Raw genomic sequence first — 144,179 nt, forward strand, 5'->3', positions numbered from 1 at the left:
GCATCAGTCAGTGAGTGTGCACTGACAGGAAAGTCTATAAAATTGTGTACTGGAAGCCACCTAAAGTAATATTTCTTAAAAGTATTTTTAACATTTAACATTTATATTATTTAAACACTAACTGTATGCTCACAATCGGAGAGCCTGTGCACAAATGCATAAAAAAACTAAAATACTATTCATGGCATGTTTGCATTCTGCTTTACATGTCTGTGCATATAGTTTTTCTACAGTATAATGCATAATATGTATTCATAATTGTTTTCTAGTCCTTATGTGCTGTTTCTGCATTTTGCCCCAAAACCTGGTCAGTGACCAGGTGCCTCAGGGTTCACTCCCTACATGGTTAAAGTGTGTGCAGCAACTGGCAGCGTGAGTGCTGTTCTGGGGCTAAAAATGATTAGCCACTCGAATTGTAATGGCTTCCTGACATGAAGACTGTGCCTGTTGCTGTGTGCAGGAAAGGGTTAAGTGTAATATTGTGCCCCCTACTTCTATGCATGCACACACCCCTTACAGATCTCTTGCTTCCCTCTTCCTATCCCTGGTACTCACTCTTTCTCTTCATATGTCTCACACGCATTCTCTCTCTCTCTCCCTCTCTCTCCCTCTCTCTCACACACACACACACACATACAGACAGATGCGTGCACATTCACTCTCCTCTTCTGTCTCTATGCTGATTGCCTTACTCTCCCCATCAACAGGAATAACCAGGGAGGGAGCAAGAGACAGAAAGAGACAGGCACATCAGTACAGAGACAAACAAACCTTCAATGAGCTATAAAGATTGCCAGAGAGGTTAGCACATTCCTCACACTCAGTATCCCTGCACACATACACGCCTAATGCCATAAACATCCAGCCACATACATATGCACTCTATATTTCATGTGAATAGCTGCCCCTCAGTACAAAGATGTACAGACATATTCCTATGGATATCTGCCATAGACATATATATTTATAAAGCCACTCGCATTCTGCTCACACAGAAGCTGCAGTTGATGTTATGACAGAGCAAGAAATGCAGCAGCCATGAACCAGATGTGTGCGGAGCCCTGCAGAGCGCTGCAAGGTGAGTGAGCTCCTGTGTTTATATACTGCTAAAGCATATGTATTGGGTGTGTTTGGCCATTTATATTTCCTGTTCAATTCTGTGTGGATTTCACGGCTTCTGGGGGTGATGGTCGTTATAGTCATTTTTTTACAGAGGGTATTTATATTCTGTATATATTTACTGAAGTGTGGCTTATGAAAATAGGAGCAGCATTTTTATAAATATGAATGCTGATGTATAAGTTTGATATTGTGCAGGTTAGTAACTTTGACTAGGACTAGTTACTCCTGACTAAGATTTGTAGCATTTCATCCAGGTATTGCATGCATGTAGATAAATCAGTGCCAACAATACTAGTTTTCTGCTTATTAAATACATGGTATATAAGAAAAATTCTTCATAAGGGTCCTGTACTTTTTTCTAGCACTATGGCATAAAAATTGCATATGCCATTTTACAAAGTGATTTGCCTTTAGTTAATATACAGTATGAGGAGCCTGGCTTGTGACAGTCCTATATTGTCTCTTAGACAGTATCAGGCAGTTGCTGAGCCGGACTGGAGGAGAGTTCCGCCTGCAAAGAGTCCAGCTGGAGACAAGACCCCGGAAACTGGAAGAGAGGATCCTAGTGAGTAGCAAATGTTCCCAGATCCTCCCCTTTCCCTAAGCAGAGCTTGGTGTAAAGGTAGGGCATACAAGAATAGTGCAGGGTCACAAGATGGATACCCCTGATGCCCTGATGAAAGTATTTTGTTTTCTCATTTGGAGGGTCCTGGTATGCCTGTATTTCCTATGTCCACCCTTCTTTGACCCTGGATATAATACAACAACAATGGCATCATAAAGGTGCCCTCCATGTATCCTTATGTCCTTTTGCTCCAGGGCTTTCAGTCATGCGACTTGGCACCCAATCCGATGTTGCCAGTGGGCCTTGATTTACTCTTATATATCATGTTTCATTTTTCCAGGGGGAGGGGAGACTTTAGAGAGGCAGAAAGAGTGATGCCCCAGGTTACAATGTCACAGAAAGCAATTTTATACTGTCAGTAATACATGCTTACCCTAATGTAGCTTTCTTGCTTTCCTTTGGGAAATCTCACGGATACACTTCATTTCTAATATGATGTGGAAAGAACGTAAGCTCCAAGAAAGCGGGGCCTGCTGATTTCATAAATTAATCTTCTCCTGTGCTGTCTAGCTGTTTCCTGTATGGTTAAGCGTTGTGGAACATATTGTGCTATTGGGCAATATTAAAGATACTCCATCCCCAGAGATCAGTCAGTTAATCCTATTATGAGTAATATTTAAAAGTAACTGACTTAATAATATACAGTTCCTATTACAGAACTCAGTCTTGAAAAGTTTGCAGTTCAGAGCTTCCATTTACTTCCTAAGACATTCTGTGCACACCCAGTAATTATCACAAGTGGTAATTAATCCATTACATTTGTGTTTCTATGTAAAGTGTTGGATAATCAGAGAGATAGTTGATAACACTTTCTTTTGGGTGTTATACTTGCCGTGTGATCACAGCATGGTATCTGCTTAAACTACTGTATATAATGAATAAAATAACATAGAGCACTATCCCTGTCCAGCTCACAAGAAAATCTAGATGCAGAACATTTTTTAAAAACTCAAGCAAATGAAATTAAGTGGAGTTAATTTTTTTTTGTATTCTTGCCCATAAACTGTTTTCCCAAGATTGGCATGGCCAGCAAACATACTTCTACAAGGGGGTGTTTATATTGGGCATCCATCTCTAGGCTGCCTGCATTTCTGGCCCCCACCGTGCAGCCACTGTCTGTATGGTTACACACCTGCCACTGGCTGCTGTTTCTGAGCACTGTAACTGCATGAACTACTGTAGGCTATGGGGTTGCCAGAAAGAACATCTAAGAAGCCACCTAAATATCTGACCAGCTGCCACAGTCCACATCCTTCCGAGGCAGGAAGTCTTAACTAAATAAGACACCACAGACATAAAATGCACATAAATATGGCACTGATCTGTACATGTCTTAACACTTCTACTTCTCTTAAAAATAGTACAGCAAAAATACTGCATCTCTGAATGTATGTATATGTGTATGTTTTTACAGGTTACAACATGCTGGAGATTTTATATCTTCTACATAAAATTACCTGCAAAGGTAAGATGGAGTGGAACTGTTCATCTCCATCACTTGTGTGCCACTCTCTCTGCTCCCTGTCATGTACTTTAATTCTAATCCTTGCAGCTTACATTTATTTTAATTCAATTGTCCATTAACACTTTTAGTGCCAGGATTTTGGTATACAGACCTTACTTCCATGCAACTCCTTTTGCTCAAGGAAAGCAAGGGTACAAGACTTCAACCTAGGGACCTATTTACCTAAATTTGAAGAATGGTTTATTAAAATAAGCTATCATGTCATACCTTTCAGTGGTCTAGTTTAGACTTTGCAGTTAGTTTAAGGCTGCCTTAGCTGAATGGCAAAGGGGGTGTTTTGCATGGAGGTACGGGTGATGGAGAGGGTGCTTTTCATTCATTATCACTGTAATCGGTGGCAGCCATACAGGGGCTTTTTGATTAATCTTAGTTAGCCACTGGAATATTTAAAGAGTGGCTAGAACTGACCCCTGTAGGTGTAGTGACAGAGGTATTCCATATGTATATGACAGCTCTTAGTACCACTGATTGCATTAAAGTTAAACTGCAATCAGTGTAGCCCTTCTAGCTGGATGTTCTAAATGTATCCCTGAATTTTCAAGTGACCTGGTAACCCTATGGACAGGGGAGCTTAAAGACCCGATGTTCAGAATTCCTCTGTGTGTTATCTGATGGTTAGGAAAGGAAAATGGTTTTGCATTTACCAAAAGCATAGCGGTTTTAGATCCAGGGGTGCTTCTGCCATTAGGAAAGTTGGCAACCTTTTGACCAGAATGTCTGTAATTAAAACTAGAAATTCTGTTGTTTTTGTCCCATCCCCTACCCCAATCTAAAGGTGGCCATACACATTAAAAATAATGATCTTTCCCACAAACATTGGTCACAGGTAAGATCGTTCCTCCACTCCATTAATGTAAAGAGCTGAATCATCAGATATGCAAATAGAAACAAAAGTATTCTACCCCTATCTGACATCAGCATTAACGTTTGCAAATGTTCAGGTGCCTCATCAAAATTTTCCATCCTGTCCAATCAACAAGCGTTTGCAAATATTGGTTGCCTCGTCTCCCACCATATGTGCATAAAGTGTGACTCAAGTTTATCAGAGCACATGTCACATGGTTGTGGCACCTTTGGAAATGAAGAATATGGCTAGACCCATGTAAAATTTCAAAATTCAATATAAAAAAATCTTTTGAAAACCACACTTCAATTCAGGATTCTATAAACTGATCCATTTTGAAAAAACATGGTTTCCCATGACAGCATTCCTTTAAAAACTTTTATAAACATACAAAAGCTTGTATAAAAGTACAGTGTGCAAAGTGCAATTTGGGTTGCAATTTGCCATGTTTTTTTTAATCTAGAATGCAGCATGTTATACCATAAATTCTATTAGTGGAATTGCAAAGTTTTTGACACTCTGTGCCTATTAATGCTGGGCTCTGTGGGAACCAAGATGGCCACAGCACTAGGGTTCCTCAGCCTCAATAGACGCACTTGCTCATTGATGCAGTGGTGCTGTGCACAACTATATGGAAGTGCATGGAGTGGCTTTGGGAGCAAGTATCTTTAATGAATAGTTTCCATTTTGTAATTAAGCCCTCTAGTCCCATGGAACTCCAGAGTAAAATTCTAGTGCATATATCTTTGAGCAGAAAATATTGCATAGTAGCCCCACCCCACCTGTGTAAAGGGCCTATGGTAGGCAAGCATTTTCTATTGCTCATGTTGAACAAGGTGGTATACTGCCTCTGTAAGATACCCAAAATACATTTTCAGCTTCTGACAATGAGATATATTGGAGGGAATATTACTTTTTCTGTTTAGGCTAGTGCCAGACAGAACTGTTTCTTGATCTTTGCTTATATATAGTGGATATCGATGTGAAAATGCATACTAATGCGTTTCAGCACTGAAATCCAGTCCGTGTACCTGCACCTTGCCCAGCACAGTGCCTCTGGGATCAGGCACAGGACAGAACTAATGAATCAGCTCTATGTGGCATTAACCATTTATTTCACCCTGTTCTCCATTCCCCAGTTATATTTTATGCCCCCTTTCCCCCCCTTTTTTTTTCTTCTGCTACTTTTGTTGTGTTACTTACCCTTTGTCCTTTGTTACAGTCAACTTCCATCTTGATCTTTTATAAATGTACATCTTTATTGGCCACTTACTCATTTTCTGTTCTTCACAATCTGTCATTAGATTGAAAGCTCCTTCAGTGTACTGGAAATCCGATCTCTTACTGCCATTAGTCTCAATCAGGTAAGGTGTATATGGAATTCACAGAATTAGTTTGATTTTATTTCATCCATTGTTAACATGGTTTCCTTTCTAACCCCCATGGCAGATTCTTATTGAGACTGAAAAGGGAAGTTTCCAGCTCACCCTCACTGTACAAAACACAGATCAGCTGATTAACTACATCCAGGCTACATTATCCAAAATATTTCCTTCTCCAGATACAGTGTAAGTCTCAGTTTTCCTTGGTTTGGTCATTGCTGTAGAGGTCTCGGTTTGGGTTAAAAGTATGATCAGTTCAATCCAAGCAGATAACTTTTTGACAAGGGTGTAGCCATTGATCTGTACTTAGGTTTACCTTAAGCAGAAAATAATGCAATTTTGTTGGCAATACCAGCCAGATTACCTTATTTTATAAGTATAAAAGTAGAAAATGCATTTTAGGAAGGAGAAAGTAAACAGTAACACATGAACATACTGACACAATGAAAAGATTTAAATGACAGATCTCAGGTTTGATTCTGGGTGAGAGAATATTAATGACTTTTAAAACATTTATTTTTGGTTTTAATTTTTTTGCTTCTTTTATTTTTAGATGTTTGGTCAGAAGGCAGTATCCCGAGTCCGCCGACAGCTCACAAAATTCATCCCCATGTTCAGACACAGCTGGGGTGGTGCCATCATCAGGCATCTGTGGTGAGAGAGGATGAAGTTCTTTATAGAGGTTAGGGTCACGTGTCTGTGTAGAGCAGTTTTTGCCATTACATAAAGAAAATGGGCTGATTTGGAAGCATTTTTGCTAAATTGCACAAGTGCAGTTGCCAGTAGCAATCAGTAATTAGGGTTGTCTATTTTAAGTTAGAAAATGAAAGAAAATAATTATTGGTTGCTACTGGCAACTGCATTTTTGCAAGTTAGCATCTATGTTCATAAATTAGCTCTAAGGCATAGCAAGGGTTGAAGGGGAAAGTGATTTGGTGCATGATTCTAACTGATTGAAAATATTCAATAAATATTGAAAATTTGTACTTGGATAGAGAAGTGGATAAAAACATAATTTTGCCTTTATAGGTCCTTGGTCGGGTCTCAGTTTGAGATATAGTGAAGTTTTGGGCTCCAGTCCTTCAGAAAGATAATAATGAGCTGGACAGAGTGCAGAGACGTGCAATTAAGCTTGTAAAAAGAACGGCGCAAGCAAACTGTGAGGAAAGACTCCTGCAGGGGGGCATGATTACTCTTTACAAGTACATTAGAGGACATTATCGAAGGGGGAATCTTTTTTAACATGCAATACAACCAATGTCTACCCCTTTAGACTTGGGGAACTAAACTTTCACTTAATGCTGTGTAGGTAATTCTTCACCTTGGGGACAGTGCAGTCGTAAAAAGCTTTGCCGGGTGAGGTTGTGATGACAGATCCTGTTAATGTCTTTAAGAGTGGTTTCGATGACTTCTTGAACATGCATAGTTTAGTATGGGTATTGGTATATATAGTTTATATATGTGAATGTATAAATAGGTTGGTGTATATATATGTATGTATGTATATGTAATTCCATGCTAGGCTTAATGAGAAACATCCATCTATTTCTTTTTCTCCAACCTATGATTTTGAGAAAATTCACTTTCTCAATGTGTTGGTGTACAAAAATCGAACAGGGAGTATTGATACTTCTGTTTATGTAAAACTTACAAATTGCAATCAGATTTTGCATTACAGAAATAATCACCCAGCACATATAAAGAAATCGATTCCAGTCAGCCAACTAATGCGAGTGAAAAGAATTGTGAGCGATACACAGGAGAATAATAGACAGAAAGAAATAATCTATAATAAGTTCAGTGAGAGGGGCTATCCAGAAAAAGTAATTCAGGAAGCACAATGCAAAGTTGGCTGTATAAGGAGGATTCCTTTTGTCACTCAGTATAATAAATTTAGTAATCCGATTGGATCAATATTATGTCAGCACTGGTATATTTTACAGCAAGCTTATCCTCAGATATCATATTTCATATTCCCCCTTATTATGTCATTTCATAAAGGGCAAACGATTGGAAGTAGTGTCATGTCCTCTGTATATTGTCCGCAGAATAAACCTGTGAGTACATTTTTGGGACTGAAGTCTACAGGCATGTTTCCTTGCCTGAATTGCACACAATGCTTTAGTGTAATTTATACATCCAGGTATAGGATATAAGGTATTTCTACGAGGCTATTATTCATGTATTTCTAAATTTATGATTTACATGCTGACATGCACGTGTGGTCTCATCTATATAGGTGAGACCAAACAGATGGTCAAGTCATGTATTTCACAACATAAATCTGCTATAAGTCTGGGGAATATGAAACAGCCAGTGTCTAAACATTTTGTGGAAAAACAACATTCAGTAGATCAGTTGAAGTTTATGGTTCTGGAGGTGGTCCCTCCATTACAAGAAAATTACGATTTAAATAAAGAGAAGTATGGTGGATACATAGTCTGCAGTCTCTTTCAAGCAGGATTAAATAGGGATTATGATTTATACTTGTTTTTGTAAATAAGGATTATAAGTGATTAGTCATAAGAAGTGTGATCATTGATAAAAACTAAGGAGCAAAGGATATTAATAAAAAGAGATGTGTATTAATAATAGCATGTTTAATATCAGGATTGATGATGTCATTTCCTGTTTGTCACTTTAAATGCTGCATAGTCAGTGTACACTTTAAATGGTGATTAGGCTTGAGAAAAGGTAGCATGGATACCCAAAATGTTGCACAAATGCCAATTGTATTTATGGATGTTTATATATATATATATATATATATATATATGCACTGGGGACCATTTGGAGGGGTTGAACCTAAAATAACTATGCAATAAATGGTATAACTATGGTATAAATGGAGCATCTCCAGTAAAGTTAAGTAAATGATCTTTAGTGTCTCTGTTTATACTTGCATTTGTGATATAGGGATTACCAGTTTCACAAAATCTAGGGCATGTTTACTGTACACCACTACATAGGAACCAGTTTTTACCTTCCTATTAGCAACTTCACTGTCAGTTTTATAGTCTCCAGTGTTCATATGTCATTTTCCACACATAAGAAAGCTTTATAAACATTAAAGGGAATATGCCCCTGGGTCATGAATAGCTATTTACTGATTATATGAAAACATTATTTAACATTAATATTTAATGTTGCAGTGCTATTGAGTTCTTTTTAAACGTATTTTGTATGTGAATGCAGATTTTGTGATCAAAAAGACAATAATGTTTTTTTTTCTTTCCTTTTTGTTCCATTTTCCATTTTGTTAATAGTATGTTGCACTATTACACAAAATATTTTTTTTTTTCCTATGTAATTTTCATTTTTCAAACATACTCTTACATATATTTAATGTTACATTATAATCTCTGACAGTATTAAAATCATATTATCTGTTGACTGGGGGAAATTGGAGGCTTGGCTTGGGTGGATTGGGGACTGAACAGTATTGCAACTGCTTTAATAATACATTTTGGAAAGTGTTGATATTACCAATTTCGATGTTGTGATGCTTTCTCCAGCCCTTCCAGTGCCCTAAATATTAAACTGGCCCCTCTAGTGAGACCTGGATTTGAGGGCCAGGGAAGTGAGACTGTCAGAAAACCATTGCCATGGATATGCAGATCCCTACTGAGTTTTCTGGTCTTTCTGCTGGAAAAGTCATGTAGCACCTGCTTCACAGATTTAAGGAAAAGTGCAGTTCCATCATTCATAGCAAGGGACAATTGGTGGTTGGGAAAAGAAAATTTCATAGATTCACAATTTTTGCGTTTGAGTTAAACACAATTAGGTAATTAACCACCCCAAAAATAAGTTTTTGCCTAATAAAAGAAAAGATAATTCTAAGCAACTTTCCAATATGAATTTATTATAAATTTGAAGTGCTTTAAAAGTTATTTGTAAATGTAATTGCTATTAAAAGCAGCATTTGCTGAACTCTTGGTTGTTTCTTTTTAAACAATGTTGCAAAGGTCAGTCTCCTCCAGCAAGACAGGTCTGTCAGTCTGCAGCCCTGTGATACATTGTTTCCAGAAGCAGAGCCACCAGACTTGTAATGAATGTATATTGCAAAGTAGCTTAGTGTTTTGTTTTCTTTTATTAGGCAAAACATTACATTATGGATTGACTTATCCTTTAAACAAACAATACTATATGGCTTTGAAAAAACAAGATAATGTACATACCTCAAGTAAAATATATGCAGCAATATGTTTTATCATTTTGTGCCAAAATTAAATTATCATTTGTGAAAAGATTTTAGATTTAGGGCAAGGGATCAATGTACAGTTTGAGAAGTGCTGGTATTTTCAAGTAGAACTTGCCCACTTCAGTTCAGGCCCAGACTGGCAGTCTGTGGCTTTAAGATGCCATAGACAGTCACTACTTAGTGGGCCAGCGGAGGGCTATTTTGGCCTCTATGTACTTGAAATGCCAGGACCTATTTTGTCCAGGTCTGCTTCAGGTACACAGGCTATGGGTCCACTCTTCCTAGAGGTGTAACAAATTTCAACAGATTATAGAGCAATGTATTCTAGTATATATCACTGGCAGAATACACCAATCATTTTGTTGGCTGCCATTGCTACACAGGATAACTAGATTCCAAGTGATATGTTAAAAGATATCATGAACCACAGATCGCAAAATATGAAAAACTATTGTTGACTGTCAGTTTTATTGATCAACAGTGAGAAATATTTATCTTCTTGGTGTACATAAGGTAAACTTTGTAGTTGAAGCTGATGTAAATCCACCAAGACTTTCCATAGCTGGATAAACCTCTCCCTTTTAGTTTAAAACTCTGCCATATATTTTTCAGTAAGAATTATTTTTAAGGTGCTGTTACAAGATATTTATATATGGGGCATGAATTAGCATTGTTGGCAAAGCTGATATGATATTAATGCTGAGATGTTGCCCTTTGCTTCCCTAGGTGGGTTCTCAGAAACATATGCTGCTCTCTGTGATTACAACGGTGTCTGCTGTAGAGAAGAGGTTCAGTGGGTAAGTGAGGCTTTGAGATTATTTAGACCACATGTGTCAAACACAAGGCCCGGGGGCCGAATACAATACAATCGCCTAACTGCACTGTGACTGTGTCTGACCGTACAAAAATTTGGGGAGCGACTTAGCCTGTGTTTTAGATTTCAGCCCCTCTTATGTGATCGAGTTTGACAATAGCCGCCACTGGCTATGTATTTATCCTTTTTGTGTATTTAAGGAGGGCTAGTAGTTTCTTAGATTTCAACATGCTAGCAGTGTATTGTTATTTGTGGTATTGTTTATGGAATATGAAGATGGCGTTTTGCCCCTGAAACACTAACATTACAAAAAGTCCATAATGGAACCAAGATTATAGGTGCCAGAATAAAGTTACTGGCCAATGTAATTTCCTTGAAGGCCATGTACAATCTGATCTAACATTCTTTTTCCCCATTTTTGGCTTAATTTTGCACCCATTTTTTCTAATTGCACATTTTGACTATGCTTTCTGTTGTGGAAGTTACCTGGTCTGAGGTGCCAAGGTACAATTATTAGGCCAGTTTTTTCTATGAATGGATCAGTCTTAGGCAAACAGCTAAAAGCCAAATAAACACCACTTGTTTCATGCATACAGATCAAGAGAGTTTGTAGGTGAACCACAAAGTGGTACTATGCCTGATCATACACAAATGTCCCTGTCTTGTTAAAGGATGTGGATATGATTTATCACTCTCAAGATAACCGGGAGTTCAACCTACAAGACTTCAGTCACTTAGAGAGCAGGTATGGATACATACTGTAGTGATGGTAGTGTCTATTTTCAATGGCCACCCACTCAATTAGTCTGTTTTTCCTTTTTTTTTTTACGCACAGGGACCTGGCTCTGGTTGTTGCTGCTCTTGCCTATAACCAGTACTTTCTCAAGCTTCAAGCTGCAAATCTCAAATTGGTAAATATGCACAAGGGTGGTAATACATAAGCAGGCAAAACATGGTAGACAGTATTACAGAAAAAGAAAGTACAGAATTAGGGAGAATGAGAAGAGTTTGGAGAATGGCAAAGAGACAAAGGACTGGCAACAGCTAGCTACTTGACAAAGTGACAAGAGAGAAAATGGAATACCACCAATTCTAGCATAGAATAATGACAGAGTGAGTCACTACTAGAACAAAAGTATGTCTGTATAATGTCAATCATAATTAATTAGATTTAATATATAGACCATGAGTGGCATCAGAGTATATACATAATTCTAAATACTTACTCAATACTAACTCAATACTAACACTCAGTAGGTCCTATCATGTGTCATTCTGTGGCTCTGCATCTGTTACAGGGGTCTGAGGTTACAGAGCAGATCCTACACTGCGTGGGACGATCACAGCACCTAGAGGAACTAACCCTGGAAGACTGTGGATTGAGAGCGTGAGTGGAACCCAAAAAGGAAAGAATGAAAATTAATTTGAAAAAAACATTGTTTAATAGAAAAATACACTGTACTGTACAATAAAAAAGCAAAAGCATAAATAAATATGGAAAAAGTTTTGTAGAGGTGGAGGTTATAGGCTAGCAAGAGGTTCCTTGCTAGATACTGTGAGGCTAGGATGTAAAAAGACACAACACAAGAAGAGCTGTGTTCGTAGATTTATAATTAGGGCTTCACATTCAAGATCTGGAACCATCCACAATACCTTTTATATTCTCCTTTTTATATGCTCACCTTTTTTGTCCTCTCCACACTTCATACTCATTCTATCGATTCTGCAGGGACTTTGCTATACGACTAGCCTCGGTGTTGTCAGATAATGCAGTGTCCTCCCTGCACTCATTGAACTTGTCCCATAACCCACTGGAAGACCGAGGTAGGCCAAGCTCATTATTACACATGTACAATCCAAAACATATACAGCAACATACATGTACCATATTCCAGTAATATTCAGCATGTGTATCCTTCCCCCTCATTTTTTTCTAGGAATCTCCGCGCTCTCTCAGCAGTTTCTGTATTTCCATGCTGGACTACGCAATCTTAATCTCAGCAAAACCAACATTTCTGGAAGAGGTACATAAATGTGAGCATGTCGGAAAATTGTACAGGGTATATAAATGCCTGTGAGAATGTAATAATAATGTAGTTAAACCTCTATTATTATTATTATTATTATTATTATTATTATGGCACTGGAAACAACTGTACCCTATGGTTATCTGATACTGTGTGGCCTCTTTTCTGTAGGGTAGAGATATTGAGGTTAATGTTGCTTGATACTGCATTGTATGTGTGTTGCAGTAGAGGTTGGCTTCACTTTGTTGTTGGTCTTGCTACAGACAAATGTGCCATTCCGAGTGCCAGAGTAATGTAGGGCAGCCAGCGACTTACTTGTGCTCAATGTGTAAAAGTGTCTAACCGAGCCTTACAAACTGTGATACCACCTTTAACCTTGTTAACCTTACCATTTTGTGTCTGTAAATGTTCATTAAAACAAATAGGTATAGTTTACTTCAGGGATGGATAGAATTTACAGCATGGCATTAATAAGAATGTGATCCCTCCTGCATTCTTTCAGATGAACAGCATGAAATGCCAGTACAAATGATTTTCATATAATTATTCTCTGAACCTATGAGTGGAGATTTCAGATTATTTGACCAGTTTTGCTGCTGCTGTTTTTAACAATGAAAATATCAAGACACAAGAATATGCTGTAGACCTATAGATTTAGCTGAATCCTTGAATCCTATCCTGGTGAATCCATTGTTTATTCTAAAGAGAAAGCCTTATATATCTGTATATTGGCATTATTAATATGAGTGCAAACTGCTACAAGGTGAAATGAAATCTGATTCAAAGACTTCAAAGAAGCATTTTCCCCAGTGGCCAAATGATCATGCATTCTGGTATTATTTTAGACTAATGTGGATCCTTTAGTGTTACAGCATATGGTTGGGTGTGTGAGGAATGAGCATACGCATTAAAGGACCATTAGTGATTCTTTGTTACAACAGGGGTATATTATTTCCTATACAAATTACCCTGATTTTTTCTCTCTAGGGGCACTTGCACTGTTTCAGTCTCTCTGCCAGAATGCTCTTTTCTCCTCCTCGCTGCATTCTCTCACCCTCAGTAAGAATCCTGGACTTCTTGGGAGCGAGGAGACCAATGTGAGACTAACCCCCTTATATCTTATTATCTGTGCCTATCTCCTGTAATTTCATGTAGTTTATCCCTTAGCTCCTGTCTTTCCTGCTCCATTCACCATTTTATCTGAAATAACTTTTGAATGAAATATTCCCTAATTTTAATTGAATGGAGAAACTATACCACATTACCTTTTAATGTATATTTGCTTTCTTTAGTTTATTACTTTTTTAGAAAAAAAAAAAAACTAAGCTCCCTGATGATTGCCCTTAAGCATACAGTGCATGCCAGCCAGGTAGTGTTTATAGAGAGCAAGAAACTGCACACACAAGGCACAGAATGGATCGATACAGTGAAACACGATTTTGTTTAACTTTAGTAAGATTTGTTCTTCTCTGCAGCTCAAACATACTAGCAGGTAGGTCTATTATTAATCATAATAATAATTGCAATTATAATAACACAGGTACTTAAAAGAGTGTTAAATCTGAAATAATCATGGAATATTAGGGACTTGGTCAGCTAAAAACAGCTTCTGTTATTATGTTAATGTTATTCCAAAACAGAGTCATCAAGAAGGACTCATTGAGTTTTCTCAAAGCTTATACAGAGTCTCCCTAAAACTACACTAGTATAGCTATTACTCTTAATAAGTGCAAAAGAGCAGAAAACCTTTAGGGTATAGTAGCCCTTTATCTCTTTTATTACTAACCTTCATGCTAATTCCATGTATTGCTCATTGTACATATTCTTCCCTTTATACATTCATTTACCCACCCTGCTTTCTGTCATATACAATTCTGTTTATAGCTTCATATAACTTATACTATTAATTAATTTAACCTATTCCTTGATCTACCTGCTCCAAATAATCTTATTGTTTATATTATCTAAATACCCCAACACTTTGCCATGCAAATACTTATATTTTGAATTGTTCACTTGAATTTTTGTTTTGACTTTTAATGTGTGGTGAATGCCAGCAGCTGTTTTACCTCTTTTGAGTCTTTGGAATCTTTAAAGGAGCCCTGACCCTTGGGCATTTGTGCTTAGCCTCAAAACTAGCTTGAAGCAAATGTTTATTTCCTGTATATGCATGAAACTATAAACCTAACCTTGGTATGCACACACAACGTGGGGCCTGAATAAAATTGGATCAGGAAATCAGGATATGGCACACACAGTCAGCATAGGGTAGGCATAGTATGGCACATAGGCAGTATAGGGCAGGGAGAGTATGGAACACACAGGCAGCATAGGGCAGGCAGAGTATGGCACACACAGACAGCTAAGGGCAGGCAGAGTATGGCACACACAGGCAGCTACGGGCAGGCAGAGAATGGCACACACAGGCAGCTAAGGGCAGGCAGAGTATGGCGCACACAGGCAGCATAGGGCAGGCAGAGTATGGCACACACAGACAGCTAAGAGCAGGCAGAGTATGGCACACACAGGCAGCATAGGGCAGGCAAAGTATGGCACACACAGGCAGCTAAGGGCAGGCAGAGTATGGCACACACAGGCAGCATAGGGCAGGCAGAGTATGGCACACAAAGGCAGCATAGGGCAGGCAGAGTATGGCACACACAGGCAGCATAGGGCAGGCCGAGTATGGCACACAAAGGCAGCATAGGGCAGGCAGAGTATGGCACACACAGGCAGCATAAGGGAGGCAGAGTGTTGCCTGTGTGTGCCATACTCTGCCTGCCCTATGCTGCCTGTGAGAGGTGAACCTGGCAGGGGTTTGTTCTGGGAGTTTGTTAGTAGTTGGAAACAGCCATTAAATGGTCCCTAAGGTGTGTAATTATGTTGCTGGGGGTTGCTGTGGTATCCACAGGGGAGGAGATGGCATATGGATTTACGGGTGTGTCTTAATATGACATAATATAATTCTTTCATATATGAATAACTGTTGATATCCCCGCAGTGAGGACCAAGCATTTGGGTTTTTGCTGCACTACCACCATTGTGATAAAATGGGTGGGATAAAACTGGCTTCCATTAGCGGCCCTCCACCATGTATGCTAGAGAAATTACGGCCCTCGGCACCGCAGAAGTTGGACAGCACTGACCTAGATAAAAGAGGAGGTGGCAGAATACAGGGAAATGTATTTTCCTGCACTTCCAGCTGTTACTCTCTTTTTAATTTTGCACGCAGAAACCTCTAGAATTGTTTTGAATTCTAATAAAACAGTAGGACAGCAACTAGACACAGATGAAACCCTAATCATAGAACAAAGTAGATTCACAAATCATTGGCTTTTTTTAAATATAGATGAAATAAAGATCAATAATAATGATGTATAAAATATAACCTGAGTTCATGGTTAAGGGCTATTTGTCACTTAACACTTCTTGTAAGTTTTCATTATGTTATGTCAGTGCATTCTTGTTAAAGTGTCCGTTGCCCTTAAGGGACATTGTTTTTAGAGAATATTTCAGGCTTTGGCTTTTTCCAATTTTTGCCATGCCCTGATATTTTCTTTAAACATTGCTATGGGTAAAGGCATACAGTTTGGTAACCATTTTTCTTAAAGAAAAGATAGGAGGGAGTTAAAAAAAATGTTTATGTATTTATAGAAGTCAAGGGATTAATACAGATCATGATGAAAACATTTTTCACTCGAGGAGAATATCTAAAAGTAGAAGACACAAAAAGTTTGAAGGAACTAGGCAATGTACTAACCAGTCATCTCTTACCTGCCCTATATACTGTATACCCCATATACAAGGCTCCATTAGGAACATAATTATTAAAAATAAATATAATAGCTATAGTATTGGCCATAGTGTTTGTCTTCTACTTGCTGTTTTAAAAACATGCCTTGTAGTTCTTGTTCTTCCAACACCAATACTTTTTGTGAAATTCATTTTTATCACCCCTGAAGGAATCTCCAGAAATAGGATGCTGTTTCTGCTTTTCTCATGAGTGATGATAGTTAGGTATCTTGTCAGATACTGGATATTGTGAAGACTGATAAACACAGTGAGCTGCTGACTAATAAATCTCGTAGGGATTTACTGGGCAAAGCCACCAAATATGTCTAAACTGTTCTTGTGGGTATTTAGTCATTCGTTTTCTGACTTAAAGTCTTTGCAAGTATATTTTCATGCGAGCTGCGACCATTTGTAATATTAGATGTATGATGAACTTGGTGTCATCTTGGAGCCACAGAGATGTGTGCTAGCTTCATGCTGAGTAATTAAAAACAAGCTACTGTGTCTCTAAACATCACCTAAAATATTTCAGCCCATGTTTTCTTACTTTATGAAAAATATTAAATGGGTGTTTATTCATCATCGTTCTATTTTGTGATAGGGCGGCTGTATATATTGTGTTGATATATAGTATAGGATCTGTTATCCAGAAACCTGTTATCCAGGAAGCCCTAAATTATGTTAAGGCCATCTTCCACAGACTCCTTTTTAATCAAATAATTCTGATTTTTAAAACATGCTTCTTTTTTTCTCTGTAATTATTAAACAGTCCCTTGTAATATCCTTATTGGAGGTAAACAATCCTAGTGGGTTTATTTAACATTTAAATTATTTTTTAGCAGATTTTAAGGTATGGAGATTCAAATTATAGAAAGACCCCTTATCCAGGTCCCAAGCATTCTGCATAGCAGGTTCCAAATTTGTATTAGTATTCTGGATAGTGTGATCGTTGAATACTTATATCAGTTTCTTTTTTGTGTTTCTCCACTGCTTGATCAAATAAGAGGTTATTAAAGGACAGTTCACCTTTAAATTAAAATGTAGTATTACGTAAGCAGTGATATTGTATACTTTGCAATTAGTCTTCATGCTTTATTTTTGTGGTTGTCAAATTATTTAGCTTTTGTTCGGTAGCTCTTCAAGTTTTGAATTTTAGCAGCTATCTGGTTGATCTGGTTGGGTCTAATTAAGCAACCAGTTAGTGGTGTAAATGACAGAATAGAAGATGAATAGGATTACGCCTGAATAAAAAATAATAGCCATAAATTCACAGGATCACAGAGCAATCATTTTTTGATTCCTTACCCCCAGCAATATTGTCTACTGTCCCATTTTCTGTTGCCCCAACCTGCCTAAAGAGAAAGATATAAAAAAACTCACATGATGTGTGACATTGAATCAAAAAAGGCTATAGCATTTTAGAATATATAAAAAAGTGGTACATAACTAACCTACATAGACCACCTTACTAATATTACCCACCTTTGGTAAATGGCCCATGGAAATGGCAAATTTCTGGCCTGGACACTGGCCCACCATTTTATAACAAACCAAAAGGCCAATTGCCAGTAGCTACAACACTGACTCAGTGAGTGCAACCCACCAAGCTTGCACTAACTCCTGTGCCACACATGTGACCAGGAGTAGCAAAATATATATCTCCTCTAGAAACTAACCAACTGCAACCACCTGGTTCTATAAGCCACCATCTCTTCACACCGCTTACCCCCTATTGTATACTTTATGCTATAACCCTTTACTTGGCCCTCAAGGGTGGGCACAAGATCGTTTACACTACTGCCCATTTCTTAAAAATAGCACCATCTGCCTCCTACACCTGATACACTCCTTCACATTGCCAAAGCCTGTCCCATGCAGCCCTTATCAACTCCCTTTGCATTCCCCTGCAACCCATGGGATTGCTCTACATTGTTGCCATGGCTACATGTTACTCATTTATTACAGTAGTCCAGAAAATAAAGGCAAATAATTAGAAAGCTATTCAAAACAATCATAAATGAAAATCTGTGGAAAAGTGGCATTCTTTAACATACTAAATACACATTTAAGCTCAAACTAAACCAGACAATAGTTTTGTTTTAATGCTGAAACTTGTGTGCAGTGATGCATCATTGATAGTGGAACAGCTGCAGACTGACCTACTAAAATAGTAAATGCAAAAATTATGATATGGCGTCAAAGAAGAAGGATCGAATATTGTATGTATGTCAAGAGACAGTATGAATAAAGAACAGGCATTTGACTCACACTCCAGAACTAACACAATAAAGACTTTGTAGAAAAACATTCAAGAGACATCAGTAGTCCAATTTAGCTGCAACATTATTCACTGATGGGAGCATATAAATATGTATGTATGTATGTATAACTTTATTTATAAAGCGCCACAAGGGTACGCAGTGCTGTACAGTCTTACAGAATACAAAATTACACACAGGGAGGACAAGTGATATAATAAATAAATACAATAAATACATATATGTAAACATATATATATATAAGTGCCATGTGGTATGAGACACAGTAGGAAGGAGGTCCCTGCCCCGTAGAGCTTACAATCTGAGGAAAATATATAAATATATGTGATCCTGGAAGATGCCCTGTGCATTGTTTAGAATAGAGATCTCTTCCCAGCTGTTGCATAAGAATGCCTCAGAGTCCACCCATGCTTCATATAATCCTCAGTCTAAAATTACTTAACTTTCATATCAGTACTCGTCCAATAATGTTTTTTTATTCATTTAATTGTTATAAATTAACATATATCTTCAGAGATATATGGGAGATTGTAATAAAAGTCATAAGTGGAGAACCATGTACTATAACCTCTGCTGTATTTTTTAACCTAACAGTCCTACTGCAGAATATACATCTTCTCTAGCTTCACCAGTTTACCACTGTGTACTGCCTCTCTCTAAAGCTAAACATGTTTCTCCATCTGGCCATTTCATGTAACACTCTTTGTTAACCCACCCCAAAATTCTGTTGTTTCAGGCACTTTACACTTTTCTGTCTCATCCAAACTCTCTGGTTTATTTGGATCTTTCGGGAACAGACTGCGCTGTGGACACTGTAAGCAATCATAAAGTATTAGTACGGTTGCTTTTTGTAAACAGTGTAAGGTAGCTGGGTGCAAAAGGAATAATATGAAAAAAGTGAATTTTAGGAGTCATTAGTAGTGAGTGTTACTGGGAAACAGTACCAAAGGCTCACACATAAAGCAACTCTACTATTTATTTGTTCAGATTTTTGGAGCCCTTGCACTTGGATGCTGTTCCTGTCTCTCACACCTTGACCTCTCTAAGAACTCATTGTCTCACAGGTAAGTAAGCTATGGTAATGGTAGGGCAGTGTTTTGGGGTATGCAGTGGTTTTGTTAAAACAGCTGGTTTAGGATATTTTGAACTAATTATTCTATGGAAAAGTAAAAACTCATTTGTATGTGCCTACTTCTGCTGTGTCTTACCATGCAGCTATGCCATGCCCTACCAAGAAGTGAGTTGTTAATCACAGCCCAGCCTGAAGACCAGCTTATTTTACAATCTTATTTTAAAATGATATATACTTGGCAGTTATTAGTTTGTTTGGCTGATGACTTATGTAGGAGTTTCACTTATCTGTATGTGTAATCTTAAGGCTCCTGCTGGGCTGTATGGTTATGTGCTCCATAGTAATTACCATCTTTCTACCTCCATTTTACAATATTAGTTGTGCAAGGCACCAATATTTATGTGCATGTAGTGTATTGCCATATGTGATGGACTTTGGGTCATGGTCTGTCTAATAGACAGTTGCATTACTGTATCTCATTAAGGCCAACTGAGCCCCCAGCCATTGGCCTTTATGGTTAGACCTTTGTAATAGGATGTAATAGGAATGGAACAAACTTGTTTATTAACATTATTTATCATTCATTCAGGAGAACCCCAGAGACATTACCATCTGTGGAAAAGTTTTTCGGCAGCTCCCTGTCGCTATCACATGTGTCTTTGAGTGGAACTAAATTGCCGCCTGAACTGCTGAGGTAAGAGAAAAGTATTCATCTTTGAAAGAGTGTTATTGTATGTCTCTCTGTATTTTGAATTTATTTATTCCTCTCTTCCCACAGATCATTGTGTAATCTTCTAAAGAATTTTCTGTTACATTTCCTCAATTTTAGTCTTGCTTTTGTTTGATTGGCTTTTTCTAATCATGATGGCATATAGATAGATAGATAGATAGATAGATAGATAGATAGATAGATACTATTTTCTCTGTTCAGTTAAATTTTTATAAACTTTCATTATGAGCTAATTTGACACCAAACATTAATAAAATATACTTACATTTAAAGTCCAAAAAGTGACGTACTCTGTGTATAAATGTCTTCTATATCTATAAACACTATGTACAAATACATATAAGCATTAGTATATACATATAAACATACGTATATACTGTATCTTTCATGTCATATTGCCAAAAGGATCACAGTGCTGTGGCCTTCTGGATTTCTAGATTAATGGGATTTATTAGTCGTAATATCTGGGAGCTGGAAACTATTAAAATTATGAGGTCATACAAACAGGATCTGTATAGTCTTGTTTGGTGGTTGAGGAAAAAATGCATCCTTTTTTCAATTCCAGTACAAATTACTTGAGTTACCAGAGTCAGAGTCATTGCATGGGTTGAGGCCTTATCATGGTTCTAGGACATCTTAGATGTAAAAATGCCAAGTAAGGACTGTGATTGGCTATTTGGAACCCCCAAGTGGACTGTTAGCCTACACAAGGCTTTGTTTGGAGTAAAATGTTGCTTCAAAGCCAGAAATTTTAAAATGGGCACCTACTTTGAGGCCACTGGGAGCAACATTAAAGGGGGTGGTGGGCAACATGTTAAGTCAATAGTTGGAGATCACCAGATCACTAGATTTTAAGAGGACCCAATGATAACAAGAAACTGATCTTTAGTCACAGAAGTTGATTCCCAATAGCATGTGTAGCAGGAGAGTGATATGGGAGGATAGAGGAGGTGAGATTTAGAAACTAGTGTTCACTAGAAACACAGGTATTTTGGAGCAATAAAAAAGGTCTGCACCAAATTTTGTACTAGGATGCAACAATGTCTCTGATACAAGCAGCCATCCCATTGGGAAATATACAGTAATTGTACATAACATAACATAAATGGACTTCTTGGGGCCCCGGTGGCTCTGATCAGGTTTGAAAAGAAATACCGGAAGCTTAAAAAGAGTTGCAGAATGGAAGAATACCTTTTTTTGTAATTACTCATGTTATCTTGTTACTGCATGTTAAAGGAGATTTCCTCATACAGTGAATTCAAAGCAAAGCTAAGTGGTAGCTAAGGCTAAGGTTTTATTTGCTTTTCAGTTTCCTGTCTGGCTGCCATACAATTAGAAATATATTGGGGTAGTTGTTTTTTTTTTAGTTTGATATAAATGGTTATTGTGCCCTTGTAAGTCGAACCTTGATGAAATTGGGTCTTTTTTCAACCTTTGCTACTAAACCTGGTATTGTATTAGACTCACTTATGAATCTACCAGCCAATATTTTTCCAGTAGCAAACATCTATTTCTGAGAAGATGCTGGCAGCACAGTCCAGCTGGCTTGCTGGGCTTGGGCCAACAAGCAGCTAATAGCAGTTAACTTGGATCTTATAAGCACCAATCATCCCCCCAGCCTAAGGCTAAGGCTAATGCCACACGGAGCGTATTCTTGGCAAGCTGAAAAACACTTGCTGAGAATACACTCCTACACTTGAAAATCCTCTTGCCTGTGCCTGCTCCCAAAAGCATTGAATACGCTCTGGTGCAGGCACATGTAGCTGATGTCCGACGAAAATGCAAAGTCTTGAGTTTTTTTGGCGGATATCAGCTACATGTGATGTGTGTGTTATATCAGATCCTTACCACATCACGTTCTTGTGCCTTTTAAAGAGTAATTATAGAAAGCCTTATTCTTGTGCATTATATTTCTTATCACTTTTAATGTTAGGATTGTAAGCTCTATAGAGAATTTCTTGCCTACTATTTCCTTACTATTTTCATATTGTTATCAGTGATCGATATACTGATTTTTTTTTTATCAAACAGAACTGCATAATATTTATATTATTTTGTATTTACATATTGGAAGGGAAAACCAATATTATATGAATAGGGAGGGACCAGAATATAGATCATCCACTAGGTGGTGATATTGCTCTTTATATAGATGCAACGGAAGCAACCATTTCAGATTGCAAAATGAAACATTCAAATAACTGGATATTCGTAAGGCTAATGTCTCACATGGAGATTAGTTGCTGCAATTTTTAAAAAATCTAGTTCCAGCAACAAATCGCTCATTTTGTCTCTACATAGAGAAGAATATAATTTGCAAGTACCTAAACCGACGATACTACTTCAAATTGCTTATCGCTCCGAATCGCTATGGGTGATTTTACAAAAAAAGCATAGTCATTCAAAACTATTGAAAAGTAAAATCCACTGAGCGGGAAGTCGCTGTGATATCCCCTGTTGTGGAAATCTCTAGTAATCGCTTGTTAGGAAAAAACGAGCGACTTGTCGTTGGAACTCGCTTTTTTAAAAATTGCAGCGACTAAATCTCCCTGTGGGACATTAGCCTAACACAGCTCAGATACCAGGCTTTTTTTCTACACAAGCACGCAGAAACAGAATGGAAATAGGTTCAGTAAGACTCAGTTGATCAGGTCTGTGATATTTTAGTAACCAGGTAATAACGAGGACATCAGTGTTGCCAAGACAGATTTGTTTATCTGAACGGATTGCTGTCTGTTAAAACTGCTTGCCAATAGGTTCCCCACACTCAGATTCACTGTCAGCAGGGACTTACACATGGTACAAAACAGATGTACTAAAGCAAAAGTGCATTTAGTACAAGGGCATATCAGATGCAAAAAGTCTTGTGCATCTTGTGCCACACAGCATTTCATGTTGTTGTTGTATATATGTGTGTGTGTGTGTTTTTATTACTTTAGTCAATAGCATAACTAGCATACAGCAGACCTTGGACCCAGGGAAGAGGGAGGCCCAAATTGGTTGCTTGAGCAACAGGTAGTGTGTTAGTCGTTGGTGCCCCCAAATGTTTTTTTTTTGTGGAGAGCCATAGGAACTCATTTCTTGCAAGACTAGGCACGCTAGACTTGCTCAGTGAATTGACGTAACCAAGAAGTGATGTAACCCCAATTTTGAAAATTCTAGTATCATATGCGCAGTTGTGTCTGTTTTGACACATCTGGTGCAACTGTAGCTCACATGCGACTCTATATAATCGGAAAAAACACTGCATGATGAGTAAAAAACATGGCAATTTGTATGAAATTATACATGGCATTTGTAAGCACGTTAAAGTTAATTGATGAAATAAAATGGTCATATCTATAAATAAAACTGGAAATGTAACATAGAGAATTGTTAGGAGCTAAACTGGATGCATATGTTAGAGGTATGGAGTCTGTTATGTGTAATACTTGGGACCAGGGAGTTTTTGGATAAGGTGTCTTTCCTTATTGTCCTTATACTTATCTATGCTATTGACAGATTTATCCAGCTTAGTTACCATCAGGTAGAAGTTACTGTTTTATTATTACAGAGAAAAAGCAAAAATTAAGAAAATAGCTTGTTAGGTAACTATGGCAAATGACATTGCAATATTTTAATACTCTCTGGATAACAGACTTTGCCATACATGTAAAATCTGGCCATTTGCACAACAATGTTACATTTGGCAATGGTCATCTTAGCTACAGTAATTGTTGGTAAATAAAGACCCAATCCAATCATCAAAAGATTGCGTTAACAACATTAACTGTTTTATCTACAGCAAATAATACAGCAGTGTATATTCACTTGAAATACCAAATAAAACATTAATGTTTTTGTGATCTCTTTAAATTTCCTCAAATCTTGGTTATGCAATACTAAAACTACAATGTTGTTTACCTTTTTTCTATGCCTTTGTGCCTTTTTCCCCATTTTCTTCTGTCTCTCAGGGCTCTGCTGCAAGGACTCTGCTCAAACACTCACATCCAGGACCTTCATCTAGACCTGAGCAGCTGTGAGGTGAGGAGGGAAATGTGAGTAGAGGTTGTGACAAGGTGTGTGTGGTTGGGGGCTGAATTTCAGGCCAGAGAATTACATTTAGTTCAAAGACATTTTTTCAAAGACTCTTACCCCCCATATGTACTGGTTACCTGTTTAGAAACAAACATCTTATTGTTGTCATGGGTTACTGCTCCTGGGCAAACTTAGTGCCTTTTATTACATGTGGGGGTTTAAGTATACAATATTTTAGTACCTTTTCCTCACATTCTGTGCTCACCCCACCAGGTGCTCCTTTCCTGCTCACCATGGTGCAAACATGCTCCATTCCACCTTCTGTCATGTCTTCTCCCTTATGGCTCTCCTTTCTCTAAATTTATTATGTTTACAATCTCTTGGATTACTGGCCCCTTATCTACATGCCAGAAACATAAAATATTTGGAGAATCAAAATATACTGTAAACTCTAAAGCTATTAGTTTCATACCCTACCTCCTGTACTATCCAACCAAAAGTGAGATAGCACAGGGCTCGTTTGCTAATTTCACCAGTATAAAATCTAATCAGTCGCAGTTCTTATCAAATTGAATTTACAATACTGTAAGTTCAGTAAACTTGTCACACTCTGTTTTCTTTGGTCTTTATTCAGATCCTAATAGTTCCCCCTTCCCCATTCCCCATTTTCCTTATTTTTTACTTCATGTCTCCCAAGAGTTTCTCTTTCCTTGCTCTTTTGCATTCTTATTTCATATTATTAAATTTCCCATTCACACCCAATGATTTCTTTATGTCTTTGTCCATTTTCAGGCCATCACTTGCTTTCAGATAATCATATTCACCCTAGGTGAGCTGTAAGATGTGGGGATAGTAGGGCATAATTACAACTGGGTACTGTGAAAGTTAGTATTTTTATATTACAGAGAAGTCAGCTTGCAGCTGATGCCACAGATGTTTTTGTCCAACTCATATCCACTCTTTTTCTTTTTGTCACACAGGCCACAGCCTGTCTCAAATGATCATTTCAGGCAAAGCTGGCAGATAACCCAACTAAAAAAGGAGTTATTGTTATATCTTCTTTATTTTCTTCTTTGTCGTGTAGCTGCACCAGGCCGACGTGGTGCCTGTCAGTACACTGAGCTGAGGAAAAGAGCACATCCACTTCACTTTGGTTGTCTGCAAAACGCAGGCAGAGAAAAGTGGAGCTAACACTCTGTGTGACTTTGGCCTTAAGGTGATGGCACACTAGAAGATTAGTTGCACACAGTAAACCTGAAAATGTTTTCGTACCAGCAAAAATGTAAATAGCTGGTGTGGAAACATATGTGTTGCTTTTGGTTTCTCAAGTAGGCTGAAGTTTCATTGTGAGTCAATTTCAGGCCACTTTGCAAAGCCAAAAGGACTTGTATATTTACATTAATTCAAGTGGGAAGGAAGCTATCATTTTGTTGCACACTGTATCACAGATTTACACACTGTTGCACACTGTATCACAGAGGTTACAATTTAGCAACATCTGTAATGTCCTACCTTTCTGTAGTTTTGTACATTTGTAGCTCTATTAGTGGTCTCAGTGGTCTAAACACCTCTTTCTTGGTAGAAGCTTCTGAAGGAAACATTGTTTCAGGTTAGCTTGTTGTCATCAGCTGCTGGCCTTTCCAGTCCAAAATTATAGTACTCAGTAGTCAAATAACCTCTTTCTTGGTGGAGGGTAATGAATGAAAGATTGATTCATGGTAGCATGTTGTCATCAGCTGCTGACCTTTCCAGTCCCCATGCATTCAGTAAAATTGTAGTACCCCTGAAGTAGGAGAGGTCTGTACACTGCCTAGTACAACAATTCTAGTGTTTTCAGATGTAAATTAACCTGCACCACAGCCCTGCATACCATATAAAGCCTTGTTTGTCCTGTTATTTCCAGGAATTTACTAAAATGGCTTATTTCTATCCTTGTGAAGTAGTTTCAGTTCTTTGCTATTTTATATATAAGTTATATAGAAAAAACAATTAAGCAACATCTTTAATACTGCAGTTCAATTCCCTAAAACATAGCAAAGAGTCTGGGAGGAATTACAGAATATAGGAAATGGTGTGGATTAGAGATGGTTGTACAAAACTAAAGAGGCAGATGGTCTTAACCAAAACATCTAAAGGAGACGGATTATTAAAGCAAATAATAAGGCATCTGACATTGATTTAGTCACAGTTTCACCCTTCAGAGAACTGTTTATCAAATAAATATAGATACTAAAAGATAAAAAGAGTAGAATGTTTCTGGAAGCGCCACCATTGAGGCTCTTGGTAGCTTTGTATTCCTGCTGGGAACCTTGTTTTCAGTTTTAACTCTGGCTGCCTCCAGCTAACTCTTTTATTGTATATTTCCTGTACAAATAATAAAAAGACACCTTCCTTCCTTTTCACATTCTTTTAGCTACTCTGTCCTAGGAAGGGATTCTGAAAGCTCTATTTTTCAGTTCTTTGTCAAATAGTAACAGTCTTAGTTGTTTCTGGGAAACTGTGTGGTCTCATTGTTTGTAATCTAACCTGCAGCTCTGCAGCTGTTGTTGAACTATAACTCACAAGTGCCTGATGTGGATGCCTGTAGCTGATACTACCTTGTGCTTCTGTACAGCAGTCTCTTGTCCTAAGGAGGTAATTCAGCAGTCACAATGGAGTATCTTTACTTTCCCACTGCATTTAAACTAAGTTTCACTGTGGATCCTGAAGGCATTTGCTTCTGTTTGTACCTAAGCACCAAAGCACTGCAAGCCTCATTTTAAGAAGGAGATTTACATGTGGCACCTTTGCAAATGTATGAGTTAAGCACTGTATCTGTGTCTTGGCATTATGTCAATTTTATCCCTGGCATATCAAGTTGTGGCATTGATGCACACTGACACTTGTACCAGTGCTAATGAGCTGAGCAGTGTTCTGCAAATTTAGATTTGTGCCACCAGCTTGGTATATATGTGTGCCAGCAGTTTACTGCTCCACCTAAATATAATAGTCCCATTATTTTATCTCTGTGTCTCACACTGTACATATAATCTTTGAAGCATCTCTTCTGTAGTGTACAACATGGTAACTAGGGATATTTCTATTTAAGATCTTATTACATTGTTAGGGCTGTTTTTTGATGAGGCATTCTACATGCCAGGAATAACATCTTCCATTCTCTGTTTACATTTTATACTGCTTCTCACAAACTTCACCAGCTCTTCTTTATACTCCCAATGTCCATATCTCTTTCACTTTATTCATAAAACCCCCTGGGTCTACTGATATGGATTCCCTAACCTTATTGTTTCAGTTATCTTTCCTTACATCTGTTCCACACATTTGCCTTCCCTCACTTCTCTCTAAACTCCTCACATCTACTTTACCCATCTGTATGCTCTGACTTTGGGAATTATTTTTATTATCTCTGCCTCCCGTTTCCCTTTTCAGAATGTAGTCATGTGTGCCATATGTTCAGAATATCTGTATATCCTGTGTGTGGGAAATACCTAGCTACTCATTATAGACTCAGTGCTTCCATATCCCATCAGCAGATTGACTTTATGGGGGTAGTATAAATGTGTGAAATTGCTATTCCATCACTATCAACAAATCAGCAGGTAGCATTTCCTTTTGTTTGAAAGCAAACATCTGATTAGTTCATATTTATTACTAGCCCTACAATAAACGTTGTGCTTATTAGTAGGGATGCACCGATTCAGCCAAGATTTTGCCTTCTTCAGCAGGATTCAGATTTGCCCGAATCCATGTTTCTGGTTAAACCAAATCCGAATCCTAAAAATCATGTGACTTTTTGTCATATAAACACAAAAATTAAATTTTTTTTTTTTGCTTAGCAAAGGCATGTCTTTGGCCTTCGTTATCCTAATTTGGATATGCAAATTAGGGCTCAGGATTGGTTCAGTATTCGTCTGTATCTTTCACAAAGGATTCAGGGTTCAGCCGGATACTAAAATAGCAGATTCGGTGCATCCCTAATTGTTAGTATACCAACCCAATATATTTTTACGACAGATTTCATACACACTTACAATCACACGCAAACACACATAAACCTTTAGTTATTTCTGATTTCTGATCTCCACTAGTTTTGTACATAGCACTAAAACAAATGTATCCCTTTTTTTTTTTTACTAAGCAGCATATTCCTATCAGTATTGTTACTGTTAGCAAAGTATCTGATGTGACCCTCTGTGTGGGTTTTATGGCTTCCAGACCCATAGACTTTTTTCTGTCGGTATGCCATTATAATTCCAAAAGAATCTAGCTTGTAAATGCATTGTTATAACAGATCATCTTTCCACTTAATGTTGTATAGCATCATTTTAATGCTTTGGTAATAATGTTGTGAAAATATATATCTGTGAAAACTGTAAAGGAGAGCTAAGAGTAGTTGTTCAACAACATTTGAGGGCTGAAACTTGTTTATCTCTGTCACGTATCCACAAAGCATTTTGTTTAGTTATATTTGCCTGCAACATGTACCTAAAGATGTTCCTATCCTCCTGTTCTTGCCATTTTTGTTGCTTCATTCTTAATTTGTCCCTTTTCCTTTCCTTTCGAGCACCCTTGGTTCTGTTCTGTCTCTTTCCCTCCCCCAGTGCAATTCTTTTTGCAGTTCCAATACAATATTAAGATATTATCCACCTGCCTGTTCTGCAGTGGTATCACGACTGCTCTGCGCACCAGTGGGCGCCAAATGTCTGTATTTAGTAATGACTGACAGCCAGAGAGGGATGTTATGCAATGCATGACAGGGAAGCTCATTACAGCCCACATAGCTCCCATCATTATATTGTGTGTGCACAAATGATACATTGTTCTGTGTAACTTCTAGCCTTACTTTACATGGAAAAGATGCTTATTCCCGCTTGGGCACTGGCTGCATGCCTGTTAGATAGCCTAATGCTGACCCAAGAATTACAGTATAACGAATGCATATTTTATTGTCTGACTATATTTTTTCCAGTAGGGATCCAATAAAAGCAAATTTTCTGGGTCATAATTCTGAGTGAACCAGCTGTGTGCTTCAGCTCTTGCCTAGAATTGAGGCCAACACAGAGCCCCTAGCATAATATCAAAACAAGTGCAGTGGTCACACACAGGGACATCAAACAGCCTCTGGCATGCACTGCAGCCTTCTTAATGCCAGGTGGAAAAGCATTTTGGCCCACAAAATGGATTTTAGAGGCTAAATGAGGGCAGCAGCTGTTTAAACTATTTTCTAGCTCACTTGTTAAAGGGTTAAAGGTTCCCTTTAAGATGGTATCATATGGTTACTTACTAGAGCAAACCATCCTTAAAGGAATACTGTCAAGGGAAAACATGTTTTTTTCAAAACACATCAAATAATAGAGCTTCTCCAGCAGAATCCTGCATTGAAATCTGTTTTTCAAAAGTACAAACAGATTTGTTTATATTTAATTTTGAAATTTCACATGGGGCTAGCCATATAGTTTATTTCCCAGGGTGCCACAGCCATGCGACTTCAATCAATAGTAAGAAATTCAGTCTGGCTTGGGACTCCTCCAGTTACATGGGAGTAGGAGAAAAAGTAGGTTACTTAAAAAAAGCAGTTTAACGTGCAGTGCTGGCTCCTTCTGAAAGCTCAGACTCAGGCACAATGCACTGAGATGGCTACCCACACACCAATATTACATCTAAAAAAAATTACATTTGTTGGTTCAAGAATAAAATTTGAAATGGTAGAGTGAATTATTTGCTATGTAAACACAGTAATTTAGAAATAAAAAATACACCATAAAAATCATGACAGTATCCCTTTAAATTGCCACTTTAATGGAAAGGAACAGTTATACTAAACAATGTTGTTTATCTATTACAACTATGTTGCAATATTCCAGACCGGTTTCCAGACTGTCATGTGATTGTTGTGTGTGTGTGGGGGGGGGGTTACAGTACAATAAACTATTAGAATCTTGCAGACCTTAGCTACATCAGTAAAGTTGAAGTTTTGCATTTTTTTATACTTAGCAAACAGTGAGGTGAAAGCCCAAATGAAGAGGAAAAAGCAGAGAATTGAATGAAGCGCACCAAACACAGAAACATTCACTGTGGTCACCAAATTAGCAGATCTTTGCCTGATTTGACCACCCAGGATAATTTGATATTTTGGTGCCTGGGTTAACTATCTAATTACAATAGGTGGTATTCAGACCTATGGCTGATGGTCCTGTGTCATCCTTGAATAATGTTCAAACATGTCCACTCCCTGACCAAATATTGCTCAACCAGAATATACTTTTAACCCAATATACTGGCCACTAAGCTGCCATCTCAGTCTACAGTGGCAATGTCGCCAGCCAGTGTCTGGTGTGGTTAGCAATGACAGCAGCCTGCATTAAATTGTGGGCCACAAAACAGCCCAAAATACTGTGTTATTGCATTGTAAAATGCTGCATGTGAGAATATCTCTAAGGCAATTTTGCAAAATTGTGTAATTGAGCAGTTTACCTGCAGCAATTTACAATGTGGACAATTTTAGACAAGGGACGGTGAGAAAAAACTGTCTCAAAGGACAGGAAAAAACCCAGTGGTCCCCACTGGCCCAGACCTGATCCCCATCTACAAGTATGGTCGCTGTCCTGTTGCTGTTGCCTCCCCAAAGCCCGCCCCGGATTATGTGGAAGATAGTATAAGCTATGCATGCGGGGGGTGGGGGCTGGTTGTGAGCAAGCAGGCAGGCAGCAGCGGCCCCTGGGGGGGTGTGGGGGCCTCTGGGGTAGCAGTCCTGCTGGGCCTCACATACCCCAGGCTAATGCAGTTTCAGACAAAATTATGGCCAGTAAAACACCCTGTCTGTCATTGCCCACTTGCACCACTCCCACCAGATTTGGTCCTGATAAGTGTTGGTCCAATGCAAAAACGGCTTCATCAGCACTCGGAACAGCCTATGATTAAGTGCCTAGTGCACGAAACGCGTTAGGCCTCTGTGTGTTTTTAAATGGAATAAATAAAGGTTTCTTTTAAATACCATGGCTGTTCCGAGTGCTGATGAAGCCATTTTTGCATTGGACTGAAATTTGCTCCCCAGGCTACGGGTTCGGGGCTGGCAGCACCCGGACCATACATCGAATTTGGTGAGATTTATTCTACTTACCTTTATCGAGAGTGCATGTAACAGTGGCGGGCCTGGGGTTTATACACCCAGGCCTAAGAACTTTTTAGGTATAACTTTCTTGGCCTTGACCCTTTGTGACTTTTCATTTGCTTTACCGCCACTAATTATTAAGAAGTCTTTTTACTCGTTTGTTTTGGGTTCATTAATAACCCCTATTTTGCTGTATATTTTCCTGATAAGTGTTGGAACTTGGAAGCAATAATTCACCAATAGTTAAGGAATATGACCTAAACAATACATGTGAGATTGTCTGCAATCTGGTCTAACATAGATGCCTGCATTACCCTCTTCCTTCCATTTCCATTAATTTGACTTTTTCATGTTAATTAATTTGACCTCGTTCATTTGTAAAGCAGTGCCTGAAGCCAACTGACAAGAATCAACCATTCTTTGTGTAGAAAGCTGTAGATTTTGTGACTCAACAGGAAGAGGAGAATGTAGAAAGCATGGGTTTTACATTCAGTTTTATTTTGTGTTTCAAATCAACATTGGTACAATGCAAGTCTTTTCCCAGTCTTAAGATGAGGGAAAATTGTATCTTTTATGTTCACTTAATTTCCTTATTTTTTTCCTCTCCTTCTCCTCTCTTTGTGTGCATCCCTTTCATCATTCATATGTTGTTTTTCTTTCATTATTGGGCACCCACTCTATACCCTGTTTTTTTGCTTCCAATATTTTATCAACCACAAACCTTTATGTAGTTGCGCTCTATAGGTGCTCAGATATTACAAGAACAGTTTCCTCCAATCACAAGCATTGGAAGCCTAAACATATCCGATAATGGTGAGAATATATTTTTATCTCTTTGGCAACAGTATGTCACTTTCTTTTTTTCTTTCGTTCTACATTCTGTCTTCCAGAACATAATTTTCTTCTGATCTCCAACTGTTTTGCTTTTTGCTTACATCATTCTGTCTCCTATCTTGAGTTTAGAGCTCGTCATTCTTGGTCCCAATGCCTGCTGGGCAACACTGTCACACCCTATCTGTCTGCATCTTTTTTTCTTCTCTCCCTTTATAAATATACACTACATGGCCAAAAGTATTAGAATGATTGAAATATTTCTACTTTGCTGCAGAAGTTTAGAGAAGGCCCCTCCATGTACACAAAATTAGTCTCATTCAGAATTGTTTTGCAGAGATAGGAGTGGAGGAGGTTGATTGGTCTGCACAGAGCCCTGGCCTCAGCCCATCTGAAGACTTGTGGGATTAATTGGAGCCCCAATGCAAACCAGGCCTGATCTTCTGGCATCCGTGCCCAATATTTTTAATATCAATGGATGCAAATCCCACCAACATCTAATAGAAAGCTTTTAGAAAGAGTAGCTGGGTAAAGAGTGTTTTAGCAGCAAAGAGAAGAGCAACTTGATATTAGTAGCCTTGGTTTTGTAATGAGATGTTGGAGAGGCAGAGGTCTATATACTTTTGGCTATATTGTGTATCTACATGTATCTGCAGTAAATATGCACTGTCTCCCTATGCGTTTATCCATATTGTGTCATCTCCTGCAGCCTCTTTCAAGCATTTTTATTCTTTCTTTTAGGACTGGATTCTCACTTACTGTCTCTTGTTCCTGCTCTTGGCCGAAACAGACATCTCAAGCATCTCTCTTTAGGCAGAAATTTCTCAGTTAAATCACGGTAAGAATTGCTCATTTTAAGACAGAAATCAGTAACCTAACAGACCACCCTCAGGGAACACAAAATGGCTTATTAGGAATAGATAAAATAAAATAAAAATTAAAAATAAGCATTACAACAAAAGGTTCAACTTTCAGTAAAGGCAATAGCTAATGATGAGCAACAATCAATAGGTTTTTCAAGTAAAGGAATGATACAAGAGGTGTCTGTTATCTAAACTCCCTTTTATTTCAGAGTCTTGGAAGATATACTGCAGAGAATAGTGAATCTTCTGCAGGATGAGGATTGTGTAAGTGACAAACGAGCAATGCTGATCATTGTAAAACTGTAGAGCGATATATAATCACAAGCAAGGAGCTATGATAACTGAGAGCATTGTATAAATATGCCATGTGTGAATCAACATAATGTCTGTGAACATCTTCCCCCCACCTCCCCCCTGGCAGATTATAAGGAGAACATATGGGGCAAAGGCTATAGGGGAAGGTTAGGCTACAGTTTCCTCATCCATTTACTAGTCCAGCTGACCAGGACTGACTGTATGGCAAAAAATGACCTAAAATTATCTAATCATAGATTTTCTTCTATTACTGTCTCCTGCACCACTAATAACTGAGAAATTGGTTATGCTGCCATTTCTTTCCATATCAACGGTATGGCAATAACTTCTGCCACTTTTGTCACATGGTATGCTTGTAACATGTAACATATCTCATCCGGCCATAACCTGTCTACCAGTCATATCTTATTCTCTTATGCCCCCCACCCCCACTAACCATATCTTCTGTTGCTCTGTTTTATACTCTGATTCCTTGTTCCACCGGTCATACTGCCATATCTTAAGTTTATCTTTTCCTACTCTGCCTACTATGTTTCCATATCTTTTGCTGACATTCCACCAGCTGTATAACAATCTGTCATTTCCTGAACCACTAGCCATACTGTAATATTTTCTGATTTCAGTCTCTGCCTATATTAATGTTTTGCTATATCTTATGCTAACATACTCTACTGCTGCCCCTACATGTCTCACCAATCATAATGCCATATCCTTTTTTGCCATTATTTGCCCCATCAGTCACACTGGCACATCTTCTGCTTCTATACCCGCTCTTGCCATATTTCAGTCTTGCCTGTGTTTCCATGTATTAATTGTGGAATCTGACATTCAATCCCCCACTAGATATGTTTCCATCATTTATGAGGTGCAGAGCTGCAATGTTATTAAACCTGGAAGCAGTTAGTTACTGCCCATACATGGTGTGGTACTCTCTTATTACATTAGGAGCACACCACACTGTGATGCTGGTACTGTACTGGAGAGGGGTTTCAGAGAAAATGTACTGCATACACATCTTGCCTTTAGTACTGCTACAGTCCAACACCTCAAACTTCTCCTGCTGTTGCTTACAATCATACCCATGTGTCTTAAGATTGCTATACATGGCCAGATTTGGTTGGGCATGTATGGACAGCTGGAGGACATTTTAGACCAATAATTCTGCAATGCTTGGTGGATCAAGAATGATCAGTACTGATGGAAAATTTCAGACAGTCAGCAAATTAAATGAAGGGCTGATCAGTTGGATCCCAGGCCTGTTTGCCAATGTATAGCCACTTAAGTTTTTTTTGTGTTTTCCAACTCTATTTCTCCAAGCCTTCAACTGTTAAACATTAAGCAAAAAAAAAATGACTAGCCTTTTTACATTAGCACTGCTATACAACCTGTTTGCTACTTGCCGCGAATCAGCTGAAAGTTGCTGTAAAATAAATAATTTACCATATTATTCTGGAGACTGGCATTAATTACGTCTCAGTCCATTATTTCATTAGAAAAGTCGATCATCTCTCCAACCTCTAGTCAAGGGACTCCTAAAGCTTGCCATCCTCAAGCCAAGGGCCTCCTAAGGTTAATGGCAGATTTGGCATTTTCTAAACTGGTGAAATTATCCTGGCAGAAAAAACACCAATTCATCTTGTCAGTGACTCAATGGCCTCTGCCCATCACTGCACATACAATGCATATTTCCTTCCTATGTGTTTGTTTACAGGAGGATGCCACTGAAGTCACTGCCAAGAACCATGTCTGTTATTAACCTCTGGACCTTAGTATTACTGTCGTCCTGTGGTATAGTTGCTCTCAAACCAATTTACATTTCTATCAGTTACTTTCAGTTCATTGGATTGTTACAGTGGCATTTAATTAAAATCAGATACAAATTCCAAGAGTGTGATATTAAAGTCTAGTCAGACCAAAGCTGCTGCATGAATTTTGCGGCATGCAAAAAAGTGATCAAAGCTATGTGGTAACTGGTTACAAATTTAATATCATTAAAAGACAACAGAGACTTGCCACTGAACCAATCTATGCAGTTAATTTATTTAGTAATGACAAGTGGGAGGATTGTAATCCTCAACAAGAAGTTTTACCTCCTCTATCTACCCTGTCTTTCAGTGCCTGCAGTCTCTTTCCCTAGCAGACTCACGCTTGAAGTCTCGCACCTGCATTGTTCTGAATGCTCTTGGAAGCAATACATCTCTACAGGAGCTTGATATCAGTGGAAACGGAATGTCTGATATTGGAGCCAAGATGTTAGGCAAAACCTTGCAGATTAACACCACATTGCGGTAAGTAGTCTAGGTTTATAATAGTCTGCAGTGTAGAATTCAGAAAAAGACAGCACTAGCATAAATCATATTACAGGGACCTGAGGTTTTCTGGATAAGGTATCTTTCCATAATTCAAATCTCCATACCTTATGTCTGCTAAAAAATAATTTAAACATTAATTAGACCTAATTAATAAAATGCTTGGGACCTGGGGTTTTCCGGAAAAGGTATCTTTCTATAATTTGGATCTCCGCACCTTATGTCTGCTAAAAAAAATAATTTAATCATTAATTAGACCTAATAGGATTGTTTTGGCACCAGCATGGATTATAATATTTAAGTTGGGATTAATTACAAGGTACTATTTTGTTAATTCTAAGAAAAAAGGTGTTACTCATATATGGAAAATTAATATTTATCACAGTTAGATGTTGGCAACTTAAATACAAGATCGGAACAATGTTTCAAACACAAATTGAATTAGACCTAAGAGCCCATGCAAAAAAGAAGCAGGACAAAAGAATAATATGCAAAAGATAAAAAACAACACATATGGGGCCTAATTCACTAAAGGGCGATAAAACGTGCGCTATTTTTATTGTGCGCTAAAATTTTTACCGCGTCTTAATTTTGGCGATTTTTCGCATGATTCACTATAAGCATACTCGCGCTTTTTTATGCGCGATATTGCATGCGTTATTTAACTCGCGAAAAGACTATTTCAATGCGGTATTTGCCGGTACATGCGCTCAATTACGCGAATAATCGCCGCATATGAATGGTAGCATAGAAATAGTGTATAAAAATTGTTGCCGCATATAAATGATGTATATAAATATTAGCCACATATAAATGGTATCATATAAATAGTAGATGCTTATAAATAGTAGCCACTAGTGATGAGCAAATGTGTTCTGGTTATCTGTAGTGAAAAATTAGCAAATCTTTCGAAAGATCCACGAAACGGCAAAAATGTTGTGCGGGCAAAAAAATTGTTGCTGTGACTATTATTTTTTGATGCTTGTATAAATTTTTGGATGTGCGGTGAATTTTTGCGTGGCAAATTTTTTCATGCGTTTTGCCATTGGCGGAATGCTTTGAGAAACGCATGAAAAAATCCGCCGCGAAAAAAATTCAACGCACGTCCAAAAATTCGCTGTGAATCCATGCCTGGCGAAACATTTCATCACTTGTAGCCAAATAGAAATAGTCGCGCAAATGAACGCACGCCATGTTAGCCATACACGCCAATACTTGCAGAAAATTACTGTATTAAAAATGAACATTTCGCTGCAAACTGGCGGCTGCGTCACTCTAGGGGGAACACATACTTGAATAAATAACACTGTAAGTCCATATTTTATTGCAAAAAATCATTTACTGTACTTTTGTATAATTTTTCGCCTGCCTGTAGTAGGTGTTAATTTTCGCATAGCCGAATGCGATATTTAGCGCGCAAAAGTTATAGTGAATCATGCAATCGTATTCTTTTCAGCGCGGAAGTTAACGCAAAACGGTAAAACTAGTGCGAGAAATAACCCATGCGAAAATGGCGATTTTTCGCACGAGATAATACTATGGTGAATCGCGCGCAAATTATTTTGCGTTTTTTAACGCGAAAAAGCGTGCGATAATTTTTATCGCCCTTTAGTGAATCAGGCCCATGGACCGTTAAAGAACATAAGGTCACACCTGTGGCTGTACATTTCCTTGAACATAAACATTCACTAGCAAGCCTCAAAAGTATGATCACTGATCACATCCCTCAACCTCCCTGAGGTGTTGGCTGTGATAGACCTCTTTTACAATTGGAACTAAAATGGATCCACCAATTGGGCACACTCAGCCCACAGGGTCTGAATGAACTTGTTTCTTGTCCTTCTTTCTTCTAAAAATATCTTCAAGGTTTTTTGGTGTTGATTAGTATGTTCCTATATGAAGACACTTATGTTGTATTTTCCTCCTTTCACCATTACAAGATGGGTTAATATCTTATATCTCTGGCCAACATTTTACATTTTATTTACTTAACCTAGTATGCAGCACCATATAGTGATTCTTCAGAAGTGCCATTGAATAATAAATTTCCTTTTTTGATATATATTTTTTTTTGTGAGGTGTGTGTTCCTTGGGATGGGTGATTGTCATATATCTCTGACACTATATTGTTCAGGTGATTGACTTCACCTTGAAACATCAGTCTCCAAATCAAAAGAATGTTTTTGTTTTCCACTATAAGACCTGTGACGTGCGGATTCCTGCTTCAGTACTTATTACATTTATAATATATTTTTAGACTCTAAAGCTGGCTATACACACATGCACATTTTGCCTGAGCAAAATCTACGTTCAGGACTGAATCTGCAGAAGGAGGTAGAAATCCTATTGTTCCTACCTCCAAATCTGGCGATTCAGCCCTGAACATCTGTGGAAGGTGAGAACCGATGGTCACACGAAAGATCGTAAATCACTACGTGTGTCGCCACCTTTAGGCCATTGTATTCCTATGCATATCAAACTTCCTGGCACGGAGTTCTGAAGGACAATGCAAGGTGCCTTTCTGAGAATGAAGCGGGTGGGCAACATAGATATAAGGCTTATGGCCCACAGAGCAAGTTAATCACCCTGAAAGCCGAAGCGGTGGAAAGGCATTTCGGAGCGAGTTAGTCGCCTGCGATAGATCTCTGCTGCTGCAGGTGACTAACCGCTCTACAAGTTATTGTTCTCTGTGGGCCATCAACCTAATAGAGAATAATAACTTGTAGAGGGGTTAGATAAAAAGGTTATCTCTTATCACAATTTGCTTATATTTGCAAATATTACAAAATATATTTCCTTGCTGGATCAACTTGTATTTTAGGTTTAATGGACCTCTAATTTCATTGTCTTATTGTGAAGAAGAGTTCTAGGGCACAGTTTATCTTGTTGCATATGTATGTCCTGTACCTTTTATTCCTATTTGTCTGCCCATTATGATCCACTTTGTCTTCTCAACCTCCATGTGCAGGTCGGTGCTTTGGGACAGGAATGCAGTTACAGCCTCTGGGTTTATGGATGTAGCTCGAGCTTTGGAGAAGTAAGTAATAAAAATGTTTATTCCAAAAATTTACTCACAAACACCCACATGCACACACCACTTTCCAGCATTTAATTTATCAAGTGCTCATATTATTCTATTGCTTTGTTTGCTAAATTCTAAATGTATTAAATATAATACATAGAAAATTGTTTTGATTTTAAACCCCACAGATATGATTCAATCCTATTGAAACCCATTCATACATATATGTATACCTGCATTTTCTAGTTTTGCAACTTGTGTGCTTGTCCACACTGTAACAGCTTTGTAATTTCTCATGCAACATCACAGGAATCGAACGTTGCGCTTTATGTCCTTTCCTGTGGGAGATATCTGCCAAGCCTATCAGAGACATCCAGACAGAGCTGAGAGTGCCTGGAAAAAGGTAACATATTCCAAAAAGTTCCTTGGGACAAAATCCTTCTCCCTTATGTGTTCTGTCTTCATTTTACATGAACACTAATAAGACAGAGCCTCTATCTTGTTTCTGGCTACAGAGTCCTCTGTGTGTTCTTTAGAGGCCAATATATCATATTCTGTATTCTTTGAGTGTGACTGATCTTTGTTAACTTCTTGTTACAAAAAAAAACTTCTAAAAACCTGCATATTAATTCTGTGCTCTTTCCAAATGTATCTTTCTTTCATTTTATTATATTTCTGACAGATACACAGCTGTCTCCTGCGGAACTCTCAGACGTTGGCTGTTTCAGACCAGAGGGCACTACGCTTGCAGCAGGGTGTGACAAGCAGTGCAGAGCAGGTACTGAACATCCTTATTCATAAGAAATGCAGTAATATTTTAGATCACCTACAATATTAGTTGATTAAAATATTAGGTGTTAAAGTAAGTGCAAGGTAGACTGGATAAGTCCACATGGGTTATACAGAAATGTTTAATGTACAAGAGAAAATGGCACCCTTTCACCCAGCTGCAGAGGGCTGGATTGGGGACATAGGTAAAGCTGTATGGGTCTCTTTTATCCTCCAGACACCAAGTCCCACTACTGCCACATAGGGGCAGATTTATCAACATACGAGTTCAAATCCGAATGGGAAAAATTCGCATTAGAAACGAAAATTTCTGAAGATCGCAAATATCACGAAAATGCTTCCAAAAAAATCGTATTAGTCACAATAATATCGTATTGGCGATCCAAAAAGTCACAAAAATTTCATACTGAACCATTGTAAACAGCGGTAAAACCTTTCCGATTTTTTCACACAAGCGTACAAAAAAGTCACGAGGCATATGAAAAAGTTGTGCGGTGTACGAAAAAGTCGTGCGGACGCCTGAAAAACTCGGCGAAAATACGCTCGGAGCGTTCATGCTTTTGTAAATGTGTATCTAAGTTTATTTTAGAATGATTATTATATTAATAATTACATATTAAATACATAGACAGTACATACATAAGCATATATAACATTGATCTTTTCAATCCATGTTAGATGTTACAGACACTCTCAGTGATGATACATGATCACATCAATGCATTGCGCTCCTGTGACCTGGAGACTGTTCAAGAGGACATTTTGTGTGCAAGACAGTTGCTTCGAGATGCAAAGAACTGTCGAGCTGTGAGTAACCTTTTACATGTGTTATATTTTATAATTATATTAATTAGGGTAATCAGTGTAAAACTGGCATGTGGTACATGTAAAAAAATAAAAACTTTTTAAGGGCTATGTGGATGATGAAGAGCAGGGAAGAGAAGGCAGATACTACTAGTGTAAACACACTTTAATCAAGAAATATGGTTTTCAATACTACCTCTATGCTGACGAAATTCAGATATATCTCTTCTCTCCTGATCTGAACCAAGGGCTCTTAACTCAAGTCTCTTCTTGCTTATCTGCTATCTCTTCTTAGATGTCCTAACAATATTTTAAATTAAGTATCTCAAAGACAGAAATGGTACTCTCACCCAATCCAACACCCAAAACACCCCAGAAGTGTCTACCACAATTAACAACTCCATTATCACCCCATCTCCTCAAGACCAGAGGCCTTAGAGTCATCTTTATTTTCCTTTGTTCCTCATATCCAGTCGATCATTAAGGGCTTTTCCACATGGGCATTTTGCCCTGCATTCTCCTGTGGTGGATTTCTCCTGCGTTTCACTGCTGGGCAGCACAGGATAAAACTCAGCCCATTCTTCCTTATTGGTCCAAACTAACACAGGTGCATCCAAGCACCAAAAGCAGGTGGAAAAAGAGCCCCTAATCATATCACTTTCCAAAGTACAATAATTTATGATCCAAGATGCAAATTCTGAATCACTCTCTCACCATATCATACATTGATTATTGTAATAATAAAAGAAAACAGACTGTGCTAACCCTGAATCCTAATTAAAGTTGTAAAAATATTAAGCATGCCATAGAAATCACACATTGCAATAGGAATTCTTCACTCAGTTCACTGTAGTCTAGTTCTGCTCCCTTAGTCCCCCATTTCCATGGTTTACTTTACACAATTAATGTGGCTTCTCTAGTAAACCATTGAACTTAATTTGAAAATATCCCTGGGCAAAGGATATGAGGATTAATGTAGATATTATACTGTGTCTTTGGTTTAAGCTGGAAGATTGTCTTTCCTTATTATGCAGTCATGTAGGATCACACATGAAAAAAATATAGCCCCTAGTTTTAAAGTGGGTTACTGGGAAAGAAAATATTCTTAAAGTTGGATTTCTTCTTTGTGCTAAAATTGTTCTATATATTTAGTGTTTATGGCAAGGATGGCCATCTTGCTGCTCTACAGTTTAAACTATAACTACTTGCCACCAACAGAATTCAGGAGATCCTAGTTGTAATTCAGCAATTTATGGGAGGCACCTAGTTACGTCTGATTGGGAGCTTGACTTTCCTGTATAATCTGGGCCTAATTAACCCTCCCCATAGTCTTTTGGCTTGGTGTATTTGTCCTTCTAAATTCAAAACCTCTCTCCTCAGCTGTTGCCGCGCCTTCTGGAAGCAGGAAGTTGGTTGTCTCCATCAGGCCCTGCGCAGCGTCTGTTAGAGACTGTCTCATTTGAGCTCTCTCGTGCAGTGGACAGAGAAATGCAGGTATTAGGAAAACATAAGGTCTGTGTTGTATCCTTAAAGGATGTTTCTTCACACTGTATATATTCCCCATTGTGACTCTTCATTTCCTCACAGAATATCGCAGATTCCATGTGGGAAGCAACTCAGGACTTGTTCCCAGGAGCTGCTCGTGATGCCCAAAGAGGGAGCGCAATGCTCTGTAGGCTAAAAGAACAACATGGGCTCAGTCCACCACATATCCGAGACATGCTTCGCCAAGTTGGCTGTGAGATACACAGTAAACTGAGGTAAACAACATATGTAGAATAACTTACGCCACAGGACAAGGGATTTTGAGGATATCTACCATAATGTAAATGCTAAATATTAGATGGTATTTAACAACCGAAAAAGTCATAGTCACTTTTTGTGTTACATGAGGTAATGTGTTTCGATCGTTACTTCGTACTGAAAAAAAAGGCCTAGTTTTGGTTTATGTGTGATTGTGATTAGCTAGCCAGTGAGACTATTGGGGTCATTTATGTTTCCCCCAGGCAGCAGTGCAAGAGCACTAGTAGGGGCATACTCGCAGTGTACCTTGCACTGAATAAGAAAACCAACACAAGGTGGAAAGCACAACATCAGGGGGTGCCGGACAACCCTGCACTTAAGGCCTTCCATAGGACAGGGGTTAAGGACAGGGTCCTGTTATGGCCCTGCAGCCTTGCCTGTATAGTATTTTTGTTCTGGTTTATGACTGGTCAACAATAATAGTAAATGTCAAGACAAATTGCAGATTATTTTAGAATACCACTGTCTACATCATACAGTTCATTTAAAGGTGTACCTCCCCTTTAAGTAACAAAACACATTAAAACACTAAATATTATATTGCAGTAGTTTATATGAATAAAATAAGGCTGATGTCACACCTATTGGTTTCTCAACTGGCAAAACCAGTTAACTTCTGTTATCTGTTAGTAAGTTATATGACAACCTCCTGTCACTGCTGGTAGTGGTGGGCCCAGATTTTCAGACCACGAATCAGTTTCAATTAAACCTGGTGAAAGATGGCAAAGGCCACCCAAACACTTTGCATGTTGTTAGCAGGGATTGGGGGGGGCGCCGTGAAAAGATATTTTACACTGGTATGTTCTTTTTGTAGGGCTGCACAACTTTCCCTCATGACTCGCCTCAGTAATTCTGTTCTGGAGCAGGTTCTACAGGAAATGCAGAGAACACACAGAAAACTGGTAACTAGTGTGAGATACTACTCATATATTTGTGATTGTGCACAATTATAATACCAAGGCACTTCACGTTCACAAAAACAAACATGGAGTAGCTCACTTTCCCTGCTTGCCCTATTTAGTTCAAGAAATAACGGAAACCATATTTTTTTCATGATTAAAAGACTAGGCAAAAAGCATGTTCAGCACATGCCCTGTTCATTGAATTAATGCTGAACAAGGCAGAATACTGTGCCTTTAAACTTTTAATTAAAAATTAAACATTAAACATTAAACAAAATATAAAAGCAATTAAAATTATTTGTAATGTGCCTTTACTATTTTATTGTTAAGCATCTGTTAGTTATCCTGTTTATTTCGCTTGCTAAAATGAGCTAATTGAAGGTCCAGTAAATCAGTAAATATACTGAATGCATCAAATACACATGTTACTGCCTGTAAAGTCTGAGTGAACAATCATTTTTTAATAAGTTTTTCCTTAAAAGGAGCCATTGTAGGTGGAATGTGTCATGCTTACATAGACGGTGTTTCCTTAATTTATCCTAAAATTAAAGCTGGGTGAGCAATACTGAAGTAGTAATTGTGGGGTGTTGGTGGTGGGAGGTTGGGGGGTGGGAAAAGCCCCGGCAGGAAAGTCTGATTCAGATGGGGTTAGGGTTATCAAGAACAATATTTGTAATTTGATAAGATGTTTTTTCTCTTTTCGTTCCTAATTTGTTAGTCCCGTCACAGATCCCAGTTGCAAATCCTGATGGAGGAGGAGCAGAGAATTCTGGGATATCTGCCCCAAACTCCACCAAGAAATAAGCAAGAAAACCATGAAGGAGAGATATACTCCAGCATTGTAAGGAACAAGACTGTTCCCCTAACCTAATATATGCAAATATATTCCCAATGAAGATGAAATTTAGCTTTTTTTTATCTCTCCACAGGATACCATGGTGATAAAGAAGCGTCTTCAAGGAAGGAAAATCCGACCAGTCTCTGCATTCATCAGTGAGATTCCAAAAATGCCCCTTTGCTTTAACTGCTCTTAAATGTACTTTAAATACTGCTATTTCCATAGCTTTTCTGCTACTGCTACATATGCATTCCTCTGTTTCATTCAGTCATCATCTTTCCTTGTATCCCCTCTCTAGGCATCTCCCTCATTACTCCTAAAGGTACCATTCCATACTTTTCAAATAACCAATTCCTTTTTCCTCTCATTTCTTACTTTTACTAAAGCAGTACTATGCACATTGCTCTAATTTTCAGGCCTATTGCGAATGGATCACTTTGCACTTTCAGTCAATAGTCCTTGCAACATACTACTTAAGGCACTTCCCAGTGTAGTCACTTGAAAATGACTCATAGCCAGTTCCCAGCCTTTTATCACTATTACTTTTTTGGGAAAAGTTGTAGCCATAAACTGCACTGCTCTGAGTGTCATTGCCTTTAATTGTCCCTTCCTCTTTGTCACTCTATCTTATAATTTGGCACAATACAGTAGGTTGTATAAAGGGAAAATATTAAGCACTATGCAAGCTGTAGTATTTAGAAATATTTGTCGTATTAGGAGTAAATCACACTAGTGTTTAAAGGAGAAGGAAAGGCTAATAAGGCATACCTACAGTTCTCTCAATAGTGCCCTTAAGTCTCCCCATATTACTCCTGTTCAGATGATCAGAAGCGTCATAGGGAAAAAAAAAACGCTGAGCTCTGTAAAGAAAATTCCCATAATGGCATGCTCCTGCACCAAGACCAAAACCCCTGTACATGCCCAGTTTGTAAGACTATGAGGAAGCTTCCTCCTGTATGGCTCAGATCCACATTCCTAAGGGAGGGAGGGAGTTCTTAGCATTCTTGAGGGAGTGGGGAGCAGGAGAGAGGAGAGAGCTGCGAAGACTCTGGCACAGGAAAAAATGGAGACAAGAAATCCTGTTTCTTTTCATAGAGTGCAGCATTTCTGTGAGTGCTTATGGCTATCAGACCTTTCTGATAAAGCTTACTTAAGGTGGCCATACACGCACCGATATTATCGTACGAAACCTCGTTTCGTACGATAATCGGTGCGTGTATGGCATGTCGGCGAGTCGACCGATATCGCAGGAAGCTGCTGATATCGGACGACTCGCTGATCGGACCAGTTTGAAAATTTTGATCGGGCGCCATAGAAGGCGCCTGACCAAAATTCTCCCTTCAGAGCTGAATCGGCAGAAGGAGGTAGAAATCCTATTGTTTCTACCTCCTTACCTGCCAATTCAGCCCTGAATGGTGTGTGGCGGATCTTACGATGTTTCGTGCGACCGATGGTCGTACGAAACATCGTCAGATCGCCACGTGTATGGCCACCTTTAGTTTTTACTACTTTCCTTCTCCTTTAAATTGCTCCAATGTTGTAGAAAGAAATTCCCTCCAGTACATCCTAATTGAATTAATGGATTTACATGGAATATTAACACTAATGGTTGATATATAGAAACCCAGAAAGTAATGTTTTACAACAGTGTCTGTGTAGTGGGCAAAATACATAATACACTCCATGTTCCAGGATAGAATTAGAATATAAAGCCAACATCTTATGTATGGAGTTCTTGGTCTTATAGAGAGCCACATCTGGTTGTGAGGTCTTCCAACTGGGTAGACCTCGTTAACAATATAATGAAATCCTTATTGGACAAGGGTTGTTAACACACGTAAGCTCTGTGGTTACATATCTGATCAGCATTTATTTGCACTACAGTTAGCACTACAAAGTCAGAAGCAGTAGACATTCTATGTTATTTTCATTGTTCTTTACTGATTAAATACAGACAAATATTGGTCAAATGCACGGGCATCTGAGGCCAGTGCAGTTAATGCAAACCACCATGTAGATTTGCTTATTTTAACTACTTATCTAATTGTTGTGGATCCAGCTAATTTGAGCTAATCAAAGGGAGTGAATGATCACTGGAAGTTACACATTATACAGTTATGAAATGTGGGCAAAATAAATACAATACAATTTGTTCACAATTTTCCAGTGAAATGTCAATACCATTGGCAGTGTATTGCTGTTCTTATTGAATATTTCCATGTTTGTATTCTGTGTCATTATTCTAAATATTAATATTAACATTTCTGCAGAATGTTATATTCATGCTCTCACAACTATCCTCTAGGTGCCAGTGACCAGGAGTTAAGCCCCAGGACCCTAGATTTAGGTTCTCCAGGATCACGTGACCTTAGTTCACCACCTGCACTATCCTCATCTGCCAGCAGTCAATTGTCACGCTCCCTTAGTGTGTCTCTGGAAGGTCTATCTGAGCTCCCCACAGAAGGAAGTAAACTTCAGCATCAGACCCGGGATCGACCCAAACAGCAGTCCAGGCGAGCCCCAGGAGGGAGCAAGGTTAGTTTTACACATGAGACAGAAGGAGGTGTTTCTGTTAAGATGATGTGATCAATTTTTTTTCAACACTTAGGGTCGAGGTCCAGCATCTGATTTAGAGAGGCCAGATGCAGCACTTGATGAAGGACTAGAGGATTTCTTCCATCGCACAGTGCTGACACAATCTCACAGGTTTCTTCTTCACCTTTTGATTTGCAACTAATCAGCCTTCATTATTGATGTTTCATGCACTTTAATATGACACTTGTGTTCTCTCCCTTCTTTTCTTGTTTGCCACAAAGTGTCTCCTCAGCCCCACCAGGTGATTCAGAAGGCCCACCAAAAAGACGTCGCAGGAGTCTCTTTCATTTCCGCAGAAGTAGGACCCCAAAACGTGAGCGAGGAAGAGCAGCTCCCCCATCTTCCCCAGGGCCTGAGGGAAATGTAGACCACCTAAAGCTGGAAGGAATCCAAATGACTAATGGAACTCCAACCAGCAATGGAATAGAAGGACCTTATATGGGAGCAGTTAGAGGACTGCCTGGTCGAGGAACTCCGGTTAGTGTGGGTGTGAGCAATGCAGTATAAGTAAACCTGAGAAAGATATACTAAATACAGAAATACAAAGATAATTGTTAAATCAAACAGATGTTACAGAAAACAGAGCAAAAAGAAAGTACACATGGAAAAGTAGGGAAAAAGGTATAGAAATATATAGACCTATGTATTTTTTTTTCAGTCTTGCGAGCAGACTGTAAATGAAGTGCAGCCTGCAAGGGTGCGAGGAGTCCCTCTGCCTGGTGGCGTCCCACTCCCTGGGATGGACAGTGTCCGTATGTGGCGGGAGGTATGTGAAGTATGTGGGAAGAAATTGTAATGCTGAATGTGTTTATATAAAAAGATAAAATGCTATGCTAAAAATTATATATACATATTCAAATACTTTACAGATGGATACATTGGGGGGAACCAACTGCGTTCCTGAGGATAGGCGGCGTTCATCTGGAGATGGGGGTAAGTATTTATTCAGCCTGCTCTCATGCATTGCATCCATAACAGTTCATCTTCAGGCTTCCTTTGCCATCAGTCAGCAATTCATCCTATATCACTGCTCTGGTTGCCAGGCTTTCCTTCTCCCTGTTATTCTCTTGAGTATCTTTTTAGTCATCCTTCTGTGTATTTGTCAGAGTCTGTCTCTGTTCTTTCCCTTTACTCTTTCTGTCTCTGTTCTGTCCCTCCCTTTTCCTTTCTTTGTCTCTCGCTCTCTCTGTGTCTCTCAGAGGAGGGTGCTACGTTTGAGGACAGACAGCCTTCTAAATCCAATGGAGACAGAAGCAATCAGAAGAAATTATCAAGAGAAGAGGTAACAACAGAGCTACAAAGGTTTAAATTACTGACACCTGTTTTGCTTCTTACAATAGGTTTATAACAATTAGAACTCTTACATAAAGAGCATTTGGCATGCACATATTGCTTCTTTTTGGTTCTGTAAATGCTAATGGGCCTTAGGAAGTATATCATTGCAGGAAGAAGTTATAAAGAAGTGGAAAACCAATAGCTGAACTATACGCAGTAAAATAGTAACTATATTTACTGCAGATGACTGTGCCTCCGTTCCGTCTCCAAGAATGTGTATTCTCCATACCCTAAACTTAAAATTTGCATAGCAGGCTTTGAAACCAGGTGGATGCAAATATGCCTATATACACAGTTATTATTGGCTGGTGGAAAAATAAGGGAATATTCAATGAAGCAGTAAAAAGGTGTGAGATAGATATGAAAACCACATAGGTGCAGAGAAAGAAACTCTATGAAACATGCTTTGAGACTGGGTTTTCCAAATGGAAATACACAATTAGGTGTGGCCCTTCAAAGGGTTTTCATGGCCTATGAGCTGCCAACTGTTCTAGGAGGTGGGCTGAAGTCCCATGCAGAGTCACCCACAATCGATCCCCTGTTGCCGGTAGAAAAGCATTTAGGAGAGATTAATCACCCACGGTAGTAGAGATCTATCATAGGCAACTAATCAAATAAAATCCATGGTCCCAGAGCTGGGGCAACTCCTTATCATACATACTAGAGAACAATGTTCTTAGCTATAAATAGATATAAAATGTTACATGCCATTCATAGCACATCTCCCCATTCTCTTTTCAGAGAGATCTTGTTTCCTGCCCCCCTCCTGCAGAGCCGAGGCCAGTCGCTGCCCCACGAGGTAGGAAAGTGTCCTGTGGAGGGGGGCATGGTGACACTGAATGTCCTGAAGAGACCAGGAAGGAAATCCCAGTGCCCAGACCACGAAACAGGGAATCTGTGAAAGAGGCGGCCCCCCCAGGGGGAGGTGGGAACAGCCCAGTGATCATTGAAAAGACCACCATAAACTGTACCTTCTTTATTTCACACCAATATACCTCCTTACCCCATCCCCAAGTGTATCTTGTTTGCCCCTTCAAGTTCTCTGTCCCTTTGTGCATTTATTCATTCTTATGTTTTTGCACTTTGTTCCTCTATCTCTCGCTCTCTTTGTACCTCAATCTCACTCCCAATTAGCCCTCTCACATTGCAGTATTTATCATAAATTATCTTTTATGCATTATGCTCTGCATCCACCAACATTTTATCATAATTGCAATTTATATATTGCAGTGTCAATACATTGCTAATTTTCCTCCTGATCTCATGCCAGTTTCTTAATTTATACATTCCTCTATGCACAGATGGTGCTCCGCCAGTCAGAAAACCCCCTCTTAAGCCACAGCGATCTCGCAGGATGCAGTCATGTGACTCAGCAGAGCCACTACCACCTGGTGAGCCCCTCAGTGCTTCTATGGCTTTGGTGGACAGGCAGGCAGTAGATTTAGGGAGCTGGAAGTTATGTTGTTGCATGAATCAGCTTTCACAAAAGTAAATAAAAGGACTACTGTTTTTGACACAGCTTTTCATTAGTATATTTACCCTAAGGCCAACACTGGGTCTGCACATTCATCCAAATAAATAAAAGAAGACTTAGTAGTCAACAGTCAATAATAGTCTAAGCAGTCCTTGAATTTAGAACTTTAATGCACTAACAAGCAGGTTGCAGGAGCTAAAACTAAATTTTATGTCAGACATTGTATATTGAGAGGTAAAGGTGATATTAGTTGGCCTTGCTCAACCAGACATTTACTATGGTTCCAGGGATAAGAATTTTTTTGCTAGGCCATGCAAGTTCAGAAGGGAACAAAGAAAGAAAAAGGTTACAAGCTGCTATAAAGTGAGATATCAATAGCTCACACCTTCTACTTCAGAATCACTGTTCCTAACAAAGAGATTTTACTATGACGAAACACTTTATAAAGCAATCGGTGCACAGATATCATTGCTTAGGTTAGAATCTAACCTTTATAATTTATAATATATATGTGTGTGTGTAGACACATAGGGGCTCATTTCTAAACCCTGGATAAATTTCCAGGGCAGAAACCCTTGGCAACCAATGAAATGTGTACCTTTTTGGTTTACTGCCTATGTACAAATTTGCCCAGTGTAAATAAGACCCGTAATATTGTTTGCAGAGACATGGGGATAATTCTTTATGGTGGCTCTTAATATCTTGGGGTAAATTAAATAGGGATGATTCTGAGATGAATATTTCTTCAGCTGCACATTTTTTTGTGTATGTTGTGTTAGGGCTCTGGCACACGGGGAGATTAGTCGCCTGCGACAAATTTCCCTTGTCACGGGTGACTAATTTCCCACCGGGGAAAATGTAAGTCACCGGTGGGATGGCATACGCTGTGCAGGCAATTTCAGCAAATCGCCGAAGTTGCCTCACAAGGCATTTTCGCCGATTTGCCGAAATCGCCTGCGCAGCGTGTGCCATCCCACCGGCGACTTACATTTTTTTTTTTTTTTAAAGGTTTATTTTTCTTTTAATTGATAGTGAAATAAAATGTTAACATAAACAAACAGGTTACATATGTGAATATGAGTGGTTGGTACATGGTTACTTTACACAGTACAAGTTAGTTATACAGATTTGTTATCATGAATACAGTTTTGTTGCATAGTGTTGATACGGACGCAGTTCTTTTAGGGGGTGAGGGACCCATTTGATTCATACCACGTGGCCCAGATTTTTTCAAATTTCCCGTGTGCCCCCCTGGTCTCATAGGTAAGTTTTATAAGGGGTAGGGCGGCGTTAATGAGTTGTTGCCAGAGTTCGAGCGTAGGTACACTGTTGCCCATCCATCTCATTATAATTGCTTTTTTGGCGTAGAATGTAAGGGATCTAAATCTTATTCTGGCTGCATTGGTGGGGAGCATATCCTCCACCGTGCCTAGGAGACAGGTTGTGGGATTGATGACATTGGGTAGCGCTAGCACTGTTGAGATGGGCGCTATGGGGGGGCAGCTCCAAATTAGGTGAATAAAGTCCGCTCGGGGGGATTTGCACCTGGGGCAGCAATCGTCAGGCGCTTTGCCGAACCGGTGGAGTTTTGTGGGTGTAATGTATAGTTGGTGCAGGACCTTGTATTGGATCAACCTGTCCCGTATGGAGATAAGGAATTCATAACAGGTTTCTGTTGTTTCCTCCCAGTGCTCTAGTGTTAAGCTGGGAATAGCGGCAGTCCACAGGTTGTATGCACGTTCGAAGGGTTTGACATTAGTTGCCAGAAGGTGGGTATATATTCTGGATAGAAGCTTTTTGGTTTGGGGTTGGTATAGTGTTGCTTCCAGGTCCAGTGAGACCAGGGTTGGGGTTAGGGTTTGGAACTGCGCCTGAAAGGCGTGCCTGAGCTGTAAGTATCTAAATAGATGTAGGTGCACTTGGGGTGCTTTCCTTCGCAGTTCTTGGTGTGAAGGGAATTGTGCACCTTGGACTAAGTCGCATAGTTTTTTGATCCCTAGTTTGGGCCAGATTATAAAGTCAGGTAGGTTCTTGAGGTGGGGGAGTAGGGAGTTACCCCATAGGGCCATGTGGGGAGATAAATGTGGGAGTGGGTGGCCTAGGAGTTTGAGTGCCACTGCCCAAGCTTTGTGAGGGGTTTTGAGTGAGTCGGGTAGAGCACCTCCGTCAGTAAAATGTCTGTAGGGGAAGTTGCCCAGACCCTCCATGGAGTTAAGGAGGGAGGCGTGTAGGGCCATGTTGGGGTTGTACGGGTTGGGGCAGAACTGCCATTGTAAATATGATATCTGGGAAGCCAGGTAGTAAAGGAAAAAGTGTGGGAGGGCCAGGCCTCCTTGTTGCAGTGGTGCTGCTAGGCGTTGCCAGGAGATACGCGGTGTTTTGTTTGCCCATACATATGGTATTATTAGGGTGTTAAGTTTGCGGAATAGTGAGCGTGGGAGGGGGTATGGTGTGGCGTGGAATATATATAGGAGTTTGGGGAGAAAGACCATTTTCAGTAGATTGATACGCACCCAGAGTGTAAGTGGTAATTTTACCCATGCTTTCAGCGTCTGGGCCATGTGGTCCATCAGTGGGTCAAGATTGAGCTTGATGAATTGTGTGGGATCGGAGTGTACATGGATTCCCAGATATTTGAAGGACTGGACCCATTGTAATTCCATACCGGTTGGGAGCGGGATTGCCGGTGTTTGGTCTAAGGCATATACTTGGGATTTGTCCCAGTTTATTTTGAGACCTGAGAATTTGCCAAATTTCTGGATTTCTAGGAGAAGTGCTGGGAGCGATTGGGCGGGGTTGGCTAAGTATACCAGGATATCATCCGCAAACAATGATACCTTCTCAGATATATTGCCATATGTGAGGCCTTGTATGCTGGGAGAGTTCCGTATAAGTATGGCCAATGGTTCAATGGCGAGAGCGAATAGGGTAGGGGAGAGGGGGCAGCCTTGGCGAGTGCCTCTAGAGAGGGTAATGGGTTCTGAGGTAATGCCGTTGACTCTGATTTTGGCTGTGGGGTTTTGGTATAGCAGTTGGACCCATTTGATGAACTGCTGTCCCAGGCCAAATCTTTTAAGGACCTCCCATAGGTAGGGCCATTCAACAGAATCAAATGCTTTCTCCGAGTCTAGGGAGGCTATGACCCTCGACCCGGTTTCCCTGTGGGGGGTCTGTAAGTTTGTAAATAGACGACGTAGATTGATATCTGTCGCTCTGCCCGGCATGAAACCGGATTGGTCGGGGTGGACCAGATCCTCCACTACTTTTGTTAATCTGTTCGCCAGGACTTTTGCCAGTATTTTGGCGTCGGTGTTTATTAGGGATATTGGGCGGTAAGAGCCGCATAATGTAGGATCCCTGCCAGATTTGGGGATGACCACAATTAGGGCTTCTGTAAAGGATGGCGGTAGGGTTCCTGTGTCCCATGCATCTTGGAGCGTGACTAAAAGGTGCGGGGGTATTATGTCTGCCAGCCCTTTATACCAGTCTGGGGGCAACCCATCCAGACCAGGTGTTTTGTTGGAGGGTAGGGCCTGTATAGCAAGTTGTATCTCAGCTGGTGTTATGGGGAGGTTAAGCCAGGCTCGCTCTGCTGGGGGGAGGGAGGGGATAGGGATATTATCTAGAAACTGCAGGAGTTGTTGTGGGGTTGTGTGTGAGGCTGTGGACTCATATAGTTTCTGGTAAAATTTGGCAAAGGTGGTGGCGATTTCCCTGGGGTCACTTAACAGTTTCCCTTCGGAATTTTGGATTCTAGGGATAGCTGTGGTAGGGTTTTGAGTCCTGGCAAAGAACGCCAATAATTTGCTGTTCTTGTCTCCCTGGTCGTATATTCGCTGGGAGCTGTACAGGAGGGCTTTTGTAGTTATTGCTGTGGATTCCCTGTCTAAGGTTGCCCTGGCTGCCAAGAGAGAGGAGTAGGTGAGTGGGGAGGGGTTGGCAAACGACTTACATTTTTGCCCGTGGGATGGCAATCCGGGGAGATTAGTTGCCCGCGAACAGGGAGATTTGTCGCGGGCGACTAATCTCCCCATGTGCCAGAGCCCTTAAGGTGAACAACCCCTTTAAGAAGGTTCTTTATTTAAGGTTGTTTATATACCAGATATCTGTTGGGGGGATTTTGGAACATATTTACACTAGGCTAAGGAAATTGGTAGGTGAGATAGTTTGACAAAAGACTAAGGGGTGTATTTATTAACATGAGAGACAAACATCATTGGTGATGTTGCCCATAGCAATCAGGTCTTTTGTAGGTGACTGTTTAAATCTAATTGCTGATTGGTTGCTATGGCCAACATCACTGGTGATGTTTGTCTCCAATGTTAATAAATAATTCCCATGCTATAGTGAAAATGACTGTTGTGGTTGCTGTTGTATAATCATTTCTTTCAGTGAGTTATCAAGGCAACAATTTGGGTAAGGAGAACCTGAACCTTTTCCACAAATATGTTAAATTATTTATGAGCACTGCATCTGAAACCTGATTTGCGGGACTTAACGATTCCAGACACTTACCACTTAATGTTTTTGTCTCCATGACCAACACAGGTGGAATGCCTATTGAACAGAAGATGCCTCAGAGTGATAGTACCATTCTTCATGGACTCCGTCACACTGCTGGTGAGTCCGAGTGATACAAAAACAATGATTAGTTCATATACGCTTACTAAAATTAAGAAAAAGCATAAAAACACATTAAACAAAAAACACACAGAAACACAAAACAGACACAGCTTTACTTATCCTATAGGTCAGGAGTGGGCAAACTACGGCCCGCGGGCCACATCCGGCCCGTCAGCCCTTTCAATCCGGCCCGCCGTCTCCGGCCCCCTTAAAAGAATGACGGGCCCTGATTGGTTGCGCCCCGTGCGTGCGCACAGTGTCAGCACACACGGGGCGCAACCATATAAAAGAATGCACTGGGGAGCCGGGAAACAGAAGGACGGGACGGAGGAAGCAGCAGGTCGCTATAGGTGGACAGCACTATAAAATCACAGAGTGATACTACAGTAAACTAAAGATAAAACATAAAGCACAGATTGTGAATAAAAGCAAAAACCATTATTGATTTGCAGTATATATACTGGAACAAGGACTCCTAGTAATTAAAGAATTACAATGTTAAAGGTTTATATAAACCTTTCTATTTTTGCATTTTTTTTATTTTGTTCACAATTCTTTAAATCCTAGGAGTTCTGTCCTTGTTCTAGTGTATTATTTTTGTACTAGCACTCAGGTTTTGTTGCTGCTAATGGTGTGCACCCTATGGACTATTTTATATAAATAAATATATATATATATCTTTTTAAATTATACTGCAGACTTAGGGTTTATTCTGTGCCGGTCTCTGCTTTCTGGAACCCCACCCCACAGTTACTGCTTTACCCAGGCTGGCTATCTTCTGATTCCATTTTTTATTTATTATTATTATGTTGGGTTGAAAATCTTCACCTTATTCTTACGTTTTTCTTGTTATTATTCTTAGCGCCCCCATTTTCTAAACGCTACTCCTCCTACAGTTTTAGAGGTACACCAAAACTTTCCACACTTCTTCTCCCTATAACGGAGCAGGTTGCTTGTACTTTTCTAAGCGATCCCATCCAGGATTTAAAATGTTGCCTTTCTCACACTATTTATGTCAGGGTTCCCAAGCTTTGCACAGTCAGTCACTGGCTGACTACATATCCTGGGTTAGAAAAAGTCCCCAACAGCCAATCCAATTCCACCCATTACATTTTATTGGTTTATATTTAAACTGATGCCATTATTTAAGTATTAATTCAAGGGTTGTTAAAGTTAGTCACTGGGTATTTGCCATTCAAAATTAGAAAAAGTGGGTGGGGCCACCAACAACCAATCAGATTTCATCCATTGAACCTTATTGGTTTAAGTTTAAACTGCTGCCATTCTTTAATTATTAATCCTAGGGTCCCTAAACTTTGCAGAGTTAGTCACTGGGTAACTCCAGTTCCAGGTTAGAAAAAGTGGGCGGGGCCACCAACCGCCAATCAGATGTCACTTGTTGACTTTCAGTGGGGAAATTTAAATTGCTGCCATCCAGGCACTATTAAAACCAGGGTCCCCAAACTTTGCACAGTGGTTTTTACTATATAACTGTGGTCCAAGGTTAGAAAAAGTGGGCAGAGCCAACAACAGATCAGCTTTCATTCAGTGACTTCATGTTTTTCAACTGACCGATATCGCAAAGGCTGCGGATATCGGTCATCTCGGTGATCAGGCGGGTTAAAAGATTTTGATAAGCCGTCATTGTAGGCGCCCAAACAGAATCTCCGTTCAGGGCTGAATCGGCAGGTGGAGGTAGAATTCATATTGTTTCTATCTCCACATCTGATGATTCAGCCCTGAACGTTAGTGGGGGAAATGAACAATCTTTAAAGATCAGAATTGCTACATGTATGGCCACCTTTAGGCTTTAAGTTTATAAGTCCTATACCACCAAATACTGTCTGCTGCATACATAAGAGATAATAACCAAGAAGTGAACTAAACAAAGCCTGTCCAGATTAAATAACCGCTTCTTATCTGTATTTTTTATGACCATTTTTGTATGACCATAGTCATACAGGCAATGGTACAATTAATATACAAAGGCTTATGTATATTTTACTATATATATATTTTAATATTTTTCTAGAACCCAAAGAAAGAGATGCAAAGAACCTGCCCTCTTCAGCCTGACTCTTCAACCCAAGGAAGGACTGGAGTTCTCACTTCTGCCAGCTCACACTTGGAAATCTTTACCTGTGACTAGATTGGGTCATGTAGGAGGTTTTTACCTAAGACTGTGTCACAGTGTGAAGAGTATTTCCTCTAGCCAGATTTCAGTATGTGACCACAGTCTGTGACCAGTCCCCTGTTCCATCTGTGCATTTTCTGCACCTAATAAAAAAGCCAGTCGTTGAAATGAACTCTTTATTTAACTACATCTTACTCTGTATACTATAGCGTAGTGGTATGCATTGTTTTTAGGGGTGCCAAATAACTGCCAGCAGGCACTGAATTATTTTTGTGAGACAAAAAACATCTGATCATATGCAGGCTAATACTAATAGTGTTATATACTCTTATGGGCTGATTTAATAATATACCAAATTCAAACTTTTCCCGCAATTCCATTTTTTTAGCTAAAACTCATGAATTCAAATTAGGTCTTCCAAAACTCAAATGTTCAATACCTATTAAGTAAAAATATGTAAAAAACGTAAATGTAAAACTTTGGCATGTAAAAGCTTGCGAGTTCATGTAGACAGGGGTGGGCCAAGCCTAGGCAACCTGGTCAACCACTTCGCCCCTGCAACTTCCCCCCCCTTCACGTGTGTGCACTCTCGTGCACTCTCGTGCACACGTGCGCATTGCCTTCGCAGGGTGAGGAGTCATTGTCCCTGCAGTGGCGGGGACATTGACAAGGAAGCGAGTAATAGGGGTAGGCAAGAGAGGTTCCTGCCTGACACCCCCCATCTTTGTGCCCTAGGCAGGTGCCCCTTCTGCCTAATCCTAGTTCCAGCCCTGCATGTAGAAGTCAATGGGATTTTTTGAGAGTTTGACCAATTAAAAATCATGAAAGAATGCAAATGTGATGCATTCGAATTGTTTTCAAGGTTTAATTCAATCAAATTTTTTAATTCTAATTTTTAAATAAATAAACCAACATTCAAGTTTGGTAAAATGTCGATTTTATTCAAACTGAAAAAAAAACTGATAAAATTCACAAATTGAAATTTTGATAAATAAGCCTCTAAGGCTAATGGGATATACCTGTTGGAAAAAAAGCAGACAAAGTTAAGATACTGGGAGACCTTTTTTACAATCTGATAGAGCAGGGAAAGGTTTATCAAAAATCAAGGTAACATTTTTTTCAGTTCGAGAGTATTTTTTAAAACCTTGACTAGTTGGGATATATTAAATGATGCCAGAAATAATTTGGCAAGTAAAAACTGGCAAGGTTCTATAGAAGTCAATGGGAATATCTTAAAACAACTTCCCAGTTCATTAAAGTATTTACATTTTTCAGCCTCATTCAAAATGAATGGAACAATTAGGTTCTCATTGGTGTGAAAAAAATATATATATAGTACACAATTCTTTGTAGGCCACTTACAGCATATGGCATTTCTGCCTTAAATGTACAAATATAAATATGAGGATAAAAAATATTATGTCCGTCCAATACATTATCTTATACTGTATTTTGCTGCCAATTTAAATTAAACTATATGAAATAGAAACCCAATTTTAAAAAGTAATGTCTTATTAAAATGCTGGAGTGAAGGGATTTTTCATGTGCCCCGTGAATTTGGGAAATGGGTAAAGTTGTATACACGTTTAGATTTTAGTCATTGTATGCCGACATTCGGATATCGTTCATATCCTTTAATGCAATGGTCTAAACCTAACATTCAGATTAAAGTGGGAAAAACAAATTGGACAATGTTCTGGCCATTAATTGACAGACAACAATTATACAAAAGTTACGTCCCATAAACGGTAGTGACGTATGGAAACTTTCATCCCAGGAATGACGTTCTTGCTTAAAGGAATAGTACGAATAGTACGAACATGCTACAATCAAGTCAGTTTCTATTTTAAAGGAGACATATTAGATAAATGGGGGAAACCCTAATTTTGTAGGCAATTATGAATAATATACGGTGCTGGTTTCACTTTGTGCTAAACATTAATCATATCTGTAACAATGGCCCCTTTATTGGAGCTCCCTATAGATCCTCTCGCTTCTCTGTCGGTGTGTGAAATGAAGAGTGGGCGTGTCCTAATGGTCCCAGCCAGAAGCACAGTAGAAAGGGGAAAGCCAATCACAGCCCTGCAGTCACACAAGCAAAGACAGACTTCAGTTCCCTATCAGGTCAGCCTAGCTGCTGATTGGTTCCTATCCTACATTGCCTGTACTGAGGGGCGGCCGGCTTCCCTGCACATCCAGAAAATTCAGCCAGCAGGAAGTGGAACAGATGGGCGGGGCTAGTGGGGTTTTGGGTGAATTCTCAAAAAATCAGTTCGAAACACAACATTTTTAAGCACAATCCTTCAATATCTAAAGGGGTATAATTCACTGGCACATTCATAATTTTTATAGGATATGTCTCCTTTAAAAAACAGATTTTGTTTTCTGTCTTAAAATGTGTCCAGTATATATGAATGGCAAATACAGAGCAGCACATGCAATAGTAACCGCACAAAAAGTAAAAGGCAAAAGCAACTGCACATCAGGAAAAGAAGAAGAAGAGAAAGCAATTTTGTTGGGAGTAAGCAATGGCTTTTAAAGTGGGAAACGCTGACAAACGTACATAAAGTTCCTCTGTGAGTGTGTGCATTTTGTTTATACGTCATAGGTCACCCAAGGATATTATCAGATAGGCAATACATTCAAAGATATCGCTGTCCAACAGAAATTTTCTAACCTGTCTGATCTACTAAACATCCAATCACCATGGTACAAAAATTGGGACAGAGCCCATGCAAACGTTTTGTGTAATTATATCAGTGTGTGTATGGGCAGCTTAATTCACTTGTGTACTGGTGAACCTGTGTCAGAGTCTGAGCTCCAGTACAGTGTTTTCTTACACGTGTATGGCATTATAACCTAATGCACATAGATAATAATTAGTGGCATTTAAAATTTGTAACATACATTTCTACAATATACCAGTGGTAGATACAGGTCACTTTAGTAGGAGGACAGTATACTTTACGCACGGTGGTGCAACAATATTAAACAAAGGAGAAGTAATTAGACTAGTATTATAAGGTCCCTGGACATCTCACAGTCTATATAAAAGAGAAGTTAAGGTAATTCAAAATTGTGGGTGTGCACAGCTCATTGTTACTGAAATGTTTCCTTTAGGAAGAAGTTTCTATGTAGAAAAACTGTGAATAGAATGATTGTGAGAGCTTTTTTAATGTTAGGGGGTTGGGAATTCCTGAGGCAGTGGACAAGAAGGAAAAAAAAGAATTAGTGCATGAGTCAGTCCTTAAAGTCTGAAAGATGAATAATAGATTGCCCTGCAGAGCACAGGGCCATGTGGGGGGTGTAATTAAAAATCCAGCAACCTGTTTAACGTTTTTGTTTTTAAAGAAGAGCTAATATCTAAACCACAGTCACTTGCAAGAAGTTTTTATACTTTATTGCAAGGATCTGTGAAAGGAAGAGGAAACTATAATATTTACATTCACTTAAAACACACACTGTGCAGTTAAATGCGTCAGTCTGCAGCATCAAATACATTCCATCCCCAATTCTTCTTCGTCTTCTTATCACAGCTCTAAACCACCACAAAACTCTTCAAATTCACTTTGCCTTAGTCATGCTTCATGCCCTTTGAGGATGCCATTAGTTTATCTGTTTCCAAAGAAATAGGAATCTTTGAAGCAAAATGAAATGACGCCTGCATCTACAGTGGCTTGCAAAAGTATTCGGCCCCCTTGAACTTTTCCACATTTTGTCACATTACAGCCACAAACATGAATCAATTTTATTGGAATTCCACGTGAAAGACCAATACAAAGTGGTGTACACGTGAGAAGTGGAAGGAAAATCAAACATGATTCCAAACATTTTTTACAAATAAATAACTGCAAAGTGGGGTGTGCGTAATTATTCAGCCCCCTGAGTCAATACTTTGTAGAACCCCCTTTTGCTGCAATTACAGCTGCCAGTCTTTTAGGGTCTGTCTCTACCAGCTTTGCACATCTAAAAACTGAAATCCTTGCCCATTCTTCTTAGCAAAACAGCTCCAGCTCAGTCAGATTAGATGGACAGCGTTTGTGAACAGCAGTTTTCAGATCTTGCCACAGATTCTCCATTGGATTTAGATCTGGACTTTGACTGGGCCATTCTAACACATGGATATGTTTTGTTTTAAACCATTCCATTGTTGCCCTGGCTTTATGTTTAGGGTCGTTGTCCTGCTGGAAGGTGAACCTTCGCCCCAGTCTCAAGTCTTTTGCAGACTCCAAGAGGTTTTCTTCCAAGATTGCCCTGTATTTGGCTCCATCCATCTTCCCATCAACTCTGACCAGCTTCCCTGTCCCTGCTGAAGAGAAGCACCCCCAGAGCATGATGCTGCCACCACCATATGTGACAGTGGGGATGGTGTGTTCAGAGTGATGTGCAGTGTTAGTTTTCCGCCACACATAGTGTTTTGCATTTTGGCCAAAAAGTTCCATTTTGGTCTCATCTGACCAGAGCACCTTCTTCCACATGTTTACTGTGTCCCCCACATGGCTTGTGGCAAACTGCAAACGGGACTTCTTATGGTTTTCTGTTAACAATGGCTTTCTTCTTGCCACTCTTCCATAAAGGCCAACTTTGTGCAGTGCATGACTAATAGTTGTCCTATAGACAGATTCCCCCACCTGAGCTGTAGATCTCTGTAGCTCGTCCAGAGTCACCATGGGCCTCTTGGCTGCATTTCTGATCAGCGCTCTCCTTGTTCGGCCTGTGAGTTTAGGTGGACGGCCTTGTCTTGGTAGGTTTACAGTTGTGCCATACTCCTTCCATTTCTGAATGATCGCTTGAACAGTGCTCCGTGGGATGTTCAAGGCTTTGGGAATCTTTTTGTAGCCTAAACCTGCTTTAAATTTCTCAATAACTTTATCCCTGACCTGTCTGGTGTGTTCTTTGGACTTCATGGTGTTGTTGCTCCCAATATTCTCTTAGACAACCTTTGAGGCCGTCACAGAGCAGCTGTATTTGTACTGACATTAGATTACACACAGGTGCACTCTATTTAGTCATTAGCACTCATCAGGCAATGTCTATGGGCAACTGACTGCACTCAGACCAAAGGGGGCTGAATAATTACACACACCCCACTTTGCAGTTATTTATTTGTAAAAAATGTTTGAAATCATGTATGATTTTCCTTCCACTTCTCACGTGTACACCACTTTGTATTGGTCTTTCACGTGGAATTCCAATAAAATTGATTCATGTTTGTGGCTGTAATGTGACAAAATGTGGAAAAGTTCAAGGGGGCCGAATACTTTTGCAAGCCACTGTATCTGTATTTTTTGGGGGTTTATTTGTTGCGTCTTTAAGTTTTACAGATTGGTTGACACAATTGCAATTGTTTTTTAACAAGGCTTGGGGTTAGGGGAATAAAGGGCAAAGCATGGCAAGACTTCATCCATGGAACAATAGTAGTAATAGCAAGTAATAATAAAACATTTCATTTAGGGCTCTGGCACACCGGTCGCCTGCCACATATCTCCCTGTTCGCGGGCGACTAATCTCCTCGAAATGCCATCCCACCAGCGAAAACGTAAATCGCCGGTGGGATGGCATACGCAGCGGCGCGATTTCACTGAAATCGCGAAAGTTGCCTTGAAAAGACTAATCTCCCCGTGTGCTAGAGCCCTTAAGGTTGAGGCAAGAAGAACAGACATATAAATTTTTTTTTGAGCCATTAAAGGGTAGCTAATGCTTTGGAAAACATTGCAAGTAAAATCAGTTTCATAAAGCAATATGGCTCCTGTTATGTCTATGAATCCCTATGAAATGAAGATACAAGTGCTGCAAAGCACTTCTACGTCCTAGCTTGTTTGCACTGCCCTCACCAACAGAGTTGGACTGGGCCGCCGGGACACCAGAAAAATACCCGGTGGGCCCCAGCAGCACAGACCCAACCCTATTGCTGCTTCCTCTGGCCTCCAATGTCCTCCCCTAACGCTTTTCACGTATGCGTTCAGGGGAGGACGTCGGACAGAGGCCCCTACAGGGGGGGTAAGGGTGCACTGCAGGGGGTGCGGCTGGAGGAGGCACCTTGGGGTGGTGCAGGGCCCCTGGGGACCCCCCAGTCTGACCCTGCCCACCAACCTCCTGCACGGAACATATGCTAAATGCAGTGCCTGTGAAAGTAACTATTGCTATTTATTGCACATTCTGGAAACAATGCTGGGCTAAGGGCAGCCCAAGGCACTATGATGGCAATTTCTTCATGTCCTGAATTGCACTTTGCTGTAATTCTGACTTCCTGGTTTGTTAACCTGTGAAACTTTAGCTGCCCTGCTCTTTGGGTTGTCCCTATCCAAAGTGAACTCTGTGCTCTCGACCATGGTTATGTCACTCAGTCTCCCCTCATTTCTTACTACCTTTAGGGAAGGCATGCAATCTCACACATTAAGTTTAGGATACACCAACATATCAGGGTGTTTATCTTGAGAGGAATATTGTCTATTATTGGCAAAAAAATACATCTACAAAAGAAGTGAGGCAGTAAAGGTTCCTATCATCTATTTATTTGTAATAACAAAACAGTACCTTGTACTGCTCCTAAGATATAATTAATATTTATTGGAGGCAAAACATCTAGTTGTGTTACTTTAATGTTTAAATGATTTTTAGTAGACAAAGTATGGTGATCCAAATTATGGAAAGATCTCTTATCCAGAAAACCCCAGGTCCTAAGCATTGTGGAAAACAGGTCCCATACCTGTATATCAGGAATCGCCAACATTTTTTTACCTGTGAGCTACACTCAAATGTAAAAATTGAGAGAGTTAAAGAGCAACACAAACATAAAAAAGTTCCTTGGGTACCAAATAAGGGCCATTATTGGTTATTTGATATTCCCTATATAGACTGGCAGCCTACGGGAGACTCTGTTTGGCAGTACACCTGTTTTTTATGCAACCAAAACTTGCCTCCAAGACAGGAATTCAAAAATAAGCACCTTATTTGATGTCACTGGGAACAACATCCAAGTCACTGGTTGGGAATTTTTAATATTTAAGTAGCATATGTAGTGAATGTGACTGATAAGAGATATTAGCCATACACCAGATACTGTATGGAAAAAAGTGATTGAATGTGGAGAAAGGGTGCTCTAGGGTAAATGAACTAACATCATAAAAAGGAGAATCAAGAAAACCTTTATTGTTAGGCTTATCTTTATTTAAAAACATTCAATATATTGGTCATTTATTGGTTAAAAAGAATAACACCTGATCATAACTCATTTCTTTTGGATCCAATCCATTGTTCACAGTGTAGTAACTTAAATATATATACACTACTATTTAGTAGGAAGGAAAAGTATTGGTACTTGATACCAAGCAACTTCTAACTATTGGGCCCATGAGGTGGGGGAGGGGGTACAACTATTACTTAATTTACAAAGAGAATATATATGTACATAACATAAGGTCATATTGAAAAGAAAGCAACCACCATATCTGGTTAAAATGGGATGGTGATGCTGCAGAACTGAAAACTTTACCAGTAACCAGCCTTAGGTTGCTTGCACAGATCTGGTCCCCACTTGGTACAAAGGTAACAAAATGGCACTTCTGGGGGGTTTGGATCTTGATGAGGTCAGTGTATTAAGTCATTAACAGGTAGCTGAAAATTGAAGAACCTTCGCCAGATCCTACTTTTTGTATAGACAGCAGCATTTCTGTGATCAGCTTTACTGGGTATCAGTTAAAACAGGTTTGTGTCTAACCAAGGTCCCTGCTTATCTGCTTCTGTAAACATGAGATGGCGCAGTGAAACTAAATCAGTCTATTTTCCCATGGGTTAAGCCACATATTTTGTCATGAAAATAGTGATTAAAGGTCTGTGTGTGCCACAAATCAATTTTGAGGATAGTTTGACAGAAGCAGCAAATTAATATATAACAGGACCTGATCAACAGGGAACACAAATGAGTTTAGAAAAAAAAAAGATTTGAAAAAAAAATCAGACTTGAAACTGATGCAACTGCATTAGCGGGTAGGAAGGCATTTCAGGGAGATTTTTCATCCGCAGTAGTAGAGATTTAACTGCAGATAAGCAGTGTCGGACTGGCCCACCAGGATACCAGGAAAACTCCCGGTGGGCCCATGTGTGAGTGGGCCCTCCTGCTCCTGATCATTTGGCCTGTTTCATGGTCATTCCCTATTTCTGATTGGGAAGAAAGAGGAGAAATAGTTGAAAGAATAGATGCTAGCATGTAAATAAAAGAGATTAGTAGAATAAAGAGGTTGGGTGAGGAAAGGAGGAAAAATAGTTTGGAAAGCGGTTCTAGGGACTAAGTTTTTCTGGTGGGCCCCGGGGTTCCCAGTCTGACACTGCAGATGAGTAATTTCCTACAGTATGTGCCATTGCCCTAAAGGCTACTATCACTCTAAGAATCCTTTCTTCACCAAGGCTTCTGGCTTGTACAAACCTCTCTTGGGGGTGGGACGGGATTCACAAAAGTGGAATAAACTGAAACAGTTTTATGAATAGTGGTTTGGTAGACTTTGGAGTTAAATTGTCATTACAAAATATGAAATTTCACTCTCCACCTTAGAAATCCATATCTTGTTGTGTGCATTCAATGCTTACAAACTATGCAATTTTATACTACTTTGCTACCCTAGGCTGGGGTCTTTCTCTCCTAATGAGGGGGGGTGCCTTACATTTGGCTTCCCCAGTGATTTTTACCTTTTCTTTTACTTTAATAAGATGACAATCGGATTAGCGTTTGCTTAATTTATTAGCAATGGATGGCTGTCAGTCAGTGTTCCTTTATTAATTTATAAATTATGTTGATTCTGTTACACAAGTCTCTACTCCCTAGCTTGAAATTGACGCTGTCTAAAAGTTTCAGATCACGAACTGTTCGCTTTATTCTTTAGTAATGTATTTGCACATGGATATACAATTGTCTACTGGCAAGGACGACAGATAGAAATTGCACAGATCAAGTGCAATTCCAAAACTGCAGTGATGTACGACACGGTCAAGTATTAAACTTCCCAAAGAACAACATTTCATAATATAGCGATGTAAAGTTCCGTAACAGTGTCGCACACTGCCACACGTAACATGGCGCCGATCTCTTGCTAACAGCCTGAGCTTCTGGTGTCTTTGATTGGTAGTTTTGGCTAAACGTCATATGTGGGGGCAGTCCTAGCCTTGGGGGAAAGATGGCGGCGCCCTTAATGAGTTTAAGAACCACAGAGCAAGGTTGGTGTACGCAGACATAAAGTTAACGATGTTTCGCTTACGTTATGTCTCTGTTATATTGTCGTACTGCTTTATATTTGTCTTCTTCAGTTACAAGGCTGCTATGTGTCGGGCTGAGAAACAGTGTTGATATAAGCAGAGCAGGGAATAGGAATGTTCATAGTTCTACAATAAGGTGTGCAGGGCAGGACTGGAGAATGAGGTGGGTGTTCGGTAGGATTTTGCTCTTATTAAAGTCAATATAATGATGTGTTGCTTATATCTTAGCTGTCCATTTGGATGCAATCTCTTTGCAGGCGTGGCTTTGCCCGCAGTGGTTCTGAATATGGCCCCCTGACAGACCTACCAGACTGGAGCTTTGCAGGTAAAGTGGTTTAAAATGTGTAGAAAAGAACTTTGGGATTTGACAGGACCCCGTACCATAGGAGAGTCCAGAGTCCACCAGCCATTCTTACAGTTTAGCTATAAGCATGAATGCATTGGGGGTCTTGGAAGTTGTAGCTCAGCATAATACAGGGACTGTAGACTAAACATCCTTGAGGTAGAGAGCGAAGGAGATTTTGTTTTGAGTTGTTTGTAACAAAGCGACTCCCTGATTTACAGATGGTCGTCCAGCACTACCATGGAAAGGGCAGATCAGGAGAAAGGAAGAGCGAGAGGCATTAGCTGTAAGTTTTTTTTTCTTGAAGAGTGGCATTTCCACCATTTATTTGTAAGATTATCGAATTTGCAGTAAATAACTTTTGCTTTGTTTCAGCGTCGGGTAGTTTTGCTAAGCACAGAAATGGATCAAGGCATGATTAAGTGGCAAAACAGTCAGCAAGAGATGAAAGCAGAACAGCTACAGAAAGAGAGAAGCAAACTGAAATCCAAGGCATCCCCTAATAAAGCAGCAAAACCCCAATAAATATAATTATTCATCAAAAATATTGAGTTTGGATTTCTTATTGCAGCACAGAGAGGTATATTCTTGTATTTGCTTTTCCCAGTTTGTGATTCTGCTCTGACTTCCTGTTTGTGTCTGTCTTTTGAGGTTGGCTCTGGCTTAGTGTCAGTTACTCAGATCTACCCTTCCTACTATCCCAAAGCCACATCATTGTATATACAGTGTGTAATGTAGAGGGATATGAGATACTTAGACCACAGCAGAAGTAATATTTACAGAAACAGACCAGATGAATGAAGGCAAAATTAGGGATATTTCACTGAATCACACTTCCTTGCTGTGAATCACACGTGCCATTTCCCATTTCTATTTACTTGGTTGCGACTCATTGCAGGATGTCAGTACTACTGAATACAAATCACCCAAAGACCAATGGTCACAGAAATTGGTCAGAAACTTGTTTATATAAATAAGCTATTCGGTGTTTGAAGATTTTTAATGGAACTCCATTGCCAGCAAGAATAACAGGAAAGCTAAAAGGGGTTGTTTGTTTGCGCCTGCTGGGCTAGGTGGACCCCCGTTTGAAAGCAGGAAAAGTAGATGTTATGGTTATGGCTTATACATCAGAAATTTAAAAAAGTGTTTCAATTAGAAATGCAGTCTAGAAGCATTTGCAGTAGCAGGAAATGGTCGAAAGACAGGAAGTTTACAAATTAACCTGTGCTCTATATGCACAAAAAACTTATACTACTGGTGGCTATTTGCTGCCCCTGTATGAGTGCTGTCTGAGGTAAGGTTCTCACTTTGTCTCATGGCAGAAGTACTGCTTGCAACTTCTCATCCACATGCCTTTTAAGTCTGTAAAACATAAAGTCACATCTGTCCTTTACTTGGATCAGTGAAGCTGTCATCATTATTACAATCCCCTTTCTAAAGCCCGAGGCATTAAGAATGTACAACAGAGGGAGGTGCAAGTATTGTCATATACTATAGTTAAAAAACAAGAATTTAGCAGTTTAGTAGGCACAGGTAGAGCAATAAAGATTTAGTTAAGGAATAGAAGATATCATGGGTTTATTTGGGGAGAAGTAGCATGTGTCTCAGCAAATTAGCTTTTAAATACTGCAACATAGAGGCTCAGTTGGCTAGAAGATGCCAGTGCTAGGATGGAACTAGTTTTTGTTAACAAAATATGTCCTCAAAGCATCTATGAGAGTACAGTAGATCTTTAACAAGGGGTTTTATATGTAGTGCACTTATTATTCCAAAAGTATTGTACCAGACTGTAATAAAGCAATGATGACATGCAAAGGAGTGGGTGGATCCCCTGAGAAGACTTGGTCCTTTAAATACTCATGAAGGACCATATACATTCTATTCACCTATAGTTGGGCAGACCTGTTTTTCCCTCCTTTCATTATAGAGGAAAGCATGAAAAGCATTTTAAAGTATATGTTTGCCAAAAGAGAAATAAATCTGAAAATCAGCCTGCAACACAATAAATTAAGAATCAGCAATGCATGTCATAAATTACTAGGGTTCTATATAGACTGAAAAGCAGTATACAAAGTGCAAAAGGCATAATCCACCTTTTTTGCAATCTACTTTCCAACCTTTCACTTTCCCCCCTCCCTCTGTGGCCCTGCACTTGCAGCAGGGGTAGTCATAAATTAGCCCTTCTGAAAAGATCTGACTGTATGGAAGCCTGCCTTAAAGAGGTTGTTCACCTTTGAGTTACCTCTTAGTATGTTGTAGAGATTAACGTTCTGAGAGAATTCATAATTGGTCTTCATTTTTTACTATTTGTAGTTTTTTAATTGTTTGAATTTCTGTTCAGCAGTTTTCCAGTTTGGAGTTTCAGCAGTTATCCCGTTGCTAGGATGTAACTTACTTTAGCAACCAGGGAGTTGTTTGAATGAGAGACTGGTAAATAAATAGGAAAGGGCCTAAATAGTAAATTATGTTATAAAAAGTAACACTGACTGACCCCCGTTTGAAAGATTTAGAAGAAGAAAGCAAATAAGTAAAAAACTAAAAAAAAATGGATAATGAAGTCCAATTTAAAAGTTGCTTATAATTGACCAATCTATAACATACTAAAAGCTAACTTAAATGTGAGTCACCCCTTTAAGGGTAGGGGCACACAAAGTGGATCATCCACTTTCAAAAGAGGAAAGTGATCTGCTTCGATGCACTCTTTCCTGTAGCTCAGCTAACAGACATGGCGTTGGCCTGTGTGGAGCTACATGGAGGGGATTTTGATGCAAAAATGACTACTTTAACGTTTCCATGCAGATATCCACTTCATGTAGCTCCACACAGGCTGACGTCATGTCTGTTTCTCTGTCTTTTTCTCTGTCAGGGGAAAAAACAAAAGCAGGTGATCCGCTCCATGTGTCCCTGTCCTAAGAAATATGCAGACCCATTTTCGAGTCTTGTCGTACAGTTTAAAAGTCACTTTCCTAGACAATGCAGAAGAAACCTTGGGCTTGAATATGTGAATATCATTGACTGGGTGGGGTTGTTACAGATGAGCAACAGCACTGACAACAAGCTATAGTACAATATCCATATCCAATGAAGAACAGCTGTACTTTTCTAGTAAATACTGTGCAGCTGTGGAAAAAATATATGACTGGAAAACATTTTCTGAAAAAGTAAAAAACCATATTGATTATATTAAATCCATAGCAAAAGGACTACACACATCAAAGGCAAGGGATGAAGGCTAAGTTGCTGCTATGAAGGCTTCCTAGTTTGAATGTAGATCCCAATAACTGATGATCTCACAGTGACCTTGCGACCACACAGTTTTTAAGTTTACCAGTCCCAAAAAGGCAAATCTCATTGATAAGTTATAGTTCTAGTTTGATCAAATGAACATTATTCTGAATAAATTTGTTTTTATACATGTTAGCATGTTTGGGAGTGCTGGTCACTTACTGGAATAGGTTGTTAGTTTGGAAGACCAAAAGAGGGTTGTGTGGTCCCTAACACCCCACTCATACTGAGTTATTCTGGGCACTTGGGCTTAAAAGTTACATGAGAAGAATCATTTCAGGATGCTGACAAAAGTCGAGAGCTTTATGACTTAAATGAGATTTCCCTTGGCCATGAAGGTCTAACTATAAATAACATGCAGGGATGAATATGTAACAGGATGTGAGTTGTATTTTGAGAACTTGTGATCATTTTTGTTATAATCATTTAGTACAGAGAAAAAGGAAATCATCTTTAAAAAACTGAATTATTTGATTAAAATGAAGTCTATGGGAGATTGCCTTTCCATAGTTTGGAGCTTTCTGGATAACAGATCCCATACATGTAATATATTCTTACTTCTTATCAGCACTGACTTTTTAACAAAATGTTATTTTTGTCACTGAAACCACACTGGTGAGAGGAATAAGATGGCAAGATGTGATTTGAACATCATACCGGAAAAACCTTATGTGTATACTATTCCAGGTCTTAAAATTGCCATATTTGCCCGCAATCGATCTCTGCTATGACAGGCAACTTACCACACCAAAATAAGCCCTGGTTGTTAACTGAATCATAAGAACCATGCATGTGGGGGAGTGAAAGCCCACATAGACTTAGGGGCTGATTTACTAACCCACTAATCCGACCCGAATTGGAAAAGTTCCGACTTGAAAACGAACATTTTGCGACTTTTTCGTATGTTTTGCGATTTTTTCGGATTCTGTACGAATTTTTCGTTACCAATACGATTTTTGCGTAAAAACGCAAGTTTTTCGTATCCATTACGAAAGTTGCGTAAAAAGTTGCGCATTTTGCGTAGCGTTAAAACTTACGCGAAAAGTTGCGCATTTTTCGTAGCGTTAAAACTTAACGCTACGAAAAATGCGCAACTTTTTGCGTAAGTTTTAACGCTACACAAAATGCGCAACTTTTTACGCAACTTTCGTAATGGATAGGAAAACTTGCGTTTTTACGCAAAAATCGTATTGGATCCGAAAAATTCGTAAAGAATCCGAAAAAATCGCAAAACATACGAAAAAATCGCAAAGTACCGATCATTACGAAAAAAACGCAATCGGACTCCATTCGACCCGTTCGTGGGTAAGTAAATCAGCCCCTTAGAGTTCACATCAGGACCCCTCATACGTGATGTGGAGGTGACATTATAACATAAACTCACACGCATTTATTACCCTATAACCAATACCAGTTATACCAGTGGTAACAAAAATTGTGTATAGGTTTAATTTAATATGGCCTGTCAATCGAGTCCAAACATGACTGGCTTGTCTCGGCTTTTCTACTCGGTTTATAATTATTTTACTACTAATTTTTACTACCACACTGTCATACCTTTTATAATATTAAATATATAATTTAATAAGTTTTGTCCTTGATGCTCTAAGACAGTGCTGTCCAACTGCGGCCCGCGACCCCCCACTGTGTGGCCCCCACATGTCTGGCTGCTTTGATGTCTTACCTTTGTGCAAGATTTAAATGGTATCAGTACTGAGATTAACTGCCCCCTGCATTCAGATTCAGGCTGAAATCCCCCTGCATTGTTTAAAAGTGTAATTCCCTGTGTTGTTAACACTTTTTAATCCCTGAATTGTTCACTCTCTGCATTGTTCACACCTCAAGCTCAGACTGTAAACCCCACATTGTTCACCTGTTCTCACGTCAGACAGACTGTAAGAGCAGTAGAAACCCACAAATAAACCCTGCACACTTCAAAAAGAATATATACTGAGGTGGTACTGCAATTAAAAAGTTTTTTAATATATAGTTATTGTGCAGACTGTTGGAGCAGTGCCAGCATTGTGTCACAGTTTTGACCACTCCCCTTTTTTAAACCACACCCACTTGAAACCACATGATCATACCCATATTAAAGGTGGTAGTACAGCAAAAACCTGCCATACTCTGCCTGCCCTATGCTGCCTGTGTGTGTCATACACACAGGCAGCATAGGGCAGGCAGAGTATGGCACACACAGGCAGCATAGGGCAGGCAGAGTACGGCACACACAGGCAGCTAAGGGCAGGCAGAGTAAGGCACACACAGGCAGCATAGGGAAGGCAGAGTATGGCACTCACAGGCAGCATAGGGAAGGCAGAGTTTGGCACTCACAGGCAGCATAGGGAAGGCAGAGTATGGTAAACACAGGCAGCATAGGGCAGGCAGTGTATGGCACACACAGGCAGGGTAGGGATGGCAGAGTATGGCAGGTTTTTGCTGTACTACCACCATTAATATGGGTATGGTCATGTGGTTTCACGTGGGTGTGGTTTAAAAAGGGGCGTGGTCAAAACTGGCTTCCATTATCGGCCCTCCACCATGTAGGCCAAAAAAATTCCAGCCCTCGTTACCACAGAAGTTGGACAGCACTACTCTAAGAGAACCTTAGCCCTAGAGTAAAAAAGACCTCTATAATCGCACCTTAAGATCACGTGTGTCTGGAAGTGGTGCACACCAACAGTATTGTCAGCCAGTTGCAACCCTTTTTACAATCATAGCCCAGTAGAGCAACAGGGTTAGGGGTGCCATCAGGTGCTTAAGATCATCTCCTTTACATTTTACTTAGAGAATTATTTGCAGGTAAAGCTGATCTGGATCTGGCTTTAACTACACATGGAAGGGTGCTCAGTTAATACTCAGGCTTTGGGTCTGTTTTAAAGGAGAAGGAAAGGTAAAAACTAAGTAAGCTTTATCAGAAAGGTCTATGTAAATACAGTCACTGAGTCCTCTACGAAAAGAAACACAGGATTTCTTGTATCCTTTTTTTGTAAACATGTTCTTTGGGTACAGGGCCTCCATCAGAATCTTTGGGGCCCCATACAAGTTATTTATATAGGGCCCTCCATGAACACAAGTGCACAGTGCCAAAGTTATGGCAATGCCCCTTGTGTGTGCAATATATACAGCTGATGTCCCCTATAATAAGGAGTTCATAGAAAGAGTTTCATTAATTAATGTGCTAATCAATGGTCAGTTCATTAACAGTCAGTGGAGTTTGCCTTAATTTTAATCTCCTTCCTTTCCCTGCTCTGTGCTGCCATTGCTTGATATGAAATATACTTAAGTTTTTGCTTAAGTTACGTACACTGCCCAATAACTAGTATGTAGTGGTTCATAAAAATAGTAAAAACGTTGTAAAAATAATGTGGTAATAAGTCAGTCTTTTAAATGGGGGTCAGTGGAGTGTACAGGTAAGTCATGTAAGTTTCTTTGAAAGTAATGTAAGTTTTACATAAATTGCGTAAGTGCAGGGGCCCAATAACCGGTCATTTCACTGCTAAAATTTCATGTAGGAGACACTAATTAAAATTCCGTAAATAGCTCCCAAAATAAAGAGAAATAAACAGCTGATCTTTCACTAATATGTCAGTCAATTCATTGGAGGGAAGTAGAATGTTTATTTCATTGGGGGTGAGTGAGTGCCCCATCTCTACATTGTCTTTTGCTTCAATGCAAGTTACCTAAGTTTCTAGGAAAGTCACGCCAGTTTCTTAAGTTTTCTAGGCAACTTTTGCAGAAGGAGTGTAGCGTGTGCCAGTATTTAGGCACTTTTTTTTTTGCTCAATTACTTATTATCACCTTATCACCTTACGAAGGTGCATCCCCCAAAATGTTGTGTGGTTTTGGCATAATAAAAAGCTAGGGGCTAGTCCCCCATAGATGGGCTTTGTGTGTCAACTCCAGAAGCCACAATAGTAAAAGATAGAGTAATGCAAAGAGGCTTTGGAAAAAAAGTGATATAGAATTAGAAACACACACACACATATACTGTATATACATATATAATTTTTTTTTATATAGAGATAGAGCCTGCTTGGATTGGCTCCTGTATTGGATGTGATCAGCTGGGCATTTTGCAATGCAAATGAAATTTAAACTTGACTGGATGAGTTCCACCCAAAAATTGTGAACTTTGAAAAGGCTGGTACCCTTTCTTCTGCCCCCTTTTGTGTGTGCCCTTACAGCTATGGTACCAGCCCAGAAAAAAGAGTGAGAGGATTGTTGCAGCAGGGGCTGATTGAGCTGCACACAGTTAGGGGGATTTTCACAGAGTTTTTGGGGTGCACCTTTTATACAGTAATTTCCATCCCCTTTGAATATGGGGTGTTTTCAAGTGTTTTGAATGGGGTATCTGAAAAAAAATCCTTAATTCCAGGGCCAGAGTCTGTGCAGTTCTTTCCCTTTCTTGCACCTCCCTCCCTCAAGAATGCTAAGGATTCCATCCCCCCTCCCTTAGGAATGTATAATCTGAGCCATAAGGGCTAGAGCTATACAGCAGGAAGCTATGAAGACCAAGCTAAAATGGCAGCTGTAATCTTAAGCAAACAGAGAAAGCTTCAAGGGCTCTTTACTCAGTTATGGCAATGCTTTCTACAGAATAAATACAGTGTTCTAGGTGGCACTAATGTGGCAAATCTATTGGCAGTAAAATGCCAAAGTGACTTTCCTTCTCCTTTAAAGGAGAAGGAAAGGCAAAGTCACTTGGGGGTGCCAAAATGTTAGGCACCCCCAAGTGACTTCAATTGTCTAACTTTTACCCCGGGCTGGTGCCCCTGTTCGGAGAGAACAGCACCAGCCGGACTTTAACAGAGAAGTCCGGGACTGCGATTGTCCGGGACATTTGGCAGCAGCGCGAGTAGGAAGAAGCAAGCGCTCTCGACAGGTACCCCGGGCTGGTGTTGTTTTCTCCTAACAGGGGCACCAGCCCGGGGTACAAGGTAGGCGATTTAAGTCACTTGGGGGTGCCTAACACTTTGGCACCCCCAAGTGACTTTGCCTTTCCTTCTCCTTTAAAGAAGAAAAAAGCTAAGTTCCACCTGTGTTTGGCACTTAGGTGTGCCTGTGTCTGTACAGGCTGATAAGGAAGAATGGGATACATTTCATCCTGCGATCCCTTGCATTGGAACACAAAAGAAATCCACCACAGGAAACCGTAAGGTGACATGCTTATGTGAAAAAGTCCATACACTGTGCAAATTCTTTCTGAGAAACTTGTGCTGCCAGCATTATATAATTGCTGGGAATAAATCAGTGGCGTAACTTGGTCGTGCCAAGGCCCCTACTGCGCTCACCCACAGCACACTGCAATATTAAAAGAAGGAGAGGGGCCGGGGAGGGGGGACTAAGGTACCACAGACCCCTCGGTCTGCCCCCCCCGCCCCAAACAACTGTGGGGTCTGCTGTATATATAGTTACACAACTGGAATAAATATAAAACAAGCAGTACCTGGACGAGGTACAAAAGAGTTAAGCTTAGAAAGGGTAAAGGGTCCATGCAGACCCATCAGGAAAAACACTGCAGGAGACTCTTATCTTCTAATGCCCAGCTATACAGCAGCTTTACTCCAGCAGCTATTAAAAACTTGGCACCTTGTTTTTACATAACTATCTCTCAAATGAAAATAATTTATCAAGGTACCCCAGAGAGCTGCCTTTTCTAGCTGTCTATGAGTGTGTGCGTGTATTGAAGTGCAGCACTTTGTTCCAGGGTTTCCATTGTGTGGATCACAAACCCCATAGGATTGCTTTGCCATCAACATGTATTTAGGCTAGCTCAGTTACCATCAAGTACTGTACATAGTACTATTTATTTTTATAAAAAAAAGTTGAAATCAGTAAAAAATTAAGAATTCTTTGCCTAAACAGGAAACTAAAGGAAAGGCACAGCATTTTTGTGGATAATAGGTTCCATACCTGGACTGTAGCTTTCCTTAGCTGATTTTAACCCTCAGTCCCTGTTTTTTAAAACAGACTAACTGCACAAAAGAATAACACTGGTCCTCTAACCCAGCTGTAACCATTCTCCCTTAATTTGTCATTGTTCTAAAATGACAGTACACCAAATTACTGTTGTGCAAATAAATATTTATTTGTATAAAATAGCATTGATTATCAGACATTGGTTTTCTGTGAAAAGACGGAAAAACATACCCACAGTTTACTGAATAAAAGATTTTGTCAAAATATGTTAGGCTGGTCCTTGACATATTTTATCTGCCTAAATTTGACGTATATACAGACGATGGAATAAATCGTCTGCATTCAGTCTGCAAATCCCGCAACTAATTTCCTGTAAAATGCTCAAATTGGGAAAATGAAAGTGTCTCTCAGCATCTGCTGTGCCAGATGTGCCTATTACTGCAGCCCTGATTGCGCCAAGTCAGGTAAATAGTCAGCTGACCGCCAGCCATATACGTGTGCCCTCCGGGCAGCTTTCCCCGCGGTATTATCCTCATAAGGAGGCCCGAAGGCTTGGCACTACCCTGACTTGTGCTGCTATATCCCTGTTAGGAGAACAGAGAGCAAGACAAAGGGACCGAGAAGGAAAAAGGAGGAGTTGTAACCCGACACGGGCATGAGAGCGGGAGGGGGGATCACAGGAAATGGGGTAACGAGGAAGAAGGGGGTGGTGGAGAAATGCAAGCTCAGCAGCACATGCTCACATATTATGCTGAGGCATTATTCTGGGGATGTGTAGGAAGGCAAGGCACAGTGCCAAGTCCAGGGCTTGGGGTTTGTTTTATGGGATGTCCAGGAAGGGAGAGAATTGTATGGGGTCATTTTTTGGGTATATCCAACCTGTAGCCCTGAACTCCAGCCTAGCGTGTGCTGTTAGGGAATGGCACTTTTGGCTTCCATGTTGTAATTGGAGGACTGTGCAAGAAGTTAGAAATTCAGCCCTGTTTTCATATAAACTATTGTCATTTGTATTTAATTCGTTCTATATTCCTTATTTATTATGTGTTTTATTTTGGCTGGGGGTCAGGGGTCTAGGAGTAGCAGAACAACTTATATGTAAGGTTACTAGAGCCAGTGATTGGGTTAAATTGTACAACAGAATAAAATGGTATAACTGAAGGAACAAAAGCAATTAGCAAGATTGCTTTCTTTCTCTTCTGTTCTGGCCCTTGTCCTGTAAATTTTAGGGATCTGCTAAGCCTGTCCACACCTTTTGTGTCTCCCCACCCACAGCAGATCTGCTGATCAGAGTGGTTTCATATAACCGCCTTTGTCTACAAAGCACATTTTCAGCCTTTAGCCACAAAACTTAGTCCAGGCGTGTCAGTTTGGGGACCCCCTCCTTACCATGCCCTCCTGTGACCCCATTTAGATTCCTATTTTATGTTAGTTAACTCTTTTAGAGTCTCATGGAGATCTGAGTGCTGCTTAGCTGCCTCTGCTTCACCATACGTGCCTCAGAAAGCACTGAACTTCTTACGTGGTATAAGGGGTGAAATGGGCACTGCCACTGGTGCTGCCACTGTAGGAGTAAATGGGGTGAAGTGGCAGCGCCAGGTCATTTTATCCTGCATGTGGTAAAAGTTCAACCCAGAGGATAAAAGTGAAGTAAGGCCACTGAAAGGCACACAGAAAAGAGAATTCTATGGTGATAGTTTCTAAGCTAATTGCTGGGCAGTATTCTGATATTCTTTGGGCTGCATGCAATGCAACATTTGGTTTATATAGCACTTTATAAAAATAGAAAAAAGTATGTTGCAAGACAATCGTCAACAAAAGCGGCAACATTTTTCTCCACTTCAATTGTATTATTGTACTATACATTATAGAGAGCATATAAAATGTTATGCGTATTTTATTTTGTTGTGTTCAATGGATTTATCACGTGTAAAACATTGGCACAGACTTGTGTGGTTGTGAAACTATAGCTTTCAGCAGAATGCTGGGATGCTGGGAGTTAAATTTAAACAGCTGGAGAGTTTTCATTTGGACATCCCTGCTTTTAGCAAGCACTATTATTGTGTGCACCATGGGCCAAGAGAGGCGGGGAGAGTGGGGAGGGGGTATACAGTGTAGGTGTGGCCTACAGCTGCACATCAATGCCTTACCATTTCCAGCCCAAACCTAGAGACCACGTCTGCAGTCGAAGAGGGAGAGAAGGATAGTGAGGGGAACAGCGTAGTGGGGGCAGTAAGAGCAAGGATACAAGGAAAAAAAAAACTTGATATAACATGCACTGTGAATAACCTTTATAAATGACTCACTTTAAAAAGAGTTAACACATAGTTTGAGCTGTGAGGGGGGTTAAGGGGACTGAACAGAGATTAGTGGATAAGAAACCTATTCTTGCTCTGCAGACAACCACCCTTCAGAGGAGTTTTTACTCGCACAGGATGGAGCCTGTGAGAGCAGCCTGGATTTGCCTTTTTCTGTGCTCTGTATGCAGCTCTAGCTCCGCCAAATTCAGCCCAGAGGTGAGTGTACCACTGATAAATGGATCTTTTAGTGTACTATTTGTCTAATGTAACTTTCTGTAACCGTCTTCGCAGTATTTACTTTTCTAGACCCCCCCCTTTTTTTTCCTGGAGAAGCTGCTGTGGGCTCCCTCAGAATCTGAGGTCACACATGAATCCAGTTAGAGGCTGGAAATGAAATCTGGAAAGAATTCAATTGTGAGGGAGAGTTGGAAGGAACAAATGGAGAACAAGAATCAGACAGAAGGGAAAAAGTCCTGAAAAGCCAATAATTGAGATAGAAGGGGAAAACTAACTATGTGGGGCAGGGAATACAATCCAGATACTATTAAGCATAAAACACATAGAATCCCATTTGACTGTCAATGCAGTGTTGGGAGTTTTAGGTCAGTAACAGATAAAAGCCACCAGTTGTCTTTCCCTGAAATTAGGAATATGAAGGAGACAGTGGGCACTTTTTATCTATAGAAACAAAATCATATTTGTCTCTTTATTCAGGTATATTGATCACATATAAAATGACCCAACAAGGGTGACAGAAGGGGAAAATAATTGAGTTAGCAGATAACTGTAGGAGTAATCCGCAGAAGGAGGAAAATGAGGGAGGAGAGGTTTGAGGGAGGAGAGAAAAAGGGAGAGAGAGGCCACTCCAAGGATCTCCACTTCAACAGAAACCTTTTTCTTTCAGCTCAGTGTCCCAGGCAGCGGGGGAGATGAATTTAATAACAGGGTCAATCACTCTTTTCATTATAGATTTTGGAAATGGTGGGCTTTGTTCCCCACTACAGACCTTATATTATTTAATAGCTCGGAAAAAGTTCTCCACATAGGCACTATTTAGAAATGGATTTGTAAGGACTGTCTCATCAGAGTTCTGAATGTGACTTATAAGACTGATATAGTTACAGGTAAATATTACCTTTATCAAATGTAACTTTTTATGCTTATATTAAGTGAAATATCTTGGATCATTAAATTATTTTTGATTCATGTTTTTGCATTGTCACCATTTCCTCTCTCTGCAGTGAATGCCAGACTGACCCACCTTGTTTCACTGAGGCAAAATGTTAGAATGGTGCTGCTGACACTGCAGTGTGGGTAATAATGTTGTTGCTTAGTGTGGGCAGATGAACACTTCCATTTCCACTGGCTTCTTGGGAAGTCCTAGAAGTCACAAATTGCTTAGTCTGAGAATGTGGCTTGTAAGCCCATAGGCTTCAAAACATGTTATGCTGATTGGCACTTACAAATGTACTTAGTGGTTCCTTTGAGGGCACCACATTTTGGGTTTCTTTCTGAGAGTTTACAACAATTCTGGGAATATAACTATAGCAAATATTTGCTTTGGGGATGGTAAAGAGCACTAAATTAATTTCTGTACATCTAGTATCTGATGTGAATGGGATTGCCCTCAGCTTGTCTTTGTATGATCGCAGGCAATACACATAGGTCACTGGCATAACAGTACCAGAAGGTTGGGGAAAACACAACTTTTGTAAAGTTGTTAATGTTCACACAAATAAAGCTAAAAATGTAAACAATAGCCATCTATGGCTGCAACCATACAAGCGTCAGCTGAGACATTTGTTCATGCCTACTGCTGTGAGCATTCATCCAGCGTTTTCTGGAAAAATGCTGAATACTCAGTGTGAATTGACGCCCAGAGGCCAGTGCAGCAGTTTGGCTAGATAAGCCATTGTTTTTGGGCAGCTGTTGAATTCAGCCTTCCTGGAAATCATCAGTGATATATACATATAAGTGATTTGGCTCACAACAGTTTGCTTGAAGAACCTCTTTTCACATTGTTGTATCCACTACAAATCACACTACATGAAATGTAGACACACTGGGCCACTTAATCATCCATGTAGTCCTGGCTTCAGTGGGTCTTATCTTATATGAAACACTATATTTTCTTTCCAGAGCAGCCATGTACAACTTAATGCTGACATAGCCTGCTTACTTAGTAGGAGAAACAAAACTGACACTTAGGGGCACATTTAATAAACAATTTTGAGATAAATTCGTATTTTTTCTAAATTATAGAACATTTTGAGATGTACACGAAAATTTTGGTAAAATTCCACAAGTTTTTCGTGGTTTTCAGTAAATTCCATAGAAAAAAATCATATTTTTGCAAAGAATACAAACATTTCGCAAGTTAACGCTTTGGTTACACTTTCATCGGGACTATAATTTCGCCAGGTTTGATCTGTTGAGTCCTATGGAAGGCTTCAAAAGCCAGAGATGGAGGGCTTCAAAGCCAGAAATGTTTTTGTGGCGTTTACAAACTTTTTGGCCCAAATAATTTGGGACTTTTGGAAAAATATTGCAAAATTTTCGTAGAAATTATAAAAGCATTGTCGAGACATTTTAGAACTACAGAAATGATCGTGGTTACTTCAAATTTATACCATATCGACTTTCAAGGCCAGAAAAAAACGCATTTTAGTAAATGCACACAAGGCATTTTCTCTGGCTGTATATTATGCATTAACTGGCCAAAATGCATTCCATGATTGGCTAATGGCTGCCATGCCTGTCAGTGCATTCAGATCATGGACCAGAAGGGAGCAGATCAGATCAACAAGTGCCCCTAGCCTTAGGGCTCTGGTAGACAGGGAGCCTAGTCACCTGCAACAAATCTCCCTTGTTGCGGGTGACTAATCTCCCTGAAATACCATCCCACCAGCGAGTATGTAAATCGCTGGTGGGATGGCATACGCGGCACTGCAATCTCCCTGAAATCGTGGAAGTTTCCTCTCAAGGCAACTTCCGCAATTTCCCCGAAATTGCAGTGCCGTGTATGCCATTCCACCGGCGATTTACATTTTCGCCAATGGGATGTCATTTCGGGGACATTAGTCGCCCGCGACAAGGGAGATTTGTCGCGGGCGACTAGTCTCCCCGTCTGCCAGAGCCCTTAAGGTGAAGACTCACAGAGCTACTAGTAGCAGCTACTTGTCACGGCCACAGAAGTAGACAATGCTGGTGATTTACTGCTAATTGTCTCTATGTGTGTTTTAGCAGAGGCAATTCTCAGTATTGTCTATGGCAGGGTATTTTCTGATGTTTAGTAGCTTTGACAAGTAGCTGCTATTAGAGAGGCATGACTAGGGAGACTTTTGCCTGGAGCTGCTCTCTGTGCACAGCCAAATCTTGGTATGCCAATGAAAATGCAGGGCCAGAGGGTAGGATTCTGTGGAAAATGCATATTATTATTGTTATTATTATTAACATGTATTTATAAAATGGCAAAATATTATGCAGCACTGTAAAGTAAATGGGTGTGTACATTAAATATACAGAGTACATAAAAAATAACCTATATAAGAGGATAAAAAGGGCCCTGCTCAATAGAGCATACAATCCAAAAGATTATCATTTATTTATTTAGCTTATAGGAAATATGTGTCTGCCATTTCTGGGATATGACAAATGTAAAGGTTGTTGCTGTTTAAAGATAAAATTGGTAATATTATGGTTTGCAATACCATTTATCACCAAAAAATTGGTAATGGTATTGTATCACCAATTTTAAAGGAAAGGAATATGTTTCCATACATGGAACAGAACAGTAGCCTCATTCATTTTGCCTTTTTTTTAAATGTTTGTCTGCTCTGGGTTAATATAACAAAAATATATGTATGTATGTATAACTTTAAGTGCCATGTGGTATGAGACACAGTAGGAAGGAGGTCCCTGCCCCATAGACTTAAATGTGATTTTTGGCCCCTGTTCCTTTTGTTCAGAGTTGTATACTCACTCAGTATCAAGAGATTGTGCTTTTCCATTAGTCAGTAGCAGATGGTTCTGCCCTGAGCCAGGAGGGTCGAACTTTGGCTCTATTGCCTGATTAAAATTAAATTCTGTGCAATCAAAATTTATTCTTTAAGGTATTTTTACATGCAAAGAAAGGTAATTACAACATCTGTAGACAGCGATATTTTAAGACAGTAATAATAATAAATTTATGTTTGATTTGTCCCTTAAACCTCTACTTGTCTGCTAGGCTGGCTGACCATACCAACCAGGCATATGTTACACTCTATGATTGTGTTTGAAATCAAATGGTGTATCTCTTTAAAGAGAAGTGGATCCAATTTTTATCTGTGCAAAAAGAGACAGTTAAGTTGCATAAACTTATTGTTATGGGCCCACCTTTTAGAGCACTAATTGCTGGTCCCCAGGACTGTCTCTTATAGATTTGCCCAAGACATCAGGGCACTAAAAGTACAATCAACTAAGGAGTTATAAAATTTTTAGAACATATGCTAGGCCCCCTGCTGTTCACCTGACAAAAAGAAGTAGCATGTCTAACATATCTTCAATAAACAGGGAAACACCAAAAAAATTAAATTTACTCTAAGCCACAAGTGTTATTTTTCTGCTGAAAAAAATACTGTCCTAAATCAGCTTATTAAAAACCACATACTGTATCCATATAAAATATCTTTACTACTTCAAACTTGTTTAAATAAACATTGCAAAACACTATTTTACAGTAGAAAAATATGTAGTTTAGCTTTAGTCCATTCTAATGTAGCAAATTCCATTTGGAATGTTGGCTTGTGTGGCATCAACCTTTTAGTGCAAAGAATGGGTCAATTTTGTAGCGGAAACGCAAGTACGTATTGTCACCCCAAAATCCAATGGTCTCTGTGCTTACAGGCCAATAATGTACCTGTCAATTCACAGTGATTCCAGGGCAGAAGGAAGAGATTGCCTATTCTCTCCTGGCATTTAAATACTCACGTGAAGCAGTGTCTTTAGCGGGTGTGGCTATGGATTTGTTGCACCAGTGCTCTGCCCTTATGCTCATGCATTTTCTGAATCTTTAAACACTACCAGTAACATAGAAAACAGCTTTGTGTCCATGGCTAAATAGTGCAATACGAAGCTGCAGCAATCACCTGATAGAGCAAGACCTCAGTGATCCAAACTGCCTTGTAATAGTGTATTTTCTTTACTGGCATACAAAGAAATCATAGAGAGTGACAGACAGCAGGCTGAACGTTTTTAGATAGGTCGGGGTACTCTTGGTAACTCTAAATAACCCAATTCTATTAATAGTCTATAATTTATTCTTTATAATGCACAAGTCATGTCACTAAGCATTGATTATAATGATATCACAATGCAGTGTTTGTATAATGAATACTATGCCTCCTACTGTAATTTATAAAGATATAAATGGCACAGAATCAGCCTGCCAGTAAGCACACAAAGCAGATTTTGGCATGAAAGTGCTAAAGTGTTTATTTTAGTGCCAAAATCTGCTCTATTTGTGTACTCAGGGGCTGATTCTTTGTCTGTCAGCGCGCATACATTCAGAGAGTGGAAGGCAGCAAAGCAGCTTTTATATACGTAAGAACATGACCTGTCATTAGCCTTACTGATGACATCACTTAACACAGTTTATAAGGATATAATTTACAGGATATTCATGGCTTTTGTTTATTATATAGTGAATAATGTACCCCCTATTGTAAAATATAAGAATATTATAAGTCACCAATGAGTTCCATGACCATATAAAGGCAAGAGGCCGAAGGCCAAGTGGTTTTATACAGGTCATGGAACTCCGAGGTGACTTCTAATATCCTCATATTTTACAACAGGGGTTGCATTATAATACACAAAGTCCAGTGAGTCATGTGACAGCAATTATATCACTATACACCAGTTATAACTAATGACATTTCAAAGCACTATTTATAAGGATATAATTTAAATGATATTCATAGCTCGTGTGTATTAAAATCATCTATTTACAGGTTATGGTGTATTATATTGGCAGTTTAATCATTGTACACATATACACTGACAATACTGCACCTGATTTTGGAAACTGCATTCCTAGACTTTACCCTTTCAGATGAAAGGCAGTATTATTGATTTCCTTCCATGTAATCCCTGCCTCTGATAGAGATCTTTCTCCCATTATAGCTGTGTCCGGCGGTCATTTCCTGGTATATAATTTCTTTTTGTCTGGAGGAAGGGAAACTGGCTTTTCCATTGTGTCTGTTTAATTTATAAATGACCAATGTATATATTTATTATACTGCTTGGTGTACACAATTACTTAGCACATTGTTGCCTTTTTGCAAAGGTTACAAAATACATTTCGGTGTATAAGGTTTGTTTATTTATTATTTTCTATATATGTCTTATATACTTCAGATCTTTATTTTACTATTCTGTGTCTTCTGTCATGGCAAAGCTATAAATCATTTTGCGATTTACACCTTTACACCACGAGCAGCTTGATAAATGTGGTACAATATATTTTGTATATATTTCGTACAATATATTTTTCCCCCTCTTATTACTTAATTCCTATATCTAAATTTTAAAAAATCTCCCCTGCAATTGAAGAGTAGGGTATGCTTTTATTCCACTCTTCTACCTGTGCTTTTCACCCTATCCTGTTTCCCATTACTGGCAGTTTGTCTCTGAACTGCTTGCTACATAAATCAAAGTTTCCACCATCAACTGTGGAAGAATTAGACTACATCACTAACCCTGGCCAGATCCCACTGACATACACTGCTTCTTCTGTCGCTTTACTCTCATACCCTCTCAAACTGCCAGTGTTTTACAACCGGTTACCTTTCACTGCTGCCATCCTCCAAATATTCTTCATTTTGGTTCTGTTATGGGGGTATTTGCAGCTCTTTTGCATTTACTCCTTGTTTGTTCCCTAAGAGTAATAGCAGATTTGACGATGTAGTATTTTGTCACCTGAGCTTTTTTTTATTCCATGGAGGGCCAAAATGCCAGAAATTAACCACCTTTTAAAGTAAATGGGAATCCTCATTATGTGCCAAATTCTGAACCTGACACATAGCAGATTTTCCCATTGGCTTTAAATTCGGAGCAATTTCTAGCATTATGTATCTCTCCCATTTGGGCAAGAAAATGCTGGTAATCAGCCAGTGTTCTGTTATCTTTATACTGTTAGATATGGGTATAATGTTTTGTGTGAGTTATTTTTTTTAGAACAATTACTAGCTGTTGGAGCTATTCTGTTTTTGTCCAACAAAAAAGGTGGTGTATATCAGCTGACAAACTATTCATATTAGTTTTTCTCTGCAATAACATTTGAGTTAAACATCTCTCACCCTTCTTTGGAATGCGTAGAACATGCCTGTACTGAGAAATATATTTCTGTAAGTGATTATGTATTCCTTTTAATACACACAATGTTTTTTCCATTACAAAAGAGTTGATTTGAAAATATGTTCCATTTTGCATTTTAGTGCCTGGTCCCGTCCCACTGTTTCCTCTTGCTTCATCTTTACCTGTAATTAGCCTCCTCCCACTACACACCGCCCATCTCTTCTCTGCCTGTGGCTTCATATAAAACTGTAATTAAATGTATTGTTGCAAGATGACAGATATGGTTTATTATTACTATAAGAGTCCTAGTATGTGGCATGTGATTGGTTAAAATCAGATCGCTTTGAAGACAAGGGTTTGTGGCTGTGTATATTTTCTAGATAGAGGAAGTTAAGATTTGAGTCACATTGGAAACATTAGTTGCCTGATTTGAACTTTCCTCTGTGAGCAGAGAACAGGCCAGCACTAATGTCCCAAATCTAGAGAAAACTAACTATTGTTATGGTGATAATGATCCACTCGGCATTTTTTCAATATTAGGGTTTAAGGCAGTGGTTCCCAAACTGTGGGGCTTGCATAAGGGAAGTGGCAGGTAGGGCTGATATCGAAGGCCATTTAGGGTGAGATCTGGGCAGAATGGACATTTGATCTTGATACACCTGAAATTTCAACTTGAAGGTCAGAGTAAGCTTTGGGGAAAATATATAGATATTCTTAAAACTATGGCTGAATGACTGATACTATTAATTTTTGTACATCAATATATTTGTACTCATTTCATGACTTAAGGGAGACCCTGTCCAAAGGTTGGATGTATAATGAGGGCTTAAACAACCACTGGCATAGGATAATAAAACTCAGGGTTATTTTAGACTTTAATAGCCTGTGTAGAATGAAATATGTTATACAAGTGTTTGTGTTAGGTGATAGTAACCTGGAAAAGCATAGTGATATATTTCTATCTGTGGCACAATGTTTTGGCTGAAAGTAAACAGTGATCCAGGTGCCATTTACGTTTGAAACAAAATCACGGACTGGGTCATTACTACCCTAATGTCATGGGGGTTATTTGGTATCACTGCAGATCAGAGATTGTAGTATAATAAAATACTAGATGCAAGGTCAGTCGCACGTAGGTAACCTAAAGTAAGGTTTTCTATGTGAAGTCTGGTCTTATCTCACACAAAGGAAAAAAGTATATAGTGTTTACATGGTTAAATTAAAACATAATTTTCATAGATTTTGATTCTCCCTGTCAGCTGTGTGGGCAGATAATACAAATAAAGTGGTGTAAAGATAATCTCTGCCTCTGTACACTCAGCAGCCACAGGCCTGATCTTGCAGATTGTTTTTTTCCAAGAAAAGGCAGGGTTAACAGGGTGGGGGCTGGATTCTTGAGAGGGGGCAGGGGAAAAGAAATAAGGGAGAGGATCCCTACCATGATTTAGTTTAGTACAAGGATAAGCATTGCTTTTCGCTCAGTATATGGATATTTGCATGTCCCTTATCTGTCACCTTTGTTGTACATGTTGTTATCTACAGAAGTTATGAGATTCTAGATTGGCTATTCTGGCTACTACTACACATATGCAGCATTACTGTGAATTGTAGCTGTGTGAACGCTGCAGTATATTTACTGATGTCATAATCATTTTAGTATAAAATATAATTTAGTATATCCAATAATCTATATCTAATAGTGTAATTAATCATGTAACACCAGAACTACAATATTTCAAGGATATAAGTATATAATACACATAAGCTATAATTATCCTGTAAAAATGGTGCTTAGTGATGTCATGAGTTATAATTGGACCTTAGTGATGTAATATGTTTCACATGACTCATGATATTTTTCAACTAAAATAAATTATGCACCCCCTGTTGTAAAATATGAGTTCTATGACCTGGATAAAAGCACTCAACCTTCGACCTTGTGCCTTTATATGGTCACAGAACACTTTGGTGACTTATAATATCCTTATATTTTACAGTAGGAGATACATTATTCCCTGTATAAACAGCACTCTATCTTTCAGATTAAAAAAAGGCTTTTTACAGTCTTGCTTGTGCCTTTGACTAAAATACAATTTTATTTAAATTAGAATATTTCTGGACTGCTGTCCATAAACTTGTTATGGAAAAATACATGGTGCTATTCTTTATCAGTGAGGAACAATAGCTTTCCTTTGTCAAAGTCCAAGTCCAACTAGTTTTTCTCAGAGTTGTACATTAGGAGGCCATGTGCAGCTTCCCCTTTTGCTTATAAAGAAGTGAGAAAACCTCATTCCTCATTTCTGTCTGTTTTTATCGGGTAGAACAATTGGAGAACTAGAACAACCACACTAGTGATGTCATTGTTACTTTGCCCAAATTCCTCCTCCATTTATTCAAAGAAGAAACGTGTCATATGTTGTGAGCATGGGGCTCTGATTGGGGTTGAGGGACCATGACCCCACTTAAAGATATAGCTAGTTTGAGAGCTGGAATGTATGTTGGGGTAACTTATAACTTTGCATGGCCAAGCAGGCCCAGGAGTGTGAGTAGCATTAGTACCTTGGAAGTATCCACCAGCCTAGGGGCCCAAGAGTAAAAGACTTATTGGAGAGGTGATACCTGGAGGGAGTTTTCTTAAGGGGGTGCCTTGTAAAATCTAAAAAATAATAACTACAATAAACCCCTTAAAACTCGATTAAGGTTTACACTAATAAAATATCAAATTGGCTTTATTAATTTTATATGTTACATTGTACCATTAGAAATATCAGTTTTGTTGGTTTGCGCTGGGTTATGAATAAAAAGGTGCTGAAATCAGTGTTCTTGGCAATAGTCAAATCAGCATGTTTTCCGTATTTATTTTTCTAACAACAAAACCCATATGCTTTTTATCAGGCTGCTAACCACATGACTTGCATAGTATACCATCAAAGAAGGAGGACTATAATTTAAAAAAATGTAAAAAAAAAAAACAGTTGGCGGTCTTAAACCTTACTGAGTTGTTTGTTCAGTTGTGCTGGTTATGACTCAGAATTCATTACCTGGTAAAATTACACGTATGCTTGAAATAATGGGATACAAAGCAGGAAAACATTTTACATTTCTAAATATTTAATCTAAGGGCAAAGAGTAACTAGCCCTCAAAATTCCCTAAAACATGTACTCATTGTCTTCTTATTTATTAGGGAAATATTTGCATATTCAGCATTGAGTTGAATAGATGTTTTCCATGACCAGTAAACATATTCCACATAAGATTCAGGAGATACTTAGCTATAGGGGTCCACCAGCTCAGCTGCTTTTCCAAGTTAGTGCATAGACTGTAAGCCCAAAAGTACATGGCGATATGTGCCACAAAACATTGCGCTGCATTCACCAATTTTTGGACTAAAAATGGATGGACCATACTGTAGAAAGCTAAAGCTAGGTGTGTTTCACTAGGGGCTATATCTCATGTCATAAGGCTGCTGGCCATAGGAAATGGCAGTGCAGCCCTCTACCTTAAGATCCGCTCATTTGCCGAGGTCGCCAAACAAACGAATCTTCTCCCGATATGCTCACCTAAGGTGGGCATTGGACCTAAAGGACTTGAATTGGTAGCTTAAATCTGCCTGTGTATGGCCACCTTTAGAAATGATATATAGAAACAAGGTTATTTGGGGACTTTCAATGAAAATACTACTTTTTGTTGTCAATTATACTCACTTTAATGTCATTTTGACATCACATACACAAGTGGTCTCTTGTATCACTTCTAATATAGCATTTGACTGAACAGCCAATCAGAAAGGTCAAATGACAGTGTCTATAGGCCACAGATCAGCATTTGTGTAATATGTACATTTTAGGCCTATAGCTTACCAATTTTGACTTAACAGGTACTTTTTAGAGAGAACTGCCAAGCAGGCCTTGCCAAGCAGTTTGTGGATTCTGACAAAACCAAAGGGGCTGCTGTAAGATGCCATAGATACTGTTGGGCTGGTGGGGGCTGTTTGGGCCTGCATTAACTTTAAATGCCAGGGCCTATTTTGAATCCCAGTCCAGACCTGCTGCCATGGTCAAAATGCCCAACCCAGTCAACAGACACTTACTATCATGTGAATGGCAAATGCAATGGCCTATAGCACTGTCAAGCAATGATCACTGTTGAATGCCAATTTTTTTTTTATGGGTGGTCTTGAGAACAACAATGGTCAAAACACAGGTAGTGCCATAGACCTTAAAATTATGCCGTGATCTTTATCCCTTGGGTCTGGTGTCCTATGGTGGGGTTCCTTTCTAATGGGTGACAAACCTCATTTTCTCTTCAGCTCTGCTCTGTGCAGATGATGTGGTGGGCTGCAAGCTATAACATATTAAAATCAGAGAAAATCAGGCTGCAAGCTATAATGTATTAAAATAAGAATGACTATGATTTGGGATATTTCCAATACACAATATGAGGAACTTCAGACAAATTTAATTTTATTACAATTCTATAAATCATTCTACTACCAGTATTTTTTACTGATACATCACAATGTTCTGTTCTCAAAAGTGGGGGGTAATATTAACTAAAGGGGGGCTCCCAAAGCAGAACAGCCTCAACACCACTGAAGAGGGACCATGTGATCTTTTTCCTCTCATTTTAGATTCTGCCATCATATTATGAATGCTGGAAAAACTGTGGAGTGTATCTCTTCTCTCTGCCTGTTGTCTTCTTACTTTTTTTTTTACCAGACCCTCCCCCCCACCAATTCCCTAGTCCACTATAGCTGTGTGTTTATTTCCTGTAACATTAAACCCCTTCCCATTTTCTGCAATCTCTGCATGCCTCCCCCTCCTACGCTCAAACTTTGAAGTTCTGTCCATTCACTGTAGCCTCTAGGCATTAACATCCATTAGTGTCCAACACATATAGATAGTCAGCCACCCATCCCCCAGGTTTGCTTGAGGTAATAATAAGAATGGAATGGTGATTCAGTACAACAGGGGAGCAGAGAAACGAACCTGGTTAGGGTGAGAAAGGCTAAAAGGAGCCAAAGAGCCCTTTACAAGACTTACATTGTAAAGCCTTCTGAAAAGAGAACCTATTCACATGCTATACACATAGAACTGATTAAAAACCAAAAATAAGAGGTTTTAAGTCTCACATAAAAAATGATGGGTAAATCGCTCCTTAATGTCCCTGTGGCCTGGGCATCCAGAACCGCTAGTTGAATAGCACAAATACAGCCTAATACTTCAGAGACGTCGATCCAAACTTGATAACTAACCTTGTTAGATCTCATTAATGCGAAATATTGAAACGGCTTCCAAGGCACAGGATTTGGAAAGCAGGGAAGCAGAGAAACCAACCCTCTACCACTGAAACAGGCTAATGGCATTTTGAGCAATAATGTGCTCAGGTCATCAGGAAATCAACTTACCCACACTTCATTGTTACTGACGTATATTTCTATTGGCAGGGCCACGCCTAGGGCAGCAGCTTTAGGTTGAGCAGCTTTGTGTTTTTCCTTATATAAATCTATGACATTGCACATACAGTATTTTGTATAGATATTTGAACAAGAAGTCTATTTCTAGTTCACTGCTTGCAAATCTATTTAAGTCATTCTAAAACCCGAGTCCCTAAAACCAATTAGTATTTGAAAAGCTTTGGTTTACTTTTATACCATCATTTATTTGTTACTCCACAAGCAGATAGTCAAGGACAAAAACAGGACTTTGAACCCAAGGTGCATATTTTTTTTTACCACAAAACAAATGTCTAATAATTTGTCTATGTTTATTTGTATGTAGCAATATTTTCATTTCTACTTTTGTGACATTGCATCACTTCCTTCTCATATTTTGTCTTATCTACCAAGAAAGAATATTGAAGTACTCCACATTTTAAAGTGCAACTATGTGTGTTATAAGAAAGCAGCTGCTATATAGGAGAAAAGGGATGGCCTGTGACTCACAGGATAAATATGAATAAGCAGAGATATAGGGGGATTAAGAAAATGTGACTTCAAATGTCTTTTTCCACAAATAACTGAAATAATGGTATAAATAATGATGCTCTTCCTAATCAACAAATTAACTTTCTGCAGTCTGCAGGGCATGCTTGCAAATGTAGCATGAGTGCCACAGGTTGCCCAATATTGCATTTGTATTTTCCTTATCTTAATATTTCAGAAACCTTCTTACCTTTTGTAAGGCTTTTTTCCCAGCTGTATATTCATTTTCCTGTTATATACCTCTTCATTAGTACATTCTAAAATGAGCTGCAGTATATAAGCCATGTGTTTATTTCCCCAGGCCTGGCTTCAGCAGTATGGATATCTGCCCCCTGGAGATTTGCGGACACACACCTTGCGCTCCCCACAGTCCATGAATGCTGCAATATCTGCCATGCAAAAATTCTATGGATTAAAAGTGACAGGATCATTCGACAGTGAAACCGAGAGGTATGTGTGTGTTTGACCAATATATCATTAAAGGATGGGGCACATTCACTGGTTGAAGGGGAGTATTAGAAAGGCCCACGGGAAGTCATTCCAAACATAGTAGGATGGCGCACTATGTGCAGCTTCAGTTTTTCCATTCCACACAAGTTGCTTCACTACTTACTGGCTACTCTTAGCCAGTGTGTGCACAATTGGCATAATTTCCAGTGCAATGAGGAGCAAGGCATTATGTCAGTTGTTTGTGTAGGTGCAATATGCTAAGACAACTCTTTAGAAGTAAAACCTTCTAAAGGCAAGTGCCAGAGCTCCTTTGTGTTGGTGCCATGTACTATGCTCTTTTAGTGGTGGTAGGCACAAGTTGCAAGAGGTTTTTTAAAAGAATAAAAAATTAAGTACAATATTGCCCTTTGTACTTTCATTCATAAATGAATCAATTTAACCTTCAATGTTTCCACCGCTGGGGTAATCTGGGGTAATCCATCTGTAGCACTCAGGAGTGAGTTTTTACCACTGCACATACTGATCTGGCTGTAACATAGCTGCACACATAGTGGAGGCAGGCACTGCACAGTGATAACGCATAAAACATGTTACTTCCTATGTACACTAAGTGGACAAGGTGCAGTGTGCAGCGTCACAAGGTAGAGGGAACACCTGTGTGCCCACCCCATCTCATGAATACAGTGCTTCCAAAAACAGGCAGTGATGTATGCTTTGGGTGGCTGAAGGTCAGGTGTGCATTTTTGCTCTGCATTTTTTAAAATTAAGATGGCAGTGTGCAAAGTGCCCTCATTTTGGGCCATATTTGCATGCATTCTAATTGCCTTCGTCTCTCAAGCAGCTCTACAATGTCTGTTTTGTGTCCTATGCCAATGATCAAAGGATTACTAAACTTAGTTAAAAGTAAAGCTATATGTAACATAACGGAATTTTGTTACAAACACTGTTTGTAGGATTCTGGTGAAATTGGATTAAGGAAGAAAAAAGGCCTATATTTCCTGATATTGGATAGGTTTTCTAGTAAGGGTTATATGAGTACAGGTATGGGATCCCTTATCTGGAAACCCGTTATCCATAGACTCCATTATAAGCAAATAATTTCAATTTTATAAAGTTATGGAGATCCAAATTACAGAAAGATCCCAAGCATTCTGGATAATAGGTCCCATACCTGTATTAAGGGTTATAACATACATCAGTTTGTATATTTTAATTATTTCTTTACTTACTAGCATAACCATGAATCCATAAATGGATTTACTGTGTGTGAATATAATGGGCTTTTTGCAGACACGTAAATCTTGGGACATAGCCATAAATAATAAACATTACCTTCTTTACATTATTAAGTAAGAAAAACTGAACCATGAATTTGTGATTTCTCATAAAGGTTACATATCCCAACCATCTTTTTTTCCCCCCCCCAAAAAATGGTTGAATATATTGTTGTCGTGATAATTGGAAAAATACATTTTTACTTGTCCCTGAAAGCAAGGTTTAGTGTTTAGTAAATGTAAAAATATAGCTTCCATTTTGAAAAGATATAATAATCTTTATAAAAGAAAATGGCAACCTTACTATTGTTCTGATCATTTAGGCAAACAGCCTAAATGATTGGAATTGCAGGAAGATAAGTAGAACTGCAGCTCCTCTTCACTCCCTAATCTACTGACGGACTATGCAGAGACAGGCCAAGCTGGGCCTGTCTCTGCATAGGCCAAGATTCGGCAGCTTGTCTGCCTGTGTAGGGGCAGAAACGAGGGGCCTGGGCGAACGATATCTGGCCTGAAATTGGCCAGATCTTGATCGGCCAGGTTAGAAAATTCCGTCGGATCGGGGACCGCATCGGCTCCTTGCCACCAGTATAATTTGATCGTAGGTGGGGATATCGGGTGCAGATCCGCTCGCTTGGCAATCTCGCCAAGCGAGCGGATCTCAGCGTGTATGGGGACCTTTAGAGCACATGCAGTTAGCACTTTTGTCTTTGCCTATTCAGAATCTAAGCACAGTGTTGACTAGGGAGACAATACTCTTCTGTTTGAAGGTTCTAAATGATGTGCAACAGGGGCATTGCCGCTCCTGACAGCTTGCCATTTTTACTTCGCCTCTTGGCAGGAGTGCCCTGATATGCAAGGTAGGGATGTGCCAGGGAATTCCCACGTCTCGCACGTGTGGCAGCTCAAGTTTTCAGCCCTTCCAGGCACAGGCATTGTATATGGGGAGAGGTGCAATTCTTTGCACTCCATTATGGGAGGAAAAAAAATTAGCCCTATAGTGCAGGAGACACAGTTGAGGGTGGTGATTGTGAATTGTTTGCCAAAAAAAAAATATATATATATATATTTGCCATGTTACTAAAAAATTTTAGGAAGGCAATTAAAATAAACTTCATTTGCATAAATTAGATGTGTAATTAAATGTAATTTTTTGACAACTATGGATATATATATATATATATATATTTAAAAGTTTCCAGCAATGTTTTTAGGTGCACAAAAAAATAATTACTTAGGAAACAGAAAGTGGATGATAATATGTCTTTAAATAGGTGACTGTTCCTTTAATCTCTGACCATCTGTTTTACATCTTATCTTTTGTGTGTTGGATTCCTAATGTGCATTATGTCTGTCTTTGTCACAAGACCAAGAAAGACAACATTAAGTATTGGTTTTACAATGTCTGCATATAGAAGTACATTAGCAGATGTTGGCTGGGAGAAACAAAATTCCTGAATGACAAAATAAAGACTTCTTTACATTAAATCTAAGAATTCTTGTGGCAGGAAAACCACTGACTGTGACATTAGACTAAGTGCTCAGTTTTTTGGAGATAAAGATTATTTCTACATATGAATAAGTATAACTGACCTTTTTTTGTTTCTCTGAAGAGCAATGAAGAGGCCTCGATGTGGAGTCCCTGACAAATTCGGTGCTGAAATAAAGGCAAATGTGAGACGGAAGAGATATGCCATCCAGGGTTTAAAGTGGCAGCACAAGGACATCACATTTTGGTGTGTGACACAAATCAAGACTAACATATAGGGGCATGTTTATCATAGAGGGAAACTAGAAGTTGCCATAGTCAGCCAGATGCAATTCTGCTGCTATTTATTCACTTGTATTGGATTTTTATGTATATTTATGAAAGGGTGATCATTCATCTTTAACCATTCATAAATATGTCCCTAAAAATCCAGTGCAAAAGATGGGAGGAATTCCACTAGGGCAGACTGGGCAGCACTATTTTCCCTTATTGGTAAATATGCCCCCATAGTTTTACTGTTACACAGCAATTTTATGTGTGTATTTATTTGTATATTTGTTTACCCCAGCATACAGAATTACACTCCCAAAATTGGCGAGTATTCTACTTATGAGGCAATTCGGAGAGCCTTTAAAGTTTGGGAGAGCGTGACACCACTGCGTTTCCGGGAGGTTCGATATGTGGATATCAAAGATGGATACACTAAACATGCTGATATCATGCTTTTTTTTGCTGAGGGTTTCCATGGAGACAGCACTCCATTTGATGGAGAGGGTGGCTTTTTGGCACATGCATATTTCCCTGGGCCAGGCATTGGAGGCGATACACACTTTGACTCTGCAGAACCTTGGACAGCCAGGAATGATGATCTGGATGGTAAGGCAAAAACCAACTCTTAGTTTCCTTACAGTGTGCATTGCATTTTCTTTTGGAATAAAAGTTCATTTCATTTGTTGACATTATCTAGCAATACAAGTGACAAAAAACGTACTGATCATAACAACTCTTGGGATTAATATATTTTATTATTTTTATATTATTATTGTATTTTTGGCTACCGGTACCTTTTAGTGTTTCGTATTTTATGGCACAGACTATCAAGAAGTTTTAAACCTTAAAAGCATCAATGGTGACCCTGTCATCTGGCTCCCAGGCAGGTGGTGATTTTTGGGGCATCTTGATGCTGGGTTTTATTTCCCTGAAAAGTCTGTTGGGCAAAATGTCTGAGAATTTGAGTGTTATTAGCCCATTCTGGGCCAAAGACAGTGTCATTGTATTGTCCGGACACTCGGTTTAAGCCAAAAGTAAGCCTCTTCTTGCCGCTAGTTTTGCTTTGCCTCTTTACAAACCATAGCTAGTAGTGTGAGCTACCCATTTATCTAACAATTGTAAAGGTTCCACTGCAGCATTCAAAGTTTCCCTTCAGCAGAATTCAGTGGATGTAACCATTCCACCAGTTTATGTAAATTTTGATATATAATAGTAGTGTATCATATGTCATTCCAAAAATGCCCCGCCAAAGGTCAATTTTATTGACCTTCTACATAAACAAAATCTCATATTAAGAGAACTAATAACCCTCAGAGATTATGTAACTGAGTCTGTTTTTCTTAGGTAATGATCTGTTTCTGGTGGCTGTACATGAACTTGGTCATGCTCTCGGTTTGGAACATTCAAATGATCCTTCAGCAATTATGGCTCCATTTTATCAGTGGATGGACACACAGAATTTTCAGCTACCAGATGATGACCGCAGAGGAATCCAGCAGCTCTATGGACCCAGTAAGTGATAGATATAACTCTGCTAAACAGACAACTCCTAGAGAAGTAAAGCTAAAGAAGCATGTTGGTATGACAAAATTAATAGGAAATAGTTGTTGTAGTTGTAGTTGTGATGACCACATAATAAAGGTAAAAAGAAAGTAAACAAAAATTATACTTAGGGATAAATGAATTGTATTACTATTACTTTTCTTCATCCATAGATCACGGAGAAGGTCTTCCAACTCGTGCACCTCGTCCCACACGAGCTCCACGACCCACACAAACCCAGAGACCAGATGATACCCCACACGATCCCAACCCACCCACTTATGGACCTGACATCTGTCAGGGCAACTTTGACACAATTGCTATGTTAAGGGGAGAGATGTTTGTTTTCAAGGTTAGCACACAAACTGAATGGATAGAAGGAAATTGTTTCTTTATTTTACTATAGTTTTAACAACCTTCCTTCATATTCTACCCTCTTCCTTTATACTTATACTTATTCTTTTTTTTCCCTTCTCCTTTTCTTTCTCAAAATTTTCCTAACGCTCTTTTTACCTTGCAATAGGAACGCTGGTTCTGGCGTGTTCGTCATAAACGTGTAATGGATGGATACCCCATGCCCATTGGGCAATTCTGGCGAGGTCTCCCTAGCTCCATTAATTCAGCTTATGAACGAAAGGATGGCAAATTTGTATTTTTCAAAGGTAGTGAGCATATATATAAAGCATATTAGCCAATAGGCTATGCAACCCTAATAAGTTCCTAAATTAACTGAGCTTCCCAGTTTATAATCTGCTTTCCTTACTTTTTTCTTGTTTGTTCAGGGGATAAGCACTGGGTGTTTGATGAAGCTATTTTAGAGCCAGGCTATCCCAAAACCCTGAAGGAGCTGGGCCGAGGACTTCCTAGCGACAGGATTGATGCTGCCCTCTATTGGATGCCAAATGGAAAGACCTACTTCTTCAGGGGGACCAAGTAAGTGGCGCATAGGGGTGTACCCCAAAAGAGTTTGGTCTAGAGGGTTGACACCCTCAGTTAAGGATATAAGGAATTTGAAGAGCACAACAGGTGCAATGCAAGTGGAGCTTAACCCCTGCATGTGTCATGCCTGATGAAGGGGCCCACCACCGAAACGTTGCTTCACTTTTAATTAAACACACAGGGGTTAAGCCCTGCTTGCATTGCCCCTGTTGTTCTGCCCAAATTCTTTATATGCATAGGGATGTAAGACAAAGGTGTCGATTGTGTACAAGTTAAGATACAGTTTTAAGGGGAGATGTTCTTTCTAGGAAAAAAGTTTTCATCCTCAAAGTCTTGTTTTATCCAGGTACTACCGGTTTAATGAGGAGATGAGAGCAGTGGATCCAGATTACCCCAAGCCTGTCAATGTGTGGGAAGGCATCCCAGACTCTATCAAAGGAGCATTCATGGGCAGTGATGGAGGTAAACACTTAACTCTGAAGACATAGTCTGTCTGATTCATTGACAGTAATAAAATAAATTCATCTACCTAGCTCAATTGATCCATTGATTATGTCTCATAATGCTATTCCTACTTAATTCTTTCTTCCAGTTCCTCTTTTAGCAATATTACCACATTAATACATTGGTTTTTTTTCTCTTCCCTCCAGCCTTCACTTACTTTTACAAAGGTAACAAGTATTGGAAGTTTAACAACCAGCTGCTAAAGACAGAGTCTGGCTACCCTAAATCTGTTTTGGTCGACTGGATGGGCTGCAGTACTGCCCGACAGCCTGATGATGATGTTGACAGGGAGGTGGTTATTATTGAAGTGGACGAGGCAAGTGGGGGAGTGAGTGCTGCAGCTATTGTAGTTCCTGTCCTTCTCCTGCTTTGTGTTCTTGCCCTTGGACTGGCTGTCGTGCTCTTCAGGCAATGTGGAACACCGAAGAGGCTCCTATATTGGCAGCGGTCCCTTCTGGATAAAGTGTGAACACCTACACCAAGAAATTTGCACCCTCCCCCTGAATTACTGCCTCTCCAGCCCTCCTCTGTCTGCCTCACACAAATAATACAGGGAGCAGTATCAGCTTCCAGGAAAGAGAGGAGTTCTAATGCAATTTGCACCATTTTTGCCTTACTATTTTTTTGTGGCACGTGTCGTGTTTAACCCCTTCACTGCCAGACCGGGGCCACGATGTTTGAACGAGTACAGATTATGATATATGATTGGTCACTGGGGCCTGTTGGCTCAAACAACAGCAAGTTACAAAGGTCATGACAGAGAGGCACATGAACTTGAGATTCAAAAGATCTAAAACTGTTAAGTTTTTGAAATTCAAAATAAATATGGGCCTTCTTTCTAGTCCTTCCCACAACCACCCAACATTTTAACACCAGCCAAGAGTAAAGAACCCTGTTTCTAGCTGGGTATGAATGTGCTGGTCAGAAGAATTTTTTTTTGTCCAGGAATATGGAGGTGTACACTCAGGAACATACATTTTGAACAGCAGGGAATTATATGACACAGTATTATGAAAATCTAGAAGGAGGTCCGTGCCATGCTGGTGAGATACTAAAGGCAGGATATGAATAGCATAACTACTGGAGAGCACACTAAACTGGGTATTACGCACAAGTCTTGTTTACGAGGCTTCTATATAGGCCAAAGAGATCTGTCAGTTTTATGGAAAAGTTGTACTTCATGTAGAAGTGTCTTTAGGGGAAGATATGCAAAACTTGCTAAAATATAAAAGTATTCTCCACAGTACATCTGCAGTGTAGCATATACATTAATAGCACTGGTGCCTAAAAACAAAAGACAAAGCAGTTTATTTTAATTGTCCAAGCTTGCAACACAAGGGATTTGTTTCTTTACATTATGAGCTTCTCAGTCTTTTCTCCCTCTGAGTATTGCTGTAATTCAGTGGTGGCAGTACTTTGGTGGATAGTATGTTGAATTGTGATCCCTTCATATTCCTGGACATTCTGTCTTTACTATATGTGTACCCTAAAAAAAATACCGCCCATCCCCATTTAAGTAATAATTTGGTGGTAACTAAAATCATAAGAAAATTTAGTAATGGAATTGTTCTGTAAGGTGTGACATGGGGATTGATGAGGAGTTAGATTTTTTTTTTTCTTTTTTTTTTTTGCGGAGCAGGAATCTGTGTATAGAAGCAAGGGGGACAAGTCCAAGATAAGCATTGCCCAATTCCTATAGTGCCTTGTTAGGTGTCCCTCAGCCACCCATTTTCTTCTATGACGCCTCCTCTATGCCCTCCACCTATTTAGTGATGACTCTGGAGGAGAAAGGGTTAATGTGCATCTCCCTGGTACCTACAGATCATTGCTGGGGGTTGGACACTGCTCTGTAGATACTTTGGAGGGAATTAGTTATTTTCCGTTTTATACAATCTGGCAGCAAAGGGGTTATTCACTGCTCGTTGGGTCTAGCAGGAAGGCATTACATCATGCTTTGCCAGGGAAAGTGCCCATTCCAGTGGTAAGTCTAAGAAAAGATTCACCATTTCTGTTATTCACTGCTATGGGTGTCTGTGGAAGGAAAGGGGTGAAGAAGGGCAAATCACATGGTACGGTTAAGGGGGTGGGATCACATTCGCTTCTTTCCCTTCTCTTATTCTTTGGTTTATATTTTTATTATTATAATTAATATTATTTGGTAATGAGGCTTCGTGCATGCACACAGCCCCTGCAGGTCAGGTGGCTTTGTGTTTTACACCTGTCTACTGCAAGAGGGGTCTATGGAGCAACTCAGGTCTTGGTATAAAGAGCAGCGCTCTGCTTGGCCCTTCTGCAGTGAATGGGTGACTTCTTTTCCCCTACCCTTAACAGCCACACTGAGGCCAGTGCTTGCACATTGATTGGGGGAGTTGCAGTTTGCCCCTGCTAACCTCCAACCCCAACCCCCAAGTGCATTATAACATCTATAAGAACACGGATACAAACATAGACTCTAAAAGGGCAAACTAACTACAGCATTCCCTCGAATTAATGTATTTGGGTATCCAGGGGCCCCGTTGTTGGGTTAATTAAAGCTTGTCAAATGGATGAATTTCAGTTTTTTTAATTGTTTTTATGTGTCCTTTTTTTATCTAAAGAAAGCTATTTGTAATGTCCAAAAACATTTGTAACATTAGATCTATAAAATGCCAAAATGTGCCACTAGTGTGTGTTTATTACTGATAAATGTGGTGTGTTATTAATGCTTTCATACAAACAGTGTGGGCAAATGCCTCTGGTTATAAGAAAAGTGGTGTAACTAAAGGTCCAAAGGTGACACAAACATTGGTCTGTCCTTTGCTTCATCTTGCCAACCTCAAATACCTCTGATTCACTTACAATTATCTATCATTATCACACTTGTGAACCAACCCTCTTCGTGTTAAACTGTATTTTGGCCACTTCTCACTGCAGTCTTCTTTCAACTGTACAGCAATTGATGATTTTACCCATTGGGCTACCGTATGTCAAGGTTCTTGGTTCAGTGACAACCCCACAGCCCTATAATCATACCCCTATTTAAACCCCAGCTAGTATGTAACAGCAATTCACTGCTATATGGGTGTACAGGGTGATTGTTTATTTTTTGTTTGTTCTTAACAGAGGTGTGATGCACCTATGCTGAGGATATAACCAAAGAAACACTTTTGGGTTAGAGTATTAAACACCAGCCTCATGTTAAGGGGCCCTCATTTGTTCATTTTTGAGTATAACAATTCTACAATTTATAAATTAGGGACTTATATTAAATCCCAAGTATAGTATGGGACTTTGTAGCACTGATTGTGCCACAACAAAATAATCTGCTAAAGTGCTGGCTCCCCATTAGCAGCACAGACACATGAAGGCCCCCTGTAGGGCAAATAATATAACATATAAATGATATAGTACAGAGGCTAGAAGAAATTTAGGATACCTCTGATGATGGGATAAGACCTTACTGACTATTTCTAATGACTGGTATGTGCATTCAGATTTTCCTTTGTGCAACTTTTCTAAGTACATTGTGCAGCCTCTACACAGTATGGTTCCAAACAATAACTCATTTTTTTTATTTTTTTTCATAAATGACCTCCGATCAGTTTTAAATGAATGTGTTGTGTGTATAATATATATTCCACAAAAAGACCAGCAACACTGGGTTTTTTTAGTGAAAAATCAATTGTGTATTTAGTAGGAACTTACAGCCAACGTTATGTTTTGGTCCCAGTTGGGACCTTTCTAACGTTGGTTTTACATGGATTCTATGTTTTTTACCAAGCACCTGAGCAGAGTTTTTTGAAGCAGAGTGCTACCCTATTATATATCTCATTATATTGTGCACACACACAGCCTTCTATGCACTACACAATTTCTTGTGTTTTTTGGTTTTAAACACTAGTTTCTGTGCTCAACAGCAAATATTTTTAGGTAGATGTGCACATACGCACACATTTTTTTTGGGGGGGACTAAAAAAAAAGTAAAACCTACATGTATTGTCCTTATATATTATGTCAGATTATTTGTGTAACACTTCAAAAAGGAGACTACAGTGAAGAGAAAGAACATCAAAATTCTGCTTTTGAAAACAAGACTCTGTGCCTGAAGAACATCCACATTAAATCACAGATATTAACATTTCACAATAACTGGCATCACATTTGTGTTGATCTCACAACCACCAAGTTATTAGATGATGCAAGAGATCATACATATTTATTGTATCACTGAGAAAACAACAGCAAACTGAGATCAAAGGTTTTACCAAATACGGTAAGTTTATTGCCTTAGAACCTAAATATTTCTGCTTTCTCTCATTTATCTTTCCTGCCTCTTTCCTCTCCCCCCATCCCACCCCTATTCTTCCTGGCTGGGGTCTGTGTCCTGTGATCAGAAAAGCTGCCAACATTCCACAGAAAATGGAAACAGAGCTTTCCAAACTCGTGATCTCAGAATCACACACAAAAAAAATGGCACTAGGAGAAAGAAATGGAATTAGAGGCAGAGCTGTAAAGAGCCGAGCCAAAACGCAGGAGTGACGGCAGTAAAGAAAGCAAAGAAGCTGAGGCAGAGATTAAAAGGGAACAAAGTAAAAAACAAATCATTCACCCAATGCATTTAAGGTCATACAGGCCACTTGTAGTTCAGCTACATATACTGCGTTAATGGATTTCATTATTTTTTCAAGAAGAATGCTATACACACTAAAGCAGTATTATATTTTGCACACAGAAAATCTGTATTTTGCTACTTATAACTAACATTAAAGTAAGGTCTTAATTTTTTTAACTTTCTGCATCAAACTAACATAAACTCAGGTTGTCAGTTCTAGTTATACAGTATATGGCCAAAAGTATACGGACACCTGCTATTCCAATTCTTCAGTCCAAAACAAAGAGTTTTGGTCTCCTTATTAATAACAACCTCTACTCCTCTGGGAAGGCTTTCCATTAGATTTTTCGGGCCTGGGCCCTCAGTTGGAATTCCAATTCATCCCACAGGTGTTCAGCTGGACTGAGGTTACTGCTTTCTGTGGGTCTGGTCCTTTCACTCCCATCTTTGCAAAACCATTCTCTACATACCTCCTTTTGGGATTGGAACAGTGTGCTGCAAATTGTTGCCAAAGTTTAGGAAACACACAGCATTCAGTCAGGAATGTCAGAGTACGCCGTAGAGTTAAGCTTTGCTTTCACTTGGACTCAGTCCCTAGCCTAAACCATGAAAAACAGCCTCAGACCATTTTACCTCTTCCACCAAACTTTATAGTTGGCATTGCGCATTCAGGCACATAGTATTCTCTTGGATCTGACAAACCCAAACTCATCCGTCAAACTGCCAAATGGATAGTCATCAACTGACGACATGCCAATTAGATGTATTGTCTGAATATGTGGCTGGATAGGTAAAATACTGTTCATAGGCTATGCAGAAAAAGAGAATCCCAAAACCAAATAGCAATATATTTATTATTATACTAACGGTGTAATCTCATTTCCTTCCCATTGCTTGTTTGTTCAGATACAATCAAAATGACAGCAAAATGTAGAATAACCATTCAGATCTCATGTTTGTTTGTTAAATTAGCTGATTTTTCCAAAAAAAGTTTTACATAAACACCACAAGATTAATCCACAAGATAAAGATAATACAAACAATAAAGAGCCAGATACTTAATTACTGTAATAAAATAGTCTGATAGTAAAAAATGGGTGGGAGAGTTGTCTTGTATGTGACCCCTGGTTCATTAATGCTTAGAAAAAAAAAAAGAGCTGCTTGTACTCGACTGATTTGGAGTAGATTTGTGACACAGACCAAATATAAATATCATCATCATTACTGCCAGGGATTCTGAGCTGAGAGCTTCTCAGAACTACCAAAATCATTCACTGCGCCCAAGCATTGCTTCATCACATGAAGAGAAACTGAGTTCTCAAAAAATAGAGATCAGTCATTTGGCAGAGGTAACTGAATAGCCAGAGAATGGCAGTATTTATATGCCACACCTTCTTTACTGTATAAACTGAACAAGAGGTCTGCCAAGAATGCAGCTCTCATAATGGCCATATATATTTTGTGCACTTCTGCTGCCAAAAGGTTTCCATTCCAGACACTGTGTAATATAGTTCTCTTTTCTGTGTTTGCACCTCCTCTACCTATCTAAGCAAATGGGAGAGTTTGCAAAACTTTTTCATGTGCATGTTTTTTTTTGTTTTTATTTTAACATTTTCATTTAAAACAGTACAACAATACTGAAAATAGAGAAAAAAGGTGCCTTACATCTGTTTTGGATAATCAAACATTGTTAATATTTGCTTTGCATTTTGGAAGGGATGCTTCATACTTGTGGTTGTCAGAGAATGATTTGATCTGGGTATGAAATTATGTTTAGCCAACCAAAACAACTCATTCAAAAAAATCAGATCAGTATATGCATGACTGTATTACATATTGGTAAGGAAAATAGGGAGAAAATTTTATAGTAATGGTAAAGAACAAAAGCACACTGGAAGGTCAGTGGGATTCTGGCCTTTGTGGACTTTGCTTGGCCACTCCATACTGCCATTAAGCTCCAGCTATACAGTAGTTATTTGGTGAGAGCAATCCACGTACTACTGCATTCCTCTGTGCTTTATCAGTTGGTAATTCCGATATTTTAGTCCATGCCCCTAGCAGGCTGGCATTCAGTAGCTTTGGTGATTCAGCAGGGATTATAGAACATTGCCAATCTAATTTTGTCCAGTTGATTTAATTATAATACTGAGCCTGTAAGCAACTTGCACTAATCCAACACTGGAGAGATGGCACACTTATGCTAAGGTGACAATACTTGGGCACATTTAAGATGGCAATTCAGCCACTTTAGACCAATTCAACAGTTTATATGCCTGTGTATGGGGCCCTCTGACAGGCCTCCCTGACCAATTTTCAGTTAGCAAAAATATTCCCATACATTGGCGTGTCGATGAGATTCTCACTCCAATGGTCTGTATCCCCATCATTGGGCTCCAATCTTTGGCCCTATGGCCAATCGATTTGTCAGCTACATGCCCAACTAAGGTGGGTGATATCAAGCTGATCCAAAGAAATCTAAGCAGTATGTAACTTGAAAACAAAACTTAACTTACCCAGGCAGGGCACTGTGAGAAATGTATTGGTGCCAATGACACAAAATAATGCAGGACATTATAATTTATCCAATGAGTGCAATTTTTGCAGGGAGAAACAGGCAATCTGGGCAGCTAAGTAACAGATGAGATCCAGTGTAGATAAATGTAAGCTCATGCGCCTGGGATTTAACAAATATGCAAGCAACTTATACCTTCCAATTTGTGCCTGTATGTTACCCAACCACTTAGATTGTAAGACCTATGGGGCAGGGATCTCCTTCTTACTGTGTCTCATACCACATAGCACTTACTCCCTGTGTATTTATAATTATTTATTGTATTTATTTATTATTACACTTGTCCTCCCTGTGTGTAATTGTGTATATTGTAAGATTGTACAGCGCTGTGTACCCTTGTGGCGCTTTATAAATAAAGTTATACATACATACCCTAAGGTTAATGGCATACACATTGTTTTCTCTGATGGCATTTTTACCTAGCCGGTGGCAGCACAATGTACAGTGCTGGGTATATAAGTATATAAATAAAAATACTCTTATTTAATTTTTGCCAGACATGGATTCACAACAAAATTCCATGTTTTTGTTCTATAAAAACATATAAGTTCTATTATGGCCATATTCATTTTCAAAGTAACAAACAAGCATATCATTGCCAATGATCATATCAATACATTACCATTCAGGAGACAACTCCATAAAAATACTGATGTGGTTCTCACCCAATAGGGTTTTTAATTCTGCTCAGTAGAAAGGAAGATTGTTTCATACTTTCCGTTATCTTTCTTTCCTACATGAACTCCATGTCAGTACTTACCCCTCCCCATAGCCCCTCCCTCCTGCTCCCAACAGAAAGACCAACCCCACTCACTTACTTGTGTCTTAGTAACAAGCTTTTTATTACTGGGGAAAAAAAGGGGGAGAACACACTGACATGGAGTTTGCCTAGGAAAGAAAGATCACACTAAGTATGAAACCATCTTCCCTTATTTCTAGACAAACTCCATGTCAGTACTTATGGGGATGTAGCAAGCTATTCTTTTCCAATGGTAATAATAATCCTACAGTATAGACTCTGAACCATAGAATAAGAGGTGCTAGCAAACCACCAGAATTAGGAAAACATAGGGTAAATATTATCCAAGGTGACACCTTGGAAACAGAGTCCATTAAACATAACAGCTTTGGCACTTCCAGAATTGAGAGACATCAAGACACCTCTGCATATGGGGTGACATCAAATAAAGTGTGAAATACTTACTCCCCTACTCACCAGGAGACATACACCACATGTATGCTTAGTTTCAGTACAGATTGCAAGGCACCTGTAAGAAACGCTTAGTAGAAGTGAGAACTCCAACACAGGCCTTGAATAGGTATGACCCTATAGACATTTCAAAAGGGCATTATAAGGTATACATGAGGCATGTACAATAAATACAGATTAAAGGTACACACAGCTGCTAGTAATCAGATTGGTTCTAACCTGATCCTAAAGAACAAGTATAAGGGCACCAGAGGCGAGAAGCACTTACACAGTGTAGAATCCTGTGTGAGAGGACCAACGTTGGAAAACCCCAGTACCAGCTTCATATGCAGCAAAATAAGCCCCGTGGCACCCAGAACAACTACTTATGAAAAAGGAACCAATGTTGTATAACAGACCATCTTAATCTTAAGAGAAAGGTCTACCTGGTTCCCCCTAAAGGTTTTCAGGTACAAAATAAATAACCCCAGAGAGACTCTCATGGCAATCACATGAGCCATGGAGACAGGCTGTACTGCTTAGGCAGATGCCCAGAATCATACACAAAAAGCCAGTCTGTGTTCATCCTACATATAAGAACATACTCACCTGTAGAAAAATCAGCCATCCTACACAATTTAAACCCCATACACCAAGCTGACACTTGGACTGGATTAACTACCTGCATATACCAATAAATGTCAGAATGGCTACTAATCCATCAGACTAGAGCTTTATTGGGACAGATGACCAAGTGTACTTGAAACCAGAATGAATTCTGAACCCCAATCCAGGAGTGGGCAAGCTTCATGAGGGAAAGCCTTACCTTTACTGATCATTAATATAATGTGAAAACCCATGAACAAAGACCACCCGAGTGCCTTACTTTGGAAGTTACCTAGACAGAGAGCCCTCTGACCATGCAACCTTGATACAAGCATGTGCAGCCAGGGTAAATGAGGCAAACACAGTGAAAATAACAATCTGTCAGTCTTGAGTGAACAGAAAAAACTCCTCCAAACATCCTGTTGGTAGTTTGCCAAAATAGCATTACCAGTGACCTAACAGTTATCCCTATTAATCCACAAGATAAAAAACCTACAATGCAGGTAGAAGCTGGGGTAGAACTACCCTGTAACACCATACGCAAAGTAAAGACTATGATACTACAAATGACAAGGTGACTAAGTGACTTTAGACATTAGACTTTTAGACATTATAAGCAGAGGCAATAAATAAGAAAAAACACACAGTGATGTAGCTGCAAGGAAGCAGATTCCACTACTGCTGGTGGCTCAATAGGGCCCTGATATATAAAAGGAGGCAAGAGTCACCACTCACCAGATGCTGCCATCATCTGAAGTCCAGATTCCTACCTGGTATGCACACACAACAAGCCCTGTATCCCGAATAAGCAGCCTTCAGCCTGTACCATCCATACTTTTATAACCTGGCAAATCCCACTGCCAGAATGCTAATTAACAAGCAATGAATATCTACAATTATGCACCAGTAGTATCAGAAACACAGGCGATACAATGACATTCCAAATACATATTTTGCTGGTTGACCTTTAACATGAAACTGTAGTCTAAGAAATATTACTTATACACAAACAATACTACCATACTAGGCACACAACTGGGCCTTGTCTAAGACAACCCCTAAAAGTTAGTTGACGTTGTTATGGACATTTTCTCTATAATGCTCCAAACCATAAGAATGTCCTCAGTATGACAAAAAAACATCTACATGACACATGCCTATTGGTAAAAATAGGGCTCCATTGAGACTCTGCCCTCTCCATTAAGAAATGCCTTAATCTAAAAAGGGGAACTATACCCACAAATACAACAGGACTCCAGAACTTAAACCAGAAAAATGGACCATACGTAAAAACACTGTAAAGAACCTGCCCCTGAAACTGTGCATATGTACATATACACATCTATATGCCAGTTTGGTTTAGTAGAACACTTTTGTATGTCTAAGTTAACCATTGGTTAAGCATTCAATCTGAATGTATATACTTCCATAGGATATGCATAGACCTACCTGTACATTCTTCAGATGGCTGTAGACCTCTTACCATATTAAATCAACAAATAAAGGATCCTCTGAACCAACAGAGGACATCAAGCCATGGCACTAGAATGTGATAAGATGTATGTTATAGCAGATGTATGCCTATGTCAGGGCCCAGAGATACGGCTCTTGGGCTCGGTACACTGACAACCCCAAAGCCCCAGCCATGGACAGTAATATATACTGTACCTTTACTTTGCAAAAAGAAGCCCATAACTTGACCATCTATTCATGCAAAGTGAAGTGAAAACACGAGGCTGCTGGGACTGAATAATCTTTAACTCAAGGGCCCACAATACTGTGATATATAATAATACATACAGTCTATTTGCTAACTAAACAAACCTTATAACAAACATACAGTGTACAGTGTATATTAGACAAGTACCTTGATGAGACATACCTATTGCAGGGAGAAACACTTATGAAATACATGTTAATGTGTGTAATGTGCTTAATTAATCAAGAAATACCTTATCCCAGCAGCATTGCATTTTGCTGAAATATGTAGCAAAACATTTAGATGTAGGTGTATTACACATGGATACAACCCAGCCACAAAATCACAACAATATGTACTAAATAGTTTATATGTCTAAATCAACTGCTGCTCTGAATATGCATATATCAGCCCAGTGACCTACAATCATTAAGGCTACTGATTTCAGGTGAGTAAACAGAACAGAATAGGAACACCTCGCCTGCAAGCCCAGTTACCTGTATCCATTAGGGCTACTGGTTTCAGGTGAGCACGCAATTAACCAGAATTCAGCATTCTGCAGGTCAGCATAGGAACACATTGCCTGAAACCCCAGTTACCTATATTCCATTGCACTACTGATCTCAGGTGACCAAGCAATTAGCCAGAGCTCAGTACATTGCAGACCAGTCTAGAAACACATATCTTATCTGCTGCTAATAAAGTCAGGTTGTAATCCAGCCACTGAAAAGTCACCATATTGCAGAACACCAGGTTCATATCCCAGACAGGCCTCACAATCTTTTCTGTGACCAGCAGCACTTAGCTGAGGCTCCTAAACAGCATTCTGGGCTGCTGAATTAGAGAGTGGGTGGAACCACCTCCATTTTCTCATGCTGGAAGCTACACAGCCACGGGCATCCCATGATTATATGCATCTGGTGTCTGCACAGATGGGTAACCAAAAGCAACTGCTGAGGTTACACAGAGACAATTGTATAATTGGTACAGGAGGCATTAAGGCTCAGGCCCCTAACTAAGCTAACAAGCTCTCGCCACCAAATGCTCTGATAGCATTACAGAAAGGCAACTGAAACACAGGTAGACATGGCTACCAAACATTGCACATCAGTGCCCTACCTGATCCAGGAGGTGTAACCCAGAAGACTCCAAGTTTTAAGGTAATGTGCTGGGAAATAAAAAAAGGCCCCATAGACCAAAAAAACCCTGTCATTTGGACACCTTATGGGCAGGTCCAATGCTTTCCTGAGGTTAAAAATAAAGTTTTGCTTCCAATGGGAGCAAAAGGACCAAAAAGATGCTGGTAAGTGAGTGGGGTTGATCTTTGTGATTTGTTGAGAGTCTTTCTGATGGGAGTAGGAGAGAAGGGTATACCGGTAAGTACTGACATGGATTTTAGCCAGGGAAATGTATTTTATCCATATATCTGTTGGGAAAGCCATTGAAAGTCCCATACACAGACAGAGAACTGCTTACAGAACCATGTATGGCCAGCTTAAGAGTCTGTGAGTCTTTTGTGTGATGCACTTGTTCTGATCAGCACAAACATACAGTAAGTGGTGCAAAATTCCTTCTCTTGATGCTCCCACAAAAATCACTTGTGCCTGGGGTCTTGCAATGCATAACACCTCATGGTGGCTGCAAGGCAATCCTGTCCTTACTGCTTGATAAAATGCAGGTGGTAGGGATCCCCAACCTATTTTACCCATGAGCCACATTTAAATGTAAAAAGAGTTGAGGAGCAACACAAATATGAAAAATGTACCTGGGTTGCCAAATACAGTAAGGGCTGTAATTGGTTATTTGGTAGCCTCTATGTAGAGCGGCAGCCTACTGGAGGCTCTTTTTGACAGTACACCTGTTTTTTATGCAACCAAAACTTGCTTCCAAGCCAGGTATTTAAAAATAAGCACCTGCTTTGGAGACACAGGGAGCAACATGTTGCTCACAATCCACTGGTTGGGGATCACTGCCTTAAATAATGCCTGGATACCTCATATACAGTGCCACGCCTGATCCCTGTTTCATTCCCAAAGGTAGGCACCTACCACCACTGCCACTAAGTGCCTTAGAGCTTAGTGCGAACAGCTGACTTCTGTTGATTATCACACAGCATGCTGGACAAGTGAGTCCTTGGTCAAGTGCTCTAGTGGGCCCTAGGAGTTGCAGTTATACACTGCACCAAACATATAACACAACATTATGAGTTGTGCCACTAATAGGGGGAAGGTATTTTCTGGAATGCTGAACTACGGTAAATAAAATGCAAAATTTCAGATTGTTAAAAAATCCTTTTCTCTGTGATACTTTCACTTTACAATCTGTAGTACAAACCTGTAAGTATTCCATACAACTTTTTGTTTTTATATACATTGCTACATGTACTATGCCTATACCCCTTCAATTACTTTTGCTGACTCCACATTCATATTTTCCTGGTGATAAAAATATAAACCTGAGACCTCTGTCATAGAAAAATGTTTCCTTCCTCACCCATTTCCCTTTTCCCTTCATTATAGTTTCAGCTATCTCATCATCTACATGTAAGGTATACAAACCACATTAAGGAAATGAGGCCAGCAAAATGACCTACTATTGTAGAGAAACTTTACCTCACACAGACTTTTCCTCTCACCCATATCACAAAGAGCACATTTTGGAGGGCCTGAGAAATCTTCTATAAAGTGTTAAAGGGCTGGCATTGGGAAAATTAATCATTTTGGCATTCTGGGAGGGGATACCTCCAGTTTAAGTGAGCACATTTTTTTTCATTTGCAAGCAGTGGCATACGAATGAGTGAATTATAGCAACAAAGGGAAAGTTGTGCTCACCACTAAATTTTAAACCATTAGGTGGGGGTGCAATGTGCCTGTGACCACAGTATTCATACAGAAAAAGACAAGAGATCCTCTGCACTCACCTATTTTCAATATAAATATAGGACATTAAGACATTTTGAGCAAAAAAACAACCATTTTTTTCTATATATTGCAATATATTAAAGCTGGCCGTCTATGTCCGTCACCCCTGGTCTGGCCAGTGCTACACTCACTCTCATCTGATTCATAAAGAATTCTACTACTTTAATATACATTTTTCACAGGGACTAAATTTTACCTGCAACGTGCTTGCTTTCAAGGTTGAAACTCCCTGTTTTTCCCTGTCCTGTTTTTTGGCCATCACTGGCATCACCTGACTGTAGCTGGAAATGAAGGGGGGTGGGGGCTACACCATGGATCTGGCCACTGCTCCTGTATAAACTATAGCTTAAAAGGGAAAGTTGTGCTCCCTACTAGTTTTTTTTGCTATAGTTTATACAGAAGCAGTGGCCATCCTTCCCAGCTACAGTCAAGTGATCCCAATGTTCCAATAATAGGGCAATTATTTGGGGGTTTTAACCGTGAAAGCAAGCAGTTGCAGGTAAAACTCAGTCCCTTTGTAAAATGTATCATGAAGCAACAGAATTTTTGGCCAGCTTGAAGTATATTGCAATATATGGACAAACAATCCCTGTTTCGCTTAAAGGAGAGGGCACATCTTGGTAGCTTAATGCACATAATGGCTTAATGTTCTCTATATATTGATAATGAGTGCAGAGGACCTCTTGTTTCTGTCTATATAAATTTTGTGGTCATAGCCTCATTGCACTGGTTTAAAATTAGTGGTGAGCACAACTTTCCCTTTTTTTGTGTGTGCTGGCCTCAAAATGTGTGTGTATTTGCACAAGGGCACAACTTAGAGGGAATATTGCCCACAAAGACAGAACAAACCTATTCACAAAGATTAGGAGAGCATTTTTCTAGGTGGAGTGTGGGCACTAACAAAACTAGAATGCTCTAAACCAGGCAACACTGCCAAAGAGAATAACCGGAACATGGAAATAAGGGAAGAGCAGTCAGCTGGGGAGTATAGAGAAAATAGAAATGCCGTGTGAACCAGCTCAGGTGCAGAGCACATCAGGAAGTCAGCTCATGAAAACTCATTCTGTACAGACTCTTCAATTAACCGTCATCATATTTTGGGCTTTAGTCATCTCTCTCCCAGCTGGGTTAACTTATATGATCTATGACAATATGCAATCCTCATCCCATCTTATTCATACAAGGGGCAGTATAAACTTACATACAATATTATTCTCAATTACAGCAGAATAAATAGAACTTAGCTGAAAATAACTTTTTTTTCTTTCTTTTTTTATGAAGAAGTATTTTGCTTTCACACTTCCTATCTTACCATTAATTAGCTGAGTTAGTTTTTACTAGTGATGCTGAGCTTTATATAAACAACCCCCACCCATTTTTGCTTTGGTTTAAAGATACACTTACGCAAAAGGCTACATGCATAGCAACAAAGAGTTTTTAGCGCAGCATTTGTTGGCAAACCAATGCTTTGCCTCACAGTATCCATAAGAGAAGGGGGTTGTATACTGGTAATCTAATTATCTGCCTCGCAATGACCAAATATGGAGTAGCACCAGTTCCTCTGTTTGCCCTGTTTAGTTAAGAAATAACTTTTTTTTTTGTTATTAAAAGAATACACATAAGCCTTGTTCACTGAATTTGTGTTGAGCAGGGGGGAATATTGCCTCTTTAAATGAAAGAAGAGCAGGGGGGAATATTGCCTCTTTAAATGAAAGATTAACTTAGAGATTGTTAAAAAAAAACTCTAATGATGAATGTTACAAGCAAAAAACATTTGGAAATAGACATGTGTCTATATCTAGGGATGTAGCACACAATGTAGTTCCCCCTAAAAAGAAAGAGAAGATGGAAATTACTGCCATAAGGTGATGTTTGGCTTACATAGGATCATGGAAATATGCAGGTTAGCCTTTTCTGAAGTGATAAAGTGACTTCTCTATAGTTATTCGGCCACTTCTGTCATTGCCACCAAATGAAAGAGCCTGTGATTAGAGGAATTCCTAGCAACACAAATTAGTAATGCATCAGTCTAAGAGCGTAAGATAGAAAGGGTAGCAAGAAAGAGCAGCTTAAGCTTTACCAAGTCTAGCAGCATAGTGATCCCAATTAAAAGGTTCTAAGCTGTATAATCTGGCCTATTTCCCCACTACCTATACAGGGATAACCACAGGAACTCACAACTGTATTTTCAGAATTCCCATTTATTATATACATCCATTTTGGTGTGGTGCTCCCTTCCTTCATAAGGAGGGTGTGTATTGGTGGTTATAATAAATGAGGTAAGCTCCCCCTTGCAGCAAATGTGAGTGCTGCTCCTCATTTTTCCATTATTGGACATTACATATATATATTTTTTTACAGGTGTATGTATGTGTGTGTAAATATATATATATATATATATAATGGTTTTTTTTTTACAGTGTTTGGCATGTGATTTCTATGTACAGGTATGGGATCTCTTATCTTATCCAGAATGCTCGGGACCTGGGGTCTTCCAGATAAGGGATCTTTCCGTAGTTTGGATCTCCATGCTTTAAGTTTACTAAAATAATTTAAACATTAAATAAACCCAGTAGGACTGTTTTACATCCAATAAGGATTAATGATATCTTAGGATCAATTGTTTTAATATTACAGAAAAAAAGGAAATAATTTCCTAAAATTAAAATCATTTGTTTTAAATGGAGTCTATGGTAGATGGCCTTCAGAACTTTCTGGATAACGGGTTTCCGGATAACGGATCCTATTGCTCTATTTATGCCTGCTTTTTTCGAATCCGTAAATGGGTACATAAACAATTGTTGAAAGACAGGGGGCAGTGAGTAAGAATGTACAGGAACAGGAAATGGCATCAAAGGAAAAGCACTTGGGCGCCTATATGTCAGAAACTGGGAAAGAGAGCGGAAGCTCCTCTGTCAGCAAATAATATTTTAATACACATATTTATATATATATATATATATATATATATATATATATATAGAGTCCACAGGTATAGCGGTGCACACTGGGAGTCCTTTAAAAGTTAGCTTTTATTGAACTATATAAAACTTAATACATGGAGAAATAGGTCAACGTTTCGGCCCCCATCTTGGGCCTTTGTCAAGACCTTAAACATGTAACAACCATCAAAGCTATAAATAGATAAAAGCACAAACCCACACCCAATGGCACAAGTCATTCCAGTCATGTGTCAAAATTAAAAGAAAAGAAACCCTGTACCAAGGAGAAAACAATATCAAACACCATAAGGAAAATTATAATGAGCATACCACTGGCCATAAACTCCCATTTATATTCTGGCCCATCACCTCACATTAAGGGCCCTAGAATCTAAACCCCACAGAGATCTAGCGTTGATTTAAAAAGCAGGAAAAAGAGCAATATTCATTAAGGCCAAAAGCACTAACAGAGGCTAAGGACATTGTGATTCGCCCTGCAGATAAAGGTGGGGGGATTGTGTTGATGAATTATTGTGACTATCGGTCTGAGATCTTAGGACAATTGTCGGATGTTTCTGTATATAGACGTTTACCTGGTGATCCCATCTCTATGTTTAAGGCTAGGGTTTTCAGGGTTATAGATGATGCAATCAGCACTGGGGTGGTGAACAGACAATTGGGCGAGTTTTTGAAGTTGGAGCACCCGGTTTGCCCGGTACTATACACGTTGCCAAAAGTGCATAAAAGTCTTACACAACCACCAGGGCGTCCGATTGTGTCCGGAAGGAATTCCGTATTGCATCCCATTTGTGTCTACTTAGATACCATACTCCAGCCGGCGGTACAGAAAACACCGACTTATCTTAAGGACACCCCACATTTGCTAGATTGTATCAAACAAGTACATATCCCTGAGGGTGCACGTTTCTTTCTAGCAAGTTTGGATGTGGTCAGCTTGTATACCTGTATACCGCATGAGGAGGGTTTGGCGGCCACTCGGACTGCGCTGGAGTCAATGGATACATATCAGGGGCCCCCAATTTCATTCGTACTGGAACTTTTGCATTTAGCACTTACCTTGAATTATTTTCGGTTTGAATATGATTTTTTTCTCCAGGTTTCTGGTACGGCAATGGGTGCTGCCATGGCTCCAGCTTATGCTAATTTATTTATGCATTGTTTTGAACAACTGTATATTGTGCCAAAATATGGGAATAACCTTTTGTTTTTCCGACGCTATATAGACGATATGCTTATGCTCTGGTGTGGAACGGAGGATGAATTTCATATGATGGTGACAAATCTTAATGCATTGGACAGTCCTGTTAAATTTACAGCAGAGATCCAGAGGGAGCGGCTACATTTTTTGGACATTGAGCTGTGGATTACGGGTGGCCAGTTGGGCTACTCGTTGTTCCGCAAGCCCACTGACAAGAACGTGCTTCTCCACTTTGGTAGTAGTCACCCTCCAGCCCTTAAAAAGTCCCTACCCATCTCACAATTTTGTAGGGTTTTGAGGAATAACTCCGATGAGCGCATAGCGGAAACCCAAATCCTGGAGATGTGGGGGCGCTTTCAAGCAAGGGGTTACCCAGTTTCAGTTTTAACGCAAGCTTTATCAACGGCTCGCTCTCGCTGTAATCTCACTAGCAGGGGTCCCAAGGCACATCCTGGTGTGGTGTTTTGTACTACCTTTAATTCTAGATCTGGCCACATCAGAAATACGATTGGTAAAAATTGGAATATTCTTCAGGCCGACCATGCCTTTAAGAAGGTATTACCCAATGCCCCACTTGTTAGCTACAGAAGGGGTATAAATTTACGTGATCTCTTAGTACAGAGTGACCCGATAGCATGTTACCAAAAGAAATCTGGTTCATGGTTGCGTAGCAACAAACCTGGATGCTTTAAATGCCCCAATTGCACCTCTTGTCGGTATATGACTCCAGGGGCGACTTTTTTACATCCCCATACGGGTAAGCGTCTCAATATAAGACATCATATCACTTGTACTACATCTTTTGTCATTTATTTGATTACTTGTCCCTGTGGTTTGTCCTATATAGGAAAGACTGATCAAACGTTGAGGCTGCGTATGGATGGTCATCGCTCTGCTATTAGTACAGCATTTCGTGATGGGGTGACTAATAAACCGGTGGCAAAACATTTTTTAGAACAGGGCCACAGGTTACCCACCTTTCGTTATATTGCAATCGACCATGTTCCCCTACCCAGGAGGGGGGGTGATCGCTCCCGTTTGCTCCTACAAAGGGAAACATTCTGGATTAAAACTTTAAATACATTATCCCCTTTTGGCCTTAATGAATATTGCTCTTTTTCCTGCTTTTTAAATCAACGCTAGATCTCTGTGGGGTTTAGATTCTAGGGCCCTTAATGTGAGGTGATGGGCCAGAATATAAATGGGAGTTTATGGCCAGTGGTATGCTCATTATAATTTTCCTTATGGTGTTTGATATTGTTTTCTCCTTGGTACAGGGTTTCTTTTCTTTTAATTTTGACACATGACTGGAATGACTTGTGCCATTGGGTGTGGGTTTGTGCTTTTATCTATTTATAGCTTTGATGGTTGTTACATGTTTAAGGTCTTGACAAAGGCCCAAGATGGGGGCCGAAACGTTGACCTATTTCTCCATGTATTAAGTTTTATATAGTTCAATAAAAGCTAACTTTTAAAGGACTCCCAGTGTGCACCGCTATACCTGTGGACTCTATTGAAATTGCTTGAATCGGTAGCACCTGGGTCAATTAGCCATTTGCTAAGGAGTGCTGAACCCTCTTGGTTTGTATATATATATATATATATTCTAAATGCACACAGATACTTAACCCCTTCCATGTCTAAGAGCTACAAATCAGTTTCAATGCCAACAAACTTCTAATTGCCTGGCAAGCAATTCCTACAGTACAATTAGTATATTGTTTCTACTGTCCAGAATTTCCAGGGACAACCCCTGTTTTCCACTGAAATTGCACCAGGTTTGGTTTTGTTTTGTTTTATTTTTAAGGTTATTTGCAATTACAATTAAAGGATTCCTAATACACAATAAAAGTCTAATAATAAAATTAATAATAATATCCAGCATGTCAGGTAGAGGTAAGGTAGGCATGGCACACTAGGCACTTTATAATAAAATGGGACACAGGCTATGTTCTATGCAATCTGCTGGGCCCATGAGCCAAATGACAGGATCATATGTGATCGTGTGCTCATATTAAAATTGTAAAACTGCACTGATTATTTGATGTGTAGGTCTTATATATCCACCCAAACTTTTTTTTTTCTGTATATTGAAAGAACATGTAGTTCTTGGACAGAGGATAGCTGACTGTAGTGGTATGAGTAATAAACAAACAGTGGAAAGATTACTAAGAGACAGAAACTCAGTTTCAATTACAAATAATGTTACATTTGTTTAGAATTAATCTTCTTTCATTGTGCACAAAAAAACAGTGTCAAAGTATAATGGTTCCAAACAAATAGTAACATGTTTAATCACTTACTTATGCAAACACGTTGCCTTATAACATGCATAGAAACTGATCAATGATCAGGGGAGAAAAAACACTGGAAACTGCATATTTTTTATTTGAAAGAGTTGCAGTGTCTTTCATTTGACTGTGTGGTTCATATCCTGTGGATGTGGTTAGTGGTCAATCACCATGGTAACCTTCCTCCAGCCCGCTCACCTCTGGTGGGCAATAATTATGCTGAGCTCATCCCAGACTAAAAAATACACCGGATATACATATTCCAAGTTCTTTGAAATCCCTAGCCCTGCCCTCAGTCTTATTTATAAATACTAACTTTGCAGTCAAGCTGAACAATTGCCTTTCTAAACCTTTCAATGACATATCTGGTGATGTATCGGTGGTAACTCTCCAACGCTCTTATCACTTCCCCTCCTTACCTAAACACAGAAGTGACATCATCTGAGGATGTCTCCCTGTGGGGGTGTCATGTGACTGCAAAGGCTGTGATGTGGTTGCCATACAGACCACATGGTGAGTTTATTAATAGCTGACCATCCTACACACATCTTTTTACATAAACACACATTTATACATGCATACATGCTCATGTTTCTGGCCAGACTGTTATTTCATCTCAGTACTTATGGATACACATATACTATTAGCATGGATTATACAATCTCAAACTGTTTATCCTGTATGTGCATAGGACCCTCAAAGAACACAAAAGCCCAAAGAGCCCCCTGCCAGCCTAATAAATAGTGACTGTTTATGGGATCTTACAATCTGTTCATTCTGGCTAAATGCCAGAGGGCTGCTGCTGTAAGTATGGGTCTGATTCTGGCACCTTCCCAGAGGTTCCCAATCTGTGGGGCTGGGTTTCCTGGGGTGGATCAGTATTGGATAGGGGAACCCACCTGAGGATGAGATGTTGAGCAAATTCTAATCTCTCTTCAAAGCTCTTCTACATATTGCAACCTTTCTAAAAGCTAATCAAAACCTTATCATAAAGAGGGGGTTGAACCTAGAAATTCTGAAAATGTCTAGGCTAAAGCGCAACTTTATCCCTTGTTCTGCTAAAAGGTGGGCTGTTTCACTTCTGTATCAGGATACTTCTTTCCATTATAGGGCTGCCAGGCAAGGGCATGTCCTTGGATAAACTGTCTGGCACTCTGGCCTAGCATCTTGCACAGAAAGTGGAAGGTAAGCCTAAAAAACAGTGTTTAGTTTGCATTTAAAGTACCAATGCCAAAAGGAACAATAAAACAGGTATGTAGATATTTTAGTTTTCTCTGCCCCCTTAAATTATTGAGCTCCACTGTGATCAGCTGTAGGAAATCTTGAAAGCACTGACACATTGTCTAGGCCTTCTGCATGGGAACCTGATTTTTCATTCTGTTTACTGGTATTTTCTTCCTCTTTCATTCTTTGTCATACCCATCTGACTTCTTCCTCTTACTGTACGTCTTGAGAATTCTCTCAATCACAGATTACTCATTCTGGTTTAGAAAAAGGGGAAATTGCTTGGCTGATAATCACTTGGCACCTTCTCAGACAAGTCAATCCTATCTATAATGGTAATGTGTGGGTCATGTATATCTTATATATGAGTAGAATCTACCTAAATAAAGTGTATGGTTCAAAATAAGGAACATGACTCCCAAAGAAACAGTTACTTCACAGTCAGGGGCACAGCTAGAGAAACAGTAACTCAGGGCAATTCAGGAAGATCAGGGCTCTTAGCTTGAATAAAGACTATGTAGTGAGCAGTGTCTAACCTGGAGTACTCCAGCTTCTTCTGAACTAGAATACTCCCACATTGCCTTTGATTCCCAATACAATACAGCGCACAACAGCTTGACAACCATGGGTTGGACCTCTATGACACTAAGGGGGACATTTACTAATCCACGAAAGCTCCGTGCGTATTTTCTGCAACTTTTTCATCGCTTGTATGACTTTTTCGTACCTTGCGCGATTTTTATCGTACTTTGCGACAAAATTCCTATGGGACGCTTCCAAAATTTCGGATCGCCAATACAATATTATCATGACTAATACGATTTTTTCGCAGGCATTTTCATGATATTTACGATCTTCAGAAATTAACGTATCCAATCCGAATTTGTCCCATTCGGGATTCAAACTCGTGTTTTCATGAATGTAGCCCTAACAGTAAGGAAACTTGAATTATTTCAGTGATATTTATTTTGTACTTTTTTTCCATGGACATTTGTTAACCAAGTTAGCCCTTGGAGGCTGGAAAACTAAGGTTCTCAGTGACTCTCAGTTCTTCAGCAATTAGCTCTGATCCATGACCTACAGTAAGATTAATGAGAGAATAATTCTGACTGGATACTGGTTTGGAATAAAATGACTTTAACAAATGTTATATATGGTGTCATGCAACACTGAACACCCTGTAGCTAAATAAACTTGAGGGTACAATCCCTAAAACAGTGCCACTAAATGCACCTGATATGGGGCTCCAGAGACTTCAGAAAACCATAAGCTCAAGTACAGCTAATTACAGGGGTATATTGAAGGATGAAATTAAGCTAGATTCTTATAAAAGCCTTTAATCTCAATTATGAAAACAGACTTTATGAACCAAGACTGCCTTCTATTAGATGAGTTATTATTAATACAGCAGATTAAAGAGAAAATAAATCATTCAGTGCCCTAGTGGAGTTTGCAATCTAATCTACTGTATTCATACACTCTACAGTCACTTTTATTAGGAGCCAATTAATATACCTGTATGTTTTTGGAGCGCTGGAGGAAACCCACCCAAAATACAAACCAAACCCCTTGCAGAGAGTACCCTAGCTGGAATCAAACCAAGAATATAGTCCAGCACCCACAGATATTTTGTAAAAGTAAAACTATAGCAGTAGCAGTAACCCATAGCAATCAATAAGATTTAAATAGGTGACCAGTAAATTCTACCTGCTGATTGGTTTGCTATGGGTTACTGCACCTGGGCAAAGTTAGTGACTTTTTATTACATAACCCCTTAAATCTTTATTCAACATTTCATCTTATACTTGAGTGATTATCAGGAACCAGCCTGAGCCAAAATGTTAAAGATTTATAGTTTTATTTTTATGAAAGACCCGTTGGTGCTGTATGATATATGATGATGGAGGTTATTGGAGTGTAGTGTTGCAGAGAGTGCAAGTCTGTACAATTAGCTGCATCACTAATATGAAAAATAGTGAAATCATTAGGATATATAAAAATTAGCATTTTGCAATGTAGCCCAGATTTAACTACTGGCTGACTAATCTACCCATGGGCCATGCCCTTAAAGTCAATTGGCATTTTTTCTTGCACCAAAGGTATTGGAGTCTATGGAGATTTTTCTTGCTCCAAATGCATTGGTCAGTGGGCATGTATAAAGTGCATTAAAGTCAATGGGTGTTTTATCTCACATTTTTTCCCACGGCAAAAAAATGCATGGTGAAATTATAGCGCAAATATTTGGAAATTTTCACCACGCATGAAAACTCAAATTTGACCACGAATCTGTATACGAAAAAAATTTGCTCATCTCTACCATACACCAAAGAAAACAAAAAACAGATTTTTAGCCTACAACAGTAGACTAGTAGTCTAAGTAGTTGATCTGTACTAATTAAAAAAGCAGCCATACACAGGCCAAATGGATTGTGGACAACCATTTGCATACCAATAATTGTATGAAATGATATTATTGGTACAGATTTGGCCAGCTCTATAGCTCTTTTTTGCTAGGTTTTTTAATGTCTTCAGTAGTGATCAGCATGTTGACCCTAAACCCACAGATTTACCAACAGGTTGAGCAGGTTTAGACCAAGAAGTTGAGCCCCTTTGTTTATATAATAGTGTAGCCTCCACCCTATGATTGGGGGTGGCGGTTCGGAAGTAGCAGATTAGAGTCAGATAGAGTAACTTCAATAGTTTTGAGATTTGTTTTTATTGATTTGGTAACTAGTTAAAGTTTATACTTATAAATATTCTGGGCTTAAAACTGGCCTCCTCCACCACCAGTGTGCATATAAGTAAAAAAGGATGTCTTTTTTTTTTTTTTTTTTTTATTTATAACTAGTTAAAGTTGCCAGCTTTTCTAGAATAAAATATCAGCCTTCCTATTTCTACTATCTTTACCTTTCAATAACATTGGCATCAAATATTAATTTTGCTGCTTGGGAACCCCTGTATAATCTAGTATCTCCTACTGTTTTATGCTATTTAATAAAAGTTACTAGCTGCCTAGAAGGCCACATTTTAATTTTTACCTTAAATAGAGTCAGATCAGTGGCACTGAAAAAGTATATAAACCTTATAAGGATTATATATCTGCTGTCATCTGAATCACAGGGATTGGCTACAGCTATCCAGATGTTGTTTGACAACAGCTTCTAGAAACCCCAACAACAGCTGAAGTGACGTTGGAATCTTACTAGGCCACACAGCATAGGAACAAACTGGCACTACAACATGTGGTGACTAGCCTGCACTGACTCCTGGTGGCAAGAAAAATTTACAGGATAAATTCCAACCACACATGAACAGATGTCATATGAGAGTGAAAAGAGAATCTTCAAAGAGAAGATCAAAGTGAGATCAAGGCTGGGAAAGAGTTGAAGAAAGTAATTTACAACCAGGAGAAATAATTAAGAGTTCAAAAATTGTAACCTGATAGAAGGTGGTTCACATGATATTCCTTTCTACCCCAGCTGTTGGCTAGAAGACCACTGTTACATTGCAACTCCCTTTCTCAACTGAGCCCTCACAGAGGTGCTGGAATAAGGGTTTTGCAAACTGAACATTAACACTTATCAAAGGAAAAGCTCAAGCACAAGTGGTCCCTTAACCATAGAGGTTTTTATTGAATAAAATTAAACAAAGCATGCTACTTCCCTGAGCACACCAATAAATGTGTTTAGTGGCAGGGTAAAGATTGCGGTTTTACAAAGGGCCATTCACAATTACCCACAGGAGTCAGAAGTTGTGAAGTCATAGTCTCATCACTCAGAAACGCCTTAGGCTAATGCCAGATATTTAAATGCAAGACGAGACACAGCCAAACTGCTCAACTCTGCACTGTGCCTGCAGTGTGCCAGCCTGTGTACAGACACATTGAATGGATTTTGTTATGAAAACATGTGAGAATGTAACCAAAATCTTTCCAAGTCCAGTATTCCAGTTCAGCTACCTCATTCAAGCAGGCTATCACTCCTGTGCCCCTGTTGTAGCACTAATCGCATGTAGACATCATATAAGGTAATGGAGGACACCTGACACTGCAGGGCTTTGCTGCAATTAGTTTTTAATAGTGTGTTCCACTACATGTTTCGGGCAAAGGGCTTTGCCCAAAACATGTAGTGGAACACACTATTAAACACACAGGCAGGGTAGGGGAGTGGTCAAAACTGGCTTCCATTATCGGCCCTCCACCACGTAGGTCGGAAAAATTTCGGCCCTCGGTACCACAGAAGTTGGACAGCACTGCCTTATATTATGTCTACATGAGAGAATGTAAAATCCGCTTTAGGTCTCTGCATACAGGTCAATGCATTGCCTGGCAGGACAGACAGAGCAGTGAGTGCATTGGCTAATGCCAGGCTGAGAAACGCCCACATCTGGCATTAGTAGAATAGATCCCCACAGTCAAAGCCTCTCAGGGATGGACAATAGCTTGAGTCTCTATCCAACTGTTGTCTCTACACTTAGTAGGGCCCTGGCACACAGGACATTCTGTACCTCTGCAATCAATCTGCACTGGCACAGGCAACAATGTCCCTAGTTTCTTTCCTATAGTTGCCTTGCAAGGAAACATTTGGCTACTTGAGAAACTCTAAGCTACGCAGTAGCCTGCAGTAGCAAAGATTTACCCTGGCTTACTAATCTCCTAGTGTAACTAGTTACACACTAAGGGCTCTGGCACACAGGGAGACTAATCTGCCCGGATTGTAAGGAGCTGGGGATAGATAACAAGTTGCCTAATTCCAGGCAGTGTCATTTTGTGGCTACAAAGCAAATAAAATAATGTCTTGCATAAAAAAGGGCATTGACTCAAGGGATGAAAACATAATTTTGTATAGGTCCCTGGCAAGACCTCACCTTGAGTGAAACTAAACTGTTAAAGTGGAGAGAAGATTTAAACTATGAGGTTAGACTGTCACAGTTGGGGTAGTTTTCTCTGGAAAAAAAAGAGCTTGCAAGGGGCATGATTACTCTGTACATTAGAGTACATTAGATGGGATTATAGATAAAGGATGTTCTTTTTTCCTGTAAAAAGGATCAGTGCACTAGAAGCCAGCCATTCAGATTCCATTTAGAGACATGGAGCTTCCATTTGAAGCAGCGTAGGTGTTTTTTTAGTGTGAGGACAGTGGGTTGGGGAATGCCCTTCCTAGAGATGTGGTAATGGCAGATTCTGTTAATGCCTTTAAGAGGAGCCTGGATGAATTCTTGAACAAGAACAGTATCCAAGGCTATTGTGATACTAAAATCTAGTTAGTATTGCTGTTGGTATATATGGTTTATGTATGTGAGTGTATAGATAGGTTGGTATGGGTCTATGTGTGTGTTGGGGTTTGCTTGAAAGGGTTGAAATTGATGAACTTTGGTCTTTTTTCAACCCAACTTAACTATGTAACTACTCTTAGGTAGGCTTCCCCCCTCCAGCTCCATAACTTGCACCTCATTCAGATGAGCAAGATAAGAAGTGCTCATGGGTGCAGGCCACAATGGAGCTTCCACAGCATGCAATACATACAGGTGACACCATGGTATATATATGTATATACAGGCCCGAATTTGTGGCGAGGCCACAAAGGCCCAGGCCTAGGGAGGTAGAAATTTAGGAGCTGCCTGCCACCAGAATAATTTGCACGTATGCAGAGTAATGGGAACAGTATGCGCAGAAACTTTAGCCCCCTGGCTCCAAATGAATGAAGTGGCGTGGTTGCGGCGGTGGGGGGGTGCGTGCGCATGCGTGCGGCTTGGGTGCTGAGGTGGGCGGCAAAAGGGGCGCCCTATTGAGAAATCCGGCCCTGTGATACTTTATTTATAAACGCTACTTATGTACGCAGCGCTGTACAATAGAAGAAGATACTGTATAGGATACATGAAGGAGCTGGTCCCAGGTTTTTTTTTAACTACCTAATATCTCTTCACATTACAAATAAAAGATAATATGAAAAATAGTCTCAAAAATGGAGCAAATCATTTTCACCGTATTGACATGAGGTCAGCTGACAAGTATATGCCACACTAGGGTCCGCCACATGGATCTTTTCTCTGGGCCACTGGGCCAGTTCCGCTTATTAGACACTGCTGGTTGACACTTAGTTTTGAAGCCCGAAGAACAGGACAGTTTGCTTCTGGGGTTCTGCACAAGTCAGCCTGGGCTCAGTCCCTTTAGCAGCAGGAAGGAACAGAAGTGGAAATAGCGCTGCAGTAGCGCGTACCTAGCAGCAGGGGGGGTGAGAGAGCCGGAAGAGTCTAGCAATTGGAAGCAGGAAGCTAGGAGAAAAATAAGAAACAGGAAGAAGGGGAGCTAGGGTCTTATCTGCAAAAGGAGCAGAAAGTTTAAAGAAGGCTGGAAAGAGCTTATGTAGGACATATGAGATACTGAGTAACGGAGCACTGATATCCTGAGCAGTATGTCTCTTTTCCCGGCGCTTTTATTTTTCGGTAAGCTAACATTTCGGAATCTTACATTTTCTTCCCTGCGTCGTATATAAGGTATAGGACCTCACCCTCGGGAATTCTCTGCTGTCTTACTATAGCGGAATCTTCCCTTGCGTTTATATGTGTGGTCCCAGCAACTGGTGCCACTTACAGATGTCTTACAGAAATGTCTATGACGTACCTAGAATCTCTCTCCTTATAAGTTGCCCTTCATTGGAAAAACACCTTCATATGTGATGGGCATAGATGCCTGAAGCACTCCTGAGCTGTGTGTTACCTGCTGACTGTAGTTCCTGTTCAAATTGACAGGCTGGATCGTTGTATGTAGTTCAAAGTAGCATTTTAAGGTGCCCTGTAGTGCAGCTTTAGCCCTGAGTACTATTAATGAGGAATGCCCACCAATACCCAAGATCTGTGCCTAAAAACTAAAAAAACAAACAAAAAGAATGAATTACGTTATACATCACGTATGATATGGCTGGCTGGTGAGGTTGATTTTACCATAAAAAAAAGAATTGTCACAAAAATTTGTCAAAATACCAAACCCTGATTTAAATATTTAAATCCGAGCAACATTGCATAATTTCTGTGTAAAAATTTAACACGTTTATTTTTGCAGAAATTTAATTTAACATGACTATAAGTCATGGGCGTAGCCTAAAGCTGGCCATACACGCACCGATATTATCATATGAAACCTAATTTTCTACGAGACAACCAGTATCGCAAAGGCTGCGGATGTCGGTCGTCTTGTCGATCGAGCAAGTTAAAAGATTTTGATCAGGCGCCCAAGCAAAATCTACGTTTAGGGCTGAATCAACAGGTGAAGGTAGAATTTCTATTGTTTTTACCTCCACATCTGACAATTCAGCCCTGAACGTCAATGGAGGGTGGGAACAACCAATGGTCGCACGAAAGATCGTTAATGCTAGTTTCCTCTCAAGGCAACTTCCGTGATTTCACTGAAATCGCACCGCCACGTATGCCATCCCACCGGCGATTTACATTTTTGCCGGTGGGATGGCATTTCGGGGAGATAAGTCGCCTGCGAACAGGGAGATTTGTCACGGGCGACTAATCTCCCCGTGTGCCAGAGCCCTTATAGATCCCCTCTCCCCAGTTCTCAATCTCAGCAGGGTGTATAGTTCATGACAACTGTGTAAATAACAAGTACTGCTTTCTCCTTTTGTTCTTTATCTCTGAGGGGCATACAGTTTACAGCCCCTTCCCCTTTCCAGTTACTAATCACTAAAGTGTGTAAATAACAAGTATGTTAGAGCCCCGCCCATCTATTTCCTGATCTCAGATATGTAAATTACCAAAACCTTCCTTGTTTCTGACCACTGTGGTCACGGTAAATATCATATGAAATCTAACGCCTTTCTTAAGTTGTCACATACAGATAGGATAGACCTGAAACCACCATCTGACAAACCCTGTGCTCATTTGCTAAGAGAGATTTCTCTGGGTACTAGTTGAGGTTTTCTGTGTCTGCATGAAATATAAAAAGTCATTGTTTTTCCATCCTGGCCCAAATATTCATGCTACAACTGGCTTCCTGATTTGTAAGGATATGACTACAAAAGAATCCCCACCCTTATGATCTTTGTTACAGAAACTGTGCTATGTAAGAGTACTTTCTAATGCATTGTACTGGCTTCCTTTTTCAGGCTGGCTGATATTCACAAAGGGAAACGCTATTCTCGGTGAGTAACTTGATAGACCAGAAAATGGCAGTAACTGTTACACCAATGTGGATTCATGCTGCTTGGTTAAGCTCAAGCACAAGCTTATTAGTTAGAAAAAGGAAATGATTAAAATAGAATAGAATTATTTGCTTAAAATGTACTCTGTGGGATTTTGGTGCTTTCTTATTGGGATTCCAAGTCCGATTACAAGCGTTGTTTTAAACTATGTAAAATTGTTCTCATGTTAAATCACAAGTCATGGTCCCTTTCCAGGGGCACAAGTTTTGAGGGCCTTGGCCTGCTGCCAAAAATAGCAGAACTTGCTGAAAATGAATCTTTACCTGTGATTTCTCACATATTGCATGTCATCCATAACAAGCCCTCGCCTCTTCCCTTTGGAGCCCCCACTGGTCCCCTCTATGTTTATGCCTGTTACTTTAAGTTTTATTGTGCAAGAACAGAATTTTTTGTGTTCTTGCTGTGATCAGTAAATAAATCACAGGGTACCCATGATATCCTCATATATAAACATTGATACTGTAGGCACAGAGGATTTCTGGCATCACAGTGTTAGCAGGCAGGATTTTCCATTATAAATCAGCATACTGTAAAAAATATTGCAAGTAAATAATACTATGGGTTCCAAAAATCAATACTGTATGTGAGAGTTTAATAAAAGTGAATTGAGCCAAGCAGAACTGTTATGTAAGGAATGTGTTGGATTTTACTTTTGCATATTGTTGTGGAATTGTAGTCTCAGTTTTTACAGGAACAGAATATTTCACCTTCTAGTAATCAGCACCTGGTATGGTTACATAGCTGGCATAAACCCTTTAAAGACCATTCCCTATTCTAGTCAGGGGCACAAACCTTTTATGCTGTCATTAGATAATGGCTAATTTGATAGCTTAATATGTTATAAACAAGCACCCAGCAGGATTTTGTATAATAACTGTTTGGCCTTTAATCACTGTTTGTGCTGCCTATATTTTATTTAAATTGCAAAGTAGTATCCTTACAATGTTTCTTGTCTCCAGTTCATGTTGGCTGCACTAACTCCTGTCCTGTTTTAGAACTATATAATAAATGTACATTTAATATTTATATACTATGTATACATAGCAATTAACAACTTATTTAATTTTCCATGACTGTCCAGTAATGATATGTCTCTTTTTCTATCCAGACTCCTCTCCTTGTCCCCAAAATTATTTCCTTTGCAGGTCAAGATGCTTACCTCTGTCTTCTAGATGTGATGGTTTCTTTGATTGTGAAGATCAGTCCGATGAGATTGGGTGTCCCCCACACTGCAGCTTCACACTGCTGGAATTTTATGGGGTCTTCTCTCCTCCGGGTTACCCAGACTCTCCACCCAATCCCTTGCCTACTTCCTGCCACTGGCTAATTGACTCTGGAGATAGTCGTGGCCTGTTCCTGCAGTTTTCTTCTCTTCAGCTCTCTGGGTCTGATGCTCTTGTAGTGTATGAATTGGATGCTGGGGATCCAAATCGCATTCTTCGTGCTCTTGACCAGCAAAGCAATGGAAAATCAGTTACAGTGGAGTCTGTGGGAGGAAGGGTCATGGTTGTGTATCATTACAGCTCTGAGATTCTGAGTAACCCCAGTCCCATTTCTTCTGTCACCCATGGCTCAGGATTTAAGTTTCCAAGCCCTGACATTCCTTTGTCTTCTAAAACAATAAACCGTGACTCGGGCCCCCATAAGACTGACCTTCTTGGTCCCCCTTCCTTTAGTTCCCACATTTCTGGCTCTCCTTTTCATGGTATTTGGTTTTCTGCTTTCCGTCCTCGGGGATTTAATGCCACTTATCGGGTGCGCGGCTATTGTCTTCCTTGGGACCACCCTTGTGGATCCAGCCCTGGTATTTTGTGGGATGATGAAGTAGAGGAAGGTGGTGGCTGTTACACTGAAGCACAGCGCTGCGATGGTGCCTGGGACTGTGCCAATGGCCGGGATGAAATGAATTGTTCAGGCTGTGCTCCTGGGCACTACCCCTGTGCCATGACCCGTGCTTGTTATCCCATTACTGAGAGGTGTAATTACCAAACATCATGTCAGGATGGTACTGATGAGAGGGGATGCCGTGCATGTCAGCCTGGAGGATTCCACTGTGACCTGGAACGTTGTGTATATGAGGCATGGGTTTGTGATGGACAGGCTGACTGCAGAGATGGAAGCGATGAGCGAGGATGCGGATACACACTACCTCGCAAGGTCATTGCTGCAGCTGTCATAGGAAGCCTTATCTGTGCTACGCTGCTTGTTGTTGCACTTGGTTGTACATGTCGGCTTTATACTACCCGAGCACGGGAGTATAGGTAAGACTGAGTTGCAAGGGTGAAGGGAACCATAAGATTAAGCGCTGCTAGTTTAATACAATTGATACCTTCTTTTTACAGTGTCTTTGCACCTTTGTCCCGAATGGATGCAGAGCTCATCCAGCAACAGGCCCCACCATCATATGGTCAACTGATTGCCCAAGGAGCTATTCCACCTGTGGAAGACTTTCCTACAGAGAACCCAAATGATGTGAGTAGTTCTATGCCTGGCTGCCCCATAGATACTAAAAGTGAACTGTTTGGAAAGCAAACTGCGTTATCATATTTTTATTTAAATTGTAGCAATCTTATTTCGCCTGGCAGTGCAATTATGGGATCCATCAATATCTAGAAAACTTGTTACATTGTTTACAATGTATAATGTGTATGTAATTACCAGCAGAGAAATTGTGGGGATCATTCTCCATGTGACTCTTAAGTCATGAGTGACCCATACGCCTTACCAATGGTAAAGGTGCATACACTAGAAGCTTTGAAGGGAACAAAACCACTGGGCAGTGATGCCACTGAAGTCCAACCGTGTTCTTTGAAACTTTTCTTGTTAACCCATGTTGTACTACTCGTTTTCATTAGTTTACATGTTGCCCTGAGTTTGCTTTTTTTTTTTTAAACTGCAAGATATTGTATTGCTTGTGTCACCATGGTTATTCAACAAATAATGTAAAGCAAGGTTTCCAATATGAATTCTCTTGGTGCCAAGGTCTCCTAAGAATTTTGTTACTCCTATTGTGTTCTTTTATGACATGGCCATACCATTTGTGTTTTCTGATTCTATCCTAACAGGGCTCTTTTATGGGGAACTTACGCAGCCTCCTACAGTTTCTTCACCAAGCACCCCCAGTCCCTGCTGGAGCAGTTAATGAATTACCTCCTCGCCGACGCCCACCTCGTGCAGTCAGACGTCTTCTTCGACGCTTGCGCCGTTGGGGACTTCTTCCTCCTCGTGCACAGGGACCCCAAGTAGAAGTGTGCCAAAACCAGACCTCACCATCACCAGAAGTTGCATCAGAGGGTACTGAGACCCCCACAGCTCCAGCTCTTCCTGTTAAGATGCCTTTAGATTGTCCAGATACTTCCTCTGCCCAGACAGAAGCCTCCACTCTACCTCAGTACTCTGGGAGTGGGAGGGGTCTTATGGGCATGATGCAAGTGATGAGAGAGAGAATTTTGCACCCTCTTGGAGCAGAGGACACATCAGATGGGAGAAGAGGGAGGGAGAGGCCAGAGGAGGAAGTAGGAGAAGACCTTCAAAGACACGAGGAAGATGATGAAATGTTGTTGTTGCCCCTGGCAGAAGGTTGGGATAGTGAGGCAGGAGATGTTGGGTTAATTGTATGTTAACAGAACTTCTGTTACTCCCTAATGCAAGCCTAGTTGCACAAAGTTTCCTTAGCGTCACTTGAACTAATTCACCCTACCTTCTCTTATAAGTGTCTCCCTTTTGACTCCCAGTCTCGTCAACTTTTACTTTAGGCAGAGGGGATAAATCCTTTAAGCAGGATTGTCTGAGAATGGACAGACATAATAGAATTCATTATGGCCAAAATAAAGTGGAAAAGGAATGTATCTCCCAGAAATACATTAGGCTCAATCAGCTAAATAATGGTATGCAATATTTTGCATATACCTCACTACATTTCTGTGTTAATAGTAGGCTTTTGTATTTTAATTGTAGGACACGTAAAGTCTTTTTTACTGGGAGGTGTCAAAATGTTAGGCACCCCCCAGTGGAATAGTTCGCTAAGTGTTTTCCCTGCACCAGTCTGATCACCATGCAGCCATTTTACTTCACTTTCTACTGGCATCCCATGCATGAAATACTTTTTGCACATGCGCAGTAGAGTATACTGGGGGGTGCGAAACATTTTGGCATCACCCCCAGTTAAATAGACTTTACGTGTTCTTTAAGTTAAAATAGCCAGCATGCAGGGTGACCATGGGGATTAAACAGATCAACATGGGACTGGGCTTTTAGTTTTTGACTTTACAAGCCCTTCAAGTCTTATACCTGTAGGATTAAGCACCTCTTATTTTTATTGTTTATTGTAATAGCTTGCCAAGTGCAAATCCCTTGTCCCTTTCTTGAGATGAAAGCGATTCTTCAGTAAATATAGAATTCAGTGAATCATTAACCAAATGGTTCATTTAATATGCCCACTTAAAGTGCCCTTATTTAAATATTCCACCTTTAAATGCTTTCACTGACTGAGCACACTTCATGTGCTGAAAGGCTATGCCATGAATTGCACTATTTTTTTTAATAAAGGGTTCCTGTTGTTTTTTTTATATATTTCAAGTATCTCTAAATGCTACATGCCTTACAATGATCTGTGTATCAAATCATTATGTAAATCCTAAATTATAAGGTAAATGTATAGTTAAACTACTGCTTGGTAGCTCCAGTCTGGGGTAGAAGGTTAGTCATTTGGGATTTAGATTGAATCTTTTGAATTTCTTTAATCTTCTTGCCATATTTCAACATTTCTCCCTCTTTCTTAAATTTGGCCTTAAAAGCATAATTGTTCTGTTGTCCAATGGATAGCTGTTTTAAGATATGGCCTCATTCATGCATGGCAAACTTGCACTGATTTGACCACTCATTACTTAAATATGTGGAAATGCAGCCCCATTCCTGTTGATGAAATATACATGCCAGTGGGTGCTACTGGCCAACATGAATTCCATTTTTGCAGGTCACTGTAGTGTGCAAAAACTGTATGTGAAAAGCAATTCTTGAAGAAGCCTGGGTATTTTTGGGTGATACATTTCATGTATTTCAGTTTTGTGGGAGAGGGCTTATTTTTAAAAGGGGGAAAAGGACTGATTTGAATTTCCTACTGTGTGCCTCAAAAGGAAGGTGTCATATTGCACACGACACCAACTACTTTTATTGGAATCTGATAATGTTCTATTTTTCTATGTGAAAACTCCTTTTTAGAAATTTCTTACTTTTGCTCCAGTGCACAGCACACAAGGGGTTAGTGCCAGGCGTGTGCAGCTTTTTTATCTAAATTAACTTTTAGAACAATAATTGTATGTGTATATATGAAGTGCTGTATTAGCCATTTGCAGACCATAGATGCCTCCAGATGTCAACATTTGCTTTGGTGTTTCTGGCTTTAAAAGGGTAAATAATGGATTGGATTTTGATAGTGTGATTGTTGAGCTCTGTAAATTATTTATTACTGTGATTTTATGTAAAATGTATAAATAAATCTTTAAAATGACAATAATATTGTGTGGGTGGAGGAATTGTGAATCCCGTGATGGTCACATGATATGAATGAATATTAAACAAAATGAACTGGCTATAGGATTCTACTTGGTGGTTTTTATAGGCTTCATGAATACGCCAAAAGTTCATTGTATCATAGGATTCAAGCATATTGGGCTAACATATAGTTTAAATTGGGTCAAAAACCATTAAGCCCATATCTGTTTATCAGGCTAAACCAGTATCTAATAGTAGATGATTCATACAAATTACATTTTTTTTTATTTTTGTTTACCCTTTTGATTGGAAAAAGGGGAAATGACTAATATACTTTCTCACCACTGGCATATTTAATTAAAATTGTGGTGTAGCACTACATTACTTTTTTTTTTTTATTGCCGGGGCTCTTGTTTGTATTCTTATTGTGTTCTGGGCAAATATGGGGCATTTTTGCACCAAAATCTGCTTCATGTACTCACTGATGGGTCATTGGCATGCCTGTTGGTGCATACACAAAATGGTGGTGGCATAAGCAGATCAGCCTTTTTTCTGCTGGTATATCTCTGCTATTTGCTTTAGAAAAATGTGATGGTGCTGGCAAGCGGAGGGGATATATGCAGTACAAATTATGCCATTTGGGTGGGGGAGACGTGCCCAACTGATATACATTGTACGCAAATGTAGGCTTTACTAGTCCTTTAAGACTACTGCCACATGTAGCCGAGAATCAGCCCCTATGCTTTTTAAAGCTTTTTTATGTGCCTGTATCATTCTGTGTGCAGGCACATAGAGCAGATTTCAGCACAAAACTGCTTCAGTATGCAGTTCCACACTGAAATCTGCTCCATATGCCTTCATGATCTGTTTTTCTCAGTGTGTTGTTTTTTTTTTTTTTACCTAAATCCCCTCAGTGTAGCTGCACACAGGTTTACCCAATGCCTGTCTGTGGAAATACAGATATACCAAAGCCAATCAAAATGAATTCTTACCTATAAGACCACATGACTTCCTCCTCACCACTGTTATTTTTTTGTCCTACTGGACAGGAGGTAGGATCTCCCTCATCACACTTTTGTGAATCTAGAAAGTGAAACACAGTTGTGTTTTTCCTATTTGTCTCCATTACCTAATTTCCATGTAATGGAGAAGAATTTACCTGATGCCCCAATATGCACAACAGGCAAATTGTTGCCTGTTGGGAAGAAATGCAGGTGTGGGCATACCCATGGTCTTAGTCCTGTGCTAAAATAAGCCCCCCAAACTGGTGCTTAGTGGGAGGTATACAGGTGTGCGTATTCCCAGATTCCTGCCTGTGACTAATTTAGCCTCCCTTCTCCTATGGTTTTGTGAGCTTTAGAAGACTGATATCAGACAAAAGGGCCATGGGTATGGATATGGGCCAGTGATAACAAAGCCTGAATGTGTTGAGTATGATTCCTCAGTATCCACTGTGTGTCTGGAATGCTCAGTGCACTGGGAAGCCTGCATACTCCCTGCTATCTGCTAATGTGCATGTGCTTCTCTACGGCTCTTAGGCTAATGCCAGATGTGGCATATTCTCTGCACACTGAAAAACGCTTGCCCAGTGTCCACCCCACTATGTAAAAACCTCCTGTTTGTGCTCTAAACCTGGAGGTATTGAATATGCTCAGGTGAAGGCACACGTAGAGTATTTCTGCCTGAAAATGCTTGTGTACGCAGTTTGGCCGCATCAGCCAATTAATGGACAGAGTTCTGCCTTTTGCTTCCACATTACTTCCTGTTACAGTTAGAGCTGCATTATTTCTGCTGTAGCAGTATGGTATCTCCTTCCTTTCTAATAATGAGTCTGCCGCTAATAGGCAACAGTTCTCCAGGGTTCTGACTGGAGTTTTGATTTTGCTGACAAGCCAATGATATCTAGTAAGGTGCATGCATTCATCTTGGGAATTTTGCTATAGCTGTTTGATTTTTTTGTGAGCCTGAGTCCTCTGTGCAGACTCAGCAGGTATGGGTGCTCTTTTCTGCAGTTTTGTCGTGAATAGAAGAAATTGAATTTTCGATAAAAGTAAGTGAAATTCTTTTTCTCTCTACCTCAACAAGACATTTAGACCTCATTATGACTGCTTTGCAGATACCTAATGAATAATAAGCGCCATCTGTAACTGTAATTTAGAGCCATGAACTGTTTGTCCCTAACAATATTTAAGAGGCCATTAAAATGCATTATTTCCTGGAACCTGGGATAATTGTGAGGCTCACAGGCAAGAATGACATTTACCATCATATCCAAAGTATGTTCAGTACATCAGTAATATGTAAGGTTTCTGTTTGTACAACAGCACTATTGATTTTGTGACCTACCTTGCAGCCTCGCAACTGTAGCAAATGTGTTCACCAAGCTCCATGCATAATGACTTCAGCACCTAGGGAGCAGATATTATCGGTCCCAATGATGACCTGCAGATCACATCACAGTACATTTCACTCTGATACCTTTAACCCCATCCCTGACACATGGCAAAGATCTATTTCCTTTATATTAAAGAGATACTGACACCAGAAATGAAACCATTTTTACATCTGTCATAACATTGTCTTTGCATGCTATTTATAATTTTGCCATAAAAGTATTTGTCCAAGATTTTACATTCCCTATCTGATCCCCCATGTTCCTCTATGAGGGGGCTGCCATATTTGTCCAGCAGGAGGCCGTTAGCATTAGAAGCTATAACTGACAGGCTGAGAAGGGACAGTCAGGCTGGCAAAACAGTCAGGTTTTGGGATTTCAAGTAACAATTACTTACAAATGCAGCCCTATTAGTAAAAAATGATCAACACAACCTATAGGCAACTTTTTATGTAGATTTATATTTTAAAAAGTTGTTTTTTCGTGTCAGTATCACTTTAAGATGCTTGCTGGTAATGATACTCTTATTGCCATTGACTGTCATGATTTCTTTTCACACCCTGTCTTCCACATTGTAGCTCACATGACATACATTATTGCTGCTAATTGTTTAATATTCTAATTTCTTACTTGTACTTGCATTCTTTAGGGACTTTGTCCTCTAATAACTTATAAGTCTTAGATGTAATAAGGCAGCTGGGAGACAACCATTTATCCATGTTCTTTCATAACATGTAGTTTATTTTACTCCTCTTTTGTGCAAGCAGTTTAGTATTGTGCATCCAATTTCCATGGCAATACATACTAAAAACATGATTTAGTACAAAAGGTCATCATCAGTTTTTGATGTCTGGTTATGAGTTTATAGGGCTGTTTTCTGATCCACTGTCCATAAACACATTTTGAGTTTCTGTTCTGACAGTCGCCCTTAAATAATCCATTCAGAGCTCCTGGCATTCAGAGAGCTTCATAAATGAGCAAAGCCTGGCATTGCATGACACATAAGACACTTGCTAGTGCATCTGTTTTGGTCTGAGTGGGTTGCATCCTTACCAGCATGTGTGGAGAAGCCTGAAGCTTCTGGTGCTGTATCATTCAATCTGTGTCTCTAGTTATTTTTGGATGAGATTTACAAGGGAAGCTGGTTAGAAAAAGATGTCTGTCAATTTCAGTCCCTTCATAACTTTCTGATCCAAGAAAGGCAATGAAGCAGAGCTGAGCCAAGGTGCTTTGGCGCTCAAGATAGAGGTGACAACTTACTCCCCTTGTCGGTGGACTACACCATTACCCCCTTTTTAGAATACATAGCAATGGACACAAGCCAGCTGATGCAGGAAGTATGAGAAGAGACAAGTATTATGATTAGCCCCTTAATAGCATGTTACTTTGTATACCACAATAAATAGATTTTCTGGAAATGTGCCTCCCCTTTTTCAATTGTTCCCAGGTGACTGCAGCCTACCTGCAAACTAATAGACACTGGAATACAGATTAGTTATTATGGATTTTGCTATAACAGTGCTTTGAATTATTCATGCCATATATATATATGGAGCCTGATGGAGGGCTGACGGAATGCTAAAATGTTGCCATTTAAGGGCACAATTTGAATAAATCACTTTTTGATATTATAGGGCAAGACACATGGAGCTACTTGTCACAGCTACAAAATAGACAATGCTGATCAATAACTGATGATTGTCTCTACATATGCTTTATCAGAGGTAGTTCTCAGTATTGTCTATGGCAGGTTAATTTCTGGTGTAGCTGCTACTAAGTAGTTCTATGTGTCTTCCCCCTAAATGCAGTCAAAAGCTTAATCTCCACATTCACAAGAGTTTAGCTCAACTGATTTCCTGCATACTGAGGTGACATGCAAACGAGCATGGAATAAAAGCAAAGCCACTACATTATTGTGCAATACTCACACATGCCAGAAATACTACCCTAAATGCCAGGTAGGTGTGTGAGATGGGCTTGCTCTGTATTAATAACCATTCACAAACCCAGTAATAAAAAATACTTTTTTTTTTAAAGTAGACATATAGGATGAGCAAAAAAAAAAAATCTAATCTTGTAGGCAATTATGAATAATATATGGTGCTGGTTTCACCTTGGTCTAAAAATGAATACTATCTGTTAAAATCACCCCTATAGAGCCTCTCTTGTCCCTGTCTGTGTTTCAAATGAGGGTTGGGTGTGTCCTAACAGTCCTTGTGAGAGAACAGTAGAAGTGGGATAGCCAATCACAACCCTGCAGTCCCACAAGCAAAGACATGCTTCAGGTCCCTATCAGGTCAGCCTAGCTGCTGATTGGTTCCAATCCTATAGTATAGTGTGCTGAGTGCTCTGTCCCCACAGCACAGCCTGGGAAAGGAGGCAGCAGGAAGTGGAACAGATGGGAGGGACTGTGGGATTTTTTAATACATTTTCAATAAATCACCCCAAAACACTACTTTTTAAAGCATATTCCTGCAGATGCTGATGAGTACAATTCATTGGCACAATATTTTTTTTTTTCACACAGTATGTCCCCTTTAATAGGAGAGATCTTCATTCACAACATCTGGATCAGAAGTGTTACTTTTATATATCCAGCTATATTTTGTCCATGCAAAATTGTGGCCTATTACACCCTCTGCTGGGTGTTAGTTCCTGGTTAAATAACATAAAAAATGATCAAGTTCTAATTTACAGAACTTATCCTAACACCCTGCAAACTTTCATTGGTATAGCAGAATAAAAATTCATAACCAACAAAGCATAATCTAGGTAAGCACCACAGGTTATGATTCTTCCAGTGTGGCTGCCAAAATAGTGATGGGAAGGTGACATAAAAATCTGATTATGTAAAATATTTTTTTTATTTTTTAATGTGTTTTTATAGATATGATTTAGAGGTAAATGATCCTTATTTAAAACATGAGATCTATATCTTCTTCTCACATCATGTTCTTACAGTGTAAACACCCTTGCCCCCCCACTCACACTCCTGAGGGAATTTGAGCTTACTTCACCACTTTAGGACTCCTAGGAGCAAGAGAATGTTCTAGTACCTCTGGGATACCTCCTCTCTAAACACTGCTGCTCAGCCATACTAATCTCTGTAGTTTAGGTAACAGCAAACTGGCTGACGAGTGGCTAATAAGGCCACTCTTTCCATTGTTAAATTCATATATAATTTGGAGTGCGGTGAGGCAGTTTTACAGAGCACACATACCCTATAACCCTAGGGAATATGATCTACAGTCCGTGAATGTAATTCTCCATCTTGCCATCATGTCTCTGCTCTGGAAACGTAATTAAGTGAAATAGGTAGGGAGTTTGGAGCGAATGTGGGAGGCGGAAGGATTCTAGTGCTGAGCAGTGAATCACCTTGTTGCTGAGGTATTAATATTGCAGTGTTCTAATTTAGCAACATCATAAGGGAAGGCGCAGCTGTGTGTGGGGTTGCCCATGTTCTTGCACTGGGGCCACCTGCACCCACGGGCACAGCTGGGGGCTGAGAGGGAAGCGCACGGTCACATTAGGCAAGTGGAGGGGTGTTACAAGGGGGCCAGACGCTTTACCGTCACGTCTCCTCCTATAAGGGAATCCCAGTGACCTCACTCCTCTGCTTTTCATATATTGTACCAGCAGAGGGAGGGACTCCCCTGCCCACACTGCGCGCTGTGGGGCTTGTTTAAAAGCGAAGGGAGGCGCAGAGCAGATGGGATTTAGCGTCTGTCGCACGAACAGGGAGACACGGGTAGGGAAGTGATATCCAGTGAGGTGCTGGGCACAGAGCTGGGCACAAGGGGCATAAGCACAGGAACAACTGACTGCCACAACCAGTGACACCGACACGGGCAGCTACAGGTAGGTGCCACACAGGGAACCCCAGTCACACAGTGAGGGGAGATGTGTTGGGGCTCACACAGGCTGCATATTTTCCATTGGAAATATCTCTCCTCTGTGTGCTTTAGTCACAGGGAGCCTCATATATGTATGAGAGGAGTTCAAAAGTGGGAGGATTCTGTATACTTTAGATACATGTATAAATGATGTATAAATAGATGTATAAAGATATATTTCATATATATATATATATAAAGTATTTTCTATACACATGTATAAATATAGTATAAGTTTTATTATGCAGAATTCAGCATGTAACAGCAAAGATGGCTGAGTTGTGGGTGCCAGTCAGTACCCTTACCTGAGGAACTGTCTGTGTGTGGCAGCAGCACATTCCCTCCCTCACATAACATGGGATGCTGAGCACCATGGGGTCACAAGCCCAGGCGTAAGTGGGAGAACAAATCTGCAAGAAAGATTCATGTACTGCACATTTATTATATCAGTGCTGCGCAGAGCTGAGGCACGGAAATGGTTAATTACAGGTTTACCAGTTTATGGCAGGAAAGAGGTTAAAATAAATGCCCCACAATTTGTTTATGATAAATCAGTGCTGTCAGGAACTGTAGCCTGGAAGTGGTTAATCATTGCCTTGATCTACAGATATCTGGCAAGGAGTTGATGATCATTGTCTCTAGCAAAGAAGTGGTTAACTCGTTTCATAACGATTTGGACCCTATTATTATAACCCTTATATGTTCAATTATTGTAAGCCCCCTGTTTGTTTTAAAATATTATAAAGTGCTGCACAACTTGCTGGAGGTATATTAATAATGATGATGATAAATGTGGTCAATCCCTGCTCCACAGATTTCTGGGGGGCTGGTCTCCAAACCCTCTGCAAGTGTCCATTTCCAACCTGGCCACTGTCTTCAAGGAGTTTGTATGTTCTCTGTGAGTGGATTTCTTCCGGGTACAAAACATGTTGGCACTATATAAATAATTCACAATAATGATCAGTGCTCTACAAATCTTTGCTGCGCCATATATATTTATAGCAAAGAATGGGTGAATTAAGTGATGAATAGATGCCCTGCAGCAGGAAGCATGGAATTGCAGGACATTGGTCACGGTGCTCTAGCACAGAATTGGTTAATAGGTGCTATTTAGATCTGTGGTGCCGACTGCAGACCTCTAAGCAGTGAAGTAATTGAACACATCAGTTAGCGGATCTCTGGCAGTTCAATAGTTAATCGTGTCTTCTATAAGTTTGGCTGGCAAAAATGTGTTACTCTGTGTTACTCTGGCAGCCAGTGTGTGAGACATTAGCCAGGTCTCCTGAGAAATGGGAAGTCTGAGTCTGCTCCTTCACAGCACCCCATTTCAGTTGGGAGATAATGATCCACTCCCTGTGTTTCTGAGACCTCGTTTGAAGTGAAAAGCTATTAGGTTTAAAAAATAAAATGCAGGACTGAATCATTATGGCCCGTATGACGCAAGAATACTTGACATCTTTGGGGGCAAAAGAGATTAATAATATAGGGGTGATGCGCAGTCAGACAGGGACAAGTGTACAAAGTGTGGGTGAATACATTCAGTAATAACCCAGTAATGATGAATCATATTGGGAGCAAAGGTGCTGTATAAGCAATTATCTGTGCTGGGTACCATGCATTTTGTTCCCACATATACATGATAGGGCTCTAAGGAGGGAATTGATAAAAATGCAGCAATTATCTAGGCATAAATTATTTGAAAAAAGACCCTCAAGGTGTGGACTTTTCTTAATAGAATTAGTAGATGGAGGGGGGAGGGATAATCTGAGTTTGTCCTGTTTACTGATCAGAGATCATCCAGGATTATGAAGCAGGGAGAGGTGTGATTATATAATACTATGTGGCTGATTTGATTAGAAAAGGGAAGACTGGCATTGCATAATAAGGGGCCATACCCTTAATAAGAGGAAACAAAATACATAAATAAGCAGAATTCAGCCCCTTGAAACAGATGGCAGGGACAACAATGAGACTTTCATTAACATCTTGATGCATTCACATATTTAGCAACACAAAAATAAACATAGTGGGAGATAGCTGCTATACCGGAGCACCGGAATGTTGCCAATATTTTAGTAAATATACTCCACAATATAACATATGGAAGTATTGCATTCTAATGTTCAGCGCCCACCTGATGCAGGGAGGCACAATTTGGATACAGAGATTTGCAGCATTTAACACACCCCCGGGAACAGCAACAAGCTGCACATTGCAATGTATCGAGCCAATGTACAGTGCCAGTAGCCGATAATAGTACTGGCAGCTCAGTATTTCCCCAGCAACGTGTAACTTCAGAGCCCCTGGGGGTCATTAATAATGTCAGTGTATTGCTGGGTGCACTAGTGGGTGTCTGAGCTGGCTGTGCATTATAAAGGCTAGTGGGGTACTGGACCATTGGACCTGATGTCTACTATAAACACGACCATGAAGGGGTTACAGAAGTCTTTACCAGGCTACAAAGGACCACATGTGTATTACTTGTACAGGGCAACAGATGGCCAGGAAGGTTACTAATGGCAACCCCGGTGAAGTGTAATGCTCTATTGCACTGTATTTGCTATTGTTCTTTATTATTTTTGTAATTTATTTAGCATTTTCCAAATATGCAAAATAAAAAAACAAGATTCAGGGTGGATGAATTTACTAACAAGTGAAAAAGTAAGAAAGCATAACAAAGAAGCACTAGGTATGTAACTCTTGTAAGCTCTATCTAATAAGGGCACACAGGGATTTGTGACTGTTTCTTTGTTCAGGCGAAAAAAAATTGGTGATCGAAAGCTTCAATCTAATTGCCAAAATAAGTAGTTCTGAGTAACAGTCCAATTGTCACTGCCAGGTCAGTCATAGGAAGAGTGTTTCTTATATATCTGTAAAGCAATGACAAGCAGTCTGCAGTCTGACTTAATTTACTGTAAAGCATACCATATACAAAGAGCATCACTATCTCTGATTTGTGTATTCCTGCAGAATCTACTATGACGTTAAACAAGAAAGAAAAATTGGGAGGGTTGCAGCAGCACCGGGGGAGTCTCCCCCTTTCCTCAGGACCTCGCAGACGGGGCAGTATGCCCTTGCCTTACAAGCACCAGCTGAGACGCACACAAGCAGTAGATGAGCTGGACTGGCCAAGTGTCCATTCTGGGTCATCAGACTCCATCAGGTCGTCAGAAAGTAGCCCAGACACTGGGGTCTACAAAGTAATGCTTCTGGGCGACAGTGGGGTGGGAAAATCAACCCTTGCTGGCATATTTGGTGGAGTGGAGGACACTTTTCCCCATGGATCAGAACATCCAGGTAACTTTATGAGTATGAGTGAAGTAAGTTATGTAAAGAGTTGAGAAATTTGTTTCAGTTGAATCTCACCACACCATTCTGTTTCTTACAGAGGACACTTATGAAAGGAATTTGCTTGTGGACGGAGAGAAGACTACATTAATTGTTTATGACATATGGGAAGAGGTGAGATGATAAATGTAAGACATTTCACGTCATATCATTAATATCACATACCAAAAAGGGAGCTTAAATACCATTTTCTCACTTACCTATACATTACCCATTTGCTAAGCAGATGGTAACAGTGACCCGTATGCCTACCTTTCAGGCTGGTTCACAGAGTTGGATGCAGGACAGTTGTCTTCAGATGGGGGATGCATTCCTTCTCATCTTCTCAGTGACAGATCGTAGCACTTTCCAGCGCCTTCCTAGTCTCCTTCTCCAATTGCGCACAGCTCGTCCTCATCGCCACATTCCCATCATCCTTGTTGGCAATAAAGGTGACCTGGTCCGCTCAAGAGAGGTCAACATGGAAGGTATAGCCACTTATGGGTGGGATCTCTTTTTTATAGTCTTTTACTATTGGGGACTGAGCAATGATGTATAATTATTTGAAGTCATTACTGCAACCTTACTACCAAATTATATACTCCACATCTGAGACCCTGATTATGTGACTAGGTAAGTCTGTTGGGATAATATATACAAAAAGAAACAGGATTATCTGAATAGAAAGGTTATAATGTTAATATATGGACAATTATTTACCTTGAGCTTTTTGAATAAGTCTCAGTCTTCTGAATTAGCAATAGCAATTTTTTGGGAGAGTATGGATTTCTACAGATTCATGGAAAAAACAGAATTCACCCAATGTCCCCCAAAATGCATAATATTTAGCAAAGCAAACCAGTTTTGTAATAAAACCGATTTACACTTCTACAGTTGCACTGGGAAGGATAAACCAATATCTAAATATCCTTCCTATACTACATTCAGATCACATTGACCCCCAGTCCCACCTGAAACCTGTTAATTCCATCACTGTAGGCTTTGACACTTTGAAGACAATGGAATGTGGTCTGTGAAGAGGCGATATTTCTCTTAGAGGGGGATGTATTTTATTTTTTTCAGAGGGCCGCTCTTTGGCTGGTATGTTGAACTGCAAATACACAGAGATATCAGCTGCACTACACCACAACACCCACGAGTTGCTTGAAGGGGTGGTAAGACAGATCCGCCTGCGGAAGGACGAAGGAGAACACAGTTTGCAGACCCCCATCCTGCTGACTCCGGGCCGCAGAGAGAGTCTGACCAAAAGAGCACGCCGCCTTCTGCAGGGCTTGATGGGAAAGCACCGTGGCTTCTTCAAGCAAAGATCGAAGTCTTGTCATGACCTTTCGGTACTGTGAAAAACTGACTGGCCACATGCACAATTGAAGCAACATAGTGATCATGTGAAAAAAAAAAAGAATCGTGTTACGCCAAAGAAGGTGCTGACTGATAGGACTTCATGCTGAGACTCTGACTAACCCCATCAGTCATGGTAGCTACAGACAGATCATCTGTGACCAAATGGCATTGCTTTGGTAGGCACAGGGGGTTAGATGTGTGTTAGAGTCAGTAAATGTAATGAGCCCGCTCATTCCAGAAAGGGTTACTGGCTGTCAGCATCAGTGTTTTGAACCATGTAACATCAATCACTGGCCTCTCAGCAACCATGTTAATACTATACTTTAAGTACTTCAGACTGTCATTGCACATTTTCTAGATCTCATTTATACAGAATGTTGTTATAGTGCTGAACACATCACATCTTATACAGACCCTTCAATTAAGTTTTGTGTCAGTATTGCAAGGTAATTTTGTGTGGCAACAACTGGGCAGCAGTGCTAACATGTAACTCATGGCAAATGTGCCACATTCTTTTAGAACCCTAGGTAATGGGGGTGACCACTGTGGCCCTTGCATGTGGAGGGTTTGGGCAAGCAGGCTGCTGCAGGTTGTTTTGAAGAAGAGAAATATTATGACAACAAAAGGAATAAACTAGTTTTTTTGTAAGCCATTTGAGTCGTGTGCAGAAGGGCAATGAATACTCTGGGCTTCAGGGGGAGAGGGATAGGGACAGAGTAACTAAAATTCTGCATATGTGAAAAAGACCCAACAGGCTATCGAAAATCAATGCTTCAGACACACATTTCTATATGTCACATGAATTAGGAGGGGTTGCTATGTGTTTCAGTTCATATTTTCTCCAGATACCTTTATCCCTCCCCTCAAAACAATCTCTCTAAGTCCCGACCTTAAAAGGAGATATTCATCAGAACAGCTTCAGTTGTCATGGAAACCACAAGCCCACCATCTTGCACTGCTCCCCTGGATCTGGGGGAGCTGTTTCCATAGAAACTCATGCAAGGTACAGCCTCCCCCCTCCCCTTCCATATCACAGCACAGGCTATTGTGATTGGAGCAGGAGGAACATAAAGAACCAAATGTTCCTGAAACCAGTTTTCTCAAGGCTCTGCTTAGCGAGTGCATAACAATATCTTCAGCTCACTTGGGATTTGTACTTGACAAGTTAAGAAGGATGATCAAGTGAT

The 144,179-nt window shown here is 39.7% G+C and overlaps 5 protein-coding genes across 13 annotated transcripts; all 5 read left to right on the plus strand.

The window, feature by feature from the left end:
* The first annotated feature begins 553 nt into the window (after positions 1-553).
* On the plus strand, positions 554-56,350 carry carmil3 (capping protein regulator and myosin 1 linker 3). 8 transcript variants are annotated; one of them, XM_031895883.1, is made up of 41 exons: positions 555-801; positions 996-1,078; positions 1,590-1,687; positions 3,162-3,212; positions 5,421-5,480; positions 5,566-5,684; positions 6,052-6,152; positions 10,426-10,496; positions 11,185-11,258; positions 11,349-11,424; positions 11,812-11,900; positions 12,243-12,337; positions 12,451-12,537; positions 13,528-13,637; positions 19,348-19,425; positions 19,599-19,675; positions 20,273-20,377; positions 24,367-24,436; positions 32,273-32,354; positions 33,114-33,210; positions 33,445-33,499; positions 35,666-35,838; positions 38,828-38,896; positions 39,191-39,284; positions 39,564-39,659; positions 40,349-40,477; positions 41,855-41,968; positions 42,062-42,234; positions 43,092-43,179; positions 43,898-44,020; positions 44,109-44,172; positions 46,323-46,552; positions 46,626-46,723; positions 46,834-47,089; positions 47,271-47,378; positions 47,482-47,545; positions 47,812-47,894; positions 48,689-48,914; positions 49,249-49,338; positions 53,970-54,041; positions 56,077-56,350. In XM_031895883.1, exons 2-41 carry the CDS (start codon positions 1,039-1,041, stop codon positions 56,118-56,120), a joined length of 4,029 nt encoding a protein of 1,342 aa, XP_031751743.1. In that variant the 5' UTR covers positions 555-801; positions 996-1,038; the 3' UTR covers positions 56,121-56,350.
* An 8,931-nt stretch (positions 56,351-65,281) lies between these two features.
* Positions 65,282-66,315, plus strand: mrpl52 (mitochondrial ribosomal protein L52). 2 transcript variants are annotated; one of them, XM_002941508.5, is made up of 5 exons: positions 65,282-65,388; positions 65,479-65,590; positions 65,685-65,752; positions 65,992-66,056; positions 66,146-66,315. In XM_002941508.5, exons 1-5 carry the CDS (start codon positions 65,349-65,351, stop codon positions 66,293-66,295), a joined length of 435 nt encoding a protein of 144 aa, XP_002941554.2. In that variant the 5' UTR covers positions 65,282-65,348; the 3' UTR covers positions 66,296-66,315. The 2 variants fall into 2 exon arrangements, with proteins under 2 accessions (XP_002941554.2, XP_017945037.2); XM_018089548.2 differs by having other exon boundaries at positions 65,369-65,590.
* Positions 66,316-77,162: 10,847 nt separating this feature from the next.
* On the plus strand, positions 77,163-99,722 carry mmp14 (matrix metallopeptidase 14). Its single transcript, NM_001030388.1, is given in 10 exon segments — positions 77,163-77,490; positions 90,898-91,046; positions 93,934-94,056; positions 94,378-94,685; positions 95,424-95,591; positions 95,795-95,973; positions 96,145-96,283; positions 96,404-96,554; positions 96,907-97,022; positions 97,211-99,722. Coding segments are annotated over 10 exon segments (1,737 nt in total). The 5' UTR covers positions 77,163-77,409; the 3' UTR covers positions 97,534-99,722.
* A 24,839-nt stretch (positions 99,723-124,561) lies between these two features.
* lrp10 (LDL receptor related protein 10) lies at positions 124,562-132,116 on the plus strand. Its single transcript, XM_002941516.5, has 5 exons — positions 124,562-124,762; positions 126,430-126,465; positions 127,634-128,786; positions 128,868-128,997; positions 129,591-132,116. Exons 1-5 carry the CDS (start codon positions 124,732-124,734, stop codon positions 130,146-130,148), a joined length of 1,908 nt encoding a protein of 635 aa, XP_002941562.3. The 5' UTR covers positions 124,562-124,731; the 3' UTR covers positions 130,149-132,116.
* Positions 132,117-138,030: 5,914 nt separating this feature from the next.
* Positions 138,031-143,640, plus strand: rem2 (RAS (RAD and GEM)-like GTP binding 2). Its single transcript, XM_002941509.5, has 5 exons — positions 138,031-138,268; positions 141,274-141,600; positions 141,692-141,765; positions 141,911-142,118; positions 142,714-143,640. The coding sequence occupies exons 2-5, from the start codon at positions 141,282-141,284 to the stop codon at positions 142,989-142,991; spliced, it is 879 nt and encodes a 292-aa protein (XP_002941555.1). The 5' UTR covers positions 138,031-138,268; positions 141,274-141,281; the 3' UTR covers positions 142,992-143,640.
* Positions 143,641-144,179: the final 539 nt, after the last annotated feature.

The sequence above is a fragment of the Xenopus tropicalis genome, chromosome 1, assembly GCF_000004195.4.
Source record: "Xenopus tropicalis strain Nigerian chromosome 1, UCB_Xtro_10.0, whole genome shotgun sequence".
Taxonomy (NCBI): Eukaryota; Metazoa; Chordata; class Amphibia; order Anura; family Pipidae; genus Xenopus; species Xenopus tropicalis.

What these genes read in the sequence shown, in the direction of transcription:
- carmil3 (XM_012956699.3), top strand. Translation starts at nt 1,039, where the DNA reads ATGAACCAGATGTGTGCGGAGCCCTGCAGAGCGCTGCAAG. An exon ending in GCCCTGCAGAGCGCTGCAAG is followed by an intron (nt 1,079 to 1,589) that starts GTGAGTGAGCTC and finishes ATTGTCTCTTAG; the next exon opens with ACAGTATCAGGCAGTTGCTG. An exon ending in GTGTCCGTATGTGGCGGGAG is followed by an intron (nt 47,379 to 47,481) that starts GTATGTGAAGTA and finishes AATACTTTACAG; the next exon opens with ATGGATACATTGGGGGGAAC.
- mrpl52 (XM_018089548.2), top strand. Translation starts at nt 65,433, where the DNA reads ATGTCTCTGTTATATTGTCGTACTGCTTTATATTTGTCTTCTTCAGTT. An exon ending in ACCAGACTGGAGCTTTGCAG is followed by an intron (nt 65,753 to 65,991) that starts GTAAAGTGGTTT and finishes CCTGATTTACAG; the next exon opens with ATGGTCGTCCAGCACTACCA. An exon ending in AAGAGCGAGAGGCATTAGCT is followed by an intron (nt 66,057 to 66,145) that starts GTAAGTTTTTTT and finishes GCTTTGTTTCAG; the next exon opens with CGTCGGGTAGTTTTGCTAAG.
- lrp10 (XM_002941516.5), top strand. Translation starts at nt 124,732, where the DNA reads ATGTCTCTTTTCCCGGCGCTTTTATTTTTCG. An exon ending in CCCGGCGCTTTTATTTTTCG is followed by an intron (nt 124,763 to 126,429) that starts GTAAGCTAACAT and finishes TTCCTTTTTCAG; the next exon opens with GCTGGCTGATATTCACAAAG. An exon ending in CTACAGAGAACCCAAATGAT is followed by an intron (nt 128,998 to 129,590) that starts GTGAGTAGTTCT and finishes CTATCCTAACAG; the next exon opens with GGCTCTTTTATGGGGAACTT.
- rem2 (XM_002941509.5), top strand. Translation starts at nt 141,282, where the DNA reads ATGACGTTAAACAAGAAAGAAAAATTGGGAGGGTTGCAGCAGCACCGG. An exon ending in CCATGGATCAGAACATCCAG is followed by an intron (nt 141,601 to 141,691) that starts GTAACTTTATGA and finishes TGTTTCTTACAG; the next exon opens with AGGACACTTATGAAAGGAAT. An exon ending in TTTATGACATATGGGAAGAG is followed by an intron (nt 141,766 to 141,910) that starts GTGAGATGATAA and finishes CCTACCTTTCAG; the next exon opens with GCTGGTTCACAGAGTTGGAT.